The sequence below is a fragment of the Haemaphysalis longicornis genome, unplaced genomic scaffold, assembly GCF_048455015.1.
Source record: "Haemaphysalis longicornis isolate Haplotype H1 unplaced genomic scaffold, Haemaphysalis longicornis Haplotype H1 scaffold_10, whole genome shotgun sequence".
NCBI lineage: Eukaryota > Metazoa > Arthropoda > Arachnida > Ixodida > Ixodidae > Haemaphysalis > Haemaphysalis longicornis.
In genome coordinates this window covers 104,641,253-104,785,431 of record NW_027526204.1, presented here as the reverse complement: position 1 = coordinate 104,785,431, position 144,179 = coordinate 104,641,253, and the positions used below count along the sequence as shown (strand labels likewise).

The 144,179-nt window shown below is 49.1% G+C and overlaps 3 protein-coding genes, 1 long non-coding RNA gene and 1 pseudogene across 5 annotated transcripts in view; 2 read left to right on the top strand and 3 right to left on the bottom strand.

Annotated features, from left to right (window-relative positions):
* Positions 1 to 2,036, bottom strand: part of LOC144159026 (regucalcin-like) — a 23,051-nt gene extending 21,015 nt beyond the window's left edge. Inside the window, exon 1 of one of the 2 annotated variants that reach the window (XM_077690258.1) lies at positions 1,884 to 2,036. The gene's annotated coding sequence lies outside the window, so the exon portion shown is untranslated. The remainder of the gene's footprint in view (positions 1 to 1,883) is intronic. The other variant, XM_077690259.1, reaches the window with a different exon arrangement.
* A 42,064-nt stretch (positions 2,037 to 44,100) lies between these two features.
* LOC144159025 (uncharacterized) lies at positions 44,101 to 45,541 on the bottom strand. Its single transcript, XM_077690257.1, has 2 exons — positions 45,290 to 45,541; positions 44,101 to 44,954 (listed from the first exon to the last, which is right to left on the bottom strand). The coding sequence occupies exons 1-2, from the start codon at positions 45,383 to 45,385 to the stop codon at positions 44,178 to 44,180; spliced, it is 873 nt and encodes a 290-aa protein (XP_077546383.1). The 5' UTR covers positions 45,386 to 45,541; the 3' UTR covers positions 44,101 to 44,177.
* Positions 45,542 to 54,025: 8,484 nt separating this feature from the next.
* On the bottom strand, positions 54,026 to 132,789 carry LOC144159024 (uncharacterized). Its single transcript, XR_013320228.1, has 5 exons — positions 132,561 to 132,789; positions 127,437 to 127,575; positions 124,428 to 124,568; positions 55,710 to 55,769; positions 54,026 to 54,290 (listed from the first exon to the last, which is right to left on the bottom strand). It is a non-coding gene; the product is annotated as an uncharacterized LOC144159024 (long non-coding RNA).
* Positions 107,612 to 109,328, top strand: LOC144159023 (uncharacterized; annotated as a pseudogene).
* Positions 132,790 to 133,308: 519 nt separating the features above from the next.
* On the top strand, positions 133,309 to 136,412 carry LOC144159022 (uncharacterized). The gene has a single exon (XM_077690256.1). It carries the CDS (start codon positions 133,453 to 133,455, stop codon positions 134,881 to 134,883), a length of 1,431 nt encoding a protein of 476 aa, XP_077546382.1. The 5' UTR covers positions 133,309 to 133,452; the 3' UTR covers positions 134,884 to 136,412.
* The last annotated feature ends 7,767 nt before the right edge of the window (positions 136,413 to 144,179 follow it).

Genomic DNA, 144,179 nt, shown 5'->3' with positions numbered 1-144,179 from the left:
ATTTTCCGCTTGAAACATGTTCCGCCGGTGCGATCGCTGGCACCCAACTCACGCGAGCGTGTGCCGGATGCTGCCGCTACAAACATTCGCGATGGCGTCCTTGACATGCGCCGGCACGGCAACGCCCCCCTTTTCAACTTGTGGCGTTGTGACCGCTTTTAGTTGCACACTATACCACAATGAGGCCAGCCTCTCACGCCGGTTGGCTCAACGGTGTTATAATAATTTACATTGTGACAAATAAAAGCCGCCACAAGGGTGCGCAGTCTAGGGGCCACGAAGATGCAATACAATTCCGTTTAATTTGTAGCACTCAGCCTTTGGTAACTCACTGAACTCACTTTCAGCCCCGGAAAATGTTTTCAACCGACGAAATTAAGATCAGAAATGTCACAGCTTTCAAATTTCGCGCTACACGGCGTAAGCACTTACGTATTAGGAAAATAATGCACCTCCTCAATAATCAGTCCAGGGCAGTCCGCGGTCTGCCCCGGACGCGATCCAGCGCTCGATTTTCTCATGTATTTTTACGGAACCTCCAGTGCGAGGTCAGACAGCCCGTGGATTATCCAGGACTGGTTTACCGAGGAGGCGCAATGAAAACAGAGTTATAATGGTGTTAGCTACGTGACAGCGTTAAAGTGACACTACTAAGCGCAACTAAAGGGCCGAACAATTGACAAGTCAAGTTTCTTTGCGATGGCTTCGATCAGCGGCCACCAATCGCACTATTAAGTTCCTGTGACGTCATAAGGGTTCCGGCAAGAAAGTGACTGCCGCATCGTCAGTACTTCATGTTTTTTTTCTGGTTATCTAGCTTAGTTATTGGAAGCGCAAGGTAAAACTGGCATCAGTATTTTTGTGTCAATGCAGACCTTTTAACCAAGAAAACTTGTATTTTGTCGTCATGTATCGTTTCAACTGTTTTAGAAAACTTCATTCTTATGGGATGCGAACTCATGGTATGGCGTGCATACGAATAATATTGGCTACATAAGGTTATTACGTCACACATTTTTAGTGTGCGTATGCCCACTCACAGTGTTAATGTAAGGCAATTAGTGCATGAAAGTCACGATCAAAGGATGTTTTTTTCGTAGGCTGCAGGAAGTTCCAGAAAAACGGTGCCACCGAAAATATGAGTTTTCTGTAGCTCCCCCCAAAATCCGAAAATTCTCAACCCTAAATTATTGGCTGAAGAACCTCTCAGAGACCATTCTGGGCCCATAACGCACTATATACGCTGCTCTCCGAAATGTACTAATGAATAACGCAAAATTAAATAAACATGCATACTTACATTTGAGATGTAATGTAGTTTCATACATTCATAATTTTATAAAAAAACTTATAAGGTAAATTTGAAAGGCCACAAAATATTTTGGCAATGCTTCGAGGATATACAGTCCTTTCTGCTATGCCCTAGCTGCTTCTCGGTAGAGTTTTTCCCTTCTTATCGTCTTTTGAAATCGGCAGTCCCTACAGAGTTATCAAGAGATGAATCGGCCGAGGACATGACTGTTGCGAAACATTTTCTTGAGCCCCAAAACACAATAAAAATGAGGTGATACGTGGCACTGCCACTACTACACTTATAACATCCCAGTGATCCCACCATACTCTTTTATCAGTCACCGGTAGCTTTAACAGTATAAAGTGGTCATAACAAAATAAGGGTAGCATCCTGGGCATGTTGGTATTCCATAACCAAAAATAATTGCGCAAAACAAAATTGGATACACGGACGGAGTAAAGGATGGACCCATTGTTTGCGCAATTATTTTTAGTTATGTCATAACGAAGCACGTAAGATCAGCAGCATGAACTCCGGGGTTCACCGAAGTGTAACGGTCAATAACGGGCAAGCAGGAAAGGGGCGTCACCTTTTGCGCTTCACCGAAGTCGTGCAGACGACCGACTTGAAGGGCACCACAAAAGCAGCTACGTGTCGTCTGCAACGCGAAATCCAGCTGGAAACACAAGCTGGCGGGCGGCGACTACGGCACGCGCCGGATCACGTGACCGCTTATACAGGCACCACGAACAGAAGACCTTGCGAGTTTTTTCCTTTCACCACCCTCCCTCTTTTTCTACTTGCGGGCGCGAACGAACGCCCATTCGCCGACGGCTGCGAGAAGCGATTGCTGCCGCTTCATTTTACTCTGCTGTTTTGCTTCTCGATCGCTGTACACTTCCCCGTTTGCGTAGCTCGCGCTGCAGACGACAGCCAACGTTGCTGCCAAGGACGACCAAGCTCCCGCGAATTGTGCCGTACGGAAGAGGGCGGAGAGACCCAACATTCCACACCGTTATGTACGGAAACAGCGGCTCCTCTATGCGACACAGCGCTTCCTTGTTTACCAGTCGTCTGTTTACGGCGGAAATTCGACCCAACACGCGATGCCACCACGATTGTTCGCAGGAGACTGTTTATAAAGGGGTCATGAAGACAAGTACAACTTTGTACAATTTCAAACAACCAGCCTTTGGTAATTCACTCCGCTACAATCCGACCACGAAACTCTCTTTTAACTTTTAATTCCACCGTCGATTGTTACGGAAAAAAAAGTGCCAAGAAAGAATACCGAGCGCACGTGATTGTGCGCCACGTGAGAAGCTTCCAAAGATACCACGAAAAATATGCAGCGCACGTGGACGAGCGTCTCGTGAGGAAATCCCGGAGCCGGCCAGCTCGTCCTTCGGGAACACCTTGTCCAGCGCTCGTGGCGGGATCTCTCGCGTGCTGTTCTCCTCGCCAATTCCCGTGCGTTCGCGCCTTAAGTGGGAAGCACAGACGCCGAGTTCGCGAAGCCGGTTGACGCCGGTTTTAGGGGGTGCTAGCGCGGTCCACTTTGGGAGAGATGTGAGAGTCTCTGCGGACGAAACGATCCGGGCCTGCCAGTCATGGGGAACTTTCAGCGGCAAGTTCGGAAATCCGTGTGAGGTGCTACATCCGGGTCTCCGACGAAGGGAGAGGGGCCGCCAGCCCTGCTGCTTCTACAGCCTTGCACTACTAGTGCGAGCTGCGCCAACATTTTTAACCGAGAAAACGCCAGAAATGTTGAGTAACGTTGAAATATAGCGCTACACTGACGTTTTACGAGAAGTAATGGCGCAATAGACGCCAGCCCTCAAAAAAAAAAAAACAAATTATCAGCGTGTTAAGTGAACGTTAGTATTAAAGTGATGCGATCAAACAGAACTAGATCCTTCACTACAATCACCCAGTCATGCTTCTCAATGGTAATTTCTTAAAGGTTGGCGGCAATCACTCGCGCAAACAACATTCTGCGACGTTCTAGAGAAATTGCCGGAATGTTGCCATGCTTTATATTTTTACTTGATAATTATTTTTTTTTTTACTTTCCGGCAAAATTGATGTCACTTTTATTGGGACAAAGCTGACTTTTTACTGAACCAGACTTGCATTTTGTCCTTGTGGCCCCTTCAACTCTAAGCCAGAGCTGCGCCTACGAGATCCTTACTAAGCGTGTTGGCGGAACTCACTGCCATTCGGCACGAGGCATCAGACGTCGGCATTTACTACTGGCTCCACATTTACACTGACCCAGCGACACACCAGTTAGGCCGCGCAATACTAGCCTGTCCGCAAGTATATACATTCAAGGTTCGGTATAACGCATCACGCCGGATCGCCCAAAATCATTCGTTATTTTGAAATATTGTTGTAATGAAAAAACGCGCGGCTATATGCCAGTGCTATTACTTAGGAGTGAAAATGACGTACCTTGGAAGTATACGCGTGTGCAGACGACGAAACTCTCAAATAAAAACGTTGCACTCACTTCAAAGCAGCTTTGTTTGAAGAAATCAATTATTTTCTTCCGGCGAGTGCCGCGCGCGCACGACGAATTCCACTCGGCGCAATACCTCATCGGGTACATCATCGCAATAAGCGATGAAAGTGTGTACTTTGTTCATGTCCAGTCAAACATCAATTTTCGACGATCAATTTGTAATGTCTCAGTGTTCCTGAGTGCAGCAGCAGCGGCCCTCTCGTCTGCCAACTCGTTCCCAGCGATCCCTGTGTGTCCTGGGACCCAGCAGAGGACCAGCTCATGCTTTTGTGCATACACGGACATGATAGTGTTGAATACAAAATTAACTATGTGGTTTTTGGGGGCCTTGTGCGATGACAGTGCGCGAACAACACTCAAAGAATCTGTATTGACGATGGAATTGGGAATTTGATTTTCAAGAATGTGTCGTACAATCAGTAAAATTCCATACGCTTCTGCTGAAAAAATTGTTGTGTGCACGCTCATGGTTCTGGCTGCATTGAAATTTGGACAATGAGGAGCGCACGACACCATACTAGAGGTTTTAGAAGCGTCACTATAAAATTCTGCACATGTGTATTTAAACTGCAAAGACAGAAAGTGCTGCAGTATTGCAGCTCGTGGTACACGATTTTTGTCAAGCCTCATAAAAGAAAGGTCGCACGACACAGGGCGAACTTGCCAAGGCGGTAAACTGTTAGAAAAGGATGATCTGTACACATCTAAAAACGAAGCACTGAGATCTGAGGCTCGCTCTCTCACTGTAAGTGAAAAGGGCAGAGGAACGGATGGGCGATTTACAAAGAGCAGAGATGTTGATGTATCGTTAAAGACAGGATAAAAAGGATGATTATTCAGCGACGAAATTTTAAAAGCGTAAAGCATGTCCATGTACGTTCGTTGGTTCTCAAGGCTCCACTTATCACACTCGACATAAACACTCTCGGCAGGGCTAGTGCGAAAAGCACCCGAAGCAAGACGAAGGCCCAAGTGTAGCACTGGGTCCAGTATTCGCAAGGCTGTCTTAGTCGCCGACCCATACACCACACTGCCATAGTCCAAACGAGACCCAACCAAAGCAGTATATAAGCGAAGCAGGAGTTCTTTGTCGGAACCATAGGATTGGTGGGAGACAACCTTAAGTATATTCATTGTTTTGAGACATTTATTTTTAAGTTCCTTGATGTGGGGAATGAATGTGAGTTTGTGGTCAAACACAACACCTAAGAACTTGTGCTCCTTGTTCAAAGGAAGTGACCTGCCATTAAGACGAATGTCTGGGTTCGGATGGACCCCGCGCTTCCTGGAGAACACAACGCAGGAGCTTTTTACAGGATTCAATTTAAAACCATTCTTGTCTGCCCAGCCGGCAAGTTTCTTTACACCAAGCTGGACTTGACATTCGCAGATTGACATATTGCATGATTGATAGGATATCTGGACGACATCTACATACATTGAATAAGAGATTGTAGGTGGCAGTGCCTTACCAAGAGAGTTCATTTTTACTATGAAGAGAGTGCAGCTCAACACGCCACCTTGTGGCACGCCATTTTCTTGCACGTGAAGCTTTGAGAGTGCACCACTGACTCTCACTCGGAACGTTCTTTCTGACAAGTAACTGACAAGAATGTTTAGCATGTTACCCGAGACACCGAATGACGTGAGGTCACTGAGGATCCCGTACCGCCAAGCGGTGTCGTAGGCCTTCTCGAGGTCGAAAAACACAGTTACACAATATTGTTTATGAACGAAGGCATCCTTTATATACGATTCAAGAGCTACGAGTTGATCGTTAGTGGATCGCCCCGCCCTGAAGCCTGCCTGGCTGCTCTCGAGAAGACCGTTGTATTCACGGAAGTAAACGAGCCTGCGATTTATCATCTTCTCGAAGAGCTTGCACAGGCAGCTCGTGAGGGCAATAGGACGGTAACTTGAGGGGGATGACGGGTCCTTTCCCTCCTTCAGGAAAGCTACAATCATAGCCTCCTTCCAAGAGTTTGGAATGTGCCCCGAAAGCCATATCTTGTTATATAGGTGTAAGAGTGTTAAAAGAGTGTCTGCGTGCAGGTGTTGTATCATTGTGTATGTGATGTTGTCTGGGCCTGGAGCTGAGGGTTTACACTTGCTCAAAGCAGCCCTCAGCTCATGCAGTGAAAACTCTGAGTTATAAGAAGATGTTGACCTATTGTTATCGAGTATAGGCTTCTTTTCGGCCATTTGTTTGTGTTTCATGAAAGTGTTTCTGTAGTGTGCTGAACTAGAAACGTGTTGGAAGTGTTGTGCGAGTGTGTCAGCCTTGTCTTCGAGTGTGTCCCCTGTTGTGCTGACCAGAGGCAGGCTGTGTGTTTGTTGTCCTTTGAGTTTGCGTATTCTCGTCCATACTTTCCGTGTGTCTGTGTAGGAGTTTATGGATGTTATGAAGGAACGCCAACTCTCTCGCTTTGCCTCACGGCGCACACGTTTTCCTAACGCCTTGGCCCGTTTGAACAAAATGAGGTTACCCGACGTGGGGTACCGACGAAGGACACCTCACGCCTTGTTCTGGGCCTCTCGCGCCCGCCTACAGTCCTCATTTTACCACGGCCTCCGCTGGTTGCGCGGGGCACCACAGGCATGGGGAATGGACTTTTCGGCGGCGTCGAGGATATGCGCCGTGAGCAGTTGGGTAGCTTCTTCAACGTGTAGGTGTCCTATGGATGTGTGGTGTCGTTGGGATGTCTCTGTAAATGTACTCCAGTTAGCTCTTGCTTCATTAAACCTTTTATGGGAAGATGGACTGCTCGGGCTTGTACCTATATACGTTAATGAATTGGGGAAATGGTCACTACCATATGGGTCCGTGCCCACACCCCACTCAAGACATGGAAAGAGAATTGCAGAACCAATAGCCAGGTCAAGATGTGAGTATGTGTTGTGACCTATGTTATGGTATGTAGGCTGTTTATTGTTGAAAAGGCATGCTCCAGAAGATGTAAGAAATTTCTCTATCAGGCTACCTTGGGCATCCGTTCTGGAAGAGCCCCAAAGAGAGTTGTGAGCATTAAGGTCGCCTGTAAGGATGTATGGTTCGGGCAGCTGGTCAACCAGCGCCTCGAAGTCGGAGCTCGTAAGTGCAACATCAGGAGGAATGTATATGGAGCATACCGTTATCAACCTATTAAATATTATTGTGCGAACGGCTACAGCCTCAAGGACGGTGTTCAAGGTGACAGGGTGGCATGCTAAGGATTTGCGGGCGAGTATGGCCACACCGCCAGAAGAGTGTGTGCAGCCATCCCTGTCTTTCCTGTATACCAGGTAACTATTCAAGAAATTTGTGTTTAGAATTCAGATGTGTTTCCTGGACACACATTAAACTTGGCTGATTGGCATGCAGAATCTCATACACGTCGTCAAGATTATTTAGAAGGCCTCTGCAGTTCCATTGAACGATATTTTCTCCTCCCATTATGATGTATTAGAGCTACTGGAGTGTGACTATTTATGTAGGGTCTTTCGGGGCTTGGACTCTTGGACGGGTTTTCTTTACCTCCTCTGGGGATTTAGATGGAGGGACCCGCTCCTTCCGCTGCAAAGCAGACAGGAAGGGTCCCACATCCACCTCATCATCTGATTTGGAAGGGGTACCCGGCGTACCGGACCCCCCGGACTTGGCACCCTTTGCGGTGCCCTTCGTTTTGGCCGCGACCGCCGAGGGCGTCAGGAGCGCCACGGGTGGCACAGGCCTCGCGGCGGAGGTGGGAACTGCTGCGGTTTCCTCCGTCTCCATCTCCTCCGGGCCCTCGCGTGTGCTTTGGGCAGGTGGAGAAGAGGAAAAAGAGGGTGCAGCATCCCCAACGGACGTGGATGCCACCACAGCCGCTGCTGGCTGAGCAAGCGGCGCGGTGGTGGGTTGAGCTGCCTGAGGCAACCCAGGGGTGGGCGGCGGCGGGACCAAGTCCGACTCGCGGTACTGGGTCCCCGCCGAAACAAGACGCCGCTCCACCCCCCGGCGAGCTGCGTCGGCGTACCTCCCCAGAGGGAAAGAGGCGAACCTCTTCCGCGCCTCTGGGAAGGTGATGTTTTCGTTGACTTTCAAGGCAATTATCTGTTTTTCCTGTTTGAACTTTTCACAGCTCCTAGAATAGGCAGCGTGTGGTCCCTGACAGTTGGCACAGGTGAAGTTCTCGGACTTACAATTGTCTGTTAGATGATCATGTGCTGCACATTTTGCGCAAGTCAATTTACCACGACAAGAGGTTGTGCCGTGCCCAAACCACTGACACTTGAAACAGCGGCGTGGGTTAGGCACGTAGGGTCGGATTGGACATCTCAAGAAACCTGTGTTGACCGACTCAGGAAGGTTAGAGCGGTCAAGTGTCAAGATTATGTGCTTGGTTGGAATTATTTCATCATTTCGACGCATAGTGATTCGCCTCACTGCTGTCACGCCCTGATCTCGGAGGCCCTCGAGCAGATCTGCTTCAGACTCATTCATTAGATCCCGATCAGAGATCACGCCCTGGCAGCTATTGAGGCTGCGATGGGGCGTGATCTTGATGTCAACATCTACCATGCGCGTTTGCTTGAGGAGGTTAGAGGATTGTTGTTTGTTTTCTACTTCTATCAAAACTTCTCCCGTTGTGAGTTTCTTAGCTTTGTACGACTTTCCGATAAGGCTTTCAAGAAACTTGGAGATTGGAAACACAGACTGGGAAGTGATGGGCTTTGTCTTGTCAACAGATTCCATGATCAAAAACCGCGAGAAATTATCAGGCTTTGGGAGAGAGATCGATTGCAAAGGAGGAAAAGAAACTTCGGTGCGGCCCCTTTTCGGGGGCCGATCACGTTTAGGGGGGGTTTGGAAAATGCCATATGATACATTGGAAAGCAGGGAGACGGGGGTACTTTCTCCTTTGACCTTACCGTGGTAGTCAAAGAGGTCCCGGAGCTCCCTGCCTGGTAGACAAGCAGGAAGCCCATCGGCCGGAGCTTGACCTAGGCTACGACGGCCACCGTTCACGGCTTCTAACCCTTAACCTTTAAACTTCTAGCCACGGTAGGTGACAGCTTAAGTATGGGGGGCTCGGGGTACGCGGCGTCGCCACTCACCGTCACCAAGATTACTCAAGGTGCCCTGTGCGGGGCGCAAGAGCGATTGCTGCCTGTTCTGCAGATGTAGTATTTGTGAGAACTGTCGCCGAGGAGAGCGTTTGTCCTTTGTGGTCCACTACCACCACAGCCATGGCGCTGTTGTCAGGATAGTCCGCATGCGTCTACAAATACTTTTTCGGGGTTGTTGTCGTATTGTTTTGTGAGGGCTTGTGCTCTTACCGTTCTCCTGGCCTCATTATATGTCAGATCCATGTTTAAGGGTAGTGCTGTAGTTTAATGTGCAGTAGCCTAGCCAGCCTAGCCGCCTTTGCCCCGTTTCTCTCTCGTTGCTTTGGGTGTCAGTCGGTGGTGGTTCGGTTGTTCCTCACGCTATTCACGTGTGCAGGCAGGTATTTCTCTGTTGTGAGGTACTTCTCTGTTGTGAGGGTACTCAACTACCCTCACAACAGAGAAATACCTGCTCGCACACGTGAATAGCGTGAGAAACAACCGAACCACCACCGACTGACACCCAAAGCAACGAGAGAGAAACGGGGCAAAGGCGGCTAGGCTGGCTAGGCTACTGCACATTAAACTACAGCTTTGTGGTGGCGCTAGCAATTGGCGCACAATATGGTGATGATGATAGCTACTCCTCTTGGGGGAACACACATAGGAACAGCGGTTCCTGCTTCTGCAGAGGTTACCCAAACATATTCCACACTATTATGGGCCTGTGATCGACATCCGTAGTTGACCCCCATCCCGAATCCAACTCTAGCATCCTGGGAGGCAAGTCTGGCTGACCCCAGCGCTGCGACACAGCTCCTGCTGACGTCCAGAGCGGAGGAAGCCATGGCCACGGCTTCCCAAGACGGCGCCCTGGACTAAGGGTGCTCAGGAAAATAAAGTTTACTTCCTTCATTCCTTCCTTCACGCGAAAGTTGCGCCGCTGTTACTTTACCCGAATTCGTAATACTGATGTTCCTCGACTGTAAAGGAGAAAATAAATTACGTGCGTAATTCCGAAATATGCGCTTTACTGAAATTCGTCGTTTTGAAATATTTTTACATTGAAAAATGGGCAATTTGCTCGTGATTTTGAAATTGTTCGTAAATGCGAGAAATTCGTTAATGTTGGTTTCGTAGTAACGAGATTTGACTGTATACGCGATTATATGCTCACACCCCCTATAGCCTCGTCGGTATATTGTGGAATGACCACAATATGCTTAATGCCCACACAGCGGCGGGTAGGGCCCGTCACCCTATGTATAGACTTCCCACGGCCACTGTTACTTCTTCGGACACTTGCCCCTTCTGTGTGCTTCCTGCGTCAGAAGCTGACGTTGAACATTTGCTCTGGACTTGCCCAGGCTTTAGAGACGCCCGAACGGAACACCTCCGAGGCACAGGGCTCCATCCTGGCAGACACCCAGATCAAAAGCGCTGGATATGGGGGCCAGAGCACCGGTCTCTTCTTGAATTTTGGCGCGCCACTGGTGCAGTGTTGTACATATAAGAATATTTTCTTATGCCGTAGGGCAATCTTTCGCACACACAAAAAAAAACTTCTTTCGCTGTCCACCCTAGAAGAACTGCTGCTTGAAAAGGAAAGCCTCCACCGCACGGAACTGACCTCGTGGCTCGTTCGTCGCCAGGAGGTCTTGCTGCGGGGGCGTCGAGTTCCATGAGACGGCCATTGCCCAAAGCTTAGCTTTCCAGGTTTTGTGGGTCGTTTGCTGACACATGGCCCTTTTGTATACACCCTGTACCAGAGAAAACGGCACGAACGAACTACTGTGGACCTGCGCCGCACTTTGACCCGCTCGAGCGCAACACCTCCGCGGCACAGAGCCCGATCCTGCAGCAGGGTCTAAAATCTCCAGCAGTGGATGTGGAAGTCCCGGCACCTGTCTGTTCTCGCCTTTCTGCGCGAAGCAGGCGACACGCTGCATCTGTGAGGAGCCTTACGCCTTAGGGAAATGGTCGCTACAAAACGCAAAAAAAAGCGTGCACCAGTCGTTGTCGCTCAGTCGACAAGGCGTCAATTTTCTGATGGAGGCGAAAAACAAAAACGTCCGCGTCTTGAGATTTTGGCGTGCGACTTCATGGCTTAACGGGACCCTGCAACACTTTCGATAAACGTTCTCACTCTTTTCTTCGCGTCTGGAAGCACTGCGAAAGATATATATATATATATATATATAGTCATCGCCAGCACGGAGCGGAACTGCGTGATTTGCTCGTCGCAGCACATACGCCTCCCGTTTCTGCTCTGCTTATGTGTCTTTATTTTTAAAGTTGCTATCGAATGCGTCCATTGCTGGGACTGAAGGAAAACCGGCCACCGGCCGCTACATGGCCTTAATGACGTAATTGGAGCAGTCGAAGAACGCCAAGACCGGAAAAGGGAGAAATACCTTTTGAGCGAGCTTCCAAGTTATCTGATGGGCATAGAGCAGTAATTGTTGGCTTAGGTACCTTGTCATCCCCTAATCTAAGCACTCGGTGTGTTGGGTGACTACGTTCTGCAAGCATTTAAGATTTCAAAAAAAGTTGAAAATAAAAGTGTTGCAGGGCCCCTTTATAGGGGCCATGAAGACGAAATACAAGTTTGGTCGTTATCGGGGCAAAGACTGCTTTGCCCCGATAACGATGATACAAATTTTATCGCGAACTTCTAACATTTAGTGGACATATTAAGGAAACATGTGAAGCAGCGGCGAATCCCTAGACACTTTCCGGCGACTTTTCCATGACGTCACAGCGTATTCTTAGTGCGATTCGCGGCCGCCAAACGATAACCCATCGCTGAGACACATCAACGGACGTGCTCAAAATTATGTTTTTGGTGCTGACCCATATGACGTCACTGCAGCGAGAATTTTGAAAGGTTTTCCGTACTTCTTGCGTTTTTTTTTTTATAAGAAAATGTCTTTCGCTGGAATGGAGCTTCGTGAGCTATAAAGCCAACTTTGAATTTTGCATTCATGGCCTTAAGGGCTCCCATGAGAGTCTAAACTAATCTGGAGCCTTCTGGACGCTTCCCGTTCAGCTAGTCTTGTTGCCTTATAGCAGCCTCAAACTCAATAAATCCATGGTCAGCGCGTGATTGGAATCGCGCACGAACCTCCATTTACTTACTGCGCTTCCGTATTAACTGCGATGCTGTTCTATAATTCTGAACCTTCAATCGCGCTCTTCGGACGCGTTACGGAACCGACCTTGAGTTGTTTCTCCATATCATGCCGACATCGGGCTGAGTGAGCGAGTTTTCGTTAATTTCATACATTACGCCGAATCTGTTCTGCGTGGACAGCACCCTCTTGTGTCCACCATCAACAACGAAAGAAAATAACTGGCTGCGCCCACAATAGATGTGCACGTGGTTGGAGCGGGCGTTCATAGCAGATCAATGCTTCATTCAAGTTGCAGGTTCCAACGCCTCAGCACTGCATGCCTCCGTGCATCCGCTTGAACAACCCGATATCCGCACGTCACACAAACACACAAGTAGTTTTAATTGGTCCATAGCCCCTCCTCACATCTTGATTCCCAGCTTGGCCGCGTAATACTCCAAGAGAAATGGCGTTCACAACGTAGACGGTCCTGGAAAGCGTCGCGGAGGCGGCCTATACAGGACGCTGCAGCGCGGTGCTCCAGCTATAGAAATGCATAGATAAGCACTAGCACGCAGACAACTTAAGGGGATCGAGTTACGTTGTGTCCATGGCACGGGGCGTTCGTGTCGTGTCTGAGAATTCGGTAGGATAGAGTGATAAGACGTCGAGGGTTCGCAGCGCATGCGACGCCTCGCAGGTCATTATCTTCAGCGGCGTTGAAATAAACAACTTGAAGGAAATCATGTCTCCAACCCCCCTCTTTTTTCATTGAATAGTGTATGGCCTTGGATCGACAGGCGCCGTATAGCGCTAGGCTAGGCTATTCTACATTTGCGCTGGGAATAAATGTAAACGCGCACATGTGCATGGGGCGAAGATTGTAAGAATTGCTGTTACCATCGCCTGCGTTGCGTCGGTGCGTTAAACCCTACAATCAATCAATCAATCAATCAATCAATCAATCAATCAATCAATCAATCAATCAATCAAAGCTGTTACCATCATTAAAGGGGCCATAAAAACAAACTACAAGTTTGGTTCGTTAAAAAGACTGCTTTGTTCCGATGACAATGATAAGAAACTTTAAATAAAAAGAGAGCAGCAGTTGTTTTATGTTAATACTGTGCGTTTATTAAAATGTATTCGGAACAACTGGCGTAACGACGAAAATTATAGCGAGTGTGTGCACTCTCGCGGGTGCCGATCCGGGGTTTCGGCCACCAAAAATGTGGAAAAAAATGTGCTTGATCCCTCTTTCATAGGAATCGGTAAAACATGAAAGCGAAATGTGCCTTCACCGGAGAAGTTGAATGTTTATTCTGCATCGATATGAATTCCTTGCACATCGCTATTTATATTTCACCAGTATGGAACCGCTGGACAAACCAACATTAGACACGGTTACACGCGCCGGAGCACTGCGTAAATCCGGCTGAAACCACAGGCGCTCGCAAACCGTGCGAACGAAACCGAATGGGTTGTCAGCGAATAGTTTGGTGATTTGACGGCCCACTGCAGCGAAAGCAGCTTGATTTGGGGGTCGGAAGCTGTCTTGTGGGTGTGCTTGGAGACCGAAGTCCGGTTGGCGGGTAGCTTAGGCAAAGGTGCGGCCACTTCGGGTGTGCTCCGTGGCGTGTACGGCAGAAGGTTGAGTTGCGAAGAGCTGAGCTTGTGGAACGCGAGAGACGGAGTTCGCAGCCCGCAGCGGTAGCGCCAACTATCGGAGCTCATTAACGCCACAACGCACTACTTCGCTTCACCTCTCCTAGACGACAGCACCATCTGAATAGGGATTTTTGTAGGAAAGGCTATTCGCCCCGAGCGCGAACAGAGTCGGCCCCTGGCGGCGGCGGGACGAACCGCTCCTAGTGTGGATGGCGCTCTCGCGTCGTCTGCTTTTTCACGTTGCGTGCGGCGCAAGACGCGTGCTGCACACGACGAAACAACCAATATGTGGGCTCGTTTGGCAGTAAGCAATGACATAGTTACCTCTGCTTGCGCATTTCCTCTAGAAACGCAATAATCAGCGGCCGTTGCGGATTAATGCGCCGGTTTAATTCCACGAAACATCTTCGCCCTGGTCACCGCTTGAGTGTGCACCGTGTTATAAACATTGTTTCCATACATTGCACTTTTCTTATTGTTGAGTGCAGTCGTCTGCCGTTTCGGGAACGTCGAAGGGTGCTTTTTGAAGGCGGCGTGGTGATTATTTAAAGGATAAAAGTTTAGTACGCGAAACGGGTAAGAAGCGACAAGAACTGTGCATACGCGTGCAAATTCCACACCCTTGTAAAATTGCGCTGTGTCCTTATAGAAAGAAGAAACAAACAAAAACATTTACACTGCACACGACCCGTGCGCTATCACCCATACATTACCGGACACGTATTTTACACCCGCAAGCGCCTCTGTGATCGTGTCCTTCCCGTACCTTTTCTAAAATAAATACCATTTTTGGACAGTCGTTGTTTATACTGAAGAGGAAGAATAAACATTTTTCAACTGTATCAAGTTGCTAATTTTACGTATTATTTAAAATACGTTTCTATGGATGCGCAAGAGTATTTAGGGGGGATTTTTCGGTAAAATTAAGCAGTTGTGAGTTTGCGTCAGTCAAATGGCATTTCGTGTGTCATTTTCATATATATCATTTTCAAATCCGACATGAATCACCTTGTCCAGACACGTGTCTCACTCAGCATAACCAAATGCCTAATATGGTCACGTCTTAACCTCTTAAGGTGGACCTAAGTTTAAAGAAAGAGGAGAAAACGCGTAATATAATGCGCGTTGTTGCCCACATGTGTGAGGGGTGTGTGCCATGACTCGCTGTTTTTTTTTTTTTTCCACAATGCTTGCTTTCAATAAATTTTGAAAAAGGCGTCCCACAATTCCTGGACAATCTCGGACCAAAGGGGGGTTAATCAGTTTTGAAAATACGTGTACATACTGCTTTTTCCCCGCTACAGAACACGACGCCTAGTGTAGTTTCGATTGGAAGTAATACTGATAACTATAGTTTGGCTTTTCGCGTTACATGCGTTCTCTTCTCGCTGCTCTTGCAACGTTGAAAGGACCCCCCCCCCCCCCTCCCCTTCCTGAAAAAAAAAAAAAAAAACTAAATGCACAGAATTTCATTGTTTCCTCAAGAATTAAATGCCAAGACAAATGCGATATTCAGTTTACAAAACAAAGTAGTTACCGGGAACCCGTTGCACTGATTCGCAACGAGAAATAAAAAGGAAATGTTTTAATACATCTGCAACAGCGCAACTTCATTTATTGCCATCTTTAGGGTTCGTAAGCGACCTTATACGCAAGAATGCAAACACATCTCGCTGTTGCAGGCACCTGTTAGATTTTAAAAGGAACGCAAATGGTCAACAGAGCAGCCGTAACAGAAAAATTCTGCTCACTGTGAGGTCCCAGAAGTTTCGTTTGCACACTGTAAACCTGCTTGGCACTTTGCGAAAACCTAGCTAAACATGAGATGTTGATTGTACTGCGTGCATTGGCAATTCAATTCGCAAGTTCCCTTGCGACGAAAGCCGTAAATAAGTGATCCGAAACCGTTATTCATCAAACTTTCCTTCAGAGTCGCTAAAATTTCATTTAAAAGACCCGTTAGAGCGGTTACATTTATATCTCTCCGCTGATCAAAATTCAGTAATTTTATGTTGTCTTTTGAACACAAAAAATATCGTAAGCTCTTGAAAGAATTTCGGGGCAATTAAGCAGTGTTACCATTTCAGGGCATCCCACAAATGCAAGAATGCGTCATGCTACCAGTGAACGTGACTGAGATTGCCGTTGTAAACTAAATTTCAGAGATCGAGGCTTCCTGATTTGTTTCTATTTATGCTTTTATTGAAGGCTCAAAGCCATAGTCTGGAAAGATCGAGCTTGCTACGAGCTACAGCGTACAAGTTCATTGTCACAATTACGGCCATTCTGAGATTCCCGATGAGTCGTAGCTTTTTTTGGCTTAGTAATGAAAACTGAATGCCGCTTCCATGCTATACATTGAACGTTGAGGAACCGAACTACAGCATACCACTCTTGTTTGCACCTTTCGTGCTCACATACGGCGGGAAAAAGGCACGAAGCGCGCCCACAGTGTGCATTCTTACGGGCCGCTCAGCGGAGCATCCACACTAGCAGCGCGACGCTGTCGCCACCTACATGTCGAGCTCGCGGCGAATAAGGGGCGTTCGTAGAGCTAAACAGGTGTGAGTCATAAACCAGTCGGCAAAGCGTCGGGCACCTCCCGTTGCGACCAGAGTGATCGTGGGCTCAAAACCTAGCGCCGCCGCGTCAGTCATTTCCGTGACGGATGTGACGTCGGTGGGGTCTTGTTGTACCCCGGAATAAAACACTTTCGTGTTAAAATAGAGATATTAAATAAAATAGGTGCAATAGTGGCGACTGTCCTTCCGCTTTCCAGCGATTTCTCTATGATGCCACGGAAGCTTGCTTGTGCGCTTAAAGGCCACCGACCAAAGGACCCGCCAACATGACAGGGCCGTATACAGTGAGGCACCTAAAGTTTTGTTTGATCGTATCAGTTCAAGGCAAGCGTGCAATTCACACACGAATAACTACGTTTTTAAAGCTAGACCATAATAAGTTACGCCTGTCCATTTTACGTCACTGTATATAAGCGAAATTTGAAAGTTCTTTATTATTTCTCGCTTAAAAAGACTTGCGCGCCTGGAAAGGAGCGCTGGGTGAGTGGGCAAAGGTTAGTTTTTCAAATTGAACACAGTCGTATTTCGTCTTCATGGCCCCTTAAGCAGAAAAAAAAATTGCATTTATATTATTAGCGCCTTGCAATACAAATCGTCCTAAAAATCGCCGCGTTTTCGGCTCTTCATAACGATTTACTAAAGGACATTAGGTAAGATGTAATATGGTTAGGGTAAGTTAGAAGATTGTGAGATGGCCTAATGGAGCCGACAAGCAGGCATATTCTGGGCTACCGAGGACCTCAATAACAACAAGAAAAGAGAACGTGGTGTGACTCTTAATTCACAGAGATATGGCGGGGAACGTAGAGGATTGCTCCAGAGTTAACGAAAGAGTCGCAGTCGTCGCGATCAGGCTGAACAAGCGGTGCAAGTTAACGTAGTACAAGTCTTTCAGCTAACAGCTAGTCCTGATGATGAAGCCGGAGACAGTTTCTATGAGGCAAGTTTAAAGCGCAAAAACTTTAGACAGAAGACGAACGACACAAGGACAAGCGCTTGTCCTTGTGTCGTTCGTCTTCTGTCTAAATTTTTTGCGCTTTAAATTTGCACTATGTATTACCAACTATCTCGAACCCTCACGTTGTTACGTTTCTATGAGGACCACGAATCAGCACTGTAGAAGGTAACATCACAGTTCACGACTGTGAAGGGAGACTTTAACGCAAAAATAGGTGAAAAGCAAATGGGAGAAAGGCCCGTGGGGAAACTCTGAAATAACCAGTCGCAACAGTAGACGAGATACACTGGCTGAATTCGCCGACAGAGTTTACTCGGGGATAATGAACACATTTTTCTGCAAACGAAAGAATAGGAAATGGACATGAAAAAGACCCGGCGGCGCACGCACACACCCACACAAAAACGAAAGACTTCATTTTAAGTGACAACCCAGGTATGTGCAGGTCGTGGAGGTACAAGGTTCGGAGCAGCAATCATAGGTTGGTTAAGTGCACAGTTCAGCTGAATTTTAAAAGAGAAAGAAGAAAGCTCGTGAAGCATTAAATACCTAGCATGAAGTCAATCAGAGCCAGAATTCAGGCATTTAAAATAACCTTTCAAAACAAATTCGCACTTCTAAAAGAAGGGAACCAGGATAGGCTAAATGACAGCGTAACCACGGCAATCACAGCAATCAGCACGAGCTGTAAGAGAAACAACATGTAGGAAGCACCCTAGAAAACTAACTTGGAAAACAAGGGAACTAACTGCGAGAGAGAGAGAGAGAGAGAGAGAGAGAGAAACTTTATTGTAAAATGCAATTAAGAGGGCGGGGTGGCCGGTGACATGAGGCTGACGGCGACAGTGGTGGCTCGGTTCACCAGGGAGATTTGGATCCCCGGATCCGAGCTACCCAGCGCCCCCTCCCACTGCTCGCCACACGCTATGTAGGGGAAGGGATCTTTGGGACATGCTCACATGGAGTGCGACACGGCGGCTAGAGCACCGCCCGAAGGGCAGTTGGGGGAGGGAAACAGTGTGGGGTGGATATGGTGCAGCACTGCACGACAGGGAAGAGTGTCGGTCTGCAAGAGCCGCCACGTGCGTTTCTGAGAGTTGTGAAGGCTGGCATGAGCGAGGGGAAACGCGCGGCGGGAGAGATGGTAGTGTAGGACCAAGTCGTGATAGCTATCTCGGCTATCTCGAGCCGATCTGGCGCCGTGGGAGGAAACAAGGCTGGGGCCCGCTCGGATAGTGAGTTCTCGAGCAGTAGAGCCTGGGCCGCCTCTTTACCCCCCCCCCCCCCCCCACCGGTGTGGGCTAGGGATGAATTGGGATGAATTCCGCAACGTCCGCGCTAGTAACCCCTCGCAAGAAGTTAGAACTAATTGCGTAACGTAAGAACATGGAAGTGTCGAGTACGGCCGACCAAATTGAATTAGCACAGCTGTGGAAAGTGGTTAACGAAAAGAAAAAAAAAACGAAAGGCATTCGTGTCGCGCGTACAACATGGAAGTAATTGAGGAAGTACGAGGAAGATTAAAAGTAACTGAGAGGGAGCTACCTATCGGCAAAAACAGAATGTACGCACTCAGAGACGAGCAGGGTAGCATTACACGCAGCATGGACGAGATAATAAAACGAGTAGGACGATTCCACACCAGGCTATCCGCCAGCCAGCACAGTAGACCAGGAGAAACTAATGATGATGATGATGCTGGTTGGATGTTTATGGCGCAATGCCAACTAGGGCAAAGAGCGCCAAACAATGGTTATGCATGACGGATGAAGATGCAAACTCTAAAATTGTTCAACAAAAGCAAAAAATATAATCAGTAAAATAATTAAAGGACAATGAGGATGGCTGGTGTAAAAGGCCCGGGTGTGATAGTGCATGGCATGAAATTAGTGCAAAAACTACGCGTGATAGGAAATGAGGCGTAAAAATTTGATTTCGGCCACAAACTGAAAGGTGCGTTGAAGACAAATCACGGGATCATCCGCTAGAAAGAGAGCTGGGTGTATTGGAATGTGTTGTCTGTAGAGTTGAGGGAAGTGCTTGCGTCTTGTTCTGTGGAGTGCTTTAGATATAATGAGAATGTGAATTAAGGATAGGCCGTCCCCACACCTGCTACACAAGGGTCTTGGAGATCCAGTGAGCAGATGGGAGTGTGTCGCGTGTGTGTGGCATATCCGTTATCTAGCTAGGGCACCTTCGATGAATCTGTAGTGTGAGTCAGTAGTGTATCGTTCTATGTGTGGTTTTATTATGTGTAACTTGTCTGTCTTTGTATCCCAGTTGGCTTGCCATGTTTTGCGAAGGTGTGTGTGACTTAAGGTCAGTGTAAGGTATTCTTGTAATGTCAACTGTAGTTGTAAGTGCAGCAGCAGCAGCAGCCATTTGATCTGCTGTCTCATTTCCGGCGATCCCCGAGTGACCTGGCACCCAGCACACGGTCACTTCAAGACTTAACGCATATGCTGACATAATGGTTTTACAAACTAAATAATTAACATGATTTTTACAAAACTGCTTAGAGACAATGCACGTACTACGCTCAAAGAATCTGTGCAGATGATGGACTTGGGAATTTTATGATGGACTATGGGATTTAAAACCAGAAATATCCCATAGGCTTCAGCCGTAAAAATGCTGCTTTTCGAGTTTAGAGTGTTAGATACCCTAAAATCAGGTCCGTGCGCAGCGCACGACACGATACGGGCTGTTTTTGACGCGTCGCTAAAAAATTCTGCACACTTGTATTGCTTTTGAAGAAACAAGAAGTGCTGCAGAATTGCAGTTGTGGGCACTCGTTTTTTATCAACTGCTACAAAAGACACGTCGCACGACACGGGGCAAAGCTGCCCCGGTGGTAAAAAGTCAGAAAGGGTTGATTTGTAGGTGTCTGAAAAGGTGACAGAATATTTGACGCTTCCTGTCTCACTCCATGTGTGAACGGAGCAGAGATAGATGGACGATTTAGAAGAAGTTGGGACATGGGTGTATCACAAATAAATGGTTTGAAAGTATGGTGGAATATTGACGAAATTTTAAAAGCATAAAGAAGATCCATGTATGTTCGCTGGTGATCTAGGGACCATTTATGATGATGATGGTTGGTGTTTAATGGCGCAAGGCCAACGAGGGCAAAGAGCGCCAGAGAAGTTATTTAATGAAAACAAGTGATTACCACAAAAGGTAGGTATAAAATGTCCAAACTGGACATAGTAAGATCAATAAAGATAATGGTGATGGCTGATGTATAGGGCCAGATGTGATTACGCATGATAGGAAATGAGGTTTAAAAACTTAACATCTGACAAATATTTAAAAACGCGTTTCACAGAAACCATGGCATCGTCACCTAGAAACAGAGATGGGTGTAGGGGAATATGTTGTCTGTAGAGTTCTCTGAAGTGTTTGTGTCGTGTTGTGTCAAGTGCCTTGCATTGTATGAGTATGTGGACTACGGATAGGCCCTCCCCACACCTGCCACACAAGGGTCTTGGAGATCCCGTGAGCAGGTGGGAGTGCGTTACATGCGTATGGCCTATCCGTAACCTAGCTAGGGTAACTTCAATGTGCCTGTTGTGTGAGTCAGTAGTGTAAGTAGTGTATTGTCCCAGGTGTGGTTTTATTACATGTAGTTTGTTGTCTGTCTGTTCGCTCCAGTCTGCTTGCCAAGTTTTACGGAGTTGTTGTCTAATGTGTGTCTTGAGGTCTGTGTAAGGTAGTGTTGACATGTCGACTGTGTTTCGGAGTGCAGCATTGGCGGCCATTTCATCCGCCACTTCATTACCGCCAATGCCAGAGTGGCCTGGCACCCAACACACAGTCACCCCAAGGTTTGAAGAATAAGCTACCATAATCGTTCTGAAGACAAGATTAATGACATGGTTTTTTGATGGCTTTCCGGATGATAATGCACGGACGACGCTCAACGAATCTGTATAAATGACGGATGTAGGAATATGATGTTCAACTATGTGACTTACAACTAGAAATATGCCATATGCCTCTGCCGTAAAAATACTTGTATTAACATTCATTGTTCTACATGCTTCAAAATTGGGCCCATGCGCAGCACAAGACACCGCAGTGGACGTTTTAGATGCATCGCTGAAAAACTCTGCAGCCCTGTATTTATTCTGCAGATGCATGAAATGCTGCAAAATCCCACTTCTTGGTGTCCTGTTCTTATTGTATTCTACGAAAGACAAGTCACATGCTACAGGACGAAGATGCCATGGTGCTACAAGATCAGTGTGAGATGATTTGAATGTGTCTAAGAGGGAGACCTCATGAATAGTCACCTCGTCCCTCACTCTCTGCGAGAAGGGAACGGAAATTGATGGGCGGTTTAAAAAGAGTTTAGTTGTGGATGTATCATTAAAAACCGGTTTAAAGGGATGGTTATTCATTGATGAGATTTTGGAGGCATATAGGAGGTCAACATAAGTTCGCTGGTACGCTAAGCACCATTTGTCACACTCTGCATAAAGACTGTGGACAGGACTGGTACGGAATGCCCCACAAGACAGGCGAAGCCCCAAGTGAAGCACTGGGTCGAGCATTTTAAGTGCTGTTTTTGTGGCTGACCCATACACAACGCTTCCGTAGTCCAACCGTGACCCCACCAACGCGGCATAAAGTCGAAGCAGGAGTTGTTTGTCTGCACCGTACGATTGGTGAGACAGGACTTTTAGAATATTCATTGTTTTTAGGCATTTTTGTTTGAGTCGTTTTATGTGGGGTATGAATGAGAGTTTCTCGTCAAACACCACACCCAAAAACTTGTGCTCTCTTTTTACTGGAATCGAGTCACCAAAGAGTTTTAAGTCGGGATCGGGCAGGATGCCCCGCCTTTTTGAGAATACAACGCAGGTACTTTTAGAAGGATTAAGTTTAAACCCATTTTCATCTGCCCAGCGAGAAAGTTTATTTACCCCAAGCTGGACCTGACGTTCACAAATGGATATGTTACATGATTTGAAAGATATTTGAACGTCATCTACATACATCAAGCAGGATATGGTTGGCGGCAGTGCCTTTCGGAGAGAGTTCATCTTAACTATAAACAAGGTGCAGCTCAATACGCCACCTTGAGGCACGCCATTCTCCTGCACGTGAACGTTTGAAAGTGCCGAACCGAACCTGACACGAAATGTTCGTTCGGACAGGTAACTTGAAAGAGTATTAAGCATGTTACCTGTCACACCATAGGATTTTAGGTCTGCAAGAATGCCATAACGCCATGCCGTATCATAAGCTTTCTCGATATCAAAAAATACGGTCATGCAGTACTGTCTGTGTATAAAGGCATCCTTAATGTAAGATTCCAGTGCAACTAATTGATCATTTGTGGATCGACCTGCCCGGAAGCCTGCCTGGCAGCTCTAGAGAAGACCGTTGTACTCAAGGAAGTACACGAGCCTACGGTTTATCATCTTCTCGAGGAGCTTGCACAGGCAGCTTGTCAAAGCAATGGGCCGGTAACTAGAAGGAGAGGAAGAGTCCTTCCCTTCTTTTAGGAAAGCCACTACTATGGCCTCCCTCCAAGAGCGAGGAATGTGCCCCGAAAACCAAATCTTGTTATATAGGTGGAGGAGTGTTAGAAGAGTGTCTGAGTGTAGGTGCTGTATCATTGTATATGTGATGTTGTCTGGGCCTGGAGCTGAGGGTTTACAAGTGCTCAGAGCGGTCCTCAGCTCATGAAGTGAAAACTCCGAGTTATAAGAGGAGGTTGACTTATCATTATCACGTAAAGACTTCTTTTCCGCCAATTGTTTGTGTTTCATGAAAGTGCTAGTGTAGTGTGCTGAACTGGACACGTGTTGGAAGTGTTGTGCGAGTGTGTTAGCCTGGTCTTCGAGTTTGTCCCCTGTTGTACTGACCAGGGGCAGGCTGTGTGTCTGTTGTCCTTTTAGTTTGCGTATTCGTGTCCAGACTTTGCGAGAGTCAGTGTAAGAGTTTATGGATGTTACGAATGAGCGCCAACTCTCTCGTTTTGCCTCACGGCGCACACGTTTTCCCATCGCCTTAGCCCTTTTGAACAATAAAAGGTTTCCCGACGTGGGGTACCTGCGCAGGATACCCCACGCCTTGTTCTGGGCCTCTCGCGCCCGCCTACAGTCCTCATTCCACCACGGCCTCCGCTGGTTGCGCGGGGCACCAGAGGCGCGGGGAATGGACTTTACGGCGGCGTCGAGGATGTGCGCCGTGAGGAGTTGGGTAGCTTCTTCGACGTGTAGGTGTCCTATGGATGTGTGGTGTAGTTTGGATGTCTCTGTAAATGTATTCCAGTTAGCTCGTGCTTCATTGAACCTATTATGGGAAGATAGACTGCATGGGCCTTTACCTATGTATGTGAGTGAGGTGGGGAAGTGGTCACTGCCATATGGGTCAGTGCCCACACCCCACTCGAGAAGAGGAAAGAGAACTGCGGAGCCAATCGCCAAGTCAAGACATGAGTATGTATTGTGTCCTAAGTTATGGTATGTAGGCTGTTTTTTGTTGAAAAGGCATGCTCCTGAAGATGTAAGAAACTTCTCTATCAGGCGACCTCGGGCATCCGTTCTGGAAGAGCCCCAAAGAGAGTTGTGAGCATTAAGGTCGCCTGTTATGATGTATGGCTCGGGCAGCTGGTCGACCAGCGCCTCGAAGTCAGAGCTCAGAAGTGCATAATCAGGAGGAATGTAAATGGAGCATACCGTTATCAACCTATTAAAAATTATTGTGCGTATTGCTACAGCCTCAAGGACGGTGCTGAGAGCGACAGGGTGGCATGCTAGGGATTTCCGGGCTATTATGGCTACACCGCCCGAAGAGTGTGTGCAGCCATCCCTGTCCTTTCTGAAGACCATGTGCCTATTTAAGAAATTTGTGTGCTTGGAATTCGAATGCGTCTCCTGAAGACACATCACACTTGGCTGATTAGCATGCAGTATTTCGTATACATCGTCAAGATTTTTAAGGAGGCCTCTACAGTTCCATTGAATTATGTTTTCTCTTCCCATTATTTAGTGTGAGAGCTACTGGAGTGTGTGTGTGTTTGTTTATGTGTCGTCTTTCGGGGCTGTGACTCTCGCCTTTTTTGGCTTGTCGGGAGGCTTTGGCGTCGGGACGCGTTCCTTGCGCTGCGTTGCAGGCAGGAACGGCCCGACATCCATCTCGTCGTCGGATGTCCGAGGGGTGCCCGACGGACCGGGCCCCCTGGACTTGGCCCCCCCTCGGGAGCCCTTCGTTTGAGCCGCCACCGCCGAGGGCGTCCGGGGCGCCAGAGGTGGCACGGGCGGTGCGGTGGCGGTGGGAACCGGTGCGGGGCCCGTGGTGTCCATCACCTCTGTACCCTCCAACGCACTGGAGGGCGGGGAGACAGAGGCGGGAGCGGCACCGGTCCCGACGGAAGAGATGCCACCACAACCGCTGCTGCCTCAGCAAGCGGCGTGGTGGCGGGTTGGGCTGCCAGGGGCAACCCAGGGGGGGGCGGGCGAGAGACCAGGTCAGACTCGCTGAACTGGGTCCCTGTGGAAACCAGACGCCGCTCCGCCCCCCGGCGAGCTGCGTCGGCGTACCTCCCCAGAGGGAAAGAGGCGAACCTCTTTCTCGCCTCTGGAAAGGTGATGTTCTCGGTTACCTTAATGTTTATGATCTTTTTTTCTAGTTGAAATTTTTCGCACTTGCGGGAGTATGCCGCATGCGGCCCCCCGCAGTTTACACAAGTGAGAGTTTCGGCTGAGCAGTTTCGGCTGAACGACGTGCGCCGCGCACTTTGCGCACGTCGTTCGGCCACGGCAAGAGTTCGTACCATGCCCGAACCGCTGGCACTTAAAACAGCGCGGCGGGTTCGGGATGTACGGACGGATGGAGCAACGGATAAAACCTGCATTTATGTATTGTGGAAGAACTGCGCGGTCGAAAGTCAAGATAATGTGTTTGGTGGGAATCTCCTTGTCGTCTCTGCGGATGGTGATGCGTCTCACGGCAGTGACGCCCTGATCCTTCAAGCCGGCAAGGAGATCCGCATCCGTTTCGTTCAAGAGATCCGTCTCGGATATCACACCTTGCGAGCTGTTGAGGCTCCGATGGGGTGTGACCCTGATGTCTAGATCAGCCAGTCTAGTCTGAGCTAGAAGCTTCGTGGACTGCTGCTTGTCATTTACCTCGATTAGTAGTTCACCAGACCTTTGTTTTTTGCACTTATATGATTTTCCTGTTATGGCTTCAAGATACTTGGCAATCAAGAAGACTGACTGAGATGCAAGAGGGTGGGTTGGATTGATGGATTCCATGACAAGAAATCGAGAAAAATTATCTGGTTCAGGAAATGTCAAAGATGGCAATGAAGGAAAAGATACTTCGGTGCGGCCCCTTTTCAGGGACCGATCACGTTTGGAGGGGGGTTTTGAAAATGCCATACAGTATGTATAGAAGCAGGGGACGGGGGTACTTTCTTCCACAACCTTACCCTGATAGCTGAGGAGGTCCCGGAGCTCCCTGCCTGATAAACAGACAGGGAGCCCATCCGCCGGAGCTTGACCTGGGCTCCGACGGCCACCGTTCGTGGTTTCTAACCCTCCACCTATAAACACATCGCCACGGTTGGATCCAGCTTATGTTTGGGGGCTCGGGGTCCGCGGTATCGCCAGTACCGTCACCAAGATTGCTCAAGGTGCCCCGTGCGGGGAGGGACCATTTATCGCACTCGACGTATAGGCTTTGTACGGGGCTAGTGCGGAAAGCACTCGACGCGAGGCGAAGCCCCAAGTGCAGCACTGGGTCTAGCATTTTCAGCGCTGTTTTTGATGCCGACCCATAAACCACACTCCCGCAGTCCACCCACCAAGCTTGTGAAGACACGTAAGAGGAGTTGCTTGTCTGCACCATAGGATTGGTGTGAAAGGACTTTAAGAATGTTGATTGCTTTGAGGCATTTATATTTTAGTTGTTTGATGTAAGATGAATGTGAATTTTTCATCTAAGACTACACCTAAAAACTTGTGTTCCTTTTTTACAGGATTTGAGTCGCCATGGAGCTTCATGTCAGGGTCTGCTATAGGCAGAATCTGCCTTGACGTTGTGGAGGTCGGAAGTTCGATTCTCCCCGGGCGCGACGTTTTTTTTTAAGCTGACGTTGGCGTATTTGGAAACTGAAATCAAATATTTTGGCATAACAAACGCCCCTGACTCAGGCAGAATCGTCAAAGCTCCTTCACTGGGGTCTGTTCACTGAACGCTGCCGTTGATTCTGCAGCATGGAGGCTCAGTTAGCCACACTGACAGCAACCTAGCGACGGCTGGCGGCGTGTCTTAAAAATTTTCAAAATAATTTAAAAAAATACATATACAATTTAAACGTATACAAATATTTATGTTAAAAGGTTTTCAATACGTAAATAAACGTTTCAGCAGTTACAGTAGCTGCTAGGTTTGCAGGTTACGTGACCGGGACACATATTGTAGTGTCAAGTTTCGACCCTACGAACCACCACCCTTCCGATTTCAGAAAGTTTGCTGCCAAATTGAAATTATTTACGCTAATTTGTTTATAAATTGCTCGTGGTTACCGGGCTATATAAAACGCTGCCTTTCATATGAGCTAGAGAACATATACGCGACAAAAATCGGTTGTCCGTCCCTTGCTTCAAGCCATGTTATCAATAAAGCACTGAGGTTTACAGCGAGTACAGGATTCGAAAAATTTTGGACTAGAAAAGGACGTCCAGCGGACATCCAATATCCGCATTTTGTTACCCCTGGATGTCCCCTGCACACTTCGGTTTGCAAATGCCCACTTTTGAACGTCCGACGGATGTCTGAAAATCCGGCTGGGGCGTCTCTCGGACGTTCGTAGGATGAGCAATTCCTTTGCATCGGACCATCCCACAGACGTCAGTAAGGCGTCCGCCGGCTTTCTGCAGATGTCTGACGGACGTACGAATGCCCGACACCGGATGTCCGACGGATGTTCGATGGACGTCTGTGGTCCAATCCAATAGGTATCATCCACGGTATAATGCATTAAGTCGGTTCCAGTTCTCCAGTGAAAGCGTTGGCTTTTGCCTAGAATCAAATGAAACGTAGAAAAGGAGACGCCAATATGCTTGCATAATTGGTGACTGCGGTTCAGCGCAATCAACCACGAAGCTCATGCGAAGAAACGAACTGTAGTAAATGCGTATCCGTCAGGCCGAAACCGGAACCGAAGCTAGTTTACTGGGAACTACTTTGGCGCAGTAACACAAAGCAGTTTAGCTCCCCCCACGTAGCGTTCTCTCTATTGCCACAGAAGGGTGTTTAACATATTGCCCGAAACACCCAATGACTTCAGTTCACTGAGAATACCGTAACGCCAAGCGGTCTCATAGGCCTTCTGGAGGTAAAAACACCATTGCGAAAAACTGTTTATGGATGAAAGCATCCTTAAAGGAGCCATGAAGACAAAATACAAGTTTGTTTAATTTGAAATATTTCGCGTTTTATAGTGTCCCCAGCACTTACGCGACAGCAAATGATGCCGTATTCACTGAGAAATTAATCAATTTAGGTTAAAATTTTGATTCTCCCGCTAAGTCATGACGGCGCGTATACTAAAAAACTTCCACTGCGCCATTCGGCCTGCAGAGATGGCGCTAGCATACTCTGCACTCCGCCGTTGCTTTGTTTTTGACCGTGTTTACACCTGGCTGGTTTTTGTTACGGCAGAAAGTAATCGTTTCGTGAAACAGGAGGTATGCTTGACAAACAGGATCACGTAAAAGGCAACGTCGCTTACGCCATTCGGCCAGCGTCGTATAAGACAACTCCAACGCGTCGGACTTCTGTGCAGCTAAGACAAGCATAGTGCGCCCAGTGCCAACAGCAGTGCGCATCGGTGCTTCTATGTTTACGTGTATTTTCGTAACTTTTGCTGTTTACCGCACCATTCTTACTGCTGTAAAATGGATGTTCATTACATTTAGGCGCAAATAGCTCGTTCGGCCTTATAAGTTCTGCCTAATTCGCGTTTGCTTTTGCCGGCATCCGCCTATCGCAGAGCAGTCTGGTATTACATCATAGGTTCTGTTGCGGTAAATGAGCTAGTGGGTCGCATGGACATTCTTTTATGTCCTAATTATATAGCTTATTTGAGCGAAGTTTACGTTCAGAGTGGTGTCAGTATGATTCTAACGAGGCAATAGTTTTGAATGAACCGTGCTTGTGTTTTGTCTTCATGGCTCCTTTAATGTACGATTCAAAGGGAAGCATTCGCGCACCCCTGCATGCAGCGGTCTAGTATACACGACGTTGCCCAGCCTCTGCGTGCTCGCGAGGTGACCACGGCGCGATGTGGCTTGAATGCTCGCTGGTAGCTCATAGGTGACCCTCCAGGTGCCATGCCAGTCCTTGTTTCTGTTACTGTGGGGGGTGAGGCCAGCAAAACTGAGGCAAAAAAAACCATTCCAAAGGCTAAAAAGGTTTCTCCCAAGCGCTTGCACGGCACTTTATTGCTGCTCGCATTGCTCTTGCACTCGACGTGCGCCGAACAGACGCATTGGCAAAGGAACGGAGGGGCCATTTTCTTGCGGGCTTCTCCAGTCAATATCTTGGACACTCGCTGGCTTGATGTCCTGCTGTCTCAGACGTCGCCACTGTTGTGGCAGCTGTGCACGCAAGCTCCGGTGGCGCCTCTTTAAAACCTTGGGCTTGCAAGAGGACGAGTAGGTGCACAGCCGCCAAAATGTGACTGCATGCTCCACTGCAACCCACCGGGCACTCGCACGCTGCCTCCACAATCTCCCCACTGTCCGTCTCAGAGGTGAGGCACACAACATAGGGCCGGCCAATTTTTCTCTGGGAGCGAAAGCAGTTGCTGACCACATGGATGAGGCCCAACCTGCAAGAACAGAGAGAGTAACAGTCAATAGCACTCAGGGAAGAACAGGACTACTCCGCTACAGTTTATCCCAAAGGGACAGAGCAGAAAGCAGTGGCCGCAAGGAACAGACTCAAAATGACCAGATTTTGTCTTACTTAACGCTGTTGCAAGGGCAATAATCTACACCTGAAACAGCAATGATGTCAAAATTGTTTTTCAAGTTCGAGCGTGCAAGTATCACTGCATGCTTTGTTAATGTACTTTCAAGAGAAGGAATTTTAACATTTACAAACCTCACCGTGGGTAATGATACCAGTACCCGCATATTCGTGTTCGTCATAACTTAAGCAAGCAATATTATGATTATCTGGAACTCACTTCCAAAACCTTTCGAGATAAACAGGTAAACATTCTGGCTATACCGATGACCCATCGAATTAAAGAAAAATTTAGTTCAGTGAGTTCGAGCTAACGAGGTTTTACGGTAATATCTGTTCGGGCACACTCAAAACATGCGCTTTAGAAACTACCACGACCACCCCACTGCCAAAAAAGGACAAGCCAGACGCACAAACAGATTTTTTCGGTAGGACATGCGCAATAAATAATGAAAACACACACAAAAAAGAAAATTCAGGGCGCATGTGCACTTTTGTAGTTGACTTCGCCGCAAAGCACGAATGCTTTGCGGCAAACGCGCGGGCGGACGACCATCACGGAAAACGGCCGCAACCTTTCCGTAAACATCTTCGCCAAAAATCATCCCGTAAATTCGATGTACAGCATTTGAAAATACCTAATCCACCCACTAGCGGTATACGGTCTGGCGATTGTCGCTTTCCTCTTTCAGGGTTACTGCAACAGGGTCCCCGCTACGCATTTGCATGGTAAACAACGGTAAACAAAGTGCTATACAAATGCTCATACCGGTTAACTCGCGTCAAGGAAAAAACAGAGATTTACTTACTGCGAGTCGCACGTGTTTGTCCGCACCGATGAAGGCGAGCAATGCGGCTCAGTGGCTAGGCGGCATGCCCTGCTCCGCTGCTGCTCGGATGGGTCTTTGGCGCGGCACCACGAGTGGTGTGAGTCCTCAGACACAGTCGGCAGCGCAGACCAGTCCTTCTTCCACAATACGTGGTCGGGACCCGGAAAACGCAGTCCAGTTTGACCCATACCGCGTTACCGTCACCTACTCTTCCACAGTAAACAATACGAGACTTCGCGATCGTCGCCCGTACCAATATGGCGGACGGTCTTGTTTACATCAGTGTTGCTAGATCACCAAGCAATTTCGCATAGGGTCTATTGTTTACAGAATAAATACCGCATGATAGTAGAACGTTATGGCTTCTCGTGCTTTGGAAGAATTCCAATGGTTGATGGCTAGTTGGTTAATGGCTTTTCGAAAAAACAATTCCTGCGTAGCTGAAGGACGAGAGACAGGAGGGAACCGAAAACCTGTACTCGGCTTCACAACTGAATGCTGCGGTGGTTTTACGAGCTGTCACTATAGCTACGCTTGAAAAATCATGCACTCCTCCGTCTAACGACGATGATGGTTTATCGCAAAGCTTTCTTGTGTGGGTTTCCTTGGTTGTCTTCTGGATTTAAACTTTGACTAGTTGAGCTTTGAATTTGACCAGCCCGCCATTTGGTCTTTTGATCGTAGCGTATTTGAGATCATTTCCTATTCGATCTCGCATGAAGAAAGCTTCGCGTTAAACCATCTTCGTCGTTAAACGGAGGGCTGGATGATTTAGCTGTTTAATTTTGCACTTCCATGCAACCCTCTCCAAATCCTAACTGCTTCCAGCGTGTCGGAAATGCGTCTATGCTGGAGGACTCGGGCTGATGCACCCCTATTTGAGGCAACTATACACATATATATATAGTCGAGCGTTTTAAGTGCGAATGCACTTCTTAAGCGAGCCTGAAGCGTCCGCCGCCGTCCGCATAGCAACAGCTGCGGGTGCGCGCGCTCCTCGTCTTCCTTGGCAACGGGGGGAGATGGGCGCGCGCTGCCTGGCCGCGGACGTGGGGGATTGGCCAAGAATCGGGCGTGAGAAGGGCTAATGCACCCGCTTAAAGGAGTACTGACACGAAATTTCAAAGCTGAGATCCGCTCTAGCAATCAAGTACAACGACAACACAAATAGGTGTCTGTGAATAAATGCCTCTTTCTTTCTTTGTAGTTGTGTGTGTGTGTGTGTGTGATCTCTCTTTCGCGAACATTACCGAACCGCGCAAATTCAACTCGTGCATTCGCACTTTCACATTCTTCCCCTCAGGGAAATACGGGAAATTTTTTTGGTTTTCTCGCACGGCATTACACGATTTTTTAGTTACTCGGTAAAAAATACTCAAGCATAATAAACCCAGGCTGACATTAAAACTGCCACATTTGTTAACAATCGGTACCAGCATTTATTCAACGCAGGTGATAAAATGGGAAGGGGATGGATGGTTTTTAGCTTGGGTTGTTGGGTGGTTGAAAAAAATTACGCCCACCTCCCCTCGCGGGAACCCTGGTGTGATGCGACGCTGAGGGGGGTTCAAGCGCAAGCGGAGAGCAACCGTCGACCGAAAGGCCGCTGGAGAGCGACACACCGGTTATATGCGCAGCGTGCCCGAAGGAGAGGACACCGCGGAGAGAGAGAGTAGTGCACATGCGCAGCACCGCGCGCAGCGCCGCCCACCGGCGGAGTGAGAGTGCGCTGGGCCGCACACCCGCAGATGTTGAGAGAGAGTGTTCGCTCTTACCTGGGCACGCGCCGGCGCCAGTGCGTTTGCCGCGGCTATGACGCAACACAATCCACTTTAATCCAATCCAAGCCAAGACAATCCAATCGGATCCAATCCAATGCCCCTCGCGAGAGTGTTCGCTATCGGAGAGGAGAGGGGGTGAGCGGAGGAGAGTGCGGACGCCGACGACGACGACGATGACGGACGCACGCAGGAAGGACAGGGCCGCCGACAAGAGATGCTCTCAGCGTCGCATCTAATAACTTTGGCTCTTAATAAAATGACTACTACAAACGTGAGAGTTCTCTAAGGCTCCCATGCTGTCACAGTGTCGCTCACAAAAACCGAAGGTACAAATCTCACGGTTATAAAAAGAAAGTGTAAATTTACCACGACGCGTCCACGGCTACACGGTAACCGATCTCGTACGTAAGTACCTTTCTCTTCAAAGCACACGTGCCGAGGTACCCCAGCGTTAAGACTGGAGGGGAAACCGTAGTCATAGAAACCAGTGAAGATAATTTAAAGTATTAGAAATTAATACTGACAATAAAAAAATTACGCCCACCTCCCCTCGCGGGAACCCTGGTGTGATGCGACGCTGAGGGGGGGTTCAAGCGCAAGCGGAGAGCAACCGTCGACCGAAAGGCCGCCGGAGAGCGGCACACCGGTTATATGCGCAGCGCGCCCGAAGGAGAGGAGACCGCGAAGAGAGAGAGTACTGCACTTGCGCAGCACCGCGAGCAGCGCCGCCAACCGGCGGAGTGAGAGCGCGCTGGGCCGCACACCCGCAGATGTTGAGAGAGCGTTCGCTCTCACCTGGGCACGCGCCGGCGCCAGTGCGTCTGCCGCGGCTATGACGCAACACAAACACAATCCACTTTAATCCAATCCAATCCAAATCCAATCCAAGCCAATCCAATCGAATCCAATCCAATGCCCCTCGCGAGAGAGTGTTCGTTATCGGAGAGGAGAGGGGGTGAGCGGAGGAGAGTGCGGACGCCGACGACGACGGACGCATGCAGGAAGGACACGGCCGCCGACAAGAGATGCTCTCAGCGTCGCATCTAATAGTTTATTCCTACTCACATCGCGCAAAGGCAGGCGCAGAGGGCTGGAAAAAGCGGTCATGTCAATGTAGCCCATTCCCGAACCTAGAAGCATCAAATAAGTTTACTTAGCCGTTAGTGCATTTAAGAGGAAATTAATACTAATAATAGTAGTTTTATTCATGCTCAGAACGGATAGATCCAAGCAAAGATGGCTGCAAAAAGCGCTCATGTGATTGCAGCCCATACCTTACTTTAGAAGCATCCGAGAAGTTTACGTAGCCGTTATTGCATCTAAAAACCCAACACATCTGTGTAGACTTCCTTTCACTGCACATATCCACTCACAACACCACCAAAACCTTCAAAGCACCGAAGCAAACACGGCAAAAACAACGGTAGGCTGCGTAGCTCAATGCACCGGCTCATTCCACTAACGAAGGGACCGCCGAGTGGTGGCGCCACCCATCCAGCTGCCCGGTCCCCACAGTAGGCTGAGCCCTCAGTGTGGCGCTTGATTTCCCCCTCTGGTAGTTAACAAAATTTGATCTATAACACGTGACTCATGTGAAAGCGACACGAAGATGATTACCACCGACTGCCCAGTGCTGCAGACTGTCGTAATTATTCTGCTGCGGAATCGTGATGCCTTTTATTAACGCCAGTATCGAAAGAACACTGGAGCTGTACGTACGTCTATGAGCGTACGTTACGCTGTAGTAACAGATAAACAACTTCACCATCCCTTCCCGAAGAAAGTTTAGGGAAGCGCAAAAGCCTTCTCACATCAAAACTGCGTCTACAGAGCGTTGAAACCTTCGCCAAAATAGCGTCCAATCGATTATCAAACCTTCAAAGACCCAAATCACGAACGAAGAACGAACCCATGCGACGATTTTGCGCGCACCAAATAAACGCATCAACGAGCGATCTAAATGTATATCGATAAGTGGTTTATAAGATAAAAGTATACTATTGTACTCCTTCTTCCTTATCGATGCGTGTCTTGTCTTATCTAGAACTGTTCCTTTTCCGCGATTTTCAAGTATACCCGTTTTGACACAATGTAAGCCCGGTTTCGCGCACGCGCCGTGTGTCCAAAGATATCTTACCAAAGATATCTTACCAAACTAAGCGGTTAATGGGGAAATGCACTAGTTTTTTTACATGAAGCCAGCGGTCTTACTGAGGAAGTTTTAGCTTTAAAATTTCATCGGCACCGGTAACACCACGTCTAACGCAGCATGCGCAGTCATGAGCTGTGGCGGCTTTGCCGCAGTATGGTTATATTTGTGGTGGTGCACCTTTTACAGGCGTAGAAATGCACTAGCTGCGAATACTACGAATTGTCCAAGAAGAAAGAGGGAGCTATCTTGCTGGCTCGAGTCATGGAGGAAGAAAAGCTCAGTATACAGGCCCCGCTAGTGATCGGCACATTGAGAGAAGTGGGGAGGAAGTCCCGCGGATGTGGAGGAAATCCCGCAGTCCGGTTCAAGTTTTCGATGTTACACTCTGGAGAAGCATAAGTGGCAGCCCCTCCCCCCTCTCTACCAAGGGCGCTAGTACTCCAAGCCCAGCGACCCCGCCCCCCCTTAAGGGGTATTCACACGACGGAGCGTTTCAGCGGAGAAATCCGAGGGAGGTCGTGACGTCACCGCAGGCGGACCTCCGCTCGGCTAGCTCCTTCGCTCACACGGAGGATACGCCTTTCGGACGGACATCACTGTTTGCAGCCGCCTATCTCGAAAGCATAGCTGCCGTAGCACCGCCGATTCCGCGACGGCGGCAATTTCTGTTAAGCGCATACGTACTGATCTTGTCAACCGACCAAAAATTGGTCGTCGACGCGATGCAGGTGCTGCCGCGCGGAGAGAACGGCGCGCGACGTAGTAGCAGCCGACCGGCCCACCTACAGGCCCGCATACTGATGTTAGGCTTAACACTGCGGCGAATATTCGATCGCCGCTCTGGCAAGCGGCACAGGTGACGATTTTTAAAGCAACTTTCCATCACATCATTACCCCATTTCTCATATACGCAGCTTTGTTTGCGCCTTGGGGAGCAATAACAAGCTGTCGCTCGAGCTACCGGCGCCGGCCTGCGCCACTTCGCAGCCGCCGCCGCCGCTCGCCAAGCGCCCGTGCTGGTGGTATACGCGGCTCCCTCAGTGCGCCTGTCATGAGCGCCACGCATTTTCGCGTCCAATGTATTAAGAAGCGATAAAAATAAAGTGCCTGCAACCGCTCTAGAACTTCAGTCGCGGCCAGCTGCCCGACGAGCAGACGAAATCCCGCCGCCTCCCGCCGCGGAGCGTCGGAGGGTTTGTAGCTCGCGAGCAGAAGCTCCGATCTCCCATCGGAGGCGGTGCGCCGGAGAGAAACCGTGACGTAGGGGTCACGTGGTGCGCACTCCTAGGAGCGAAACGGCGGATTTCTCTCTCGTGTGAATACCCCTTTAGCGACGCCACTGTAAGTGCGATTGTTGTTTAGGGAAGCAGAAATAAATAAGCAACTGCTCGGACAACACAGCATATGTTCGCATTACAGCGTTATAGTTCACTGTAGTTTGCAGGCACATTGCGACATTTTGTAAAGGCTAAGTTGCAGCCACCCTGCGCGTGTCACTGCAGAGTTGAAAGATGACTCGAGACTCGCCCTTTCGTGTGACACAATAATGGCAGTACATTTAGTTTGGAAGTACAACCCCACGCCCTACGTAGTACGATCAAGTCACAGAAGTTCAGAGTTACTACCGCTGAAGAGCAAATACAGTGAGATACTCCACCACGACCTTGTGTCCACACAGGCACGCGTACTATACGTGGGGCGGAAAACCAGGTAACAAACAAAACAACGTATTGGACGACGCCAAAACACTCATGCGTGCGACTACTTGCAGGGATGTACCGCCCCATCTGTCCCTTACGTTTAGCTCGCTTTCCTACTCCTCAATCAGGTAGATACCTGCGACCAAAGCAAGGAAACTGCGCCGACAACACTAACCGCAACTACGCTGACCGGTGTGAATGGGCGCGGCACAGTCGTACTACACACCGGCGAGGTCACTTTTCCGACAGCTGAGGACCAGCTCCACCTCATTCTTGGAAAGCCCGCCGTGACTTTTGGCTACCGAAACGCCTTTTTTGAGCGTATTGGTAGCGCCACCGTTAGCCGATTGCACTATTTTTTTCCAACAGCACACGATCACAACCGAAACCAGGGGGGTAAAGCGAGCTGCGAGACCGTACAAATCGTGGGCGCTGACATGATACAATTCTCATGGTTGCCAGATCAATTTTATTCAGTCTTCTAAACAGTTGTTCTGTAATTGTTTAACTAAAACAAAGAACTTAAGCAAAATAGTTACAAATAATTGCCTCAGTAATTAAACTAGCTCTATAAAAGAACTTTTACTGTAATAAGCTTTAATTCGCGAACAAAGAGTAAGTGCGTAGTTCAGTTTTGGTTTTGATTTTTGTTAAGTTTGCTAGGAAGGGGCGAGGCCCTTGCGCCTGACTTGCGAAGTGTGTGTGTGCAGTCTCCAGCTCAGATCTGCGTGCGTGCAAAACGTGTACAACTGGTACAACTCGGATGAACGCGCTGAGCAAGTGCCTTCCCGGGCGCTCGCGAGGCTGTCATTCGTTTCTTCACGTTAAGCACCCTATCTATTGCCCCTGCACTGACGCCGGAACAGCGATTCCGATCTGACCTTGACTACCGCAAGTTCACTACAGGCTACGGAGTGGCAGCGATCGTTCGCGTTGGAAGAGAAATAAAAATAGATTTTATAATCATTCCGTTCCAGTTGTTTTATTCATGGAAATTCTTACAGCTCTCCGTGCTTCGATGTTCTGGGCAAACGTTCGTAAAGGTAGAACGAAAAAATAGGTAACGAAATGCGGGTTCTTTCTAAATCAGTCACAATAAGACAATAAGTCAATGTTCTCTCCCCGCGGGCTCTGTGCAGCAGATTAGTGCCCATTCAGTCCGGCAAGCTTTCCCTTTGAAGTGGTGGAAAGCAGCTAGAACTTGACGAACACAGACTGAAAGGAAAACGTGACACGCCGCTGACTGTATTTCGCATACTCCTTTGGCATGCATTCTGCCACTCCGTTGGCCTGCGATCGACCGCGCTCTTTCGTTCCTGCGCTTTAAAGGGCCGCGACTCACCGGCAATATCAGCGTTGGCCCATGCGATAACGTTTTTTTTTCTTGGTGTCAATAAAGGCTCCATATTAAGCTAAAGTCACAGTTCACTTTACTTCATTTGAAAAGCATTGAGCGACGCGCAAAATGTCACAGAATTGCAAATAAAGCGGTACAGCGCAAAAAATTACCCCGCATTTCCCCGAGGGGGAGAATGTGAAAGTGCGAATGCACGGTTGTCGGCCCGCTTGCGGCGCTTGCGCTCGGCCCCCGCATCCCACCGCCTCGCCGCCTTCTCTTCCATCTCTTCCATCGGGTTTGTAGTATCACGTGTACACCACGCAGTTATCAAGCCGCTATAACGCCGCTGAGTCGCCAACGCACGCCGCTGACGACGTAGTTTGAATGCGTTAAAGATATAAGGCGCGTCTAACACTGATATCACAGTCGCGTCCGTAGCCCCCTCTCAGTCCCCTCTCAGCCACCGACGGGGACGGTCATGTCGAGAGAAAGCTCCCCACGAGTAGGCGACGCACTCGCGTCGGACCGGTTTCCCCGGGACCCGCCGGCACCGTCCGCCTCGGCTGCCTACCGAACCCTACTGCCGCCGCTTCCCACCGGAAAGATGTCCGAAAACTCCCTGTTTCTGCATGGAGACCCGTCTGCACGGCCTTTCAGAGTGGAAGATTTCGCGTCCACACTTCGTGACATCACGGACCTACAGAAGATCGAATGCCTCGGTCCCTTTCAGTTTAATCACCTATGGATGGTGACATTCACATCGGAAGCGGACATGGAGGAGCTGGCAGCACGCACGGAGATAACAGTGAAAGGTAGGCGGTGCCTTGTGATCAACCCCAACCGCCGAGAAATCGCGGTAAGGGTGCACTGGGTACCGCCAAAAGTCCCAGACGAGCTGCTCATCCGGCAGTTCGAACGTTTTGGCCGAGTGCAAAGAGTGGTTCGTGAGGGGTGGCAGAAATCCGGCCTCACGCACATGGCCGGCACCACGAGGATCTTCCACGTGATTCCCTCAACCCCGACATCCCTGGAGGCGATCCCTCATCAGGCGACTCTCAACGGTTGCCCCATTCTAATCGAGGTGCCCGGACGGCCGTCGCTCTGCCTCCGTTGCTACCACACCGGACACTATCGGAAAAACTGCTCAACTCCATGGTGCCGCGCGTGCCGTGCTTACGGGCATCACGAAACTAACTGCACGCAGTCGTACGCGTCCAGAGCGAAGCAGAGAGCGCCCGCGAGGAATCTCGAGGAGTACATGGACGCCGATGACATGGCGGCAATGATGAGCACCGAGGGACCTGAGGCAGCCGCTCACCCACCAACCCCTCTCCAGGCATCCCCGCACGTGCCTTCGCCTCCAGTCAACACCGACGTTCCGGCGCAAGAAGCAGGCCAGCTACACGAGGCAGAGGGGAAGAGAGAAGAGAAGAGCGAAGACAACGAGCCGTCCGGCCTCCGACCCTCAGTCAGCTCCGAGCCCAACGCGCACGCCGAGAGAGGGAACGGAAACGAGACACACCGCCCCCCACCCCTCGCAGCCGGGATTACCGCCGACAGGTCGGTGGGAACAAAAGGGACAGAGGAGAATGCCAGCAGCGTCGACGACGTTCGCCCCCTTCCCCCCGAGGCGACCGGCAGGCAGAAGGAACCACAACGAGGCCGCCCTAACACCAGGAAGCAAGTGGCCCCTTCCCAAACGCCTTGCAAGGAAAAGGAGGAGACGCCAGCGATGCCGAGCGTGAGTAGAGAAATGGTCAGCGACGGGGCCCACGAGAGCGGCGCGCCCCGTGAACTCAAGGAAACGGTCTCGGAGCGGGGTGGCGAAGCTTCCCTGACCAACGCCAAGCCCGCGGCGGACGACGAGCAGCGGAGTGAGGAGGCGAAACCCGCCGACGTTGAGGGAGAGGAGGCGGCCCTCCTGAGCGACCAGCCAGGAGGGACCAGCTGTGACGACGCGGACGACGAGCTCCCGACGAAGGCCGCCGCAGCATCGCGCAAACCCGATAACATCACGGGAGTTGAGACTCGGCGGAAGGCACGCGGGAAACACGGCGGTGCAGTCACCAACAAACCGAGCCATGGAGATACCGGGTCAACGACCGCTGGGGGAAGCTCGACTAACGGACGGACTTGACGCCCTGACCGGTAAGCGCTTTTCACACCATGGCATCACACCAGAACGCAGTCACGCTTGCCACTTTAAATGTGGTAAGTCTAACCTCACAGAAAAGGAAACATTGGCTAGTTGACCTCCTGAATGAAAAAAAAATAGATGTGGCCTTTTTACAGGAAACCAAAATTGCCTCTCGAGAGGACGCTCAAAATTTTGTACGATTTTTCGGCCACCAGTTCTGGTGTTTTTACACCCTCACACCCACCCGAGCGGGTGGTACCGCAATTCTAATCCGGAAACACGAATTCTTAACAGTAATCGACTGCGAGCTGGCGAAGGACGGACGCTTTTGTTCCGTCGACGTCCTGGTGGGAGGGGAGCTTACACGCTTTGTGTGCGTCTATGCGCCTAATGATACGCAGGCGCGGACCGACTTCTTCTCTTCTATTCGGGACATCCTAGTGGTCCCGGGCCGTGTTGTCCTAGCGGGCGACTTTAACTGCGTTGTAAACGCCAGCGACAGAGCAGGTGCTAAGGGTGTAGTGGACGCGTCAGCGCGGATTTTGAAAGCGGTCCTTCGAGAGGGCGACCTGGCTGACGTGGCCCTTCAGCGTGGGTGGTCAACCACCCGCTTCACTAGATGGCGAGGCACGTCACAGGCCCGCCTCGACCGGATTTACTTGACGGGGGACGCGTTGCCATTAGTGATCGATTACGCCGTCACTCCTGTCGCGTTCTCGGACCACGGCTTGGTGACATGTACCATCCGAGCTGAGCGTGAAATCAGAAAAAAAGCCGGCAGCCGTTGGCTGATGAACTCCACGGTCCTCGAACACGCGTCCTTCGTCGATCGCGTAAGAGGTGAAATTGAAGCAATGAGCACTGCGCCCATTGATGGAGCTGCGTGGGAGCGCTTCAAACAGCATGTCAAAGATGCAGCAATCACACTCGGGCGACAAGAGGCGAGAGACAGAAGGGCGAAAGTAAATCGACTGGTGGAGTGCCTGCGCTCCCTCGTGGAAGCGGACGAGGAGAGGCCGGGGGAATTCTCTGAAGACATCCGTAACGTGAAAAACGACATCCGCGCTGAGCTCGAAAAACGGTATTGGGGGGCTCTTGTGCGGAGCAGGGAGCAACGAGTGGAGTCCGAGGCACAGCCATCGAAGCTTTTCGGCGCCTTCGAACGAGCAAAGACCGCCACTAAAAGGATTCCCGAGGTGAACCATGCCGGTGGTCTTGCTAGTGGGAGCGAGGAGGTGGAGACGGCCTTCAGTGAATACTACGCAAGGCTGTTTTCCCCGCACGCTCATCTTGAGGCTCCTCCACCGGAAGTCACAGGCGCGCTGCCAACGGTTGCAGAGGACGTAAAGGCCACAATAAACGAACCCATATCGGTAGAAGAGGTCAAGCGCGCGATCAAGAAACTCTCAAAGAATAAGTCACCGGGGCCTGACGGCATAATCTCGGAATTCTATCAGGTGTTTCGTGAAGAGATCAGCCCGGTATTGGCGGCGGTCTTTGAAAACATCAAAAGCACAAAACTGCTACCACCCTCCATGCGGAGCAGTAACTTAGTACTCATTCCCAAAAAAACCTCCCATAACACAACACCCAACGTGGAAGACTTCAGGCCTATCAGTCTTCTTTCCACCGACTATAAAATCCTAGCCCGCATCCTGGCCCAACGCCTCGAGACAGCCCTCAGTAGTGTTGTGGGTCCTCACCAGACGTGCGGGTTTAAGGGACGCTCCATCAACACCAACCTGCACCGCATGCGGACCATCTGTGAGGTGGCGGAATCAGGCATTCACCCCTTAGCTGTCCTACAACTCGACCTTAAAAAGGCCTTCGACCAGGTTGACCACGCCTTCCTGTTCACGCTTCTCGGTCAATGTGGGGTAGGGGATACAATGGTCGAGTGGATAAAAATTTGCTACACCGCCATCACCACCAGCATCATCATAAACGGGGAGGTGGGGGCGCCCATCGACATCGGAAGGTCAGTCAGGCAGGGCTGCCCTATGTCCCCGATCCTTTTCGCATTGTATATTGAACCACTTTGCAGGATGGCAATAGCGTCCAAGTCAACCAAAGGTTTGGTTCTCGGCGACGAAGAGCTCAAGGTGTTGGCCTATGCGGACGATGTTGCGTTTGTGTGCTCCTCGAGAGAGCAGGCAGGGGAGGTCGTCGCACTGGCTGAGGCATTTTGTCGATTCTCGGGGGCCCAACTCAATCTTTTGAAATCAGAGGGCGCATGGCTAGGGGAATGGCCCACCAAACCACAACAACTCTACGGAGTTCGATGGAGGGAGGGCATCACCCGCTACCTCGGGGTAAACCTAGAAAACCGCACAGCCACCGCCCCCAGGTGGCAGACGAAACTGGCAGCTGCTGGAAGGAACTTGGAACCCTGGAGAGCGCGACATATTGCCCTTTTCTCTAGGGCACATGTCTGCAACGCCGTGGTATACCCAGCCATCTTGTACGCGGCCCGAGTCTCGACCATTGACGCAGGCTCAGTGGCCAAGTTACATCGGTTGTTCGCTGTTTTCGTCTGGCGATCCACGTATGAGCCCATGCGCCGCACCAACGTTTTCTGGAGCGCTGAAGCCGGGGGGCTAGGGCTCGTTAATTTAGAGCTTAAACTAACCGTGCAACGATTTTTGTACTTCCGAGATCACCGAGATGGCTTCCTCCAGGCGGCAGTGCAAAATGTAGGCGCGTTGCACCTCGCCCCTTGGCTCGCAACAACAGCGGAGCTCCTAGGTGGTGCCCGTGCAACAGGTTTTTACAGAGAAGTGGCGGGGGCGGGGGCGGTGGCCCTCTTACAGGAGCGCTTCTCGTGGGAATCCCTCTGCTCAGTGAAACCAAGGAAGCTGTATTGGGACCTCGTAGAGCAGACCCTCCCACCGCCCATGTACCGCCTGCCACCCCTTGGTCGGCCGAAAAGTGACGTCCTGCGGCGAGTACGGAAGCTCCCTATCCCGACTGGCTCGAAGGACTTTTTCTTCCGCTTTCACACGTGTATACTGCCTACAAAGGCAAGACAGGAGGAACGCGGTTTTTTTTTGCCAGGAGGGGCCAACTGTCTGCTGTGCGGAGGGAGGGAAACTGCCGAGCACGTATTCATGGACTGTAACACGGCGTTCTACTTCTGGGATGAGCTGCAGTGCTCCTTCAACACGCGCTGGAGAATCACTTGGACAAATCTGAAGTTCCTAGACGCGGCCTCGGAACGCCCGCTCCTTCGCGACTGTGTCCACGTAATAGGGCTCCACTCGCTATGGAGGGCGAGAGTCGACGCCGTCGAATGTACTGAGCGCCCCCGACCGGCGTGGCGACACTTCGTCCAAAAGGCACAATGGGCAATTGCCGCCCTCGACGGGGATGAGGCAGACTCCGAGCTACGCGACGCACTGGAACGGGGAACGCGAGCACTCATGGATTTCAAGTCACAACAGCAGAGGAGATGGGACGCAATTTGAGGGCTAGCCCCGGGTAACGCTGGTGTCCAGTTATACCAAGAAATGGCTTTACCCAAGACCTCTGATTTCTCCCTTCCCTCTATCCCGTTCACTTCAAACTTTGTGCAATGACACAGTAGCCCTGTTGGCAACCTCTCTTGCTTAAGTTTCACAAACGCTCTGTGACTTCGCGGACAATACTCCCCGATTGGCTTACAGTTACTTGGCAAAGCATCCTGACCCTCTCCTCGCATGATAGCCGATCGCCTCATTTTTATGTTTAAGTGGAGCCATGTTCTGATGCGCTCGGAAACCACTGTAATCACTGCATACTGTTCTGTATATATTTGTAAATAAAGTTATTGTTACCAAAAAAAAAAAAAGCGTCCGTAGCTTGGTCGGTAGAGCGTCGCGCTGCGGCCGCAAAGTCCTCGGATCGAAACCTGGCGCCGGATGCCGTTTCTTTTTAAAATATAGAGGAGCACTGCGGACGCCAACGCCGCCGCCGGCGGTGGATGGTTTGGGGTCGCTTATAAAGTGTATTCACACTTAAAAATGCTTGGAGATCGTGACAGAGATTCATTTTTCTGTGCGCCCCAGTTGCCCCAGTACGGATCAGCTGATTCTTTGGCGTCCTCGCGCATGCGATCAGTCGCATTCGAGCTTGCGCGCAAGTCTTGTGTGAGCGTTGCCACATCTTGCTCAAATAGTCTCAGTACATATAAGTCACACGCTGAACCGAGAACACGTCGGTTACCTACCCACAGGAGATAAAACTACGCAATGCTGCCGACGCCGCCTGCACAAAATCCGCCTGGCCAGCGGTCCGCCATGTTACAATTAATCCCGGCATGCTTCGCTAGCCGGACGCGGAAACGACACAGTCGAACGTTACCAGATTACAACCCATCGCTTTCACCGTTTTTAGTAAGCAAAAGTTCAGCTGGCAACCTTCAAATCGTTGTATCATGTCTGCCTTTGTGTGTCGTACGCTTCCAATGCATTGGCTCAGCGGCGCGCTTTCCCTCTAGAGTCAGTATATTATCTCTATCATAGAGTTAATACTACTGACTCTCTATGACCGAAACCGCCGAAACCTCGAGCAGACGGCGCTGCCTCGAGCTTGCGAGGTAGCGGATGAGAGCCAGAGTTTATAGTCAGTTTCGTATCTAGGAACATCGAAGTTAGTGTTACGGTAATTTAATGTTTATGGCCGTAAAATATCATAAACAGAGATAAATTTTTGTCAGAAGTTTTTCCTAACACTGTTAATGCATAGTATCAGACGCAACGTTTACGCTGCCCCATATATTGTTGACAGGGCAGCGGCCCAGTCAACATCACGTGACTTCCGCTCCGTTATTCCGGAAGTAAGCCCAAATAATTTTGTCCCGACTTGAGACAACGAAGAGCGAGTTGCGCAATCCTCCCTGTTCCGTGGCTCAGCCGGCTGAGCTGCTGACCCTGGCGCGCGCGCCTTCCCATTGCGAAGTTTGCGTGCTCACGGGGAGAGAGAGAGAGAAACAACGTTTTTTATTGTCCGGCAAAAAGACGTGGCCTGAACGTCACGCTGGACGGCCACCCGGCGCTCGCTACCTACTCGCACCCAGCCTCCGAGGAGAACGTGCTGTCGGCCGCTGGCGCTCGAGAGCCTCCAGCGCTTGCTGGACGGCCTCGCGCTGGGCGTCGTAGTCCACACTCGCCACCGCACTCGCTAGGCGCGGCGGCAACGCGTCTGTGACACCGTCCTCTACTTTGCATTTCCACAGCATGTGCGCCATGGTGGCTCGGTCCTCGCCACACACCGCACACACGTCACTGGCGTACACCTCTGGGCACACATGTTTCGCCACCACCGGTGTCCACACCGCTCGCGTCTGTAGCTGCCGCAGCGTCACCTCCTCCTGTCTCGTGAGCTTACGGTGGGGCGGCGGGTACGTCCGCCTGCCCTCCCAGTACCAGTCCAACACGTCCTTGTACGAGGCGATCGGCACCACTTCGTCGTCGTCCTCCGCAGGTCGGGGGCTCGGGCTCGCGCCGCGGCTGGTGAGCGCGCGCGCCGCCCGGTCCGCCGCCTCGTTGCGGTTCTCGCCCGTGCTCACCGGGCCCATGTGTGCCGGAAACCATTTCACCGTCACCGGCACCGCTCTGTGTCCTAGGGCCCCGCACACCCTCGCCGCGCACGGGGACACGTTGTCCGTCGCAAAGTTCACGATCGCACTCCGCGAGTCGCTTACCACCGTCGTACACCTCGGGTTCGTCAGCGCCAGCGCAATGGCTAGCTCCTCCGCATGCTCCGGGCTCCGCGCCCGCACACTGCACGCCGTGCACAGCTCCCCGGAGGTCGCTGCGACCACGGCCGCCGCCACCTGACAACGAAGTTGCGAGTACCGGTGCCGTCCTTAAGTTGTCACCGAGTATAGTACGATCAAGTCACAGAAGTTCAGAGTTACTACCTTTGAAGAGCAGATACAGTGAGATACTCTACAACGACCTTGTGTCCACACAGGCACGCGTACTATACGTGGGGCGGAAAACCAGGTAACAAACAAAACAACGTATTGGACGACGCCAAAACACTCGTGTGCGACTACTTGCAGGGGTGTACCGCCCCATCTGTCCCTTACGTTTAGCTTGCTTTCCTACTCCTCAATCAGGTAGATACCTGCGACAAAAGCAAGAAAACTGCGCCGACAGCACTAACCGCAACTACGCTGACCGGTGTGAATGGGCGCGGCACAGTCGTACTACACACCGGCGAGGACACTTTTCCGACAGCTGAGGAACAGCTCCACCTCATTCCATGAAAGCCCGCCGTGACTTTTGGCTACCAAAACACCTTTTTTGGGCGTATTGGTAGCGCCGCCGTTAGCCGATCGCACTTTTTTTTTTTTTTTCGACAGCACACGATCACAACCGAAACCTCCGAAACCTCGAGCAGACGGCGTTGTCTCGAGCTTGCGAGGTAGCGGATGAGAGCCAGAGTTTATAGTCAGTTTCGTATCTAGGAACGTTACAGTGTTACGTTAACTTCATGGTTATTGCCCTAAAATATCATAAACAGAGAGAAATTTTTGTTATAAGTTTTTTCTGACACTGTTAATGCATAGTATCAGACGCAACGTTTACGCTGCCCCATGGAGTGATGTTGACAGGGCAGCGGCCCTGTCAACATCACATGACTTCCGCTCCGTTATTCCGGAAGTAAGGCCAAATTATTTTGACTCGACTTGAGAAAACGAAGAGAGAGTTGCGCAATCCTCCCCGTTCTGTGGTTGAGCCGAATGAGCCGCTGACCCTGGCGCGCGCCTTCCCATTGCGAAGTTTGCGTGTTTACGGGGATAAGTCAGTGTTTACAACGGGTGCTGCGTGTGCGAGACTTCTTTCTTTGCCACCTGACAACGAAGTTGTGAGTACCCATAAGGCTGAAGACATGTCATTCCGTCCAATCCCCCCCGTTGTATTAGCTTCACCTCGTCTTCATAGGGTGGCGGGTGAGGTTTGATTATTGATGTGTTGAAGGCTGTTCTGCTTCTCCGAGAGAGATTACTTCGAAATGCACACACTTAGCTACAGTTCGCGTGAAAAGTTTGGCCTGTTGACTTGTGATAACAGCCGTTTATTTTAAAAAATGGCTCCAATGAACGCTGTGAAGGTGGTTGGACTGCGAAGCTGTCCAACCACCTTCACCCACACCGATGACCCGTGCGGCGTCCCTTGAATTCACTCACGCGGCTCTACAAAGGCTGAACCAGGAACTGGAAAATGCGCACAATGGTGCCAGTGTTCACTAGACGTTGACTACAAGCAGCAAGAAAACGGGTGTTCCATCCAGTGTTCTTTAATTTTTTTATTGGTGTCTAACATCTGTTATTTTCTTGTTACTCGTGTGATTACTGTGTAAGTGGCTAAGCAAACAAACGTCGCAGTAATTTCTGTAAAGTACATTACGAATGTGGTTCTGAACTGTGCCGTGGTTTTGTCATATTTGACGAGCTCTTGGATTGGTTTCAGCTTGTGCAAAGAGGTGGTGTGGGCTACATGAGGGTAGGGAAATGCTCGTTCTGGAAGGTTGTGCTCCAATTATAACGAAGCTTAATTTCTTTGCCTCACTGATGGCGACGTTTCTCCAAAACGCACTGCACGAAAGCCAACTTTAATTCACTGACGATGATGCCGATCGTGGAAGAAGTGAGAGATGGTTGAAGCGTGAAGCATTCTCTAATCAAAAGCCTATCTGTTCAAAGTCCAAATCGTTACACCCAAAATGAACTGCAAGGAAAGCGAACTTACACACTGTACGTGTTACCAGAAAGGCACATGAAGCGCCTCAAGAAAAAAATATTACACCATCTTCCCACGTGGGAACCCTGAGGGGATGCAAAGCCGTGGAGTAGTAGCGGGCAGTTCATATCATGTTTACGTTACCGTTTACCGTGTTTGCGGGAGTAGACTGCGCAGCGGGAGAGTTACCGCGAACGGTAACTTACCGGCACAAGCTTCACCGTCGCCAGCGCTTCCGGTAACACGGTGAACGGTAACGCAAACACGGTAACGATATGCTAAAACTGCCTAATTGGTTTTAGAGTAAAGACACGTGTAGTAGGGTATTTGTTAACTGTATTCTTTATTTATCGAGTAGTGGGGAACGTTTTGCGGCTTCTCGTTCTCGAAGCGAGGAATCCGCTGTTCGACGTTGGCGTTTCGAAGCGTTGTCACGTTGCCGAACGCCATCTGGATCAGCTACTCGCCGCTGGCGTTTCAAAGCGGCTTCTCGTTCTCGAAGCGAGGAGTCCGCTGCTCGACGCTGCCGTTTACGTTCGGCGTCGCGAGCTCTCCTCTGTGCAGCCTTGTCTTCGGAGGTGCTCGCGGTTCTGACAGTGTGCTGGCTGGCGCTAGTTGAAGGTGTGCCAGCCAGTTCGCTGACGGAATCGTTGGCGTCCATTTCTAGTCATCGGACGGCGCAGTACCAAAGAAGTAACTGAGCGGAGCGCGGACGGGGTTTATTTGCAGACCAGAGGGAGTGGAGAGGAGGAGCAGCGCGCATGCGCGTGATTGGACAGCTGGTGGGGAGAGGGTAGAGGTGGAGCAGCGCGCGTAGCGAACAGGTGGTGTGGAGAGGAGGAGCAGCGCGCGCTAGCGCACATGTGGTGTGGAGAGGAGGGGAGAGAGAGCGGCGTTATCACAGCTGTTGTGGAGAGGAGGAGAGGTGCGGACGCTGGAGGGTCGACTAAGAGATGCTTTGCATCTAAAACTTCCCGTCGTCGGAGTCGAACCTGTGTCCCTCGCGTTAGAAAGCCGACGCCTATCCGTTTGCACAACTCGGACGCGGTCGAAGCAGTTTGGATTTCAAACTTTTACTCAAGTTGCATGGAGAAAGCTTAGTGTTCTAACCATCTTTCTCTTTAATTTATTAATTAAATTCAAAGAGCATGCTGTAGCTGGAACGAAATGTGCAGTGTAATGGCTTCGTTGGGCATCCTAGAGCGGCGATTAAGTACAGTTTATTTGGAGTGTTGGAGCTAGCTGCCGCTTTTACTGCAGACGAGGATTGTAAAGGCGGCCTTTTTTTCCTGTACTAGCGGTGCTTGGTACAGTTATGGTTGGGGAGAACGAACAATGCAAAATTTTGTTCCATTTTGGACGTTTGATTAACTGCAGGGGTGGAAATGCTGTTCCATTTGCTCCACGCTGCTCCAATCCGCTTTTCTTGCTCCATCCTGCTCCAAAAGGCAGAATTGTGCCCAAACTGCTCCAAAGTGATGCCGCAAGATGTGAGGCAACTGTTAGGTGATTGATGTTCAATGACAGTCACACTGAGCACGGAGCAGTAGGCTCTGACAGTCACACGGAGCAGTAGGCTCTGATTCGTTCCGCTGTCATTCACGACGTGATGCGCTCGGGTGGGCTCCGTTCAGGTTTTAGGTGCCCTAGGCTCCGTATTGGACTAACGCTAGGAGTCACTCGTCACAATTTCCCGGTCTCTAAGTGGAGGTGCATTTTCACAGGTCGTGTAAGTGACCTCGGGGAGGGGTGATGCGCGAAGTTCGACCCGAAATGCAACTTCACCGCACAGCGCAACGCGTGCGTCGGCACCAGGCGTCATTGCAATCTTTCCGCGTAGTGTAAAAATCAAAAAGTGAAGTTGTTTTACTGTTCAACCGGACCCTCGCCATTTGATCTTATCAAGAGGGCGCTTACCATTCCATAGGTTAGATGCCATTGTGCCCTATCCACCAGGGTGATATAACAGGCGCTGCCCTGGCACAAACGAGAAGGGAGATTCTGTTAAGGGCATACGTTTTTGTCCATTTTGAGGTACATTTTTCTCGGCATCTACCAAAGGTATCTACATAAGGGATATATCATTTTCTTTCAAATTTCCACCTCCTTTAACTGTACCGGGATTACTGAAATTAGACGAAAATTACAATTTTAAATAAGTTGTTTCCGCCAGTACCTCACAGTTTGGCTTAATTTACATATTAAAAATTCTATATGTGACAAAAAACCTTTACGTGCATATTTTCATCTCTGGCACAGTAGATGTGAAAACTTATGTAGATGACAGAAAAAAAAAAGAATCAGCCGGTTATCCTTGAATATATAGGAACTAATTGTACCGATGTAATAAAAAAACAGTTTTCAGGTAATTGAGTTCAAAGTAAGAAAAGAGGTGAAAAACAGCACGTTTTCTCCACAAACACCACTAGAGTCATTTATTTAGTAAGCACCAGCTTCGTAATCACCGTCGAAGTCATTACGATTCGTTTCACTGCAGTTGCTCCTCAGTGTTGGAGTGCCTCAAGAAGATCCGCCTCTGTCTCAGACTCTAGATCTTTCTCTGATATGACTCCTTGCGCGGAGATGACGGTCCGGTGTGGTGTCACAGTGACAGTCAAGTTGGCCAACGTGGTCTGTTTCAGTAGGTTCTCGCTTTGATTTTTCATTTTTACTTCGACCAGTACATCACCTGATGCGAGTTTCTTAGCATCATAGTCTGAACCAACTACAGACTCGATGCATTTCGCCAACAGAATGACATACTTCTTTGCAACAGCTAGGAGTGGTTTCGACAGAATGAATGACAAGAAACTTGAGAATGTTCTGATTTACCTTTAGCTAGTACTTCGGTGCAGCCCCCTTTCAGGGGCCGATCACCGGGGATAAAGAAAAAAAAAACATGCGATATTGAAAAAAAGCAAGGGACGGGGGTACTTCCTTCGCTCGGTTTACCCCGATGCAGAGAGAAGTCCCAGAGCGCAATGCCCGGTAAACATGCAGGGAGCCCACCCGCTGGAGCTTGACCACGACTCCGATGGCCACCGTTTCTCCTTTCTGCCGTTCACCTTAATGCTCCTAGCCACACCAGATTACAGCACGAGTATGGGGGCTCGGGGTCAGCGGTTTCGTCAATACCGTCACCAAGATTACTCAAGGTGCCCCGTGCGGGGTCAACTGAATAATCGAGCAACGTTTTTTTTTCCAGACCGCAGCAGTCGCTCGCGGCTTTCTGAACTGAGAAGAGGCCACCCACCTTTTTTTCTCTTTTCTTTTTTTGTCGGCTCAAATAAAAACGTTTTTCACCCCCACCAGACCGCCTCGATTGAACTTTAGCGCGCTCACCACGCCCTTGGTGTGGGGCTGTGGGAGCTGGGCGAATTCTTGCTCGCATGCTTCTGTTAGGAGTCTTCTTCAAATAAATACGCCCTTCCTATGCACGATGTGATTGACCACTTATTTTCGCACAGCATACTAGGGGCACCTGTTGGGCTTGCAAGAGTGCACTGCTTACTGTTTTGAGAATTCGTAACAGTCAGCTTACCGAGAAGTACCGTATTATTTTAACTTGTAGCTTTATCATGACGTGGCTGCTACTTAAACCTCTCATTCACCTAACGGCTGCACCTAGTTGTTTACGTGTCATTGCTGCCTAGTGAGGAATTGTGAAGGTATAGCTGTTTTGCAGCTAGGAGCTTGGAAATGGGTGAGGGGTGTAGTGGCGAGTTTCAAGCACGCATGCAATGAATCCCGAGATTTTCTGGGCTAGTGACTGGCCTAGGCTAGAACTTGGACAAATGTGCAAACTATTTATGTCAAGTGCGTGTTAGGAGTCACTGCAGCGGTGGCTAAGGCATGCTGCCGAGCCCAAGGACGTGGGTTCGATCCGGCCACTGTGGCTGGTTTTCTCAGAGCCAAAAAATAAAAGCGTTGCGTGTTGTGTTTAGTGGCACATAAGCAACTGAGGCTACCATGCGCCAAACAGATGATTGTATGTTTTCTTTTGTGTGTTTGGTCATTTTTAGAACATTTAGAGCTTGTTTAAGAGCTTCGCTTCTTTTAGAAAACTAGCAAGGCAGAAAATTTTAACAACGGCATTGTCTCCTAATAGTAAACTGGGATGAAAGGGGATGTGTTCATCGTAGAACTGCGGAAAATTTTTTTTCTTCGGGAGCTCAAATTTCGCACGTGAGAGTAGGATGTTGTTTACGATTAGATCTTAATCACATCCTTCGCATCTCGGTTTATGTTGTTTCATCAGCAGAAAGTTATCTGTCAGCTGTGTATGTCCTATGCGGAGGCAGCATAAAATGACTTGTTAGGCATTTTTCGTGTCTGCTTGATTCCCATTCTGATATAGTTGGTTTCTTCCTTTTCTGTATTGTATTTTATTGTTAAGAACCTGACAATATATATATATTTTCGGCTAATTGTTTTTGACCGACATCCTGAGCCAAGAAACTGCACGACACCCCTCCACAAATTGCAGCAGTTCCGGCTAATTGATCTTGAACGGCACCCTCCACCATGACGGTCCTTCAAAAATTATGGTAGTTTCGGCAGATTGATCTTGACCGACACCCTCAGGACAGGACTATTCACGAAGCTCCTCCACAAAATAATGCAAACTACTTACCATTTTTTAAAAGGGTCCTAAACTGTATCATATAGTAAAAGGAAGCTTGGAAGCATTGAGCAGGGCTTCAAGTGCACTCACATTATCTGCTATTCCTGGGTCACCTACATTGGCAGGGCTCAGCAGGCGCCGCCACACCTTTCGCAAGGCAAGCACATCATATTCCAGGAACGTCAAATGCCTTAAATCCGGCATGCTATGTGTCCAGGAGCACACACTTAGAAAGCGTCTTATGAGCATGATACCTGGTATCGTAAGCCAAGATGAGTTTCGGCCGGTGTGCCAAACGATGCTTCTGCTTAACGTTGGTATGCTCAATGTGGAATGTCGGAGCTAGATTCGGTCGACCAGGAGCTTGTGCTGGGTGTACGGCGGGGGTAATGGCAAATTTGACGAGAAACGCGTTTAACGAATGACTGAAAAGGATCTCTGCACGTGCTATGGTGCTGCCGAATGCCCTTTGTGGCGTCCGGTCCTTCACGCCTTTCTACCATTTTGCATGCATCGCTCTGCTTGGCTTTGTGCTTTATCCTCTGCGGATGAGCTGAAGCTCGGGAGGCGAGCACGACGTGGTCTGGGTGTACTGGAGGAGCGTGCTAGAGATGTGCCACAGGGATTCTATAAGCAGTTACCCTTGGCACGCACGTGTACAACAAGCTCAAGATGACGAGTTGTGAGCCAAATTGGCTTGATCACGGTTTTTTTTTTTGGCGACGATAGTCTTTTTTTTTTGGCTACTTAAACTCGCAAATTTTTGTCTGCTTCTGTACCTCTATTCAGCCGCCCAGCAAGCAACTCTTGAAAGAGACGTTTACATAATCAAAACATTCCGATACTAAATTTGGCAGTGTACTTCGTACTTACCAGCACCGTCCAGCAAAAGGAATATGTTAGGCCTATTTGAGACAAAACATAAATATATAGTGTCCATCTAATTTGAAACAGACGTGGGCGAAAACTTTACAGAATGGACTTACTACTCGAAGTTGAGTGCTGCGTAGTGATGTGAACATTTCTGACATAACTGGCTCTGTCAGCAGGTCAAACCAGCAGAAGGCAGATGAGCTAAGGTAGTTTCCAAACATTTTTTCAACATATGAATTATAAGCAGCAGTAAATACCCTTTTATTACAACGATTTCTGCACTGCTGGCAGTAAGACAATCTTACTTCGACAGATAGATGTGCACCATTTTTTTCTTCGTGCAGGAAAAGAACAGACATACATGTTCACAAAACCAGATAGGATGCAAGCCGTCCTGGGATACTTACCAGCATTACTAAGGTAACTGTCAAACCTGCATTTCAATGACCACAACCAAACTCACCCAGCTTTGTTCATTGATGCCTTTCCGTCCAAGGAAAGCTGTAAAACTAGAATAAGTACCACTCTCACTGCATCCACGATGGCAGAGACTCGCTGGCTATACAACAGCCACGTATACTTATGGCAGCACAGCTTACCATTATGCTCCAGAGGGAAGTACCCGCCAACTATTGATGTTAAGCCCAAACGCGAGACGCTCCTTTTCTGAAAAGCTTTCTCTCAAAAATTTGCTGTCAAAGCTCTTTAGGCGTGCAAAATGAAGAGAGAGTTCAAGGACCACGTAAGCTAAAGAAAAAATGTTTTCAATGTTGATTCAGCAAGGCAACCGTGACAGGTTGCCTCTTCTCAAGCAACCATATATTTTTTTGCTATTACAACGAGCCCTCAATTCCAGCTGCTCAAATGCTTAGCAAAACAAATGATAAATTTTGCCCTATAGCTATGATTTGTTCTGAGCTCTTTGAACGGTTTTGAGATTACAAGTCTCCTAGCTTAAATGGAGCTCAACCTTAAAGACAGTGAGCTCAGACAGATAACTGTAACTCAGTTTCGAGTGAATTGAAGCTAGTGCCGTCTGTTCACTTTATCTTAGCACATTGCCTCCAGTCTGTCCCAACACGAACATCTCCTTTGGAACGGTCCCCACAGACCCTATCCCCCCTTGCTAGAGGGTGGGCGCTGGACTGACGCACTGGGCAGCTCCAACCTGACAATCTAACGGGTGGTCACAGTGAGGGCAGCTGCGGTCACCGGTATGCCGGTCATCATTCCCCCTAAGGGGCCTTTGAAGGCTCAATAAAACATTTCTCTCGGTCTATCACATTCCAGACTCCAAAGTATCAGTATTCACTCGACACAACATTGTCCCCTATTACAGGCAGCAAACCTTGCCTTCAGAGACTAACTTTAAATTTCACTGCCCCCCCCTTCCCCCCTAGAAAGCATTACTGCCCCATCATACCATTTGAGGCAGTTTCAGTTGATTTACTCACTTTTTTGTCACTTAGATCACATGCAGCACAATACAGGCAATGTCGACAGAACGCGCACCTTGTCCAACGAACAGTTAATTTGCTAGTCAGAAAAGATATTTTTGGACATGGCGGCCCTGACTGCCATTTGGTTATGGGGCTGGTACCACCGGGTGGTGAGTACTAACAGCTTGCAAGCCGTTACAAGGTCTGAGACAACAACAACAACAACAAAAAACAATGGTTTATTGGATGACACGAGTGAGGCAGACATATCTGCGTATTGCACACACGGCGACGATCATGGTGTCGAGATATAAACAACACTGCACGAGTCAAGGCAGCCTTGGCGCTGTGTGCTTGTGGCCTTGCATGAAGCCAACCCCCTGTTCCAGTAATGGCGTCCAAAGCTGGTGGAGGGTGCAGCAAAGCGAAAGTTCAGGGTACCACTTGATGCACCTGTGATGACTTGTAGCCTTATGCGGTAAGCCCTGAGGGGAAAAAACGCATGACAGAACACTTGAGGCATTAGTGAAGACCTATCGTAAAATTCCAAACAAGCACCCCCACCGTATAAGGGTCCCCTCCTAAAACTGCTGCAAATATAAGTTTCAACGCCGTTCCAGGAAAGCGCCCCAGCCCCCCCCACCTCTTCCGCTTTTCGCTCTGCACTCCGAGATCCATCGTTCCCAGGCAACAGCGGCACGCCATGGCCAGTCTATAATCCAATCCAATCCAAGCCTGGTTAGCAGCCCCATAGACCGTAATACAAGGGTGAGGAAGAGCGAACACCAAAAGGAAACCTGAAGAAGCCTTGAGGGCAGCATGTGCCCGATTTTGTTGCCGAGGGGTGGGCCGCTGTATCCACGAATACTATGGCACGGTGCTTCCGGCACTTTGGCCTAAGCAACACACTGGATGGCTCGGAGAAGGCAACCTCCATGGTGGACTGGCGGATGTTGGAGCTGTGGCACCAGTAGAACAGAGTGGACTTCAAGCGGAGTCCTGCAAACTTTTCTTTGGTATTGATCCAGAGGAGTCTTTTGAGAGCGATGACCAACATTCTTTGGCAAAGTGTTAAGCCAACATGCATTACGTTCTTAAGCCAACATGCATTACGTTCTTTTTCCTTGCAGGAGATTTCGGCCCAACCATCTTGAATTTCAGTACCATTCCGGGATAGCGCCCCCTCGCCACTTTGCCAGTGATCTTGACTTGCCTACGTGGGGGGGGGGGGGGGGGGGGGGGTGGCACTTGCTTGAAATTTTACGGTAAAGTAAGGATAGAAACCTGGGCTGGCGAAGAACAAACCCAAAAATAGACACTTCCAAGTGATGCCCTCAGTGGCTAATTTTTAACGGTCACCCGCAATTAACAATGCTCCTGCGATTCAGGCAGTCATCCACAATTTTTTTGTGCTGATGTTTCTTCGCCGAGACAAACACGCAGATGTCAATGTTCTAGACCAGTAAAGATGACTGGTTGTGGAATCTTTTTTGCTATTGTAGCCTCGCCCACTAAACCCAGTGTTTAAACATACCCAGCTCTACCTCAGATAGCGGGGGTTTACAATTCTTGTTGCAATGGCATGGCGAATGTATGTTAGCACAACGTTTACAGGTGAAAAAATGAATAATGCCACAGCTGGTTAAAAACAGCTGTACACTTACGATCACCACGACATTTCCTTTGGCCATTGACAGTACACAGTTCCAAGACTCGGTAATGCATTAGTTATTGTGATGCTCATCTGTCAGTTTGGCCTTGTGCTGACGAGTAGCATGCAAATTGGGAGTTCCCAGGCGTAGAGCACAAGCCAGAGGTCACTTTTTGATACCGAAACCACGTGGAGAGTTTTGCAACTCTATACACATTTTATATATATAAAAAACTGCAGTACGCAGACATACCGTGGCTGCGTCCCTTGCAACTCCAGCTGTAAATCTGGCTTGAGCATCCTTCAGCTGGACCTAGAAGGGTGAGACGTGCGTGCAGCCAAACAAACATCCAACAAGCATTCGCAGAGCCAAACCTTAAAGGAGTACTGAGACCAAATTTCTACTTCATGTTTCCATTGCTTAGATCGACACCTCCTGGCCTAACAACCATGAAACAGTCGTTAAAGCACTGAAGCACGATATGAAGTCGACGTACAATTTTCCGGATGCCCGAAATTCCGGACACGCCCGATTATCCAGACACATTCGCAGCACCATCAAGTTCCCCATAGGGTTAATGTATTAAAAAGTCCGGAAAATCAGATGGTGAAGGCTATAAGTGTTCGAAATATCAAACTTTTTTACCACCAACTGCAGACACAAAGTCGCCATCAAAACCCGCCACACCCAAGTATTCTAGTTCACTGTACCGCAGCTACCATACTCTCGAAACCGCAATAAAGCGAATGCCAATCCATTGCGACCCGTAGCTTAGTCAAACCGGCCAAGCCTTTTTTTTTGTGCTCATTTTCGTCGTTCATGTTTTGGTGAGTTGACTTTGCCGTAGATAGTGTGCTCGAGTGCTGCTGCGTGATATCTTCAGACCGAGAAGTTTCCCACTGTTTGGTGCTGCGCTTTTTTCATTTCCTCAAGCGGATTCACCATGGACAGCAATAGCGCCGACTGCACTTCATCCGCGCCTTCAAAGCGTGCAAACCCCTTCGTGGGCTGACGATGGAGAAGAAAGCCGCCATCATCAAACAATTTCAAAGCGGCTGGTCAAAAGCAGAGGTCAAGAGGGAGTTCCGAGTTTCCAAGCAAACTGTTTCAGACTTCATAAGAAACAAGACAAAGATTTTCGAAATGGCTGTGACATCAACCAGGGCTGGAAAGAAGAATGTGAGTGAGAAGCACTCCTCGTGTGGCTGAATGCCATGACCGCCAAGAAAATCCCGGTGTCAGGTGACATCCTGAAACAGAAGGCAGAGGTTTTTGCGCTTCAAATGAACGTGAACGGCTTCAAGTTCAACGATGGTTCCCTCTGCAATTTCAAGAACAGAAATGATTTGAAGTTTAAGAAGATGTGCGGGGAAAGCGGCACCATCGACGATTCCGTAGTCGCAGAGTATCAGAACGGAAAGCTGCAGTCTTTGCTTCTACAGTTCTCGCCTGAAAATATTTTCAACTGTGATGAAACTGGGCTTTCCTACAAGCTACTGCCAGAGAAAACGCTCGCAATTACTGGTGACCCCTGCCATGGCGGCAAGCACAGCAAAGAGCGGCTCACTTTTCTCGTCGGCAACAATATGATGGCAGCAAGAAGCTTCCACTGCTTGTCATAAGAAAGTCAGAACATACAAGATGTTTCAAGGGCAAACAAGAAGGCATGGGTAACGAAGCAGTTATTCGAAGGATATGTGCGCAAGCTGGATAGGAAGTTCGAGGAGAAAAAACAAAAAGTTCTGCTGTTCGTGGAGGTGCCAGTGCGGCCACTACTAGACTATGACCAACGGACTGCAGTCGGTGTGCTGCCAGGGGGTGCCGGAAGTAGACACCCTGGCGCTGGAGGGCGAGCCCTGCATCACTGCACACCCCATGTAAATCCATGCGTGCCTCAACATTCATGCCCTGGAAATTGCTTACTATGCGTTTCGGCAGATTTGGCCAACCCTCACGGACGCTCCAGAGATCCGCACGAATAATTTTTGCACATCTTCCGGTTGGTATTTGCAGAGCTTGTTCCGCTACTTGCAAGTGAAGCTGTGTACCGTTTTCCAGGTACGGAGGACACGGCCTAGGCTCTGTGCCCCAGGCCAGGCAAAGATGACCTCGGCTATTGTCTCAAGAATGTTGGCGTGGAAATACGTTTACATCTTCATGCACAAAAGTGCCTGCAATTTTGAGCTGCGACACCGTGCTCTGCATTCTGAGCTTGGCATTTTTGTAGCTTGCTTAAACTGTACTTTGTACCAAAGACTGCAAACGAACATCACCTATAGGCTGTATTTGATCAATATGTATTTATAAGACGAATATAACACATATATTAGCCAATATATTGCCCAATTTCTTGTTAATATCTGTCCTTTATTGGACCCGTATAACATACACATGAGTGTACCAGATCAGTAGATTTGGTACTGGTGCTGCGGACAACCAAACAGGACCAATAGCCTGACCTATGGAAATGAAACGATTTCTATTAGATCAAAACAGACCTTTTTTGGCACTTTTGCTACAAGGTCCAATGTCCTCAAGACCTGGCGACCAGTGTGAGCCATGGAAAGGCACCTGCACTGGGCACGCATGGGCCGCTTTGCCAAATCCGGAAGGACATTGGGGTGGCTGGATGTATTTATTTTACTTTATTTATTGATACTGTAACGCTCACTTGAGGGTCATTACAGTGAGGTATAAAAACAAAACAATACACAATGACAAGACATACGTTAGGTTTCGTATTGCCGGTAGTACAATTCTAGCCAACACTCAAACGCTTTGACATTTGAACTAGTAACAGCATACTCTGGCAGTCTATTCCACATTTCTATGCTATAAGGGAAAAAAGAATTCTTAAACCCATCTAGACGCGCCCAAAAAGGCCTTATGCAAGCCTTTAACGAGTAAGTAGAGTAGAAGTGCACTGACAGCTCTACTTGTACTGCTCAAATGTCCGAGATACTACACGGCTGTCACCCGTCAAGGTTGCGTCATCCTGCTGATGACGCGGTGGCATGCACAGACAAGAATGTGTCCAAGAAAGCAAGCTGAGGCCAAGCACCGAGGGGTTGAGGTCGTGACGACAATCGACATCACCAAATAAGGTGACACGGGAGCAATGCAAGAGTGAGGAAAGCAGCATTGAGAAAGGAAAAGCTAAACAAGCTCCTGTGTAGAACAACACCCCAAGAAGCTACCGAGAGCGAAGTTGAATTGAGGAAACAAAACCGCAAAGAAAAGCATGTTTGATGGCGAGAGCATGCTAGGACATACCCGTTCCATCAACAGTCACCATGGGAAGTTCCATTTTCCCGCACAAATTACGGGAAAGAAAGATTAGATCACGCTTTGCCTACAATATTAAATTATTTTCACTCAAAAGAAGTTGACATTATGAAACTGAACCCGAAGAAAACTGTCGAAATGTTCCTTTAAAAAGTCCTTGTGACTATCTTTTGTTTTTAGTGTTCTATTTCAATGCGATATCATAATGCTTAGTATGTTTTTAAATGTATGTTTTAATGTTTTAATGTACGTTTGCTTCTGTGACTGCATTGTGACCACTGCAGATGGGTGCCCGGAGCCCCGTCAAGCCGCAAATGAGAGGCTTTTTCTCCAGCCCTTCTTTTTTCGCTGTACTTATTGGAGCGAAAAATAAAACTGACTGATTGATTGATTGATTGATTCATTGAATAATGCTGTAGAAAAGGAACGCTCATACACATCCACAGTCTGGTCCGAACCTCGGTCAATGTGTCCGCACAAGATTCAAAATCCAAATCGACAACCTTGTGCATTGACGATCAAGAAACTCTGGCACAGACCGTCAGACATGCTAACCAACATCTTTAAATGCATATGCATGGTGGAACGAGGCAGCCTCCAAACTTTGATAACGATAACGTACCACCAAAAACTGAAGCAAGGACATGCCAGGTTAAGGAGGCTCTTTTCCAAAACCTTCGCAAGCACATACAGGGTTAGACAATCTCCCTGTGCTCAACCAGAAGTCTTGAGACATGAACGCCACAGAAAGCTGAAGATGCAAATGAACTGGTCCAACCAAGAAAACAACATCAAGAGACATTGACAAATTCATTTCTCAGTTTCAAGGAGTTGCTTCTAGTGAGGTGCAGAGAGACACCGAGAGCCTTACCTCAAGCCCTTTTCTTGCTAGCCTCCGCAACTACCTGACAAAGATTTTTTGCAACAAGTGGACCAAATTGCCCTAGCAGAGTTCACCAACAGGAGTATATGGACTGTAAGTCGAGTTCTACAGGACATTCTGGGACCGTCTCGGCCCCTTTTTGTGCATAGCCTTAAACAACATACTTGCAACTCACACAGTCTCCCACTCTTTCAAACGAGGTAGAACCATCTTAATAACAAAAATTCCAGCGAATTGAACGAACCTACGAGTTGGTGCTTCATCACTTTGCTAGGGGTGGACTATAAACTTCTTGCTTCAGTAATATCAAAACACCTACAACTACAACTCACACTACCTGAAGTGATAACGTCATGGCAAGCATGTTCCATGACAGAGCAAGCATGTTTAGGACAGACTACCAAAGCTTAAATACCGCATATTGCCGCATATAAGTCAACTTTTTTTTTTCAAAAATCGGGACGCCAAGTTTAGGGGGGTAGGTTTATACGCGGAGCCCAAGTCAACAAGGGGGGTGGGGGGAAGGGGAGAGAAATTTAAGCAAACCGTGGCAAGCGACGTTTTGCGTATATATATATATATATATATATATATATATATATAGGCACTATAGAATCAATAATTAAAAAGATTTACACACCCTTTTTGCACCATACTTCTACATTTTAAAAACGTCGCCTGAACGCGGCGATGAAAAACGCGGCCATGAAAACTTGCGACTACAGTGTCTAGAATAAGGAAAGTGCGGTTACTGCCAAGCAACTCGTATGGGAAACACTAACGCCGCTTGGCGATGTTGCCATTAGGTGCCACAATGACAGTCACACTGAGCACGGAGCAGTAGGCTCTGATTCGTTCCGCTGTAATTCACGACGTGACGCGCTCGGGCGGGCTCCGTTCAGGTTTTAGGCGCCCTAGGCTCCGTATTGGACTAACGCTCGGTGCTCGGAGTCACTCGTCACAATTTTCTGGTCTCTAAGTGGAGGTGCATTTTCACAGGTCGTGTAAGTGACCTGGGGAAGGGGTGATGCGCGAAGTTCGACCCGAAATGCAACTTCACCGCACAGCGCGACGCGTGCGTCGGCACCAGGCATCATTGCAATCTTTCCGCGTAGTGTAAAAATCAAAAAGTGAAGTTGTTTTACTGTTCAACCGGACCCTCGCCATTTTATCTTATCAAGAGGGTGCTCACCATTCCATAGGTTAGATGCCATTGTGCCCTATCCACCAGGGTGATATAACAGGCGCTGCCCTGGCACAAACGAGAAGGGAGATTCTGTTAAGGGCATACGTTTTTGTCCATTTTGAGGTACATTTTTCTCGGCATCTACCAAAGGTATCTACATAAGGGATATATCATTTTCTTTCAAATTTCCACCTTCTTTAACTGTACCGGGATTATTGAAATTAGACGAAAATTACAATTTTAAATAAGTTGTTTATTCTATAACAAAAAACCTTTACACGCATATTTTCATCTCTGGCACAGTAGATGTGACAACTTATGTAGATGACAGAAAAAAAAAGAATCAGCCGGTTATCCTTGAATATATAGGAAATAATTGTACCGGTGTAATAAAAAAACAGCTTTCAGGTAATTGAGTTCAAAGTAAGAAAAGAGGTGAAAAACAACACGTTTTCTCCACAAGCAAACTCCCGTTTACATGTCAAGCCGCTGTGAGAAATGCGTTCTTGTACTGTCGGCTGCGCGCGCAGTGCGGACTTTTCGCATTGCTTTTTGTGAAAATGCTGCCTTGAACATGCAAGATGAGCCGACGACAGAGTCATTGTTTTGTACCCAGCTGCAAGAGTGGGTACAAATCGTGCAGGGAAAGTTTTCGTTGTTTGCCATGCTGAAAGAAGAGGCGATATTTCGACAATGGCAGCGGAATATTCCAAGAGCTGACAAGCCGCTTCAGCGCAACGCAGCCGTCTGCGAGCTCCACTTCGACAAACAGTTTGTGTCGCGCCACTTCGAGCATGTGGCGCAGAGCTGCGCAGGCTTTTTTGTACAAAGAGGACATTGCGAAAACCTGCGCATACAGAGAGCCGACAAAACGGTTCATTGTCTTTATGCAAAAACTCATTTCCGTCATGACCTCGAGAGTTCCTGCAGCAGCAATGAGAAGGAACTCTGCAGGAGAATCAGTGCTGCGAAATGCTCTCAAATACCTCAAAAGGTGGGAAGCCACCACAGGGCCCAAAAAAGAAGGCTTTTAAATGCGAATGCATTTCTTAGTCGGGGGTTGTCGTGCTCCGTCGGCGTGCGCCTGCATTCCTCCAGCGCGAGCGCACGTGAGCGCGCGCCTCGTAGTTCTGCCTTCGTCGTCGTCGTCACCTCCCGCTGGCGGTGACGTCAATGGGTTGGTTCGGGGGGGGGGGGGGGGGGTCAAGCGCGGCAACATCCTGGCTTGGCTCAAGCACCTGGAACACACCCCGCTGTATCGCGCCATCAACGTTCGGTTTGAGTGGAGTCGCCTCGACCACTTTGATGACGGCGAAACGGACGAAGGCGGAGAAGGAGAACCGAAGGACGATGACGGTGATATCGAAACGATTCCCGACGACTTTGATGTGAATGATCCTCTGCAGTTGTCGATTGCGCTCAACGCGGTCTCAAAGACGATGTTCTTTAACGAAGAGGGATTGAGGGGTGTGCAAAAAGAAGAAGAAGGTGCGAGTACTCCTGTCAAAACGCGTGTGGTTCTGGCAGGTGCCACCGGAAACGATGCCGTTTGTGACGAGGCCGAGACCGTTCGCAAGCTGGTGGATCAGTCGCACAGTCTTCACGTTGCTCCGGGTGAGAATCGCACTCCGATCGCGCTCTTCCTGGACGAGTACGCCGAAGAGTTCGCGTTTCCCACCATCTACCTCGGGAAGCCTCGCAAGATCACCGGTCCCCGACCCACGCCGTTTCTCAAGGCTAGCAGCGAGATCAGGCGGACCGATCGGCGCGGGGCGACTCCGGAATACGTTCTGTACATGGCCGCGAAGGTGATGCGTTACAACGTTGCCGAAACGGCCATGACGTTCCGTACCAACGCGGCCACCGACTCGATCACGCGCAAACAGCTCGAGAAGGGCGAAAAGCGGTTCCTCGACGAGATGCTGGACAGTCACCTCGGGTTTCTGCGCGGCGTTCCCAACACGGTGCAGTACTGGCAGGATCGCCGCAAGGACCTCTTCGCCATGATTAGACAGCTGGGCAAGCCGCACGCGTTCCTGACCATGTCCGCTGGGAGCGCCTGCTCGAGACTCTGGAGCGGCTGCGAGTCGGACCCGAAGGGAGGGTGCGCGTGATTGCCGAGATGATGGCCTGGGAATGGGTGGAGCTCGTCAACAACGATCCCGTGACGTGTGCCATCTACACCAACCGCATCTGCGAAGTGATCATGAACGTGCTCAATGACAAGCGCTGCTCTCCGTTCAAGCCGTACGTTGTGCGAGACTACTTCAAGCGCGTCGAGTTTCAGCAGCGCGCACGTGCACGTCATCCTGTGGCTGGAAAACGCGCCCAACGACCAGGAGCTCAGCGGAGTCGAAGGGGCCGTGCCCAAGACGCTGGAGATGGTGGATGCGCTCCTGACGCTCGACACCTCTGTGCTCAAACGCCCGCGCACGCAGACGCACCAGCACACGCACACGTGTTACAAGCGCGGGCGAACAAAGTGTCGGTTCGGCGCCCCGTTCATGCCGAGCGCGTCCACCAAGATTCTGGTGCCGTTTCCTCCGATCGCGGACGCTGCTGCGGGTGAAGACGCCGCGACCATTCGAGAACGGGAACGGCGAGAGGACCTCAAGGCAAAGTACGAAGAGATGCACGAGGCGCTGGAGCGCGGCGGAGACTGAGAGCCTGGATGACTTCCTGCGTACCTTCGAGGTTCGCTCCGAGGAACAGTACATGGACGTACTGCGTGCGGGCGTCTCTCGGCCGTGCATACTGCATCGGAGGACGCCGGCCGAAAAGTTCGTCAACGCCTTCAACCCCTGGATAGGCCGAGTCCTCGATTACAACATGGACTTGCAGATCATACTGGACCACTACGCGTGTGCCTCGTACGTTGTGGACTACGTCAACAAGGCCGATCGCGGCATGTCCAATCTCAAACGCGCCGTGTCGGACATCCTCAAGGAGAATCCCAACGACGACTACGAGGCCGTGATTCGCAAGCTCCGAGTGGACATGCTCAAGGGAGTGGAGATGTCCGCGCAGGAAGCTGCCTGGTTCCTGCTCAGACAGGAAATGTCTCACAAGAGCAGGGATGTCGTGTACATTCCCACGTGCTTCCCCGAAGAGAGGGTGCGCGTGCGCAAGACGCGGGAAGAGATGGACAAGATTCCCGCCGCGTCCACCGACGTGTGGAAGCTCAACATCGTGCAAAAGTACGAGGCCAGGCAGCAGCCCGATGAGCTTGACAATGTGTGTCTCACCGACTTCGCCAGCAAGTACAGGATGGGCCAGGGCGGTCTGTACGTGCTCCGAGAGAGGCAGGTGGTGATACGTTACCGCAACTACAGTCCCAGTGACGATGTCGCCTCGTAAATGCGCGAGCAGGTCTTGCTGTATGCGCCCTTTCGGAGCGAGGCGATTGACGTTCTGGACGGCAACAAGTACGTGAAGCTGTACGAAGACAACGGGGAACTGATCGAGCGCAAGCGCAAAGAGTACAACCCGGCAAACGATGACGTTGTGGTTGGGGAGCTCGTCGGGCATTACTGTGCCGAAATGCTGCGCATGCGGCAGGAGCAAGAAGACGACCAATCGGAGGACGGTGACGTAAATGGGGCGGTGACGGCCGTCTCAAAGCAACAACAACAACTGGATGAGCAGCTGGGGGTTGACGCTGATGTTCTGCCGAGCGACCGCTTGCTCCGCTTGATGAAGGAGACTGTCACGCCGTGTGCCGCAGTGCGCAAGCGGCAGGGCGTCATGGACCGAGACGAGTACGTCTCCATGATGCGCAGTACAAACGCCGAGCAGTACGAGTCGCTGCGCGAGATTCTCCATCGCCACACCACTCCCGGGCAGCCTCCCCTTCGAGTCTTCTTCACTGGCCCCGCCGGATGTAGCAAGACGTTCGTCCTCAAACTCGCCATGGACGTGTACAACAGGTGCAGTAGTGGCGGTGACTCGGTCATGGAAGTGGACGCGCCGTCATCATCGGCACTGGCATCTGTAACGTCATCGTACAACGCGTACGTCATCTGTGCCAGCACGGGCAAGGCAGCGGTTGCGGTTGGGGGAACTACCGTTCACGCCGCCTTCAAGCTCGTGCGGAGTGCCGGCAACAGGCAGATGGCTCGCATCGGCATCATGGGAGACGGAGGTCTCGGTCCCAGCGATCTCAACACGTTTCGAGTCGCGTTCCGCCGAGTCAAGTGTGTCATCATCGACGAGTTCAGCATGATGTCTGCCGATCAACTGAGAGCCGTCGATTGCCGTCTGCGCCAGATCACGCAGCGTTTGAACGAACCCTTCGGAGGTTTGGGCGTCATCCTCTGCGGAGACTTGCGCCAGCTCCCCCCCGTGCGTGCCAGTGAAATCTACAAGCGGTGCCGGAGTGCATATGGACTCATCGGACTCACTGTCGTCACGTGGCATCATCTCGAATACTTTCCCCTCGTACGAGTCGTCCGGCAGTCTGACGTCACTTTCTCCAACGTCCTAACAAAGATTGGAGATGGGCGCGTTGGAACCGGACGAAGTGCGACTGCTGGAAGCGCGCTTCGTCAACGCCGCCGAAGCCATGGAACGCGCGCCCTCTGCCGTGCGCATCTTCTACTCGAACAACGAGGTGACGCGATTCAACGAGGCCGTTTCGCAGGCGCAGGGAGATGGCGGGTACCGAACGCTGCGAGCTCGGGACGAGTTTCTCGGGTGCAAGACGCCGCACCTGCTGGAGAACGCCAAGCACAGGGTGGAGCGGATGGTCACCAGCGAGTTTGGAAACCTCCCGCGAGAAGTGTTGGTCGTGATCGGCAAGCCCTACATGATCACCTCCAACATTGACGCTGTGGACGGTTTGGTCAACGGCGCCATTGGAGTCTTGCGCATGTGCGAGTTTGAACAAGGAGGAGAAGAAGGAGGAGAAAGACGCGCGAGGCATCTCTGGCTAGAGTTTGACGTGCCCGGCACCGGCAAGTTGACTCGCGCGCGCGCGAATCGCGCCGTGCACGAGGCCAAGACCAACGGCTACGTCATCGACAGCGTCACCTGGGTACCCATCGAAATGCAGTCCCTCACGCTCACCATAGACCGCAAGGCCGGCATTGCCTGCAAGCGAACGCAGTTTCCCCTCGTCCAGGCCAGCGCCATCACGGTGCACAAGTCTCAGGGGGGAACGTACGCCTCGGTCGTCTACGGGTATGCCAGGACGCATCCGCAAAAGCTGGTCTACGTTGCGCTCTCGCGCTGCACCAACCTCAACGGACTCTACCTGACAAACTGCGATAGAGACCACACGTTCTACCATCGAGAGGCCAACCCGGACAAAGCCATGGTGGACGAGTTTCAGCGGCTCGAGGGTCATCGGCTGCAGACCCGTCACGCAACGCTACCTCGCCGCGCTCAAAGACCAGCAATGTTTTCGAGTGTGCGAAGGCGGCTCGAGAGAGTTTACGCTCGCGCTCCTCCCCATTCGCTCTCTGCCTGCGCACTCGATGGACGTTGCTCGAGATCCCGTGCTCGGCAGAGTCGATCTGCTGTGTCTCACCGAGACTCGGAACAACAACAACGGTGGTGATGTACAAGTGCGAGGGTATGATGTTGCTGCGTCTGCGCGTGCCATCGCCACTCGCCGAGCCGGTGGTGTGGACGTGTTCGTCAAGCGCTACTTGCCCTTCAGCGAAGAACTGCAACAACAACGACAGGCGTCACTCCTCGTCCTCGATCGCAGTCTCTGCCCGAGTGCTAGTGCTGTGGCTGATGACGCCGTCAACGAGTACTACTTTGCTCGAAGTGGCAAGGACGGCGAGTACTGCGGTGTTAGTCTCGTGTCTAACGTGTATGGGAACTTGATATCGCACGCCGTTGCCACGTCTCCCGTTCGAGAAACGTCTCCGTACAAGGACTTGTATACCCTTGCGTACACCGGAGACGCAGTCTTTGTGGTGACCGTGTACCTCGCGCCCAACCTCGCTCGAGACGCCGTTGCCGCGCAGCTGGACGCGGCTATGGAAAGTGTGTGTGTGCACTCCAAACCCTCTGACCCCATCGTCTTGGTTGGGGACTTTAACGTTGACGTGCGCAAGAAGAGTGGCGAGTGGCTGGTGGAGTACATGCAGACCAAGTACTCTATGCAGTGTGTCTCTGCCGGCTCCGACACGTGCCCCACTACCATTCACGGGAGTTGCATTGATCTGGTCTTTACGCGAAACTGTGACGCGCGTATGCTTCTCAAAGACCCTTTGACCGTGCACTTTAAGTACGCCATTAATAATAATTACTCGCACCGCACTCATCGGTGCACCCAATGCATTCGCATTTCCGCACTATCCCCTTCGGGGAGGTGGGGAGATTTTTTGTCAAAAAGCACAGTGCCCTTATCCTGTCGTTGAAGAAGAAGTGGAGAAGCGGGTGAAAGAACAGAGAGACAAAGGTCTGAGCGTGTCCTACGAGGACATTCAGGGGAAGGCTCGCAGTTTCGCGAATGAATTGAAGATCGCCCGCAGCGAGTTCAAAGTTTCAAAGAAGTGGGTTACGAACTTCATGAAACGCAACAGGCTCAGTTTGAGAAGGCGTACCACCGTTTGCCAGAAGCTACCCAACGCTTACGACGAGAAGAAGGAAGCCTTCCTGGAGTTCATTACTGAACTGAAGGAGCAGCATGCTTTCACACTCGGCCAGATCGGTAACGCCAATCAGACGCCCGTCTGGTTTGATATGCCAAGTAAGCAGACGGTCGCAGTTAAAGGGGAGCGGCAAGTGCATGTGATGACGACGGGCAATGAGCACAACCGATTTACGGTGATGTTGTGCTGCACTGCCAATGGCCACAAACTTCCTCCCTTCATAGTGTTTAATAAGCGGAAAACGATGCCCAAGGAGAAATCCCCCCCCCCCAAAGTGATCGTTCGCGTGAACGAAAAGGGGTTTTTGCTGAGGAGACCGTTTTTGAATGGTTCTGCCTCGTTTGGCTCCGGCGATCTCCTGAAGCCGAAGAGCTTGTTGGTGCTCGACTCATTTCGTGGGCACATCACGGAGCGCGTCAAGAGAGCAGTCGCGATCGCCCAGTGTGAGTTGCCGATCATTCCTGGTGGCTTGACCCGTTCTCCAGCCTCTCGACGTTGCTCTAGACAAGCCCTTCAAGGATAGGATGGCCGCACTCTACAACGAGTGGATGGAGCAGGACGGCAAACCCCTGACACCGACGGGGCGTGTGAAGCGGGCACCTTTGAACGCTGTGGCACAGTGGGTGTGCGACGCGTGGTACGGCCTGCCTCACAGCATGGTGCGCGAAGCGTTTGTCAAGTGCGCAATAACGGCGGCAACATGAATGGTGCGCGCTTTTGCGACATTCGCGAAAACGGCGCCGGCGTGAACGTTGTCGGTGCGAACATACAAAGTGCGCCAAATAAATGCATTTTGTTCTTTTTCCCATCAGTGCAGCCACTTTTTTTTAAACGTTATTACAGGTACGTATGTATGCCCTTTTTTTTTTCACGATCGGGGGGGTCGGCTTATATGAGGAGTCGACTTATATGCGGCAATATACGGTATATTGAATTGAGACATAATAAAGTACAGGAAGAATAAACAGGCCAAAGGCTGAATTATTTCCCTAGACCAAGCATGAGCATTTGAGTGTAGAGCACAATTAGATATTTGCAACGTTAGCAGCCTTTGAATACCTGCAACAGTTCAGTTCTGGCAGTCTTTGTGAAGACTGGAACACCACAAGGCGATCGAGTAGCGTTGATCGAAAAGCGAGCGAAAGGCGGATGTCAAGCTAAAGAACATCACACAATTTTTTTAAAGTATCTATTTATTTCTTTCAATCGCTTTTAGTAACATAGCTGGGCTCTCTGCTTCAATGCAAGCATTGTTGCGTTATCACCTTCCCTCCGCCACCGCCGCCACGCCATCGTCTGCTGCTATGTTACAAGTTTATGGCGTGATCACAGAAAAAGACGGTTGCGACCATCGCTTCTATGACACATAAGAGCAGCTAAGCACTACGCCTGAAGGCCCGTTCCCACTAGCGACGAAAGCGAAAGCAATCGCTACCCTTGCTGTTCACACTTGCACGCGACGGCGGCGACGATTTTTTGCTTTTCTTGTTATTGTCTCGCGCTCGGAGCGAGACCTCACGGGAGTTTCGGTTTCGACTCGCGGAAGTTCACGAATTTGGCGAGAGCACACGGCACTTTCGGAGCGCGCGGGTTGCGCCGGTTGCGCGCTTTCTGCCGTTGTCTGCATCGAGACGCCTCGACTTGCACTCGGCGGCTATCTGTTTCTTCTTCTGCCTACCCACGAGCATGCGGAAATGGATTTGGGGGAAGAAGAAATAGTTCTAATTCTGCTGTCTACGTGCATGCTACAGTTGAGTGAAGCAACGCGTGAACCACCGAGAAAAAAGCGCCGCTGCTGGGTTCGCCCATGCCTGCAAGAGCGCGATAGGTTGGGCCAAGCGAACAACCTTTTGCCGCTCCTTCATTCCCGTGACGTGGAGTGGTACCGAGAGTAAGTTTATCACAAATTGCATTTTCTGACTTACTTGGTATGCAGCGAACTCAGGTTGTATGGTTTCACGCCCTCTTCCTAGCTACCTGCGGATGGCGCCGCGAACCTTTGATACGCTGCTGGAGCTTCTGAAGGCCCGAATAACGAAGCAGGACGCGCGGATGCGCAAAGCTATACCCGCAGATCACCGCTTGGCACAAGCTATCAGGCAACGTCTATGGTGTAGAAATAGCATTTGTAGAACTGCATCGGTAAGAGTGCCGAGAACACTCTGTATATTGTGGCAATGCTTGCTACATTGCAGTGCCTTTGCTATGAATATGAGAATTGTGCATAACTGTGTTCTTCAGGTGGCTGAAGACTTTGAAGAAATGTGGAATATGCCCCACTGCATCGGCGTCATGGATGGGAAACATGTAAACAGAGTGCATGGACAACTCTGGCAGCCTGGACCACAATTACAAAAAACAGTTCAGCAAGTCAATGCTTGCTATTCGCGATGCAAGCTACAGGAGCAGTTTCTCAATACCGAAGCTATTACAATGCTTTGCTTGCATGCTTGTGTTGGGCAAACAGTTCTAAAGTAAAAATATGCTTCATGGATTATCATAAACATTTTCAGTATTGCAAAATACCATGTCTGATATCTTACCAATACTAGACTTATTCAGCTCCTGCTGCTTTGAGCTAAGTAATTTAAAAGCACACCTGCAAATTATACTGCCACAAAGCCTACCTAAAAAAGTCAAACCTGCCTTATGAAACTAACCCTTACGGTAAGTTTGGTTGTGCATGGGCTTAAGTGTACACTTTTCAAGCCCAAAAAATTGACTGAAAGGAAGTGTGGCTGCATTTGTTCTGAAGTCTTAAAAAAACATTGATGGCATCCCGAAAAAGCAGACGCAGGAAGTTCAGAAATAAACAAGCATGTTAACCACTACCAGGTGTTTTCAACCATAAGGAGAAGTACTTAAGCCCTTTTTTGAGAAAATTTTTTCTACTGCATTTATCTATACTTTCATGCACCAGGTTCCTATACGTTGAGTTTGGCTACCATAGCAGCGAGTCGGACGGTGGCATTTTTGGCAGCAGCGAATTTCACAAATCCCTGGAAAGAGGAGACCAAGGGCTCCCAGTGGACGCTCCCCTTGGAGGAATTGGGGACACCCCGTACTTCTTTGTGGGGGATGAGGCCTTCCCCCTCAAAATTTACCTCATGAGGCCATACTCAAGGAAGAGTAAGTTCTCACGCCCAAACTTGTATATACTTGGGGACAAGTGAAGAACGGCAATAGCTCAAGTGGCGTATCATCCTGCTGAAGCGACGTACCCAATTTACCATGCCCACAACAAGAATTCGGTGGACTATCATGCTGTACACCCCAAATATCGGCAGTGTACCAGCCACCCCTCCTGCGCTCTTTCACCTCAACTTGACTGTTTCATGAAATACTGCTGTTGTTTTCTAGGCCTGCACTCACTCATTGCTGTTGTTGGAGGGAGCCAACAGCTCACAGAAAATCAAGAGAATTTTCAATTACTGGCTCAGCAGGGCCCGAAGGATAATTGAAAATACATTCGGGATCATGGCACAGAGGTGGCGCATCCTTTGACGGCCTTTCAAGGCCAAGAAGGAAAACATCACAAAGATCATAGGGGCCTGCATCATCCTCCACAACTTCCTGATGTCGGAGCCTGCAGCCTTTCGCACAGTGTACTGCCAGCCAGGCTTGGCCGACTATGAGGATTGGCAAGGACGTCTGGTTGAAGGCAGCTGGCGCAGCGAGGACAATGGCAACGGTGCCCTGGTGGATCCCCCTGCCATTGGCCAATGCTCTACAAGGTGGGATCTACAAGTACAATGTCTAGTACAGCTACAGAAAGCTTGTTTTGTGATGAGTAAGGGAATAAAAAAATGAGTCGTGCTTTTTATGTTTCATTTCATGCAGGGCTGCGTATGACCTCAGGGACAGGCTGTGCCGGTACTTCGTAACCGAAGGGCAAGTTCCTTGGCAAGAGGCCATGATAGCGTCTACGTGAAAACAGTGCGCGGAGAACATGTGTCGTGGCAGGAAGCAGTGGTGACTCAGGTGGTCAGTGCGGTGACCTATGTGGTGAAAGTGCATAACCAGTTCCGGTTTGTACATGCTGATCACCTGCGGTCTCAACATGCGGACACTGCAAGAGCGTGCGACATGGAGAGACCCGAAAACCGAAACAGACCTTCAAAGCTTCGGCTGGTTCGTCACTTAACGGACCGGCCCCACCGTGACCCGAAATTCGCATCCGTCCACCACAGCATCCTCCTCCCGCACCCCCCGTGCCTTTGAGCCCGGACCTTGCGACTGCAGCCCCCTCGCCTCCGGTTCCACGTACGCCGGAGAGTGAACCGAGTGACCCTGCTGCAGTCGAAGCCACAACAGCTCCTGAGGCTCCGGCACACCTCAACGTGACTTCCCCTTCCACGGTAGTGGCCAGTTCGCCGTGGAGTGCAGACACCACAGCGCTTCGGCGTAGCACAAGGGTGCAAAAGCTACCAGACCGTTTCCGACATGAGGACTTCCGCAAGTGAAATGATTCCTTCATTTAAGGAGGGACGAGATGTGGTAACGTGATAGCGACGGCCAAGGAGCGGTGATAGCGCCGGACGCTGTTGGTTTCCCTGTGTGTTTAGCCGCCTGGCTGTTATCTGTTCCGGCCGGTGACGTCACGCCGGTCCTATATATGTGTGTTGGTCGGCGCAGAATAAAGGCTGATTCTTCGTCATGACTACCGGTGTTGAAGTTATCACAACAGGGAAAATATGGTACATTGCAGAAAGAGTCGTACTAGCAAGACGACAGTGAGAGGCCCCAGCAAAAACAACTATTCCAAAGCATCTATTGGCAAGCCTGCAAAAGTCGTGTCCCAGGTTTTGCAGCAGTGGAACGAAGAGAAGAAGGTGATGCTCAAGAGTGAGGACAGTATGAAGAGAACAATTCGGCAGCAGCGGTGCATTTCCCACCCGCCAACGCCTAGCTCCCTTCCGCACCCTTCAGATAGTAGGTCCATGGACCATGACGGAAGGCATTGCTCCAGAGAAGCTTCTCATCCACGATGACGGACCTCAAAGAGACTCGAGGTTGTTAATCGTTGCAACCGTGCCTTGCCTTAGACTGCTCAGCGAAAGCGCCATCTGGTTTATGGATGGGAATTCTGACCAGGCCCCCAAAGGATTTCTGCAGCTATACGCAATTCTTGTTCCTCTGGGGGAAGGAGCTGTGTCTGTGGTGAACGCATTCATGACCCGAAAGACGCAAGAACCTTACAAGGAGCTTCTCGCGGCCATTATTTCTGAGTGTGCATCGTTCGAACTGCACCCTGCACCCGATGTGGTCGTAACCGATTTTGAGAAAGGTGCGATGAATGCCAAAAAGACAGTGCTTGGTGAGGACACGCAGACCAAGGCATGCTTCTTTCACCTCCGCCACAGCACGTGGCGCAAAGTTCAAGAACTCGAATTGGTGAACTGCTACAGGGCAGATGATTCTTTCCGGACCTTTGTCGGCATGCTGATCGCACTTGCATTCTTGCCAGTGGATGATGTCGAAGATGGCACGCAACTTCTTTGTGCTTTGATGCCAAGCGTCGCCAGTGATCTCACCGAGTACTTTCATTCCACTTATGTCAGCGGAAGCTATCGGTGCCTTACAAGATTTCCGCGTAATAAATGGAACGTTCACCCAGCAACAGTGGAGGACGGCCACCGCACAAATAACAACTGCGGGGCCTGGAACCGTCGATTTAGTAGCTTAGTCGGACACAGCCATCCCAGTGTCTGGAAGGCCACAGAAGTTGTGCGCTGCGAGGTTTCGTAAGTATTGGCGAAAATTGCACAAGAAGCCGTGGGAGCCCCACCAAAGAAGCGCACGCCAGCGTCGTCCCAGGTTCAGATGCAGTGCTGACTGCAGGCTTTGTGCGCCGGGTACACCCAAGGAACGAAAACAATGGAAGAATTTCTGCATGGTGCGAGCCACACCATTCCCTTTTAAGTGCCGAGCGTAATGAAGGAATTTCCGACATTACTTCAAACTGCAAATAAATTGTACTTGTTTTTTTTTTTAGAGATAACTGCCTCATGTTTTTTGTCCTTTCCCACTGACAAGTCTACCCCAAGGCTGCCACAAATTCCTATAAAAGTATACAACAGAAATTGTGCATAGGAAGGTTGCCAATATGGCGTGAAACATTGTAATAATGTAAATAAATTTAAAATATACACTTTTGAAAGCCAACGCACGAACAAAGAAAAACACATTCAAAAGCAACAAACAGCAACAGAGTGTGTCAGTAAAAAGTTAAGCCAAAAACAAAACAAGAAAAATTGCAGCAGGTGTTTTTAAATCTTAAGAATGTGGAGGCGAAAGCCTCGTCATATTTTTTGTTGATATGCCTTGAACTTTCTGCTGAACTTTACAGCTGCGCCCGCCCACTTTACCAGCCTTCTGGCCAGCCCCCTCCAACTCTCGTTCCTTTTTCTAAACATCACCAGGAGCACCCTATTTTCATTTTCGGTACCTTCACCTGTCGAGGCCACGCGGCACTATTTTTACCCTCCTTTGGCTCTGTCTTTCACTTTCCTGGCGTACGCTCCGCTCCATAGAGCCCTCCTGCAACCTTTCTCCCGTACAGCTGTTTTTCTTTCATGGCACGGGATCTCGCGCTCGCGCTCCTTGGCTTGTGCCATGTCCTGGCGCGCGATTCCGGCTTAAACTTCCAAGCTCATGCACCTTCAACTTTTTTTACTATCCCCTTTTTTTTGTACTTCACAACGTGCAGGTTTGAAACTTCCAAATGTGCTGAGACTTATGCATGCCGTACGTAATTGAGACGTCTTCAAAGGAAAATATCAGTCGATTAAGCTAGCGCAACAGCAAACTAGAAAATAAATGTGGGAGAGGCAATGAAAACAAAACAATCCGAAACAGTCATTATTCCACAAACCGGCGTTACTCGAACAGGACTACTTTTTCCTGCCATGGCATCGGGACCGATTTTTCGGGGACCATTTTTTCCGGGATTAAATTGGGGGCCTCTGCTGCTGGGGCTGCTTGGGCCTCTCTGTGAGAGGCCCCAGCCACGACAACTATTCCAAGGCATCCATGGCATCCTCAAGGCAATGTGTTCCGACCAAGACCTACAATGCATTGGCAGAGTACATCTCGCGAGGCTGGGAAGGCCATTTGTTGACGCGACTGATGCGTCATGCCAACCACCGGGAAGCTTCCTACATTGCCACCTGCCAGCGGCTGCTGCAAAAGCTGCCCAGTGTCATCCAAGGAGATGTCGACCTAGGAGGACAATGTCTATGGCGCCCCAAACTACTCCTCTCGCACAGGACATTACAAAGTGAAAGTCGAGTCGTGCTTATGCACCTGAACACAATGTCTACAGAGGGCCATGCCTCAACAGCCCCACACTTACAGATGAAGATCAGAATGGCTCAAACAGGACAGCCCACACCCGGTTTAACATTCGCATCAATTTGGAAATGCTGGAGTACGTGCCAAATTTAGATCAGTTTAAAAGACCCCATGGAGTGGACGGAGATAGCTATGGCAGCCATTAACAACTTGTGATATGCCCGCCTTGCATGGAGCTGCTACTTGGGCAGTACGCTTCGACCGACCGGATCGACCTTCGCAAGCGAAAGTGCGGTGACCGCATAGCTGTAGCTTACACTAGGATCAGTTGCCTAAAACTGCCAGTGTACCTATACGTGACATCCTTTCGTTAGGTCTGGAACAAACATGAACTACGAGGGGAAACCGAGCCACCTGCAGGAAATCCTTGATATGGCGCGAGAGTGCGGCGTTAATATTCAGGCCGCGCGCAAAGCAAGTACACTGCCCCAGCAGCACGGACGACGGCCTTGGTGTGCATCCAGGTGGCGGAGTCGAGGGATATCTTTGTTGTACCAGACTTCTGCCACACTGGTGAGTACCCATTTGCGATATGCAGCACGAGAGACTGTCAGCAGGTCAACTGCCCTTCCCTCGTGAGCAACGTAAAAACTGGATATGCGCTGATAATCGAAACTTCCATTACTTTGCAAAAAGCAAGTACTGTTCGAACTTCCCTGGCTCTCTTGAACAACGCTCCTGTTGTGCAAAAAAGCTTACAAGACGTGTGCTAACCATGAGGTAGGTCAGCTCTTTCCGCACATCACGACTAGACATCATGAGCCAGCTCATGGTACTTTGAAATGCAGATTTGATCTGCTGTGTTGTGTGAGTAATAAGCTTTCGTCTGGTGCATGGCTCGTATTTTTGAGCTAAGAGGCAACTGGACAGGCGAACCTATGGTGTCTGAAAGGGTAACTGACGGGTGCTATATGCACGCCATGCTTGGGTGCTGCACTAGGGAGGGGAGCGGCCATAGAGGGTTGTCGCGTGTTGTGCTGTGGATGTTGTCTGCTTGGTTTTTGGTATAGGCTGTGTGTGCATGCTGTGTTAATCATTTTGAAGGTACATTGTGCATCTCCCTTGTGGATCGACACTGCCGGAAATGTAGCAAAGCCTTCAAGCATGTCATGCCGCTGAAGCCCCGGACATGCTTTGTGCTTGGCTGTACAAGCAGCCACACATGTGCAACAAAGGCATTGCTATTCTGACTGCCAAAGGACACTCTGAAAAAAGAGCAGTGGGATCGACCAAGTGGGATCGACCATAATTCGCAATGCTCTGAAGTATTTTACGAAGACACTGGCCAGTTGAAAGAACAGAAATCTCTGTGAGAAAGGTCCACTACCATCTAAAAAAATGTATCTACAGCAGACAACACTCCAGAAGCAGACTTGGAAACAGATGTGCAAGATGCAGATGAGGGATCCCCACAAGAAATCTCAAGGGAAGCAGGAATAGACAGCATGTGCAGCAGTCTTTGCCTGCCAGGCCAAGGCTGGAATAGGCTGTGCTGTTCACAGACCCAGGCACTCTTTTAGCCTGGTCTTTGTGAGTCGGTCCAGTTTCGAGAAAGCAAGGATCATCCAGGCAGGGCGTTCTCCTCAGTGTTTCTCAGAGGGAAACTGCATTTGGAGCAGACTTGTCCATCGTCACGCGAAGCTGAAGATTTGCTTGACGCAACTCATTCACCTCCAATGTGTGTAGGCTGCGGGTTGAAGCCCTCAAATCGCAGAACACATGTTTACTGTGCTGGGAATTACCACACGGTGAAATGCACTCTCTCAACTTCAGAGTGCACCACGCATTTATTGTAAGTGATTGTGCAAGCACGTCTAAAATCAGCTTTCGTGATAAGGAAAGAGGTGCATCAGTGAGCCGCATGAAAAAGCATGCGAAAGTACGCCACCATCTACGGATTGCTAAGAAGAAATTGCACCATGTTGACTGGGAGCTGGAAGCCATGAGATCATTCCAGTGAACAAACTGGAGATGAAGTTATTGATAGCTGCATTAAAGGGCTGCCCCTGAAGCAGCAGATGGCCGCGAAAGCACGCTTAAAGGTGGCTGCAAGAAAGAGTACATCTGGCATGAGCTATGAGAAAGAGTGGATATTAGAGTGCATGCTTCTCTGCATGAAAAGCCCAAAATTATACGAGCACTTAAGTAAGCACAACATACTCGTCTTACCAAGCCGGACCCGCCTTTAGCGCTACGTCCACAAGTTCAAAAGCGGTTTTGGCTTCAACGACAATGTGTTTAGTGCAATTGCGGTGAAAACGAAAGATGGGCACGTGTGCTCAACACGGCAGCATAACGTCTGATGAAATGGTGGTGTCTGAAAACTTCAGAGTAAACACAGCAGATGAGTAGTAATTAAAACTGCCATTTCATTTATTTATTTGAGCATTCTTTCAGCCTGTATCATTGAACTTTAATCCTCAGTAGGTTTCAGTTCAGTGACATCCTCACTTTGATTTTGGCAATTATTATGGGTACCATTTTTATTTAATTTCAGGGGCTGTTGAAAGGGTTGTTGATCTTGAAAGGACTACGCCTGAAGAAGCAACTGCAGCAGATCACGGAATGGCCACGCTCTTTCACCATTCCAAGGTGTGTAACATTTAGGGTTGCCAACTGGACCATTTTCGCACGGCAGGGCCAGTTTTGTGCACATGTGGCCGGGTGCGGTTCACGTCCAGGACCGGCATGCACCTGTCGGTTTTCTTGGCCGTCCCTGGCTGGACACCTGAATAACTGAACATCACGAACTGAGCATCCCGAAGTTCGCGACAAATAAAAATCTAGACGAAGTTATTGTGCCCATGAATGTGTAAACAAGCTCCTGTGCATAGCAGACGATGTGGAGCAAAGTGGAGCCCCGTGTACGCAATGCGTGTGCGCATACACCCACTCACGCACGTATTAAGTATGTTGTAGTTACACTTTGTGCAGTATGTTATTGTACAGTTACAACTTGTACAGCAACTGTTTTTATTGCCTGTGCGTATGCTTAGCAAGAACCACGCTTCTCCAGTGGCACTGGAGGTGGCAGGCTGCCGAGCCTGGACGGGCGCATCGTCGACCTCAATGGCCCGAGCAGAGCGGTCGGCGTGGCGTCTCCGATTCTCGATCCGCCTACCGATGCCAACGACGACAGCAGCCAAGAAAAGAAAGCTTGGTGCGAGCTCGCAGAACTCCTGAACCGAGAAGGTCCCGCGACGAAAACTGTCAGGCAGTGGAAGTCGGTGTGGAGGAGGCAGCACGGAAAGACTCTGAAGCGGGCATCTCAATGCGGCTTGAATATGACGTGAGCATTACATCTTGCATTACTTTGCTATTTCGGTGCCATCAATCGGCGTCTATTGTTTTCGTGTGCGCTCCGCATCCCGTGTACGCAATGCGTGTGCGCGTACACCCACTCACGCACGTATTAAGTATGTTGTAGTTCCACTTTGTGCAGTATGTTATTGTACAGTTACACCTTGTACAGCAACTGTTTTTATTGCCTGTGTGTATGCTTAGCAAGAGCCACGATTCTCCAGTGGCACTGGAGGTGGCAGGCTGCCGAGCCTGGACGGGCACATCCTCGACCTCATTGGCCCAAGCAGTGCGGTCGGCGTGGAGTCTCCGATTCTCGATCCGCCTACGACGCCAACGACGACAGCAGCCAAGAAAAGAAAGCTTGGTGCGAGCTCGCAGAACTCCTGAACCGAGAAGGTCCCGCGACGAAAACTGTCAGGCAGTGGAAGTCGGTGTGGAGGAGGCAGCACGGAAAGACTGAAGCGGGCATCTCAATGCGGCTTGAATATGACGTGAGCATTACATCTTGCATTACTTTGCTATTTCGGTGCCATCAATCGGCGTCTCTATTGTTTTCGTGTGCGCTCCGCATCCCATGTACGCGATGCATGTGCGCGTACACCCACTCACGCATGTATTTAATTATGTTGTAGTTACACTTTGTGCAGTATGTTATTGTACAGTTACACCTTGTACAGCAACTGTTTTTATTGCCTGTGTGTATGCTTAGCAAGAGCCACGATTCTCCAGTGGCACTGGAGGTGGCAGGCTGCTGAGCCTGGACGGGCGCATCGTCGACCTCATTGACCCGAGCAGTGCGGTCGGCGTGGCATCTCCGATTCTCGATCCGCCTACGACGCCAACGACGACAGCAGCCAAGAAAGAAAGCTTGGTGCGAGCTCGCAGAACTCCTGAACCGAGAAGGTCCCGCGACGAAAACTGTCAGGCAGTGGAAGTCGGTGTGGAGGAGGCAGCACGGAAAGACTGAAGCGGGCATCTCAATGCGGCTTGAATATGACGTGAGCATTACATCTTGCATTACTTTGCTATTTCGGTGCCATCAATGGGCGTCTTTGTTTTCGTGTGCGCTCCGCATCCCATGTACGCGATGCATGTGCGCGTACACCCACTCACGCATGTATTTAATTATGTTGTAGTTACACTTTGTGCAGTATGTTATTGTACAGTTACACCTTGTACAGCAACTGTTTTTATTGCCTGTGCGTATGCTTAGCAAGAGCCAAGATTCTCCAGTGGCACTGGAGGTGGCAGGCTGCCGAGCCTGGACGGGCGCATCGTCGACCTCATTGGCCCGAGCAGTGCGGTCGGCGTGGCGTCTCCGATTCTCGATCCGCCTACGACGCCAACGACGACAGCAGCCAAGAAAGAAAGCTTGGTGCGAGCTCGCAGAACTCCTGAACCGAGAAGGTCCCGCGACGAAAACTGTCAGGCAGTGGAAGTCGGTGTGGAGGAGGCAGCACGGAAAGACTGAAGCGGGCATCTCAATGCGGCTTGAATATGACGTGAGCATTACATCTTGCATTACTTTGCTATTTCGGTGCCATCAATTGGCGTCTTTGTTTTCGTGTGCGCTCCGCATCCCATGTACGCGATGCATGTGCGCGTACACCCACTCACGCATGTATTTAATTATGTTGTAGTTCCACTTTGTGCAGTATGTTATTGTACAGTTACACCTTGTACAGCAACTGTTTTTATTGCCTGTGTGTATGCTTAGCAAGAGCCACGATTCTCCAGTGGCACTGGAGGTGGCAGGCTGCCGAGCCTGGACGGGCGCATCGTCGACCTCATTGGCCCGAGCAGTGCGGTCGGCGTGGCGTCTCCGATTCTCGATCCGCCTACGACGCCAACGACGACAGCAGCCAAGAAAGAAAGCTTGGTGCGAGCTCGCAGAACTCCTGAACCGAGAAGGTCCCGCGACGAAAACTGTCAGGCAGTGGAAGTCGGTGTGGAGGAGGCAGCACGGAAAGACTCTGAAGCGGGCATCTCAATGCGGCTTGAATATGACGTGAGCATTACATCTTGCATTACTTTGCTATTTCGGTGCCATCAATCGGCGTCTCTATTGTTTTCGTGTGCGCTCCGCATCCCATGTACGCAATGCATGTGCGCGTACACCCACTCACGCATGTATTTAATTATGTTGTAGTTACACTTTGTGCAGTATGTTATTGTACAGTTACACCTTGTACAGCAACTGTTTTTATTGCCTGTGCGTATGCTTAGCAAGAGCCAAGATTCTCCAGTGGCACTGGAGGTGGCAGGCTGCCGAGCCTGGACGGGCGCATCGTCGACCTCATTGGCCCGAGCAGTGCGGTCGGCGTGGCGTCTCCGATTCTCGATCCGCCTACGACGCCAACGACGACAGCAGCCAAGAAAGAAAGCTTGGTGCGAGCTCGCAGAACTCCTGAACCGAGAAGGTCCCGCGACGAAAACTGTCAGGCAGTGGAAGTCGGTGTGGAGGAGGCAGCACGGAAAGACTCTGAGGCGGGCATCTCAATGCGGCTTGAATATGACGTGAGCATTACATCTTGCATTACTTTGCTATTTCGGTGCCATCAATCGGCGTCTCTATTGTTTTCGTGTGCGCTCCGCATCCCGTGTACGCAATGCGTGTGCGCGTACACCCACTCACGCACGTATTAAGTATGTTGTAGTTCCACTTTGTGCAGTATGTTATTGTACAGTTACACCTTGTACAGCAACTGTTTTTATTGCCTGTGTGTATGCTTAGCAAGAGCCACGATTCTCCAGTGGCACTGGAGGTGGCAGGCTGCCGAGCCTGGACGGGCACATCCTCGGCCTCATTGGCCCAAGCAGTGCGGTCGGCGTGGAGTCTCCGATTCTCGATCCGCCTACGACGCCAACGACGACAGCAGCCAAGAAAAGAAAGCTTGGTGCGAGCTCGCAGAACTCCTGAACCGAGAAGGTCCCGCGACGAAAACTGTCAGGCAGTGGAAGTCGGTGTGGAGGAGGCAGCACGGAAAGACTCTGAAGCGGGCATCTCAATGCGGCTTGAATATGACGTGAGCATTACATCTTGCATTACTTTGCTATTTCGGTGCCATCAATTGGCGTCTTTGTTTTCGTGTGCGCTCCGCATCCCATGTACGCGATGCATGTGCGCGTACACCCACTCACGCATGTATTTAATTATGTTGTAGTTCCACTTTGTGCAGTATGTTATTGTACAGTTACACCTTGTACAGCAACTGTTTTTATTGCCTGTGCGTATGCTTAGCAAGAGCCACGATTCTCCAGTGGCACTGGAGGTGGCAGGCTGCCGAGCCTGGACGGGCGCATCGTCGACCTCATTGGCCCGAGCAGTGCGGTCGGCGTGGCGTCTCCGATTCTCGATCCGCCTACGACGCCAACGACGACAGCAGCCAAGAAAAGAAAGCTTGGTGCGAGCTCGCAGAACTCCTGAACCGAGAAGGTCCCGCTACGAAAACTGTCAGGCAGTGGAAGTCGGTGTGGAGGAGGCAGCACGGAAAGACTGAAGCGGGCATCTCAATGCGGCTTGAATATGACGTGAGCATTACATCTTGCATTACTTTGCTATTTCGGTGCCATCAATTGGCGTCTTTGTTTTCGTGTGCGCTCCGCATCCCGTGTACGCGATGCATGTGCGCGTACACCCACTCACGCATGTATTTAAGTATGTTGTAGTTACACTTTGTGCAGTATGTTATTGTACAGTTACACCTTGTAACTCAAATGTTTTTATTGCCTGTGCGTATGCTTAGCAAGAGCCACGATTCTCCAGTGGCACTGGGGGTGGCAGGCTGCTGAGCCTGGACGGGCGCATCGTCGACCTCATTGCCCGAGCAGTGCAGTCGGCGTGGCGTCTCCGATTCTCGATCCGCCTACGACGCCAACGACGACAGCAGCCAAGAAAAGAAAGCTTGGTGCGAGCTCGCAGAACTCCTGAACCGAGAAGGTCCCGCTACGAAAACTGTCAGGCAGTGGAAGTCGGTGTGGAGGAGGCAGCACGGAAAGACTGAAGCGGGCATCTCAATGCGGCTTGAATATGACGTGAGCATTACATCTTGCATTACTTTGCTATTTCGGTGCCATCAATTGGCGTCTGTTTTCGTGTGCGCTCCGCATCCCGTGTACGCGATGCATGTGCGCGTACACCCACTCACGCATGTATTTAAGTATGTTGTAGTTACACTTTGTGCAGTATGTTATTGTACAGTTACACCTTGTAACTCAAATGTTTTTATTGCCTGTGCGTATGCTTAGCAAGAGCCACGATTCTCCAGTGGCACTGGAGGTGGCAGGCTGCCGAGCCTGGACGGGCGCATCGTCGACCTCATTGGCCCGAGCAGTGCAGTCGGCGTGGCGTCTCCGATTCTCGATCCGCCTACCGACGCCAACGACGACAGCAGAGGTACAAGTGTAAAAAACTGAGGCTATGGAGATCCTTGTTTACATTTGACGGATTTTATTGTGCACAAATATGTAAAGTGCGCATGCACGCACAGCAAATTCACCTTTTATTATTCTCTTTGCGGGATGGTTAGGTCCCAGCATCCACCCTAACCGGCGCCCAGCGGCTGCCGTTATCAACAGGCGATGCAACCGGCACCAGCGAGGCAGGTTTGTAAATGCAGTTTGCACAATTTTCAGCGGTAGCAGTGTTAATTGCTTAATTATAATGCATAGCGTGCAAACATGCATCCCGAAACATTTGCAGGGGCTGCGGTCCAGGCTCAATTTTGTGTACGCCCCACCCCAGTCAAGTTCACCGGCAGATGTGGATTTCCTCCACACCCCACCATGGTGCAGTTCCCCAGCGCCCAGGTCCTTGGAGTCGGGCAGCAGTACTTCTCCCAAGACCACCCCTCCAATATGTGCCAGCAGCAGCCATGCCAGTGGGTAAGCAATCCAAGTGACAACGGCGTGTGTGCTCTTAGCCGAGTAAAGCTTATTGGCGAACACGTCCTACATGCTCACCTCCAGCACAAGAGAAGATATTGGCATTGTCGCTAAACACAACCTCTTGGCATCTTGCAGGAAGTCTTGGCGCCCCACGCAACAAGCCCCTGGGGACTTCGTGCCTGGCATGGCTGCCAACTATCAGTGCATTGTTCAGTTGGAGGAGGCGAAGAGAGAGGTTTGCATTTAGTGCATCGCAATCAATGTGTACTGCATAATGTTTAAATTGAAGATAACTTTTATCCACATGTTTAAAAGAGAAATATGAATGCTTTGTTTGTTCTTACTGTTAAAAACGCTGCTGCATAAAAAGTGCAGGGCACATGTTGCGGAAAAACTTGTCGAACTGTGCAATTTATTAATGGCAGAATAAGTACGTGACACATGTGTTTGAGAACAACAGTTGTTGCCGGCTTGCAACCATTCGTGCCAAACTGAAGAACCTTGCTAAAAACGGTAAGTTTACCCGCGCGAGTGCCAGGAAGTGTGCATAATCCTTTGTTGCCTTTGTGCTACTTTGCAGATGGTTGCTCGAATCCTGGAGGCCATCAGCACTTGTCAGCGGCTCCTAACAGACGCTCTGCCTCACTTGGTGGCCGCACAAGAGCAGCAAGCTCTGGCGTACGGCCAACAGTCTCTCGCCCAGGACCGCCAGGCTGCAGCTATTGAGGCCCTGGCACGCGCCATGGAACGTATGCTGCAGCAGCAGCAGGCCTTCTCTGCTTCCATGCTGTTGTTCATGGCGCTACTATTCCAGCGACAACAGTGAGCTGCGTCATGGGCATGGTCAGTGGCCTGAGGGACCCTGTCGTTTTCATGTCAATACAGTACAACCTCGTTACAAGGGACACTTGGTTATAAGAAACCTTTGTAAATATTTTGATTAGTTTTCGTATGGTCGTGATGTTAGCAACATGCGAAATGGTCACAATGAAACGAAAGAAAGGCCCGCATCTTTTGTTATAATACCATTTGTTCGGGCATGTCTGAATGTATTAGAAGGGCTCTCAAGCCTTTGGGTGTTCGGGCGGTTTTCAAACCCCACTGCAAATTTGCGTGCCAGTTCCCGAAACCAAAGGACCGCATCCCGGCAAATGAGCTAAGTGGTGTTGTCCAGAAGGTTCCATGTCAGGACTGCGATATAACGTACATCGAGGAAATAGGAAGGCAACGGGGAACACAAAAGCAGCAGCATGACAGAGACGTTTTTCAAGGCTACCAATTCTACACGTGCGAAGACCGAACTGGCTGACCACTTTTTGAAAAAGTCGTGTGTTTAATTACCTCAACATAAAAACACTAGCACACGAACGGCGGTGGAGCTCTTGAAAATTTATGCAGTCACGGTTTATTCGCAGAGACCCAACCGTGTCCAATGTTAATTGGGGCCCCCTACCAGACGTTTACGGTCTGCTTGAAAAATACATTGTTTGTATCTCTAGCAGGCCATTTGTTACTGACGATGCCACCCGCCGAGGTTGCGAAACGTCTCATGTTTTGTTTTAAACGTTGTTCAGCAAAGTCAGTGTTTTTTGAAACTTAAGTTTATTGCTTTATACTGAGAAGACAGTGCGATTTGAAATGATGCAGTCACAATCTGTTGGAACGAACTGCTGAGCTGCCCCTTCATTTAAGGTTCCTTAAACCTGTATCAAGGCTATGTTTCACAAGTAAATATCGCAGAAAAATCAGTTGCGCAGTACTGCCGCTCGCTGCAGCCTGTACCAAAGCGCTGCTATGTAGAATGCTGCACAACCAGTGTCATCAGTCCAAGCAGTGGTTCCTAGGCAAAGAGGAGCCGTAAAGAGGAGTCCCTTCTACCAGTACACTCAGCACAACGAATTCCCAGCTAGGAATAGCAGTGGTCACAGAACGACCCCTTAGGGCACCTACAAGTCGTACCACCGAGTTTTGGGGCCTTCTTAGGCAAGGAGGATGAGCAAATGGAAAAAAAAAGTTCTACTGGCTGGCATATTTGGTCGAGAAAATCATACCACAAAAGTCATGACTTCTCCGAGTTAATCCGAGTCAATACAGGCTGCTCGCTGCAGCCTGTACCAAAGCGCTGCTATGTATAATGCTGCACAACCAGTGTCATCAGGCCAAGCAGTGGTTCCTAGGCAAAGAGGAGCCATAAAGAGGAGTCCCTGGTACACTCAGCACAACGAATTCCCAGCCAGGAAAAAGCAGTGGTCACAGAACGACACCTTAGGGCAGCCACAAGCCGTACCACCGAGTTTTGGGGCCTTCTTAAGCAAGGAGGGGGGGGGGGGGGGGGGCAAAAGGGGGAAAAAAGGTCCTTCTACCGGCATACTTGGTCAAGAAAATCATATCACACAAACCATGGGAGGGGGGGGAGGGGCAAAAGGGTAAAAAAAGGTCCGTCTACCGGCATACTTGGTCAAGAAAATCATATCACACAAACCATGACTTCTCCAAGTAAATCCGAGTTGATACAGGCTGCTCGCTGCAGCCTGTACCAAAGCACTGCTATGTAGAATGCTGCACAACCAGTGTCAGCAGTCACAGCAGTGGTTCCTAGGCAAAGAGGAGCCGTAAAGAGGAGTCCCTTCTACCGGTACACTCAGCACAACGAATTCCCAGCCAGGAATAGCAGTGGTCACAGAACGACACCTTAGGGCACCCGCAAACCGTAACACTGAGTTTTGGGGACTTCTTAGGCAAGAAGGGGGGGCAAAAAGGGAAAAAAAAAGGTTTTTCTGCTGGCATACTTGGTCAAAAAAATCATACCACACAAACCACGACTTCTCCGAGCTAATCCATTTCAGGCAAGCTGTTGGTGAGGCAGCCAAACAGCGGATCTTGAAGTTGGTGCAAAAAGACACGACCACAGTATCACAAGGGAAGCAGCGCTTCCAGTACGGTAGTGTGTCGAAGTGAAAGTGAAGTGAAGTGAAAGTGAACTGAAGTGTCGAAGAGGGCCTGTTTAGCAGGCAGTCACATCCACACCCTGCTTGTGATGCCTTCTCCACAACAAACAAGCGCTGCTGAGAAAAGACGGATGTAGCAACAAGAAGCAAGAGAAGGAGCATGACCCCAATGCGCATTTTTTTGTGTGCTCTAGATGGAGATGGGCAAGGACAACGAAGAGCAGTCGGGCTATTGGCACATTGACTTTTTTTGATGGCACTTTGGCACATCGAAAAAAGCCAGCTTTACAAGTTTATACAAGTTTGTGCAAAGAAAACTTAACAGCAATCACAAGCGGAATGTTTCAGGACTCCCTGGGATGAGTGGCCCATCGCTAAACGAAGTAAACAGCAAACAGCGTGTCAAAGAGACCCAGCACCAGCAGGCGCCGCAAACAGCACGAATGTAAACAACGAAATCGGCTCAAATCACTGTTGAAATCAACTCGTGAAGAAAACAAAAGGACCGTCGCAGAGAAGAATGTAGCACCCAAAGCGAGCCGTATGTTCGATCAACATTGCCAAAAAGACCCTTTAAGAAAGTAGCTGCCTAGTGCTTAACACACTAACTGCTCTCGCCTGTGTGGAATATGTGTTTCGCAGAGTGTGCAAACTTCTTTTGCACGGGGAGATGATGTGGAGTATGTGGCGCCCTCTCGTGGAGCGCCTGCGCACTGTGTGCGCTTTTGCTGTAACTAGATTGTAACTAGGTTGTAACTAGATGTCGTTGCGGTGGGACGCACGTGATGGTAATGCTCCAATCACGTGCGTATGCGTGTGTGGTTTTGCCGTCCTCATGTGGAATAAATCATTCTTGGTCTGCGGTTCAAGGAGTGAGGCAGGCAGCACTCTTCCTTGTGCGTTGTGCGCGGGCCACCGCGGCGCGCCTTCGCTCCCGTCGCTGCCGAGGTCGCTCGCCGTCACCCACGACACAACAGTCTGCCATTACTTGATCCACTTGCCAGTGTGCGGCATGCCAACATAGCACTCTCCAGCACTCAGTGGCTCTAGTTTATCAGCTTCCGTACTTTGTGCGGCCCCTTGTGCCCCGCAGACACTAGTCGCCATCGTTTGGACACATCCATGATGCCAGCATGCTGTTGCGTGCCTTTCTGCAGTCAGCGTACCTCGAAAGACGCGCATAGAAACAAGGTACATACATTCGTGACGTCGGAACGTGCCGTAAATCTGTTGTATGCACGGAAAACATGTTCGTCATGTGCACTGAAATACAACCTTGCATCATAAAAACGGGGAACGGATAAGTTTAAACCATTGGCAAGCGTAATGCACTGCTCAACGAGCGTGTTCCCCTGGTCACGACAGCCAAGTGTTTTGGCACGCTGCGAACACTTCGCACGAACTGTCTGGCTCTGTCACTTGTAATTAATGCTTACTTCAAGTTTATTCTTTTTTTTTGCAGAAGTTAAACGCTGCAGTTAGGCGCTGTTTGTGAACATTACTTCAGAGCTGTCCTAGCATGGGCAAACTAAAGTCATTAGAGGTGCAGATATTTTGCTCATTTTTAATCTTGTTGTGTTCACCCGACAACTTTCGCGCCAGACTTCTTGTTGATCTCGCTTACCTATTGACTTTCCAGTCAGTTTGTGTCGGCCGGCTACTTCTACATTTTCGGTGAATGCAGTGTTCCGTTTCGCGCGAAGTTTTCATGGTGCGATTTTAGCGAGCACACCAAAATCGCTTGCGGTTACTCTTCAATGCCCTTTCATATTTTTCATAGTTATAATCTCAGCCAACCTAAAAACAATGCGCCAATAAATTGCTCCTTTTCTCAAGGGCATAAAAATGTTAAGAGTATAGACCTTATGCAAAAGTGCCGCTACCTTCCGGGGCAAAACAGAAACAAGCAAACAACGCCAGGTTGGAAGATTGAGTTCACGGGTTTGTGTGGCGCGGTGCGCGTCAGCAGCCTTCTAGTTTTGCAATCCTTTCATTTTCGAAGTTTAGACGAAAATAATGAGCGACGAGTGGTCTGCGGACCTTTCTGTGTTGCCCCCCTTTCCGAGCGACCTCGCAGATTTCTATTATGTGTCGAAAACGCAGTCAGACAGGCACCTCCAGTGAAGCTACAAATTCACAACCGAGTCGTATGTCAGCTTGCCGACGTTGAAGACCGAAAAGTGCACTGGGCAAGTATAGTCTTTCCTTTTCTTTTTTGTTAATGAGTTGTTGTGCTCTGTTTGTTTGTTTTCTTTTTGCGTGGTTGATCGTATCATTAAGTTTGATGGAATGTATTTGCTCTCACAATGCGTAGAATCACACTTGAATACAAGTGCACCTAGCTGAAACTTGCGGACTGCTGGAATCCGTAAATTTTTAACGCCGTCTAATGGTACTGAAATGGATTAGTTCCCATGACCTTTAGGTTATGTTGTGCTGTTTCATTGCGTACAGAGCGCATACTTTATGTTGTGGGGCCCTGTTTTCACAAAACGAAGACGCCCGTAACCTGCGCTCTGCAGAACACCGATAAAGCTAAAGCCTGAAAAAGGGTTGTTCCACACTAGTCCGTTTCGCTCATAGCCTGCTCTCTGACCCATGCGACAACAAATCCACTCTCCAATCAGTCTACGACAGCTTACAGTTTACAATACAAATTTCGCTTTAGAAACGCAGTTTAAAAACATTTGCATAGTTGGGCACGCAGGCACCATTGACATGTAGCTGCTACAAATGCTCTAAAAAAAAAAAAAAAGCACACCTTGCCTGCATGCCTGCAATTTTAAACAAATATTTCGAATATTTTGTTAACGGAATGGGCCTTGAAGGTGTACACTGGGGCTAGTCGCTGCATTTTACACCAACGAATAACAGCGCAAAAAATGGAAGACTTCTACAGAAAAGAAGGCACACAGAGATCAGTGTGTTTGTCCCCATTTTTTTGCAATTTACATTCTGTTTACGTTGGTGGTGGTACCACTGACATCTACATTTCACTGAAAAGGCATTTTTACAGACAAACTGCAATTTTGCTTGAGTACAATTCTTTTATGTAGATAGTGATGCTGTGCCAAAATTAGCCTCGTCATTCTGTCACTGTTTGGGTCGTCATAACATGTTAGCTGCTCTTGACTAAATTACTTGCACTGTGCATTTGCTTTCTTATGGTGGCACTGCTCCTGTTGCCGCCATCCGCTGTTCATGCTTCAGGAGGCGGAAAGAGAACGCCGACCCTTACGCCGTGCACCTTGCCTTCAGGTCTAACTGCAACATTGAGCAGGCCTGATTCAACTGCCCGGCAGGAGTGTGGGGCTACTGTAGTCATTTAATGGCAGTGCTGAGGACCATAGTTCACCTCTGGAACCTTGGTTGCAAAGAGGTGCCCGGAGAACTATCTCCGACTGAACTGCCCAAGCAGTGGCGACAACCAAGAAGGACAATGGCCCCACAAGGCATCATGGACGTCAACTGGCGCCGTGTAGGAGGAGGACCGAAGCGCCAGCTGCAGTGCTCCACACAAGAGTTTGTTCCACCAGTTCTCAGAGACGATGGAAAGTTCCAAGACATTGCTTACGCATCAAGACTCCTAAGCGAGACAGAAAAACGCCATGCCCCAATAGAAAAGGAGGACTGGCTTGGGCATCTGAGAAGTACAGGGACGACCTCATCCGTAAGGAGTTCACTGTTTTGTCTGCAGATGGCAGCACTACGACACAGACACCTTCGGTCAGTTCTGGTGTCGCTGCTGACCCGCTGCAAGCGCTGTTTGTGGTCAGCTGGGGGCTGAATTTCCGATACGACCTTGAACCTAGTTGCACGTTTTTAATAATGGAAGGATTACGTTACCCCGAAGACCTCGGTGTCAGACCGTATATGTATGAGCCGACTCTCCCATTGGGATCGCAGAGCACGCAAAGCAGCAACAGCCAAGCTTCGGCAACCAGCAAAAGCGAAGTGGCCACTGTTTCTCGTGCGGGAAAGGTTGACCGGTACTGGTTCCATTTCATGTCTAAGAAAGAATATTTATAGCAACGCACGTGCATCGGGAATATATTCTGGTTACAACATTATTCAGCGAAGAAGCAACGCCGTGCCTGCCACGAAAGCTAATGTCGGCCGCGATGCACCTTCGGTCGGGTTAGATGAAAAAAAAAAAAAAAATGAATGTTGATCATCGTGCATTAATCGCGATCTGAATAACGCAGAGCAATGTTTTTGTTTTTTTTCCCCAGTGTACACTGTGAATGTGTGAATGTTGCGCTCGCGAAAGGGCGCCGTTTGTCACCCGTTGCACGCACCGTTAACGCTCATTTCCCATCATGCACATCGGTAGTATATTTACTTTATAAAAAAATTGCACCTTTAAGGCCCGTTCACACTTGCGACAGGAGCGACAAAAGCGACAAGAGCAACGTGATTTCTGTCGCTCCAGTCGCTCGGCATCGCGCTTGTCGCGGCGACGAGAGCAATCGGTCTCGACCAAATTTTGTCGCCGCCGTCGCTGCTGCGACGGAAGAAGAAGGCTACATTTTCTGACGTCATATCCTGCCAAAGCACCCCTCTCCCTCCTCCGCGAACGGCGTGAGGAGGAGAAAAAAAAAACGGCGTGCAAATCGACATCGCATATATCGGAACACCGCACTATGCCACCGCGCGTTGCAGTTCTGCCCGAAGGTGAGATGTCGTTTTCGACTGAAATGATGATCGATATGATCAAAGAGCACCCAATTCTGTTCGATAAAGGGCACCTACAGTATAAAAATACCCATTACAAAGACCAACTGTTTGACAAGATCGGAAAGGACCTCGGCGGACTGAGTGGTATGTACACGTGTTTGCATTTTTTAAGCGCCCGGCAGCTATTCTGTGGGGGTGGCTTTGCGCCAGCAGGGTATAGTGAGTTCCGCGCACAGAAATAATATTGCAGACATCTTGTTTCGAAATTCTAGTACTAGATCGGCGAGGCCAAGCTGCCGTGGAAAGTTGTTTACTAGTGTGTAATGAAAAATTGTGTGCACATGCTAAGCTTGGCGTCTGTACACGCAAAACAATTGTACTGCTAAAGAAGTGCCGCGCGGAACTGAAATTCAGGACTGGTAAAGTAAGAACAAATATGTACAAAGTATACCACCATATAGGTTGTGAATTCGTGACGGCTTCCTGCATGCCTGCACTGGGGAAGCAACTTATTTTAGCACATTTTCCCGCAGGAGCAGCGGTGCAAAAGAAGTTCAAATATTTGAAGGACACGTACGGCAGAATAAAAATGCAACTGATAAAAGGCATGAAGAGTGGAAACGGCGCAAAGGACATCAAGGACGTCAAGTGGAAGTATTTCACGCAGATGACTCAAATTATGGAGCCGTCTTCCGAAGAGCCAGTGTAAGCTCCTGATTGAATTTTTTTCCAGCTGCTGTTGAAACTACATTTGCTTATCAAAGGAGTGTGTCCAAAATTTAAAAAAACTCGCGCCCAAGAAATTGTCTCTGCGGCAGCAAAGTATTTAAGGAGGAGGGATGGATGTTTATTAGAGTGGAAAACAAAGCAAGAGTGGTAAATGATACTCCATGCATTTCACGTGCACTGAGCATGCATCAAAATGTTGTTTTCCAAAACATAATTAATTGCATTCTTTTTCTGTTGCGTGCACGCTGCTATAGAAAAACAGTTACCCTGCAACTTTTTAACTGACACTTCAAAACTTATTTTGCAGTGTATGCTCCAATATCACATTCACCAACTCTCAGCGGTAAGTAACAAGACGTATGCACATTTAAAGATCAAAGGAAGGTTGTTTGCTCCAAAGCAACACCTGGGTTATGAGGAGTGCTGCAGTGGTGTGCTATGGATTGCTTGTTTTGTTAAGGTTGTGTAAATTATAACACAGGAAATTGTATTTGATGAACTTGTGGCCATGGCGGGGGCACGATATTTTATTTCAGATAACATTCACCATTTTAGTGTTTATACACGAATATCAAAGCACTAACATGGTGAGTTAAACCGAAAAAGATCATGAGAAGAAAAAGAGACTCTATAAAATATCACAACACAGATAGCCCACAATAAATGTGTACGTGCTGAGTGTAATGAAGGCAACAGGAGAAAAAAAAAAAGGGGAACCCCCCCAAAAAAAAAGCATTGACCATAGAAATTCATATCTCCTACAGATTGCACATGTTCAGCAATTCCTCAGGTACCATACAACCATTTAGTGTTTGTACACGACTATCGAAGCACCCACAAGGTCATTCAGAGTATGCGGTATTGCACAAAGCACAGTGGGCAACCCAAAAAGGTCACGAGAAGAAAAACAGAGTGTATAAAATATGACAACAAGCACAGCATTCCGCTGGGCTAGCAGACGACGACCCAAACGCAAGAAGCGCGCCAACCAACGCCGCTTTGGCGCCAAACACACCTGCGAACTCTCGCGAAATTCGCGATACTCCGAGATCTCGAAACCGAAACTCCCGTGAAGTCTCGTTCTAAGCGAGGAACAATAACAAGAAAAGCAAAAATACGGTCGTCGCCGTCGCCCGTGTCGCTGGTAAGTGTGAACACCGGGAGTGGCGGTCACTCCAGTCGCAAGTGTGAACGGGCCTTTAGGCGTGATGACAAACCAGTTTGGAATTTCCTTTGTTCGTGTGGCATCCTGTGCCGCACCCCATCCACTTCACCGCCTCTCTAAATTTTTTTTTTTACTGGCGTGCACGTCACTGGGCATAATCCATATCAGCGGAGAGTTTTTGAAAACACAAATGGCTGCAACCAGGCGCGTTCTGATTTTCGACTGGTTCTTAGTACAATTGCAAGGAAAATTGATCTTGCAAGCCCCTCCTTCGATACTGCTGAGCATTTCCTCCTCCTAACAGGTGTTCTTGCAAGTGCTGCAAAGAAATGGATGACGAAGAGAGCTCACTTTGCTGCCAGGAGCTCATTGAGATTACAAAAAAGCAAAAGCGACCTATATGCATTACAGCAGCAGAACGATTTAGGGATGCATGCCTAAAAAAAAAAAAGTGCTGGGCGTTTTCCTAATTCAACGTGGGAGAGGAAGAGGTAAGATAAGTATTTGTGCAGCACCTGCTGCAGACTTATACGCTTCATTTCATTTCCCTTGGGGCACTGAGGCGTGGTGCTTACTACCTATTTGCTGTCATGACGTGGAGGGAGCAAGTAAAGAACACGCTTCGAATCGTGCCCAGCTGTGTGCTCACGGCTATTCGGAAAAAGCTGGTTTTCCTTCCGTCTTCGGGGAACTCGATCGCTTACCGCGTAGGTTCTGTCTGGACGGAAGTTCAGCATTCCTTATCGTTTCGTCTGGACAGACTACTAGACACTATGTTTAGGCAAAACAACCTGCAATGCCGCTACATCCACGATCGACGATAGCGTTCCGAACTGTGCATTCGTCCTACGCGCCAACTGCTCAACAGGAGCTGAGACTTTGGAAAATTTTAGTATAGCGTTTTCAGCCATGCGCAAAGTGTTACTGTGCGCTATCCTCTTGCGGCAGTCGTACTGCGCATGCGCAGTACGCAAATTTAGTTTTGCGCTTAGACAGCCGTAAAACGAACGCACGCAATTTCAGGAAAGTGACGTGCGTGCGTGACGACCCTTGCGTGTCCCTGCATTTACAACATGGCGGCAGGTAGAGCGAAGCACCTCAATGTGTGCAGTAATTTGCATCTTGTAGAACAAGTTTTTTGCTCCTGTCTTCTTAAGCAGCACGGGGGTGGGGCGAAGGGCAATTTTTAATCCAACGTAGCTCGGCTTATACAGCAAGGATTTCACAAAAACTTCGTAAATGCAAATCCTATGATGTCTTCTTATGAAATGCAAAGAGTTTTTTTCAGTTCTAAAACCTCTTCACCTGCCCTTTAAGGCCAACAGAGCCAGTGCGAGGTTCAAATAAGAATGTGGCAAAGGTTATATGTGGATGCAAAGAGTTGAAATTCCTCAAAATTGTATTCCTTTCCATTTTAACAATAACCTCATTCATTCATTCATTCCATGTCACACCTGACAGCCTGCAGAAGATGGGTGTCATGCTGCCTACCCACCCCGACCCCTACTCATGAAGCCCTATGGAGGGGCATTGGTGACGAAAGCCGAGGAAAGCTCCAACAAAGCGACGAGCACTGTAAGACAAGTCGTCGAGTGGGATTTTGGCAGGATCATTTCAGACTTTGCTTTCCTGGATTTTAAAGAAAACCAGAAAATCATGCTGCAAGCTATGCCCCGACTGATTAGAGTGGCCACGTTACTGACGAACTCCCATGCCTGTATGTATGGCAACCAGGTTTCTAGCTACTTTGATCTAGAGCCACCAAGCCTACCGGAGTATCTGAGCCCTGCAAAGCGCTAAGGAGAAGCACTGATCTACCCTGCACCATGCAGCTGTGTTTTTACTGTGTTAAAAAAAACCATTACACCCATGATGGGTGTCATGGGTGTCAAGATGGGTGTCAAGCAAGTATTTTACATCAGGCTTCCCACATACTTTACAGCACGCCAGGCTCCGACGACATCAGCGCGAGGGAGAGAACGGCACCCTGGAGGACCACCTACCCTGTTGCTTCATGGATAGGCCCAGGCACAACAAGCCTGGGAGGCCATCCTGGTTGTTCCAGGCAAAGGCACTGACCCACAATTCGATGGCACCCCACGACTCCATGACAACCACACCAACGCCCAGCGGCTTCTTGACAGCCTGACTAACCGTTGTCATGGAGGCACGGGCTTAGCACCTTACCTTCCAAGCAGCCATAAGGGGCTGAGTCTTCACCAAACGTGCGCAGAATTTAACAAAGCGAGAACAAAAAGTCCGAATACGGACAGCAAGGAACCCCGCTGACTTCCCAATAAAGTATGCATGCAGACACCCTGACTTTTTCTGTTGTACATGTGAGCCTCTAGGTTGGCCCTGGGTCAGTGTATGCTGACATTTCAAGACAGACACTTTAAGTGTCTGTAAATAGTTTTTCGTACACCTGCATCCTAAATTATAAAGATACGTGCTTTGTAATCACCACCATGTGTTGCTAATACATAAGCCTTATTCTTATTGTAATGAAGACAACGGCGCAAGTACCGACAGTCTGACAAAGTTGTACATCACCGCCAGCGCCATAAGCGGCGCGCCATTAGCAGCACCGTCTTAGCGACAGTGCTGGCATAGAGGACGATGTGGCGTGTATTCAGGAGGACAGTGGCATCGCCGTTGCATGAGGCACGACTACAGAGCTTCCGGGCTCTGCCCCATCTTGGTTTCCAGTTAGCCGTCATAGAGGGAAGTTGGGGTTACAGCGAGCAGAAAAAAACAGTCAGCCACACGCCTCTGAGTGAACCAAGTTATTGAGTGTTGAATAATGCAAGCGGGGACCCATTCTGGTATGTCCCTAGACTCTACAACCGCCTTAGAAGGCGCGCTACAAGTTGACGTTAAAGGGACACTGAAGTGAATTTGTCAAGCTCCCGTTTTTGCTTGCACTGCGTAAACTGGCTCAAATTAGCACACTTTTCATCGTTTATCCGGTTGACAAATCGGTAATTATTTTACAAAGCGCGAAAGAAGAAAAACTACCATGCGCGGTTTGCGGTGGCCGCACCAACTAAGGCTGTGACGTTGGGAGGAGGGGCGCCGTGATTGGACGATGCCCAAGGTTAGCAATCACACAAGTTTCAGTTTCGGTTCTGTAAAACATAACCAATGGCTTTGTTGGATGGGCATTCTCAATATCTCAGTAATCATCGTACCGCGCTTCTGCCATGTTGTCGGCTGTAAAATGCACAAGATAAGCCTCCCAGGACGGCTTGTAGTCGTGGCATTCACTAGCCGAGACCTACGCAGTGCATGAACGCCCTCCGCGTACCCGCAGACGCCCAAATGTCATGCGCTTTTCCCCCATATTTGGAGCTTGCCTCCCTCATGCCTGTATCGTAAAAAGCGTGTTCGCACCAGGCCAAGGGTCTTCATTCTGGCCTGTGCCCACTGCCTGCAAGCAGTCGGTGCTTAAGGCAACAGCACGCCAACGAGAACTCGCTAGCGCGCCAGTGCCAGCCTGCGCGCGTTTTGTGAACTAGTTCGTGTAGCCATGAACGCTGCGGCCCAAAAAAAGGTGAACTCAATATAGAAAACATCGGCGGAAAACAAAAAAGTCAACTTACAAAAAAAAAGCACGTACCCGCGGGGATTCGAACTCGTGACTCGCAAAACATTTGCGGGGAATTCCGAGCGCCCCAGACTGCTAGGCCACGGAGCGGGACGCGAATACCTTGCTAATATAGGGTATATATTGTACAAGGAGGTTGTATAAAACTTCTGGAGTGGAGGCCGCCCATAGCGGGCAACGCGGGGAGGTGAAGCCGGGCGAACTGGTCGGCGGCCATATTGCCGTGGGTAGAAAAGGCGCTGCGCCGGCAGGGACGCTGAAGTGCGGTCGCGTTTTTTTGGCTTTACAAGGGAGAAAACGATGGTAAGCTGGTATATCGATTACAATATTTGAGGGCAGACTGAATTTTGCCTTACGCGTAAGGTTTTGACGTAAGATATGGTTCAAGCAGCGAGTTCGCCTGTGTATATCTTACGGTGGTCAACAGAGCTGTCGATGCGGGAAAACGCGCAGCGCTATGCTAAAGGCACCACCCCTGATTTTATTTCAATAAACGTTTATTCGGTATAGCTAAGGCTATAGACCGCCCCCTTAACATTAAAATTACCTCATGTTGTACGCCATGGCAAGAGATTCCGCGTTACAAGGTTACTATTATCCGTGATTTCACGCTGGAAGTGCGGGACACGCGAAAGCGCGATTATTTGACTTTTGTTTCTTTTAGCGGCGTGGCTAGGATTAATGAATAATTATTCATTAATGATTAATAAACAATAATGCAGTAGCGGTTCGAATGGTTTTTAAGCAGTACTGCAAGAATCATATCCATCAGGATATTGCAATCTTTATATGTAGTGCAAATGCACGTTTTCTGGTTTAAACAACATGTTCAGTTTTGCCCTTGCCGAAGACCAAATTAAGCATGAGCTTTTGATTGATTGATTGGTTGATTGATTCATTGTGGGGTTTAACGCGCTGACGCAACGCAGACGATGAGGCGCGCCGTAGTGGAGGGCTCCGGATTAATTTTGACCACATGGGGAATCTTTAACGTGCACTGAAATCTCGTTCACACAGTAGTTTTCGCTTTTCGCCTTCACCAGAAAAGCGGCTGCCGCGGCAGGGAATCGAACCCGCGTTCTAGGCAGCACAGTGCATTATCCACTGAGCCAACGCGGCGGGTCTATTTCCAGCTTTTCAATCGTATTTTGCGAAATGGATTTGGCACACACTGAAGCACATTAAAGCAGGTTTTTTTTATTCCGCGTGCACTTTACAGAAGGCATGGGACTCGCATTGACTTTATTTTTCAAATCCAGATGTTTACTTAATTGGATGCACGACTAAATTAACCGCACACGTTGGCACGATAGTAGCGTGCTATTGATAAGAAAACTACTCGCAGGAGGTTACACAATCACATTCACAACCTCGTTGACCGCGCAAGTTCGAACGCGAGCAGCGTGCTATTGATAAGAAAATCATGTGGACGAAGAACGCGGAAGAGCATTGCGGTGCATCAAAAACTTGTACGAAACAGCGCTAGCGAGAAACGTCAGTGTATTCACGTATGGCCGGATGTAAAGGAAATATATTAAACAAGAGCGCCTTGATTTTTTACGGTAACTGCCTTAGCAATACTCTGCATTTAAATTAGTGCGGAAAAACAATTTGCGCCCCACATATTTACAAACATGTGATTTCGCGCAGCCAAGCGACTACAGGACCACCACAACTACGAGCGAAAACATTCGCATATCTGCGTAAACAAGCGCGTACGGTATGCTCAGTAAGCGGACGGCAGGTGCTACGGCAAATTTTCCCTTTACATCACGCACAAACGGCCGGCAAATGTGCACTCATAACGTTATAATACTAGTAACGTCCTCGAAACCCAAAACAGATACCCTCAGTACTTACAGATGAAAGGTGATCCCCGACGCCTCCTTCGCGCGATTAGCGCAGTCGAACGCGACGCACGAGCAGACCATTTCTGCTTTCTACACCTTTAGAGCATCCATCCGCGAACGAGGATCGAACGAACACAAGTTCTGCTCTTTGGCAAGAGAGAACTCGGAAGAAGGACACATGGGGCAGAAAAAAATGTCATTGTGTCTACTGTTTATTTTAGTTGTTAGCGCCCAAGAATGTAAATAATTACCAGATGTGTGCGCCTCCGGCGCACGCACGGGTGACTTGCGAAGCGCTTAACTAGAAACACGGAGAAGGTAGCATAACCGAAACCACATGCGGCGAAATGAACGCGCGCAAGAAAAGCTCGGTGCGCTTGAAGGTAGCCGCATGAGAGAATCAACTTGCAAAACAAAACAAAAGAAAACAAAAAAAGAACGGAAGCAAAAATATAACGTAACCCGCCGCAAAAACAAGTACATTATGCGACGAATGCAATGCGTCTGCTACCGCGGAACGAGTTTTCTACCCACGGCAAGATGGCGGCCGTGGGCGTCAGTTTTCGAGCACCATCTCCACTCCAGAAGTTCTATACAACCTCCTTGATATTGTACAACCGGTTTACACTTTTATTTAGTTTTGGCATTTCAAGCTGCTTAGGTGACTATTTGTTGTACTGCGATCGTGCAGTAAGCGTCGCCCGAGTTTCCACAGTAGCTCACGTCTAGCAATTGCATTTCGTAGACGGAAAAGCGTTCGCAGATGCGTAGTGCTGCTGACCGCTGTGCTTGTTCGCCCAGCGCAAAAAAGTGCTTCCCGCGCCCTAGTTTTACGCTGTACGGTAAAAATATCAGTTGATTTTATTTGCTTAGTACCTATATTGACTTCGCTGACTCTTCTCCCGCCTTCAAGAGGCCTTATATTTTCCTACTGGCGTACCAGTCAGCGAAGCGTCGCATGTGCAGCGCTTGTGTGAAGCGACCTTGACTTGGAGCTAGATACAGTGTACAAACAAACCAAGTAAAGAAAGGCACATTCTTCCATTCACAAACGTGTCCTGGCTTCGTTTCAACTAAGCGAACGAATTGCGACCAAGCAATTTTTTTTTTAACCTTCTTGATTGCGACGACCCGCCGGCGGCCGGCGGACGAAACGCTGGGCCGACTGACTCTGTCGGCCGGGGAGCCGTGCAGTAGCGCCGGTAGCGCAGCCGTGGCGCAGCCAATTGCCAGCTCATCCCCTCCTGACGTCACACGAAAACGCCACAGAAAATGGGCGAGCGTAAAGAGAGGAGGACAGCGTTTTCGAATTAGTTTTTCTACTAAATAAAATCGCGTAAACGCGCCTAGAGTGGTCGAAACATGGCCTGGGGACTCCGGACTACAATTTACGCTAGTAATCCCGCAATGTTTACATATCACTTCAGTGTCCCTTTAATGAGCTCTTGCTGCGCACTGACGGCTCCGCGATAGAGTGTGAGTGCACTGCGGCGTACATGCACGATCCGAGTGATGGCAGGTCTGGCTTCCCACAGCCACGCACCTGGGAGTGGGTACCATAAGCGTGTCCACTAGTGCGTTCATCGTGCCACCAACGACGCTGCTCGTGTGCCCAAGATATGCAGTCACCGGACAAGTTTCTCGAGCGTCTGGAAAACTCCCCCATGACCAGAGTCACCGCGGACACGCGACTGACGCAGGTGGTACCAGTCGCCCTCGATGGCGGCGCGAAGTTGTAGCGGTGCTTTCTGCATGGTTTCCGCTCCGAGTATGTGTCGCTTGATGCGAAGCATTGCCTGAAGGCGGGGCTGGAACAGCGCGCCCAAGGAGGCGCATGCTGGGAGGCATTTCGCAACGGTGGAAGCAGGCAGTGGCCTATGAACTGACCGGCCACTCATGTCACACAGAAACCATTAACAATAAAATTAATGCCCCAATTCGTTCGTGCCTGTCAAGACACCGGCATTAAGGCCCAGGGCATCATTACTGACACAGGCCCTTGTAATCAAGGGCTGTGGGGATCGTATGGCTTCAAGAGTAGTAAAAAGAAGCGAAAGTTCCAAAACTTGGAACTTGGAACTTGGACTTAAAACTTGGAGTAGGGTGCCACACTTGAAGTGTGGCACCCTACTGACTCCAACCGGCGTCTGTACTTTTTCGCCAATGTGCCCCATCTTTTGAAGAATCTGAGAGAGCACTTTACAGAGGGGGGCAAGATAGAGTTGCTGGACAATGTGGTGAAAAAGTCCCCACAGCAGTGGTTCTCTCGAACATGTTGAGGAGCTTCTTGGGCTTGAGGAAGGCAAAGAATTTCAGCTGGCTCCCGAGCTAAGAAAGGCTTGCTTAAATTCCATGCACTGCGACAGAACGGAGGTTGGCCCTGCATACTCTCTGCTACACCACGACATGGCACCTGCATTGTACTACCATGTGCAAGAGGCAATTGTGGCAACAACTGCCTGGTTCTTAGGCAATATACACACCTGGTTCACACCGCTTGCACTGCGAACAAGGAAGCAAGCCGAGAGACATTTAGGTGTCTAAGGCGATGCTTTCTTTCACGATATGGGTAATTTGTTTGAAAACATGAAAAATGTTGGAAAGGATAAGAAATGACAGCCCCTCTGGACGTGAGTTATCCTAGCTACCATGTCAGCAAAGTTGATACAGCAGCACCTTGCGACTCATCAAGAAAGGTTTTGTTTTCGTCCTTCTGCCCCGTTTTGGTCCAGACGCATTGGAAAACTTTTCTTCAACAATAAGAATGAATAACGCTGTGCCCTCGCCGCGCGAGTTCGAGTGTGCACAGTGCAATGCAGCACTTTCCCAGTTTCTGCGGGCAAGCCCTAAAGGCAACTACATGTGCTCAGATAGAGTTCAGGGAGAGTAAGTCGCGCGTTGTTGTGATGTTTCACCCCACACCCCCTTCCTTCCTCCGGTCCTCCAATCCTTCGCTCAGAAAAACCCCAGCATGCCCGATGGGGTCTCCGGCCCTCCGGCCAGTTGGACAACCGCTTGGGGGACACTGCGATCCCTCCTGAAGAAAGCTTACCCCAGAAGCCGCGTACGCCATCAACAGTGCCGCCTGCCTCTTTATCGAATGCAGCAAGGCAGAACTACAGCTTTTATAGTCTGGCTTTCGGCCAATTGTCCGCAATCTATGTGCGACCACGGACGACGTAGCTAGGCCTAGCGACACATGGGATGACTTGATGGCGAGCACCTGCATTCCTGCCTCAGCGCCCAACATCGCTCCTGTCGTCTAGGCCACAGGCTTCTGCGAGGGCTTCTGCGACGGGCTTCTGCGACGGGCTTCTGCGAGCTTCTACTCCGTGCTCTGCAGGGAATTTTATTCCTCACCGACCTGGTCGCTGAGCTCAAGAAGGGTAATGACTGTTTGCACAGGGAGAATGTGCCATCGCCTCCCTGCGATCGAAAGTTTGAAGCCTGCGTGACAAGCTGTTGCTATGCGCCGCTACAATGCCACATTCCAGGTTATCTGCGGCTGCGTGTGCGCAGTTTGAGGGCTCCTTGAAGTCAAGATAAAACCACCCTATCCACCCACCAACCGATCACCATGTCAACCAGTGGAACTGACAACTGCAACAACTCCACTTGCTCCTTTGCTGAAAACCCCTTGTGGTCCACAACCTCCTACCAACAGACACCCAGTGACGAAGGGAAAGAGTCCTGCCTCACTTGGTGCGTTCACTATGATGGGGTATGCAGAGCGAGACGCACGTTTGGGATTCACGGTAGGAAGGAGCCAAATGGAGTAGCAGGCGATCAGAAAATGTGAAACCGGGTTTTCTGATCGTCTGCTATCTCATTCCTAGGTGCATTTTCTCTGGCCCTGCCCGGCGAGCTCCACCTGGCAGTGGTCCTGCCGCGGCCGACGACGGCCAACCTGAGCGCGGTCAAATGGACTATGCCATTTTACCCGACCTTCGGACCTACCCCCGTGCACCCCTACATGCCCTTCGCCCCGATTCAAGTGGTGTTTCAGGAAAACCCCAACCGCAAACAGATCTACCTGTCCGACTTTTGCGTGTCATGGATCAGCGGCATCAGGCCGTTTCACATTGAGACGTTGCTTGGCATACTGGAGAAGAGTGGGCTCATTGATTTGACGGAGAGGTGGGCCATCGACGCTTTGACCCTCTTCTCGAATCATGCCGGAGTCATGGCCATAGGACCTGTCAACCGAAAATGTGAAACCGGGTTTTCTGATCGTCTGCTATCTCATTCCTAGGTGCATTTTCTGATCGTCTGCTGCACCATTTGGCTCCTTCCTACTGTGAATCCCAAACGTGCGTTTCGCTCTGAATACCCCAGGTGGCGCCGTCGTTCCAACATCAACTTGCGCTGGCTCACACATCCAAATCAGCCGCCATTTTCCCATAGGCGAAAATCGTTTTTATTTATTTTTGGAATACACAGGTCAAACAAAATAGGCGTCAAATAGGCATCTCGGCGTCAAACAAAACAAAATAGACCACGAAATTCGACCTTTGTGCAAAGTTTGAGTGCAAACAGAGCGGCAGTTCGCTCACGAAAATTTTTTAAAGCGTTCCAGTTATCGGCGCACCACCCTGTATAGCATGTATTTTGTTCAGCTTCATTTCCTCTGAACCAAATGTGGTGTTCCTTTTGTTTTTGTTTTTAGTCATATTCAGCCTATTAACTTCTGCATAGTCCGCACGCATTGTAATGGTTTTCTACCTCCATAACTTGTTTATTTGTGCTTAACCCATCACTATTGTACTCGATATTTCATTGTTGCATTCATTTGATCATTTGTAATTGAACACAAAAATATTTTAGTGAGGTTGTGGTGTTTGCGCAAGTGCTGAAGTGTCAGCGGTAGGCACCCGTTGTCCCACGCGGCGTTTGCATTCTGCGTACGAAGGCGGTGAGTAATGTAAATAGTTTCTAACCACTCTTACACAATTAACAAGACATGCATATTTTCAGTGTTGCTAATAGTGCAACTGCACGACCACTGGGTAGAATAAGACAAGCTTTCCCGTTGCATATAAGTGACGTGGCGGATGCAATACGTGGGTACTCGCTCAAGTCAACTTTCTTCTTTTCAAGTGCTCAAACCAATGTGCCATGTTGCTTCTTAGACAAGTAGCAGGGCACCTGTCATTGCAATCATGTGTAGTGTTCCCTTAACCACCTATGTAGGTTAACGGCGTGGGTGCCCTACACTGGACGTGATGACATCAAGGCAAAGCTGGCAAGGCAACTGTATTCGTCGTACAGAATAACAAAATGACTGCAGACGATTCCTTGATAGCACAGCCAACATTCGAAAAGTTTTGTGAGCGCCTTGGTGAATACTTGTTGACGTGAACGACTGTGTGACCCCTTTTTTGTATGTACCTGGACTGTATTATTTGCCAAATGTTATCTCTTTTTACATTTTATTATCTTCTTGTTTCTGTGTTCATCTGTTACTATTAGTTTGTTGTATTCGATAAGTGAACATATCGTGATCGCTCTTGGACTGCTTTCTCTCTTAATTCCCATGTTCTGTACTTACGATTTACTTCTTTGTTGTTGTTGGTTGAAACGACACTGTATTACTGGCATGTCCCTCCTGTATTAATCCCTTCTGGGATTGACAGTATTTTGAAATAAATAAAAAAAAATAAACATCGTACACAGGAGTTCATGGATCCTGGCCACATGCGACTGACCAAAATGGCTGCGCCAACAGTTGTCCCAGTGTCGCAAGGTAATGCAGTGGAAGGTCTAGATTTTCCAGTTTCAGGTGTAGGCCAATACTGATGTGTGGTACGTCACATGCTGGCACTGTTCTCTAACATTCTCTAAACCATTCTCTAACATGAAGGAAAGCAGAGCAACGCAAGCACTTAGCGCCTAAGTTTGCGTAGCACATATGGCACTTATCTATGCAAGTGGGCTTCCAGCAACTGCGATAGCAACAGCATCTTTCAACGATAGGATGGATAAGCTCTCCGATGCTCCAAACAGCTCCAGCCCTAAAAAAAAACTCCTCAGAAGTGTCGCTTTGCACTTCGCAAAGGTGATGCCGAACTAATGACAGGTCGGAACTCCTCCATGAAGTCTCACCATTCTCGTTGAACAGTGCTTCCCTGGCAGACAGCGTGGAAAGGGGAGGGCCCGTTATTCGATTACATTTCAGTGCTCGCGCACGACGTCCACTCCCACACTATTGACGATGCGACTGCCTATTACATTGCAAGATATTTGCTACACAAATGGCTGCAGCTGTTCAGAGTTGCCGTAGAGCAATTTTGTCATGTCACTCTACTCATTCGCACAAAAGCAAAGAAATGGCCCGTTAGAGTGATCCCTCATTTAACATCATTTGCGCTAGCTAACTCGTGGCTGCAGTACCTACGGGATGCAAGTGCTGAAGAGCGTCATTGCAAAAAAATGAAAGATATGCTAGAGTTCGAGACAGATGCTGCGCTAAGTCCGATTCATTTGAACCGGCCATGTGAAAAGAAAAGAGGAAGACCTTGCCTGGAATCTCTGCAGAAGGTACTGTGAGAAGTCGCGCCTGCATCTCCGTGTACAGTGATGTGCGAACTTGTGACTGCCACTCCATGTGTGTGATACAACGCAGTCACATATTTCTGTGCCTCAGAACACTCGCGGTCATCACTACGTGCATCCAGTCACGTAGGCCAGACAGGTGTGAAGTGTATGTGTCCGTGTAGTGATGTGAGAATTCGTGCCTGCCACTCCATGTGCGCGTAATGCATTTGCGGTCTCATGTTCACGGACACTCGAACTGCTTCGCGCCATGCGAACGAGCCTTGAGTCACGTACGCCAAGGCCTCCCCCTTCTCCCCCCCTACCCTTTAAATTGAGCAGCTCCTGCGGCCGGAAAGGGAGAATGGCTCCGATGAGAGAAGACGTGTAACTTGCTTCAACAAGTATTAAACGCTTTATCTAACCCTCAGCCATGGACCTGCTCACAGTACTGAAACCTGCTCACAACCCTATGCCTCTTGTAACAATGTCCGTGCGCTTTGATGGGAAAGAACACTGGCCTCAGCATATCGCAACCCCAAATTCCCAGTAGTGTTGCAAAGAAGGTTGCACATCCAAGACGTGTGTGTGCTGCAGGAAGTGTGGAGTGTACGCAAATGTACGCAACTAACAACACACGCATATTTCCAGTGTTGCTAACAGCACAACTGCATGGCTGCTGGGTAGAATAAGACAAGCTTTCGTGTTGCTTACTGGGGTACTTGTTGCAGTGAACTCTCTTTTTTTCAAATGCTCAAACCAATGTGCCGCGTTGCTGTTTAGACTGGCAGCAGACCATCCGTGATTGCAAACAACTTGTACACTGTTCCCTTAATCACCTGTGCATATTAACGGCATGGGTGGCCTCCACTGGACGTGATGGCCTCAAGGCAAAGCCAGGAAGCCAACTGCATTCGTCGTACAGAACGTACAGTACGCAAACCATTGTTGGGTGGCAGATAACCATGCGGGCCATTCTAGGCTCTGGCAAGATCGCTCTAACAATTGCAACTTCTTATCCTTACTAACTCATCGGCTGCTGCAAGAGCCACTCGAGAGCATGTTTGGACACATGACACAAAAGAATGGCTGCAGCACAAACCCTAACGTTGCTCAGTTCAAGCTGTCTGAAGACAAAGGTAACGTAGAAGATGACAGGTCGGAACTCCTCCATGAAGTATCACCATTCTCGTTGAACAGTGCTTCTCGGGCTGACAGTGTGGAAAAGGGAGCCCGATGCCTTCCCACCTTTCGATGACATCCCAGTGATTGCGCAAGACACCCACACCCACACTAATGACGATGCGGCTGCCTATTACGTTGCAGGGAAAGACCTACGTGGCCTCATCAGCATTTCACCATGCCGAAAGCATTGTTGAGAAAAAGGGCGACGACGGCGTGTCAAGAAGGGTATCATTATCATCGTGAACTAGTGAAAGAGGAGATTTAAAGTGCGTCTGTTGCGGAGCCGCGGCCTTGGGTCCTGTTCCTCAACATTCCGGTACCAAAACCCAGAAGGAACGGCCCAGTGGACTCCTGATGACGGCGCAGAGCGACTTCGAGGCACGCGAGGCCCGGGACACGCCTTGATCTCCTGATCCTGGAGCCCTTGCCCGTAAACTGCGCCCTTCATGGCTGGCTGCTCAGCACGTCGCACGGCCCACCCAGAACCCGGAGATGTCCGGCAGCAGCACCTTGGCCGGAACACCCTCCCTGTTGACACTGAGTCTACCAAAGACAGCCAAATCGTGGGTCAAATGAAACAGCTGAAGGACACTCTCCGGGCAGAAGTGCCCGAGCTCGCTAAAATGATTGAAAACATTGCGAGCTCACCGATTTCGACGCTGGTGTGCTTGAAACCCTCCAGGAATCTCTCATCCAAAAAAACCGGTGCAAGAGGCACAGACTTCGGCACAAGCACAGCAAGAAGAGTGAGGCTGCCAGAATCGGCCCGGGGATCAGAACTACTGGACATTCCCGTAAACTATTAACTTATTCAGTCCGGCGAAAGGGAATTCGATCCTCAACTTTTATTAGGCAAGGTCACATAAGAAAGGTTCAGCTGCGCACACAATTCCTACCATGACGACATGAGAGACTACCTAGATGCACGACAGTCCGCTTTGTCTTCTGTGAAGCGCAACAGAGTGTTGTTATACCTCCATCGCCGATCCTAAAGAAGACCATCGTTAGGAAGCAGCATCGAACTTCAAGGCATCGTTGGAGAAAACGGATAACGATCTATGGCAGACGGGCATACCAAGATTCAACGAGACTGCGGCCAGAATCGTCATTTTATTTCTCTAACTGTTTCCTCCCCGGGCATTCTGTGTGTATATGTGTCGGCCTTATTATCACGGGTGGGAGTATGTTGAGAAAAAAGACGAAGACAGTCTCTCAAGAAGGGTACGATCATCATCATGAGCTAGTGAAAGGAGAGGGGATTAAAGCGCGGCTTTAGTGGAGCCGCGGCCTTGGGTCCTGTTCCTCAACAAGACCCATGTGCCCAGCAAGCTTTCTGGACATTTAAGTGTACCATCAGAGGGGGCTTTTGCTGCTGGCCAAGACCTTGAGGTTACCTTTCTTGCAATGACTGAAGCCACTACGCACCTGCCCCGCGTATGTGACGTCTTGTTCCGCCACTTGTTTAGCATTACTTCCTTCACATTCTGTTCCACTCAGTGCCACCAGAGGTTCGTACAGATGTTTTGCCGCGTCCGCCTATGCTGGCACGTGCGTTTTGTCAACTGAAACTTGGATAAATTGGATAAAGGTGCAGTTTCAGGCGGTGTCAGGAATTCAGGTGGACAAGTTTAAAGGTTAACACTTCACATCGGCATTAAGTGCGCACATAGAGCAAGATTACTATTGTTCTTATGAGAAAATGGTTTGTTTTGTTTAAGAGTAAACATAATGTGCATGCTACGTTGTCTTGCACCCTAACGTGTGGGTCCACTGCTTCTCCTGCATGGTTGGCCGGCGTGAGCCGCTCACTGGCGTGTAAACTTGCCAGCAAACAGTGGTGGGTTCTCAAGATATCTTAGGTAGTCTTGCACTATCCTACTATGCAATGTAGTGTGGTTTACAACATACAGACAGTGTTTGTAGTTTCCTTTTAATAGGTTTAGGCTCCGGCCTGAATTCTTGCCCGAATGAATGTGTCTTCTCTCAGTGGCACCTGGGCACGGTATTCTTGTCGGTTTGTAATGGTGATAACATCCATACATTTTCATAAAATGGTCCCCTCTTCATATGCTAGTCTGTAATGACATTTCCGCAACAATGTGCCTCAGAGCCTTCCCGGCACCCCAGCAACATCTCACCGCCGTCAGACTTTTGTACAAAAATTGTGCTGACAAATGACCCTGGACCACTTTGTTTTAGATGGCACATTCGTTTGGAAACAGGGGATGTACTTGACGTTCACTGAGTGTTCTGAACCGGTGACTCCAGAACAAGCGGAAACACCACTGTGCCGCATATACTGCCGCAACGTCAAGGTTGATGAATTTTTTGTGGCCAACGAAAGTGATGCAGCCCGCGGCTTTAAAGAAGGCTGATGCCCTGTTGTTGTGCCCTGGGTGTGATATAGAGCCCAAGTCAGGCCAGTGCACAAAGTTTGGTGCAGCGTACTATGCGCACACGTGCTGTGTCACAACAGCTGAAGGAAAGCAGTGCTTGCAATGTAAGTACACAGGGAAGCTGATAGCAAACCAGGCAGAAGCAACAGTCCAAACCCAAGTTCAGGCAGCGAGCTGCAAGGAAATCTGTTCAGCTGTTCCGCACAAAAAGAACGCTTGCAAGAGCTCAAGAAAACGTGGAAAAGCTGCGGCTTTTGGACGAATCTGTGGCCACCACAGCTTTCGAGCGGAAAATCAGTGGGCTACCGCGTAAACAACGATTAGCTGTAAGGACCTGCTTTAAGGCTGCGTCCAGAAAGTCAAGCCGTGGCATGACTTACGACAAGCTGTGGGTTCTGGAATAGTCTCCTGACGCGCATGAAAAGCCCACAGCTATACGAGCATATTAGAAGACATCAGATAATGGCACTGCCAAGTAAATCATCCCTTGACAAGCACATGGAGGCATTCAAAAGTTCATTTGGTTTCAACCCCAAGGTGTTTTCAGCATTCGAGCAAAAAAACAAAGGATACGGATGAGTTCAGTGTTCATGGCGGACTTCTTTTCGACGAACTGAAACTTTCCGAGAGTATTGGAGTAAAAGCGTCGGGAGAAATGACTGGCTTTGTAGACCTCGGTGACTTCACGGAACAAGACAGCAAGACTTCTCAGAGCGACCGTGGACTGGTTATAATGTTCCAGCCTTTCCAAGGTGGGTAGTTTCAGTTAATCATGCAACATAAATGCCATATGTGGTTTAACTGTAGCATCAATGATTCAGCCTTCATATGCTTGTTTCTGATGAACCAAAATAAAAATATTGCTTGTGTCCTTAACTTTGCAATAATTACTTTTTTTTTAGGGGAATGGACCCAAATACTCGGCGTATTTTCATCTAGAGGGAATGTGAAGGCAGGCACCTCTCCTGTCCAAGTTACTACTTGAAGCTACAATCCTGGCCGAGAAATCTGGGCATTTTAAAACATTCAAAGAATAGCGCGTTGGCAGAGTTCAGGCTAACGACTTTTCGGTGTAGGTGGTGGTGAAAACATTTGAGAAAAAATAAATCTCGCGGCGGTCACCTCTACTGTTAAATCCCCGCAACTCATTTTCGGGGCTCAGGAGAGCCACGACGGCGGAGCCCGCAAGCAACGTTCGCGTACTTCCTGCCGAAGCAAGCGCTGGCCTTTGACCTTAAATCGCCTGGCTAACAGGGCAATGCAAACTAATCAAGAGCGTGCCACAAGCGAGACAGCAGCAGCAACACACACACAAAAAAAACACCTATAACAAGTTTTGGTACTGCAATACCACGCACGCAAGTTGAGCGCTCACCAGCGAGCGGCAGCACCCCCTCCCAGCGGGATCGGGAAACATTGTACCTTTTCCCTCGGTCCGGACACTAGAAAACCTTTCTAGCCTCTATAATACAGCTGAACCTCGTTATAAGAGACACTGATGTAAGAGACAAATGGGTATAAGAGACACTATTCACCCACATGGTTGGCTGCCCTATCTTTCCCATTAAATCGACCTCTTTTATAACAGACATTGGATGTAGAAGATTGGTTATAAGGGACAAGTCATCCTTGAAGTTTAATCAATACTCTCGCTTCTAACAGACATTTTAACTTCAGATGCAGTGCCACCAGTCACTAATTGCAGTTGCTTCCATTGTGGAAACACAGGTGGACGACAGACAGGTGCAGTCGCTATTTATTTTAACTTCAGCAAACACGAAGTGGTTCAGTCAGCTATGAAATGACAATGAGAAGACCTGCCAATGGAAATGCAACTGACAGAAGTAGCTGAAGCTTACTGCCATTCATTGGATGGAGCGCGATCACACATGCGGGCTCTCCTACTCGCGTAGCTCCCAATCAGAAGCACTGCAGACGTTGAGCCCTGCAAGCGTAATGAATAGCCTGAGCACACAGCGGAAGAAGCTGTGCGCTCTGGCTATTCATCAGGCTTGTTAACTCAACACCTACGATTCATCTTCCAGAAACAAGGAAAGGAAAAAAAGCTTGTAGAATCAGTTGTAAAAAACAGTGTAAATACAGTCATGAAGCAAACAAAGTTTCATAAATTCTGGGACCAAACAATAATTAGAATGAATCTTTTGAAACATGCTGTAGCGTTCTTTTGAGCTTATTGTAGTAATACAAGTGCCCACATTGAACTAGGGTCTGATTAGTAAGTGAAAACATGGTACCCTGCTTATAAGAGACATCTCGTATAAGAGACAGAAACTGCTCCCCGGTACGTGTCTCTTATAAAGGGGTTCAACTGTATATATCATTATGGCATTGTTTCCACGCTTACAATGAGAATAACCAGGTTTATACCTCAGTCCTTGAAGCAAAACCCTTAAAAAAAGCCCTTTTCTGTGGTGCGGCCTCTGTTCTTGTGCACAGATTTGCACAGGATGTGGTATTGGGTGACGCCACAGCACTATCGTCAGTGAGCCATACTTGTGATGGCTGGTGATTGCTGGAGGGTTCAGCCAGCGGCATTTACCATAGCTCACACATCGACGCCTCCGTCTGTTGTAAAGTATTCACAGGTTATACTTGTACATCTTCGTGACATCAAAATGTCTGTCAAGGCCATGGTTTGCGATCAGGCCTCCATTAATCTAAGTCTCGCTGCCCCCTTAGGCGCGACGGCTGAACAGCCTTTTTTTTTTTGAGGTTAGTGGCGAACGGATATACTTCATCTCTGGTGCGCCTCGCCTCATTAGCTCTTTCCGTACAGCACGCGAGATTTCGATCATGAGCGATCAAAATCGATCGGAATTTTCAAACGCTGATTTGAAAGTCGCGCCGGGCGATTTGAAACGTTTGGCGCCATCTGCCGTGTAGAGGAGAAATAAGCTTTCATTTGCTGTGTAGTTCTTATTTTTTGAGCCAGGTGGCGGGCTGTGGCGGTTTTTAAAGCCCACCGGGAGAAGCGAATACGCGGTGTAGTTGCCGTGGAAGATGGCTGCGCCCACGAGCTCAACGCGCGCTCCAAACGCCGCAAATCGCGCGATTCCACTCAATCTTCGGTGGATTTTCGGGACTTCACTAGCAGCAGTGATTCTTTCGATGATTTCGATCTGTCAGACTTGAGTTCTGACAGTGACGATGACGACAACCAGCCCCGAACATCAGCGGCCGCCAACAAGTAAGCTAGCAATTTGTTTCTCTATTTGTAGCCGGTTTTCTTTGAGCACTCCGCTGCCGGTTCGCGTGGTTTATCAGTGTCGTGCATGGTTCTATCTTATCTGCAGGGTTTCCACATCCTTTGGCCAAGACTCGCTGCCGCCTCGAGAACAGAGTTTGGAGTTTCGCCCGAGCAGGGAGCCGGGTATCAACTTCTGCCTCGAGCTTCGCAGCGGCGCGCGGAGCTTCCTGAAAGCCATGGATATTTTCAAGCTTTTCTTTACTACGCAAGTGATCGAACTGATCTGCTTGAATACGAACAAGTACGCCTGGATGATGATCCTAGAAAAACCGAGCTACAGCGAGCCTGACGGCTCATGGAAGGAAGTCACTCCAGCAGAGATGCTGAAGTTCATTGGTCTGCTGCTGTACATGGGAATCATGGACGTCCCGTGACTTCACCTCTACTGGAGCGGATCAAGCTTGTTCTCTGGCCTTGTTCCGCCTAAGATTATGCCTCGAACTCGTTTTTGGGCGCTCTTGGGCATGCTGCACATCTCGGACCCCGCGACTGACAGTACAGGTGGTGGAGAAAAGTTGGACAAAATTTCGTGGCTCCTCCAGCACATCAATGATTGCTCCTCCAACTTTTTCCAGCCATACCGAGAACTTTCAGTTGATGAGCGAACGGTAAAATCCAAAGGCCGCTCAGGAATTCGCCAGTACAGCAGGGACAAGGTAACAAAATGGGACTCCAAGTTATGGGTTCTTGCAGACCCCCGAACTGGCTACACCATTCAGTTCTTGTACACGGGAAGACGTGAAAAACCCAGCGCGAAAGACCTGGCCTTTGACGTTGTGACCGGATTGTGCAAGAACTACATCGACCAAGGGTACTGCATTTACATGGATAACTTCTACACCTCAACGGCCCTTTTTTTTGCATTTGCTTGAACGCAAGACATTTGCCTGTGGCACAACTCGGAAAGATCGCCGTGGCTTTCCCCGTGACCTCAAAGATATCACCTGGGAAAAAAAGGCGAAGAGAGGGAAAGTGCGCTGGCTGCGGGACAACGGTGTTTTGTACCCACAGTGGAAGGACCGTCGTGTCGTCAGCATGATGAGCACTATGCATACGGCCAACAAGCATGTTGCCGCCAAAAGGAGAGAGAAGAAGGATAACAGATGGCAACAGATTTCCATCACCAAACCGAAGCTCATTGATGAGTACAACGCAGGGATGCTTGGGGTGGACAAATCCGATCAGCTGATAGGGTTCTACAATGTGCTCCAAGAGTGCGTCCGCTGGTGGAAAACTCTCTTCTTTCACTGTATTGACATTGCGGCAGTGAACAGCCATGTCATCTTTCAAGATCACAGGAAGCGGCACCCTGAGATAGAAGAGCTCTCTAGAGTTTCTCGGTACGACCAGCTGGCGTTCCGCATGGAACTAGTACAACAGCTTCTCGAACTCGAAGACGCACCATGTAGACCTCGTGTTCAGGCCCCTCCTCCCCCTCCCCCACCTCCTTCTGGCACTGAGCACCAACCAGAGAGAACGGAGAAGGCGTTCAACTGCAAGAAGTGCTACAGAGAGAAGACTTTTATGAGTAGTAAGCATTTTGCTAATTAGTGTATATATTTTTCTGGATTTTAATCCCTTCAAAGTTGTTTTTTGGATATATAAATATATCATTCACAATTTCCTTCAAACTTTGCCAAAACGTTGGTCTTCACCAATTAAATTTTGTTTTGCAACCTTCTGCTTTGTATAAAAATTTATATTGTTAGAACGCACGTCTTTTTAGCTTTATTTTAATGTGCATTCTGTATTTCTGCGCCCAAGAGTTTTTGCAATGAAAATCTTTACCTAAAACAATCGAAAAAAGCTTTTTCCTCCATGGTTTTGAAGCCTTGTAAACAAATTTTTGTAGCTCAGAAACCGCTCAAGTTAGGGCTTTAATTTTTTTTAGACAACATTGTTAAGAAACGCAGAAAACATTTGTATATTTCAGAATTTTTTCTAAAATTTTTCTTTGAAGTTATAAAGAGCATTTTTGCAATTTTGTGCTAAAATTACCCAAAATGTCTAATTTGACAATTTCTATTTTGCATTTTCTCTCTTTACAATTTTAAAAATTTACATAAAAAAAAGACAATCTATTTGAGTTCATTTTCGTGTGCTTTATATATTTTTTCACCCAAGTTTTTTCATTAAAAAAAATTACCGGAACCCACAAAAAAACGGCACTTTTCGCCCGGTACGCAAAGAGTTAAAACAATGCGTAACAATGTTTAAGCTCCAAAATTGCACATCGGAGGCAGTGTAGCTGACTGGGAGCACTTGAGGAGCTTTACAAATCAACTCATAACTTGCAACTAGTTCCAAAACCCGCAAAGTGGCACATAAAAAAAAAACCTCTAACACGAAGGCAAGCAGAGCAACTCAAGTACTTATCGCATAAGTTTACAACTTAAGAACGGCACCGGAAGCTGCCCTTGTGCCTCATCACCGCAACCGGCTGTTCCTCCGCTCGGCACAAAGAGTGCGTTACTGCGAATATTTTTGGAAGCACAAAATAAAAGAACCCCCCAAAACAAGTAAACGTAATGTTCTTGGGATTTTAAAATTTTAATGTGAGATACATTACCACCACCAACGTGTATCAAAACGTAAAAATTTCATAAAAAAATTGCCACTCCCAGTCAAAACCCGGTGCAAAAATGACAAAACTGAACCTTGTTAAGAAAAACAAAGTTCAGTTTACTTTATATGGCTTACGTGTTGTATTTTACACACGTATGCATTATTCACTAGCTTTGAAATTACGAAGTATTATCGTATAGTGGCCTTTTTGCTTCGCGCATTGTATTTTTGTCCCCACATTTTCCCCCATCTCATTTTCCAACATGGACGTCTCGTACGAGGTCAATTTTTTTGCCAGAGCATGACTACACAGTGCCACCTGCAGCCGCATTTGTTACTGTTTCTTTGACTCCAGATTCTTCATCGCGTTAGCGGTCTGGGGCGAGTTCCTCACCCAAAGAGCCCATCAACGCCAAAGCATCTGTACAGGAAGAACTGCAGCGGCGTTGTTCTTTGTCGCCAGTTCAGCATACAGTTTTGAACGTCTACATGAAGCTGCGAGAGGAGCACCCGCACATTGGCGCAACAGAAACTTGGCGCACGACAAGCGAGTACACCAGTGTCAGTTTTTGGAAGATTCTGGACATCAAATCCAAAGCAAAGGCGACGGGTGGGAAGCTGACAACACCTTCGCGGAAAAGGCCCGGAAGCGAGAACCACAGACGCCGCACTGCGATGTATGACGGCTTCACTTTGTGTGCACTGAGAAACATTGTGCACGATCTCTTCCAGCGCAACGAGCCTCCTACTGCACAGAAGATTGCGAAAGAATTTCGGAGGAGTGAGCATCTCCCCAGCCTTTGAAAGAATGAAAGAAAGAAAAGTTGTGGTTTTTTGGCACAGCAACCTTTTGGTTATAATGCGCCAAATGCACGCAGGGTAGAATAGTTATGCGACGGTTAAACGATGTTATTCAAGGCATTGTGAAGATTAAAAACATTTTAAAAGGACTCAAAGGTGCACATAGCTACCTCAGCCACCCCCCCCCCCGCCTTCGAACATAGACCATCTGCCGCCCTGAGCGACATCGGCTTCATCTTCGAGAAACGCGAACGAAACTCGATGATGATTGAGCATCAGGACGTGCTGATTTGGCGGCAGAGGTACCTTCATCAGATCACCGAGTACAGGCAGCAGCACCGCAAGGTGTTCTACACAGACGAAACTTGGGTAAACGCTGGCCACACCGTGACGAAGGCTAGGAGGAACGAGACAGTGAAAACACCTCAGGATGCTTTCCAGCGTGGTTTGACAACTGGGCTGAAACAGCCATCCGGAAGAGGAGCGCGGCTGATAGTCGCCCACATCGGCAACGGGGACGGCTCTGTTGACGGCTGCCTGTCCGTCTTCAAAGGAACGAAGTCGGGAGACTATCACGAGGAAATGGACGGCGAGCATTTCGAGGCTTGGTTTGACTCTGTTCTCACTAAGCTGCCCCAGGGTAGTGTTGTCGTCATGGACAAGGCGTCCTACCACTCCAGGCGCCTGGAGACTGTCCCGACCATGTCCTCACGCAAGCCTGACATACTAGCCTGGCTGACATCAAAAGGTATCTCGTGCGATGCAATGATGACAAAGAAACAGCTTCTTAAACTGGTGGCGCCGGTGAAAGACCAGTTTGTGAAGTTCAGAGTTGATGTCGCGGCAGAAAAGGCTGGGTGCGTCGTTCTGAGGTTGCCACCATACCATCGAGCTGATCTGGGCACAGATGAAAGGTGGAGTTGCTAGGCTGAACACTGACTTCCAAGATTGACAGTGTGCGGAAGCTCCTCATCACAGCAGCTGAGAATGTTTCTCCAAACAACTGCGCCAAGGCTGTTGAGCACGTCATTGGCATTGAGGACAAGTGCCGAGAGGCACGTGGCTTCAGCGACCATGTGGAGCCAATCATCATCAGCCTCGGGGAGGAAGACAACGACAGCTGTGGGTTTCCCTGTACAGGCATTTTCCCCAGTATTGTAAAATGACACTCCAACATGCCATGTGTTAGGGCATATAACAATCTGCAAGAAGTGAAATAGCCTGTTATAACCTATATTGGCTTTCTCAAAATTGCAACTGCCATGGCAGCTGCAAAAGAGCATTTTTCAGGAAAGGAAAATTTACCATCCATTTAAAAACGCCCGCGTACACTCGATCAGAATTGCATTGCGTTGAGACTTGAGCAGAACTAAGCAGAACAACCGCTCTCCTGCCTCCGCCGTCTGCCCCCCCCCACCCCCTCCGCACGCCGACCCACCGTATTCCCCTCCCCTATGTTAAAGAAACGAGTGAAACATTATCCCGCATTCTTCGCAAGGAAGGCATTGTCATCTCCCACAAGCCAATGTCAACTCTTGGACGGCTCATACCTCGACCTAAAGAGCGGCCGCCAAAAGAAAAATCCCAAGGGGTCGTCTACAAAATTGCTTGCGCACAATGCCCCGCTAGTTATGTTGCGGAGACCATGAACTTCCCAGAACGCCTCCGCCAACACAAAAACGACGTTCGCAAGTCCGACACTCAGCGCAGTGCATTGGCTAAGCACTGCGAAAAAGCTGACCACAGGATTAACTTTGACGGCGCGCAGGTGATTGGCACCGAAACCCATTACTCTCATAAAGATTACTCCTTGAGTCCTGGCACATACAAGGGAACCGGCAAGGCCTGAATAGATCCCTCCGAGCTCTTCCCACCATCTACGCCCACAGCCTCCGACACGCAAGGGCAAGATTCCAGTAAGAAAAAAGAAAAAGAAGAGAACACCTATATAACCACTGCTTCTTGTCGTACACAGTCACCCCTGACGAAGGAGCCGAGTTGGCTCCGAAACATTGGGACCGCTTTGAATGAACGCCCTCGGTTGGTGTATTTGCCTCTTCAAGTTTAGCCCAACCAGACAGAGTTCTGTCGAAGATGTTCACATACGAATTAATGATGCACTCGCTGTTTTACACGCTCTATTAAAACTTATTTGTTCACTCGTTTGTCATAATTACGAAATCTCGCGCCGTCCACGAACTGGTTGGGTGAGGTGTGGACAATCGTTCAGTTCTAAAATGATAGACGCAAGATAAACAACCGATAGCAATCACCGCCAGCGCACGCACACAACAACCACACCAGACACGAGTTGTTTCCATAACATTTTGGGCAGATTTCGAACTTAATCTGCCTATAAATTACTGCAACGACGACAAACAAACTCGGTGAGAAAAGCAGATGATGTCACGCATTTACCACGATCCTCTTTCAAAGGGCGCGTGCACTGACGTCACGGGTCTGGCACTTCAGCAAAGTGATACACTACATGAGGTGTTGCCATTCTTAAGTTGTAACTGAGTATAGCACACATGGCACTTATCTATGCAAATGGGATTCCTGCAGATGCAATGGCAACCGCATCTTTCTGTGATAGGATGGATAAGCTCTTTGAAGCTCTCAACAGCAACGGCCCTAAAAAAAAACGCCGCAGAAGTGTCGCTACGCACTTCGGAAAGGTGATGTCGAACTAGTTGAGTTTCTCGAGGACCACATTCCATGGATCCAGTCATGGAAGCTTGATGCCAAGCGACAGCCGCAAACCATTGTTGGGTGGCAGATAGCCATTCGGGCCATCCTGGAGCTCTGGCAAGATCGCTCTAACAACTACGACTTCTTCACTGCGGTGTGTGTCGCAACCTTGGCTTGCAGGGTTGAGAGCGTGATGTGTTTGCATTGGACAACTTCTCTGTACTTGTCATCTCTTGTAGTCCTGGCCCTTCCGCTCGGCCACGGGCATATATTTTTCTGTTTCTACGCCACAGCGCTTTCTGCACAACCTTGGCTTGTGCAGCTACAATCATTCTTGTCTTACTCTTGGTGCATTCGGGAATGTTTAAAGGAGCCATGAAGAGAAAATACAACCTCGTTTAATTTGAAAGAACTAGGATTCAGTATCGATCACTCAGCTCCATTACAGCCACAGAAGATGCTTTTTTAACGAAAAAAAAAAGCAAGACGTATTCAAAAACTTTCAAATTTTTGCGCCACAGTGACGTGTTATGAGCAAGAATGACGTCATATGGGCCAACAATAAAACATAATTTTCATTGCGTTAACTGCACGTTAGTATTCAAGTGATGTGGTCAAATGGAACTAGAGGCCCCATTACAGACGTCCAGTCATCTGTCGTCGCAACAGGTCAGTTAGGCGGCCGCCAATCGCACAAACAAGGTTCCGTGACGTCATAGAAAAGTTGCGGGAAATCGGCTAGGGGGTCGCGACTGCTTCACACGTTTTCTTTAATATCTCCGTCATCTGTTCGAAGATTGCGATGATATTGGTATCATTGTTATCGGGACTAAGCAGTCTTTCTAGTAAGCCCCACTTGTATTTTGTCTTCATGGCTCCTTTAAAGCACATACGACCCTCCGATTTTCACAAACATTAATGTTTCTGACAGTGCGGGTCTGATAGTGGCCCCTGGCGCCTGTGTGTTAACAACGTCTCCGTCGATTGGATCTTTGTATCTGCAGTAGTTCATCCACATATTACACATTTGAGTAGCTCCACCGCAGATGGGATTTGAGAGATAAGCTTGGTGTGCAGGAATACTGCAACCGATTTCACTGTTGTCTTATGAAACTATGTAATGAGTTACCATTGCCTCGTACACAAGAAGCATAAACTGCTCATTTGTTCCTTATATTTGTGTTCGCATTGGCTGCTGAAGACGCGCATGTGTGTGTGCATCGGTGGCACCTGGAACCTTTCGGTTCAGCTAGTACATAAAATTTACCTGCTTGACCCTTAGCCTTTAGTGGGACGGGAAGGCTTCGGCACGCTAACCCGGCTTCATGAGGAACTGCACTCTTGCCAGGAGCCAATAGGAACTTTTTTTTTCTCTCTCTTATGGTTTTTGTGCGTACATGTCCGCACAAATGTAATTTCTGTTCAATTACTACTACTGATTAGTAGTTGCCGAGAAGCAATAGACCCCGTTAAAGTTCATCAAACGAGCAAGGCAACCGAAGCCTTTTTTGGTAAACGGGGAGCAAGTGTCTCCTTTCGTCCATATCCCAACTGCCACGGTAAAAAAAATTACCTGCAGAGATTGTGGTCGCAAACACTAGCAAGTATCCCGGTGTCTATATTTTGTTATGGTTGATATTTGTGTGTGACTGCAACAGCGCACACAGTCTGACGGTGTCGTAGATACGAGAAAAACTAGATGTGAAAACTACAAGAGCTCGCATCTCCTGCAGTTGCCCGTTAATGAGAGAGTGCGACGAGGAATCATTATGCTTGGCACACGTGCCACCTGAGCGACATCCTCGATTGATGATTGATTGTAGGGTTTAACGCGCCGACGCAACGCAGGCGATGAGGCGCGCCGTAGTGGAGGGCTCCGGATTAATTTTGACCACCTGGGGATCTTTAACGTGCGCCGAAATCTCGTACACACGGGCGTTTTTGCTTTTCGCCTCCATCAGAAAAGCGGCCGCCGCGGCCGGGAATCGAACCCGCGACCTCGTGCTCAGCAGCGCAACGCCTTAGCCACTGAGCCACCGCGGCGGGTTGAGCGACATCCTCACTGTTTCACTTGTGATTTTTTTTTTCCAGGCTTTCACATCGAAGCCGCACGTAACAAAAGCCTCTGCGTAACAAAAAATTTGCACTCCCTGGTTGACACACAGTGCAGGCTGAAACCCCGTCACACTGAGTGTTCCGGTAGAAGGGACCACTCTTCAAGGCTCCCTCAGACCACTGGGCAGGGGCTCAGCTTTCTGACAACGCTCTGCGAGGGACGCAGTCGCCCGACAGAGCGTTGTCCACGTGGTCCACAAACATGAGCGCAAAATGTTGCCATCAGCAGCACCATTTTCTAGCAAAATGCAAGGAATTCATGCTCGAATCTTAGAATTGAAGAGGACAATTTAAAGCGAACGAGGGCCTTTAAAGCTTCAAAAGCAGGCGTGAAATCGCCACCAGAGTGATCAGTGGTAAGCCTTCCTCTGCAGACAACGACGGTGCCACATCTTGAACTAACCGCAAGCGACTAGGAATTGCTGATTGTTATGACGTATCCTACACATACAATGGTAGTGAGACAGCCATTTTTGCTTACTAAGCTGCACCAAGCGCCTTCACGCTACAAAGAGAAGTGCGCAACGGTTTCAGGCCAAATACATGCCATTTGCCTTTTGTTATGCCTAAATTAGGATGGAAGGAACAAGTTCACTGATTATTAGCCCGAGTGCCCGACTCAAAGGCTTTAATGGGACACAGAAACAGAATGCAAGCGAAATACCTGGTGAGCGCGACAGCATGGATGACATGGGGCATATTTAGTGACTGACTGAAGGAAGTTAACGAAGGCACCTCTAAACAAGTCTGCGGAATGTCCACTCGTAAACAACTGTCCTGCATGCCCCACTGAAGGTGTCCACCTGTGTGACATTGTATTTACTTGCGAACTGCACATCGCTCACTCAAACCCCCTTTGTTCACTGCGATGAACAGCTCCATTTGTTCATTTGTTGTCTTTAGATTGGCGGCCACTCCTTTGATTCGCATTTGCACGTGCAGTAAGCTGCCCATCGTGTTCGTCTCTTAGCGGTCCACGGGCGGCGTCTGGTTTCGATACCCGGTCAGCTTGAGCGAGTGCAACGTCACGAACATGTCTGCTCACCCAGCGAAGAAGCCAAAGACTGCTCAAGAAGCTGCGCAGCCGCCAATGCAAGCGTCGGACCCAAAGGTGGGCGGCAGCGACTACTCGCCCCCTTGCACGCAATCACAGAAGGACCGCTTCGAGAAGCGGCTCCAGAATCAAGAACTGCTGGTGGAGCGTCGTCGGTCGAATGCGATAGTGCACTCAGAACCTGGGAAAGGACGCCCCGCGCTGAAAAGGATGGACACTCTTCCTGAGAACAAGACTGATCACGCAGCCGCAGGAAAGGGGCAGACTACGGCTTCCAAAGACTTTGGCGCCGCCCTCTGCGTCCGGTGCCAGCGGGGCTTCTGCGCCAGCAACTGGAGCCCGTCCTCCGAAGCCTGCCAAGAACAAGGCCTAGCCAACCTCAGGGTCGTCTTCTAATCAGTCCAGCTCTGCATCCCACCACCGCCCGCCTGCATGCTATACGTCCACTGAAACGCCACTCCGCCATTAAACCTGCGTGTTCCGACAGCCGCTCTGTCTCTCGTCTCTACAAAACGATGGTGCCGTGACCAGGATCACCTTCGAGCCGTGTCGAAAAGCACCCTACCTGCCTCGGAGCAGCAGAGACGACTACGGCGAGGAGCACCTGAGCAACCTGGACGGAAAAGGGACGGCGACGGGGCCTGCCGGAACGAAAGAAGACACACGGGGACCAACGTTCAAAGCGTCAGCGAACAACGCTGTCAGCATGAGTAAGGAAACGATAATCAAGAAGAGGAAAGCGCTTAGAACCCAGATTACGCAGCTAACCAACCTGGCGGAAGAAAGAATTGCTAATGGAGCGGACAAGCGAACCTTGAACGTACTTTAAGCGCAAATCAAAGGAATAGCCGTCAATCTAAAGACAACAAATGAACAAATTAAGCTTTCCACCACAGATGACTCAGCAGATAGCAGAAATATTGAGTACGATATGAAGATATTCGCTATTCTGTCGCAACTGGAGACCAGCATAGCCGAGCTAACGCAGGCCAATGGGCCAGCCATACCAACAACTGCAAATAACACAGAGCGGATCCACCCGACAGACGCGACGGAGCTAGTCAAGCTATTTAAGCTGGACTTGATGAAGTTTGACGGGAATGCGTTTGCTTGGCAGCAGTTTGAACCTACTGGACAAAGCAAGCACAAGAAACTATTGCTGATTTAAGTCCAAGCAAGACAAAGAACAAGGGAAACATGTTTTCACTGCCCGGAATGGAAGCATACTTAGATGATGAAGGGGTGCTTCGGTACACAGGACGACTGCAGTACAGCAAGCTACCCAACCGGCGTCTTATTGTGTTGCCTAAAGGAGGTCATTTTACGGAGCTTTTGGTCAGACATATTCATCACCTAATGCCCCATGGAGGTGTTCATGACACGTCGCAACTACGCACAAGATTTTGGGTACTACAAGGACGTCAGGTGGTGAAGAAGGTTGTGAACAAATGCACTGTTTGCAAGAGGCACAACGTAAGACCTCTGACGCAAGCTACGCCCCCGTTACCAGCAGACCGAGTAAATGAAGCTTTGCCATTTGAAATCAGCGGTGCCGACTTTGCAGGAACACTTCACGCACGAGAAAACGACAGGCAGATCAAGGTGTACGTTATCATTTTCACCTGTGCCGTCACAAGGGGTGTACATTGTGGAAAGGAGGCCCCAGCCCAACGTCAACCAACACCACCGGGACACGCGATACCGGCCGTGGTTCCAGAGGCCGGAGAGGCCCTGCAGCGGCGGAGGCGCCCCAACGGCCACATGGGACGGCGTGGTGCCACGTGCGGCCGAAGCAGCGCGACCATGGGCGCCGCTGTACGCGCCGCGGCGGAACTGGGAGAGCCACGGTGCCCGAGCACCCTCCACGCGGCAACCATCGGCCGATCCGCTGCGGGACAGCAACTCCCGCGGCCCGGCACCGCACCCTCGACAACAGTCTGCTCCGGGGGGCAGTGGGGAGCCCCGAAAGAAGCGCAACGTGGCCACGTGGGTGGTCCAAGAGAATAGCCCCCCCATGTAGCTACTGTGGCTCGGCTCCATGGAAGGCGCAGCTGCGCATTGAGCCAAGCCTGCCCCTGGAACTCGTCCCCGGGGTCTTCCGGGGACACACTCCGCGCGACTACCTGGCCCGCTTCCCCAAAGGCCCGACCCCGAAGCGCTTAGGCTGTGGGAAGGGTCGCCGTCTTGCGAGGCAGCCGTCCTGCATCCGGCCCCTGCCCAGCAACGAGGAGGCAAACGGCTCCAGCGACGGGGACGCCGACATGCTGGACCTGGGGTGTGGGGAGCCTGGCGACTCGGACGAGCACGCAGCCCACCTCCAGAAGCTTTTGGAGGAGCTGGAGGCGAAATGAAAGGTAGGCAAAAGCACTTAGCCTAAGGTGGTTAGAATGCTAGCCATCTTGTATTCGAACACCATCTTGAAACCGGGGTGGTGACAGTCTTAAGAATGAGGAGTGTGGAAAGGGTAGTAGCGGAAACCCGCAGCCACCGGCGGGGGGCACATTGGGGCGATAGCTCCTCGCCCGGAGGCAAGGTCGTCACCTCCACTCCCCTTGGAAGAACTGCGGACGATAGTCACATTCTTCCTGACGTGATTGGAGGAAGAATGAAACTTCATGAGGGAGGAAAGTTGACGCAAATCCCGCCCGGACATCCAAACGACTTGGAAAAGGCAGTGTCGCACCATTCAGTCTTGGTGGATCAGATGGCACCGGGAGTACTTGAGGGAAATTGCAGCCACTGCTCATACCAAGACAGCAAGAAACAGAGTCCTGTCAGTAGGGGACGTAGTTCTCCTGGAAGGTCGTGGACCAAGAACATTCTGGGAGATGTGTCGGATTGAGAAGGTGCATCCCGAACGTGACGGAGTAATTAGGGCGCGCCAACTCCGCAATAGCAGCAACGCGCTACTACGTCGGTCTACAAAGCACACATACCCGCTCGAAGATCGTTTTAAATAGACGCGCCGATTCCCAGATCATTTGGCACGGGCGGGAACCTGTAAAATATTCTCATCAGGGATCAAGAAGAAGACGAAGAAGAAAGGCCTGCTCATGCAGCGCGAGCGCGCGATCTGTATCATTTTTTTTACTCCGCTATTAAACCTGCGTGTTCCGACAGCCGCCCGTCTCTCGTCTCTACATTCACCAACAGTGAGGTATAACCACCGAGGTAGACTAATCAGAAGGCCGCTCATGAACATTTGTATATATAAAAAAAACAGACCAAAACCAAGATGGACATCTTTCAAGCAGTTGAGATGCTCAAGGCATCCCAGCAGGAAAGAGGCACAAGCATTATTTTAAACTGCTTCAGCAACGCCCGAAAGCAGTTCCAGCTGCCAAAGCTGACAATGGAGAGAGCGGGAGCATTCGAACCTGCCCGATCTCGCGAAAGCCAGCGTTTTGCGTTGACGAGAAGCCGGTGGGAAGTGCACGATGCCACGGCAATGACGACTTTCCTCACGTCAATTCATCACGCGCTTTGACCTCTGTGACAGAAGGGTTAGATGCCGTTGGCACCGTGCCACGTTGCAGGCTTGCTAGACAAGGCCTCCTGTGCCTATCTATGCACTGCATGAGCACACAGTGTTGCAATCCCTTACGAGCAAGCTACAGATGGTATTCAAGACGGAAGAAAAAGAAGCCACGAAGGCGTACCACGTGACCCACAGATAAACGTCAACATCTTAAGCCCTTTCCCTTACCTGCTACGCTACCACCCAGTGCCTTGGGCCTCGTTCTTCATTACCGCCTCGTTATACTTTCCCACGCTTGTTTGTGGTAATAAGACGTCCCGACTGAACGAGAAAAAAGAGAAAATTGTGCACGATTTGGAACATTTGGCTCTGCGAACGCTTGTGGCATGCTCTTGTAGCTGCACGTACCTCCCGTCCTCCCAGGCTTGTCCGTCCGAGCAGCGCGACCATTGGTCCAACAATGCGACAACGGCTCCACAGTCGGTCATCCCCTCAGGTTTCCAGCAGAAGAGACGAATGGGTTGTTTGCCTCTCGATGCCCAAGCCCACCTGTCGAAGCGCACAAATAAGAATCACCCTCCTTCTAAGGTATAAGCTTGGGTGTGCTGGTAAGCATTCTTAGGACAGCAGGGAAAAAAAAAAAGAAGACACTGACAAGATGTAAACAAGACAAGGTGCTATCATCCGCCTCATCCTGTTTATGCCCTGTGTGCGTCTTTTTTTTTTTTTTTTTTTTTTTTCGCGTGACCCTTGTGAGGAGAAACAGAGTGGAACACAGTCTGTGAAGCTGGGTTGTTTTCAAAGCAGGGTTCATACAGGCTTCAAAAGCAAAAATTCAAGGTTTTTCAAGGACTTTCAAGGACCAGAAAACACATTTTCAGGGTCCCCATCTAATGTTTTATCTGGGATTATAACTTTTCCAACACAATGCGAAAGTTTTTTATTGCACAATACCTAAGCACAATAGTGCACATTTAGATAGGTGCTAACGGGTTCGTATATGCTCCCCAGCTTTATTTTTTTTTATTTCACGGCTGGTATTTAGAGGTTTTTCTTTTTTTCTTTTCGTTTTGCTGAGGCTGTTTGATTTCTAAACTTAGTTAATGTTGCCTGTATCTCCTGCTTTGTCAGCAAGAGTATCAGCTGACATTAAATAGAGCAAGTGTTGCTTCAAGGCAGGATGAACTAAGTACACGTCCACCATTTGCACATAAAAGCAAACGTAAATTGAGCGTATGAGGCACAGCAAACATGCAATGAGCAAGCGTCCACAGACTAGATGGAAGATGCAAGATAGAGAACAGAAGCTGGCTTTCACTGGATTGTGTCGTGATATGGATTGGATTGACAAGTGCCTGCTCCCAATGTTGCCTTGCAATAATGAAAATCCACCAAACTTGTTATTTCATGCAATACACTAAAACTTGATTGTTACAATGTTTCTTCACATTTGTTAACACCTAAAATCCATGACAAACACTTCAAGTTCCTGTGAAAAGACAGGGCCATTAATTCTCTCCAGAAAAATCAAGGGTTTCCAAGGACCATTTAAAAATTCCAGGACTTTCCAGGCCTATTGAAACTTCCAAATTCAAGGGTTTTCAAGGTTTTCAAGGACCTGTGCGAACCCTGCAAAGCTGCAAAGAAGTGAGTTGAGTGAGTGCACGTTATATGTGCACTGGTTGATGTGCTATCTAATGTACTCTTGAATATATTGTATTTTGGTGCCAGGAGCTTTGTTTGACACCCACAAGTTGTCTCCATGTATTGCATTTTTTTTTGTTTTCACCCCGCTATCGTTCAGACTCTGTGAAGGATGTAGGGATTGGCGAAGTTGCAGAGTGCAACTTTTTACCCTATTTTCTGCCATAACGTGTGAACATTTATGGAAACAAACAGCATTGTCTACCTACTTAACCAAATTGATTATGGCGTGTGTGTGGGCCACCACCCAACTGTCCCTCAATTTCTTCATAGCCAAACAATTTTGATGGCAAGCCGCATTTTCACAACACCACTAAGAAGCGTACAGCTAGATTTTTTCACTCCAATGCATTTTTTGCTTTAAAAATGTGGTGAAAAAAAAAAAGACAACAGGATGGGGAGTGGAAAATTGACCATACTGTATTTTACTACATAGGCTCTACCCGAGAGACGTGGATTGGTTTTGTGCATAAATTTAAGGTTTGCTAATAGCATGGTAGGAAAACTCGCCAAATTTACAAAGTACTTATGTCCTGCCTTCTGCAGGTATAATAAAAAAGTGTGGCTGCTAAGCTGTCCATGCCGTTGTTTGGACCCCATCAAATTTTTTTTTTTCAACCAGTGCACGCCCATTCCTGGAATTAATAGTTCATTTCATGAAGTACATCAGGGGCGCACAACATGTAGGGGGAAAAAAATATTCCTCGGGGCACTTCTTACATGCTTTGAAGATGAAAGCCTGGGGATACTTATTAACTTTATTGCTACATCGTATTGGCTTCTCTTTCTTTTCTTTCGTTTGTCTTTTGGCTCGAATTAACTTAACCGGCTTCTCCTTTGCTACACAGTGTTTGCGTCTTCTCCACTTTCGTTTCTTCATCCTGCAGCGCAAATAGCGTCAACAAGCTGGCTGGCACCCACCACAGCTTCCCTAGAATCAAAGTTCTGCGTGGCTGGTGTGCAACCATTCTGCGGCATGCGCCGTCGCGTTCAGGTTTCACCCGGCATGCACTATTCTACAACTTTCACATTCCCGATTCATAGTTTTCTAAAGTCGAGCCATTACCCACTCCCAGCTCCTCCAATCCCCCAGGTGGGTATGTGCCACAAAGGAAGGAATGACTTCAGTTCCATCGCTGGCAGCCTGCAGAGATAGCGCACTTGTAGTGCACTGGGCCGCTGCGATGGAGACCCGAGCTGAAATCCATCGTATTCCACGTGTTTTATCTTTAAAGTGGCAGCCATGTCAGTTACAAGACAACCTCCACTAAAACGACGCTTTTTCACAAACGCACTGTCTAGAGTGCCGTCCGACGGCACTGTAGCTGATCGCTGCAGGCATCGCTAGAGCACTGCCCGACGACATTCAAATATTTAAGACTACGCTAGCACCGGCCAAAGCGTCTGTCGTTGTTGTGTAGAGGATCCATCTTAGGTTCTTGATCTCAAGGTCGGTGGTTAAAAACTGGATCTTGCGTCGGTTGTTTTTTTAACTTTAAATTGAACTATAATCTTTATGCCTTAGGTTAGGTTGCCTAGCTTTACGTTATCTAGAGCGATGTAGTGCCAGACTCGGTAATTTTACCACAAAACGCCGGTGGACGTCGATGTAGTGGAGTGCTTATAATACCGTCAGACGGCACTCTAGACACGGCCTTTCACAAAATGGGCTACTGGGTGACCATGCACGCTCTTTCCCACAAGACTGCCCACCTGTGACATCCTTTTCAGCGTTGAGGTATACGCAACTTGGCCGGACTTGGGCCGGACAGGTGCATCGTATTGTATGATCAGGTCACGGGGAAGGGCTGACAGCCGATGCGCCGGTAAGGGCTGCACCATTGAAGACGTGCTGCGGCAAAGCGAGGAGATAGTAAGTACACTGTTCGCTTCTACTTTCAAGGAGCCATGCAGACAAAACATAAGTTTGGTTCATTCGAAAGACTGCCTCGTTAGAGTCATGCTGACACTACTTAACTCACACTTCACTCAAATAAGCTATGTAGTGAGGAAAAAAGGGAATGGCCGTGCGACTTGCTCATTTCCAACAATGAAACCTATGATATCATATGCGACAGCTGTGCGATTGGCTGCGGCGGGCAAAAGCAAACGCAAATTAGGCAGGGCTTACTAGCTTGCCCAACAAGCTATTTGCGCTTCAATGTAGTGCATATTAGTTTTACAGCAGTAAGAATGTTGCTGCAAACAGTGAAAGTTATGAAAATACACGTAAACATAGAAGTACCGATGCGCACTATGCTTGTTTTAGCTGCACAGCAGTCTGCCGCTTTACGAAGGAATAAGTTTCGTACATCATGAACCAACTAGCCAACAATCAAGACCTACTAAGGCACTTTAGAGTTGTTTTACACGACACCGGCCGATTGGTATAAGCAACATTGTCTTAAGTGACCCTGTTCTTCGAGGATACCCCATGTTTCACGGAACAATTACTTTCAACAGTAACAAAAACAAACGAGGTGCAAATATGGTCAAAAACAAAGCAACGGCGGACAATGGTCCGTGGCAGAGTATGGTAGCGCCATCTGGAAGGAATGATGGCAAGCAAGGCTGCAGAGCCAAACGTTTGAATACGTTTGAAAACGTTTGAAAAGTTCGTTTGAATACGTGCACTTTTGACTTCATTGCTGACATTACAAAAACACGCGATTTGGCGGGAGAATCAAAATTTTAACCTAAACTGATTCAATTTCCCAGTGAATACGGCATGGTTTGCTGCCAGACAAGTGCTGGAAGCACTACAGGTGGTATTCGTTGAAAAGTTTAGCAGTCAATTTCTTCTTGGACACTAGGAACGGCCGCAGACATGGCGCGTCTTGGGCCACTGCGCCCGCACGCCGAAGAAAAAAAGGCACCGGCGTGCGTCGTCCGCTCAGTTTCAACCAGATTCTCAATGGTGGGGTCAAGAGAGATGTTATTAATCGCACCCACATTGGACTTGAGGCAACACTTTGCGTTTGGTGAGGTAGAGTTTGTAACGTGCAACACAGCCATGTGCTTTGCACGGACAAGTACAGCCACCCCGCGGAGACTGACGTGCCGGTGACGGCGCACTCGCACGGTTGCCTGCATGTGCGCTTCGCCAGTGAATACAAGAAATAAAACACGAAATTTTTCGATTTAAAACAAAGTCGTAGTTTGCTTGAACACCATCACCGCCAGTTTATCCCCACTGCAGCCCTTCATAAAACCCTCGCTGCCTTGCACCGTACAGTCATTCTTTGCCACCAAGACTTCTGATCTCATCGCGCCACCAAATTATCAGTATTCGCGCCTCTCGGTGGCCACTCCGTCCCCCTGGCGATCTACTCGTTGTCAGCTCTCACCATTACACGTCGAGCCCAAGCCTCTTAATTTGAGCTGAATACATTGCGCTCGAGTTTTCTCATTAATCCAAGATGCTTGTTTTTCTATCCCTAAGCATGACTCTTACCACTCTTCTTCCAAAGAACATAGCACAGACCGACATTTTCTATCAAGACGGTTAGTATTGGCAAGACTGCCAAGCTCTGTGCCTCATATGCTGGCACGGTTGAGTACACATTGGCTGCATAGAATTGCTGGTGACAGAGGTAACCTTGCCGTTCGTTCCTCGACGGTGCTTCCCAAATGCACCCCAGTACACACCAATTCGACGCCAGACTTCTTTCTTGTAGTTCAGATCAGCACTGTCCAGGGTGGTCACATTCAAACCCTTCCCTGAGAATTTCATAACCTTGGCGAAACGACAGATTCTCTGCTTGGATTGTCAAAACATTGTTGCCGTTCGATACACGGAACCAGTCACTCACCGTGACCCAGTTAGCCCGGTAATCAGTAAGACACTGTAAGAAGCACGTATAACGAAAGTAAGAAAATTCTTCAGACACTTTAGTCTGCCTACACTGTTTGAAGGCGATTATGAAGACCTAGCGTATATCAAAGACTTCATCGTTACTACATTATGTTTGCGTCTCTTTCCTTTCTCTTCATGTGTTTTTTTTTTTCTTTTTTTGCAGTGGTGCTAGCACTTACCTCCTGCTCTGGCAACCTGTAATAAAATTCCACCCAAACCCAATTTATTTTCTTTTTACAGCAGCGGCTATTTCGGTACCACTAGCGTTGATGTCGACAACGACGACTCACTTACGAAGGCTTTTCGCCTTAAAAAAATAAATGCTACGTGCACAATTATATCCAACTACGCACTAGGATCACCAATCCCCTCAACGAGGCTTTCTCAGGCATTTAATTCCCTTCCGCAGAAAGAAACAAAAGGCTTGCCACCATGTTTTCGGATATCAATCACACATCCTCTCGTATTTAATCACTTTCGGCCAACTGTAACCAATCCGACCATAGTGCACACACGTGCCACAAATCAGTTTTTGCACAATGGATCTTTTCCCAGTACCGGTCCTCCTAGCGGCCGCCGGGGTGAACTAAAAAATGGTAGTCAGGCACCCCCCTCCAGAAGTCTCACTGCCGGAAAACTCACGTACAAAACATTCTCAACCTTCAGGCCCTCCCTCACCCACCCATTCCTTTCGCACGAATGCCATGGAGCAAGTGCATTTTCCTGGGACTAATCTGCATTGATCGAGGCACCCGTTTAGGGGCGAAGCACCTTAGGGGCTCGGGCTGTCGTCGTCTCATGTCACGGTAAATCAAATTGTCAAACGATGGTCCAGGGTATAATGAATATAACCGGTACAAAATAAACTAACATGATTTAACATACAGGAATAATAAGATAAGATAATCTTTATTTTTCCAGAAGAAACTGGAAGGTCGTCCGGGCTAAAAGCTGCTAAAGACAGCTTGACAGTGGCCCGGAAACCCTCACTTGGCAGGGTTCAAGAAAGGAAAAAAAAATCACTCATAACGAAAGCAATTGAAAGAGTACATCCTTCGTACATAGTTCACAATAAGCTGAATTCGAAAAGTTGTACAAGAATTATGGTTTCAAAATTCGCAATTCGTACAAATTAACACAAAAAGACAGTTCTATACACAGGAAGACATGAAACAACAGCAATAGCACATAAATACAAAACACCAGCAATGATTGTAACAGTGATGGAAACTACAAGTTTACGAAGTATCGCCGCAACTGTTTGCGGGAAAAGCAATGTGTATGTCTATGTTCATTTAGAATGGTGGGAATGTTGAAGTACAGAGCCTGATATTTATAATTAGTGTGGAACCGCGGCACTACCCATTGTTCTGTGCTGCGCGTGCGTGAATGGGCATCCCTTGCTGTTAGGGATGAGAGTGATATTAAAACGCTTTTTAGTGCGTTTGATGCAGAAACAAATGCACCTAAAATACGAAACCTGTACAAGTGGCTTACTTTGATAATATTGTATTTTGGGAAAGCATTTTGTGTTGATGCCAAATACGGAATACTGGCGATATTTCGAATCATTCTATTTTGCAACCTCAGAATTTTTATTTCATTTGTTTTATTTGTCGTAGCCCACACAAGACTACAATAGTTAACATGCGATGCAAATAACGCGTTGTAAATTTGCAGTTTCACCTGTGCAGGAAGGAAATCCCGGCATCGCGATAATACTCCGGTGACTGAGGACCGTTTATTACAAAGGTTAACTATGTGTGTGTCCCAACCTAAATGTGCAGAAAATGTAACGCCTAGAATCTTGTGTTCGTGTACAATGTCAATAACTTTATCCTCATAAATTGTTACTTTGCAGGTTAAGTGCTTTATTTTTAGACCTGGAGATAACTACTTTGGTCTTATTGGAATTAATGCTAATTTGATTCGACTGCGACCAAACGGATAGCTTCCGAATCAGGATTTAATTGCATTAACAACAGAAATTTGTTAAATTCCATAACGAAATTGATTTTAAACGCTAGGTTTTCTCCTGTAAAGCATACTTCTAAGAATCTTGCGGCATGTGACAAGAAGACAACTTGCGGCCAGTGTCTGCCTCTCATTTAATTGCTTAAATCCGGTTAAACTGCCTCAGCTAGTGCACTATTGCTCCTCCCACCGGCGCTTCTCCGGTGCCAAATCAGCGCACGCCGTATGGCAAGAGAAATTTACAACTGTTGAGTACAACTATAAGCTGCATGCTTCGCCCATCCTCGTGTTTCACGTTAGTGGAGATGTGCCGAGATTTTTCTTTACTTTTTTTTTTTTTCGTTTTCATTACTCCCTCGCTGGTGGCCATGTGCTCCCAGATTGGTCAGTTTCAAACGTCGTTGCGGCTTTCCTTTGAAATAATAATAATAACAATAATAATTATATTAATAATAAGATTAATAATAATAATAATAATAATTACTTTGCGGAAAAGAATTTCCCTGGATGGCCCGCACGGTAGGACAGAAAGGCTGAAAGCCCGTACCACGGCCCGTACGCAGGGGCATCTGCTAGCCTTGCCATCCAGGGCAGGAGAAGGCTTGTTTATGTGCATGTACGAACTCTCCACGAGCTATCGAAAAAGGGGAAATGAAAACGTGCCGCGCTTTTAACTTCGTCTTATTATGTTCCGAATAAAACTACGATACCAACACTCCTTTTTTTTCTACGCCAAGAGGGGGGGCAACTAGGGACCAGTAAGGTGTTTGGATTGGCCAATGGCGCGCCCAATCTGCGGCGTAATGAGATAACGCCAGCCAGCAATAAAAGTGGAAGAACAAAAACGAACGCTTCAGTGAGGGCTCACCACTGCCCTCGAGTTGCTTATGTTGCGTTGTAATCCACGGCTCCGGCGTTTAGCCGCAGTGGCCTTGGAATAAGCGTACGTTAAACGGAGACCGCTTTACTTTACATGGGACGTACACAGAGCGGGAGGCAGGACTGACCTGTCATTCGCTTTGGAAGAGCCGACATGGCCGACACGTGACAAAGCCCCAAGTGCATCTTTGACAGTTCAGTGCCGTCGTCGCTCAGAAGCAGCTGAACCGCATTCTTCCGTCTGCTTCTACGCATCGACTGGAAGCTGTGAACTCGACCAACTTTACTAGCAGCAGCCACTGGCAACGCCGCTGAAGAAAGGCAAAGTCGCGAAGTCATGCTCGTGAACCAAACTTTTCGGCGCGCCACAGGGCGCGCTTATCTTGCGTTGTTGACTTCCGCTGGATTATAGGATTCTGTTGACTGCAAATAGCCACAGAACAGGGAGCCGTCACAGATACGCCTACCCCTAGCGTTGCTTTCTGAGCTCGAGATCGGGGACCAAGATATTCAGCGATGATGCAAGTATTATAGCATTCCCAGTAGTGCTTCTACTTGAAGAAGTAGAACAAAACTTCCTGTGCAGGGTTTATTTTTACTACCAGCGTACATTAGTAACGCATAAATAAACGTCAAACTAGGAGCTGCAAAACACTTATAAAATTACTAAATTTTTATTTTACTTTGTAAAAAACTTTATCTTTTTTTACAAATATAAGGCTCGCATCAGTTACGTTTAAAGCACAGGAATGGTTGTAAGCTTTCGACAACGTAACTGAATGCGTTTAGTGCGTTTAAATATAACAATAACAACATTGGTAGGAAGACATATGCAAACGGAATGGGTCACATTTTGAACTACGAAGGCAAGGTATGACGTCACAAAGTGCTTTGAGTTTCGCACTTACGAACGCATCCTAACGAACGCCAAAACAGCCAAGCTCAAACAAAAGCAGCTCGCGCCCTGTCAAGCCGTCGTTAGCGTGCTTAACGTCGTAGCTACTTTGTGTTGACTTTGAAATGGCTGCCCACCGGTACACGTGCGTTGGCTTCTCGCCCAAGATAGACTGGAAAACTATCGAGTTCCTTCTCCCCATGCCAGTCTACCGAATCTGTAGCGTGTGCAGTGTCCTGCCCGACATGATATTCAGCCTGGAGTGCGGTCACGTCTTCTGTCCCGCCTGCATGAGCGAGCTGACGCAAAACTCACCCACTGTCAGGTGCCCCTTCGACCAGCAGACCTTCGAAGACGAGCGTGTGAGCCGTGACTCGTCGTCTCAAGAGTACGTCGCCGGCTGTAAGTCGTACTGCCTCAACAAAACCTCCGGGTGCAACCACGTGGGGCCCGTGTCCGAAATGATTGAGCACTACTACTCGGAGTGCGTGTACCACGTAGTCCGATGCCGCTCGTGCAAAAATCCCGTGGCCAGACTGAACGTTCTGGCCCACTTGCGTGGCGGTTGCAGCAGCACAGACGTCCTGACCGCGCAGGCGGCCGACGTGGCCCCAACCGCCGTCGGCTCAGACGTAGATCTGTCCGCGATACTGAGCAAGATTGAGAATCTCGAGAACGTTATCCTGACGCGCACGAACGGACTCGAAAGGATGCTGCGGTCTGGCGGGTCGAGTATCTACGCAGGCGGCAGTGTCGACGCTCCCGCGCCTCGAGTCGACAGCGAAGTCGTTTCGACGTCGGATTCGCGGCCCGACACGACAACGGCGGACAACACGACGACACGGACGACTCAGGAACGGCCGCCCCCTCCGGCACAGCCCTCTACGCCCGAACCCGAGGAAGCCGCCCCAACGCCTGTCGTCAACGGTGTCGCGACCGCTGACAGCTCCACGTCCGAAGAGTCTCAGGACCAGGCAACTCTTGAACCTCCACCGAACAACGTCGCCAACGGCGAACCGGAAGCTGAGGAGGAAGTAACGGAGGCGGTTTTGGAGCCAGCCGAAAGTGCGTTGGCGAATTCAGCCGCGCAGAATCCAAGGTTCACGCACATCTGGGAGGTGAAGCCCTTCCGCAAGTTCCGTAACACGCCTTCGGTGGTGTTCAGAAGCGACGTGGTGACCGTTGGCGAAAACGGATACAGGATCAGGCTCGAAGGCAAGTTCAATGGGGTGGCAGACAGCCAGGCGCTGTACCTAGGCCTCTACCTGAGGCTGCAGAGGGGCCCCAACGACGCCAGCCTTGCCTGGCCTTTCAGGCGCAACTGTTCGTTCGTGCTGCTGCACTCGAAGCAGCACAACCGAAACATCGTTTTTAGGCTGGCCGACCACTTGAATGTCGAGGAGATGCAGAATGCGGCCAACACGAGCCTGAAGCGGCCAAGGCAGGGCGAAAACGACGACGCCTTTGGCATCGACAAGTGCGTAACTGTGCAACACATGCTTCAGGCTGGCTTCGTCAAGAACAATGTCTTCAAAGTCCAGTTCGTTGCGGAATAAGAAGCTCCTTCAGTCCACAGCGAGATGTCAAGCTGTGAAAATGGTCGTGCGACTTTTTTTTTTTTGTAGTTTGATTAAGGCATTTGGAACACCACACTTGGTCCAGTAACGAAATTATGTGCAGCTAGCTGTTTATTCGGCTGTTAAAATAAACGCTAAATTAGGACTTGCTGAGTACTAAATTCAGTTTATCTTTTTTTCTTTCTCCTTAAAGCATTAAATAGAAGTTTTGCACCTAGAGGCTGGAGTACAAGAGGAAACACTTTTATTGTCGTTTCCTAGCGCTTGGGTTTTGGGAAAATGTGTTTTAGAAGAAAGCGTAACGTTTTATCTACAGTTTAAAAAATTGCGCATTCGTATTGTTTGCTGTGAACTCGTTCAGTTCTAAACGGCCTAAAACTTTCTGCAGTTCATCTAAAGCAGAATGACCATTGCAGATTTGTGTATTAGCTAGCTGGAGAGCGGTTGTGATTGTCAGCCCTTAATGTCAAATTATGTGCACAGAAAAAAAACAGTGAACGTTGTTTGAGAGCTAACAGGGCACTGCATTGTTATTTGTTGCATAAGAGCCCTGCATGAGATGTGATTTCAAATGCATTATTCAAATCATCACCATTCAATTTGTGTGAAAGATTGCCTAGATGTAATCCAGGGTGTATGAGAATGGAATATTAAATGTGACAAAGTTTCATATTATGTTTATGTGTTAGTAAACCTTAAAAATTTGCTACACTTTTTGTTGTTTGCTTTTGCACTTTCTTTTTGTTTGTTTCTGAGCCATTCCCAAAGCTGCAAATTGCATGAGTTCCACACTGCGTTTTCGCCCATCACTTCCTTGAGTGACGCATCTAGTGTGGTGGTACGAATGGCCACCACTATCTCAACTGGGCATTTTTTCATTAAGTCCATTCACTGTTTGCTTTCACTTTTTTGCAAGTTTTTGAATGGGTGTGTTCATCAAGTGAGAATGTCAGTTTGCTGCGAGAAAATGATTTTCAATCGTACCTTACGGCAACTTTTTTTTTCTTTTTTGCAGCTGGTAGTTCCCACACAACACCAGGCACCATTTTCTTTTTTTAGCGTGATGCTTGTGTAAAAAGTGTGTGTGTGTATGCTTTTGTCCATCAAGTGAGATAATGTCATTTTGCTCTGAGAAAACACTTAGCACACCTGCCTTGTGTATTTTTCTTTTGGCTACAAAGCTTGCATTTTGTTTTTGCATTTAATTTCACTTCTGACTGCTGGAAGTAGCACAGCAGCAGTTCTCAATCTCTGCAGAAAAGGCGCGAGTTAAAATGATATATATTTGTTTGACATCGTTGTTGTTACGGGTGAAAGTGATTCTTGTGCGTGTTTTTGCTGCTGTTCTCGCATCTGTGTGCATTTCTTTTTTTTTCAGCTGGTAGTTTTCATCACGAAATCACTATTTGTTTCCTTTAGTGTCACACTTGTCGTCGTTAAAGTGACACGTTTCCTAGCAAAAAAAATAAAGCTTCACTCAAAACGGGCACTGGCCCTTTTGACATGGATCTGAATGGGGTATGTTTTATCCTTCTTTAACCCCACCCACCCGGATTACCCGTGGCTGCCGTAAATAGTGCAAAATATGACACTTCTGCGCATCATTTTGTGCAACTATTATGATCAGCTTTGTGTACGTGGCAGCCTTTCAAGCTTATGTGGCAGCAAATGCTTACAGAGAAGTAAGTTATGTGACGGTGCGAGCAAGCAGTACTTTTTTTAGACTTGACAGAGGCCTGCAACCCTGGTACATTGGCAGAGCAAAAACGGCTATCAGTATCTTATTGCAGCCTATGTTGATCCAAGAAAGAGCATTGCAACAATTAGAACGTCAAAAAACCACACACAGTGCAAGAAAAACGAGATAGAAAAAAACAAATGTGCACTTATGCTGCTTTGAACATGCTGTTGTCCTAATGAGTTAAATGTAAAGGCAGAATGTGTTCTACCATTTGGCGGTCGTAGTTAGCACATGTTACGGGTATTTGTTGCGTGTCTTTATTTTGTGTAGTTTATGCTTTATCTAGAGGTGTAAGGGTTTCGGATCCTTGCATATATGGATCGTTGCATTTCATATCAGTGTGATAATGAGCCATGAGAATCAACTGGAACCGTTGAGGTGTAGGTAGGATTCTAAGGTTGTCAAAAATAGGCCCAGTGTGTGTGTCATAAGGCAGAGCCGATGATTGTCGAGCCTCAAAGCGAAATGGGGCAGGCATAAGGCAGCTTAGCAGTTGTGGCAAGAGCGACGTGGTGAAAACGAGTAGTGCTGACTAGTTGAAGGCAGATTCCTGAGCTGCTGTTGGATTATAGTTCGTTGAAACAAACTCTGTGAATTTGGACTATGGTACATCCAAACAAGTCCGGTTGCACATGGCCACGTTTTTGACAGGATGAGGCTCGTAATATCTCCAAGAAGGGTAAAGAAGTTCAGAAAAACAAGTTTTGAGAAGATGACATCGGCTTTCCAGTATGCACCCACCCCAAAGAAATTCTACTTGGTAACAATATCTTGCAAGTTTTAGTGAGTATCATCATCATCACCAGCCTATCTACGCCCACTGCAGGGCAAAGGCCTCTCCCATTATTCTCCAATTACCTTGGCCCTGCACTAACTGTGACCAATTTATCCCCGCAAACTTCTTTATTTCCTCTGCCCGTCTAACCTTCTGCCGCACCCTGCCACGCTTGCCTTCTCTAGGGATCCACTCTGTTGCCCTTAATGACCAACGGTTATCTGGCCTTCGCATTACATGCCCTGCCCATTTCTTCTTAATTTCTACTAATACGTCGTTAACACTCGTTTGTTCCCTGACCCCCTCCACTCTCTTCTTGTCCCTTAATGTTACACCTATCATCTTCCGCTCCATTGCCCGCTGAGTCGTCCTCAATTTAACTTGAACCCTCTTAGTGAGCCTCCAAGTTTCTGCCCCGCAGGTGAGTACCGGTAAGATGCAGCTGTCATACACTTTGCAGCGGACAGCGAAAAATGCCGCACTGCCATGCAACAGCACCTATAAATTTTAGTTTCTGCACTGCTTTGCCCCTTTCTCCCAGGGCCAGATTATAAGTTTATAAAAGTTTAAGCCTCCTGCTGGTTTCCCTTATTGAAACAGAAATTTTGCATTTCAATAATGAAGGTTTCTAAAAGGCTGTTCATTGCACAGTGTGCATAATCCTGAAGTTGGGTCGCAGTTCTTTAATGTGAGGCATGCTGTAGATTCTTGCAGGCAAGCTGTTAGTTTCTGTTAGTTTTTGCTGGCTGGTACAGCGTCTGTATGTTCTCTTTGCTGCGTCTACTCATGCGTGGGCTGTACTCCAGGTTCATTTGAAACAAAAGGAGACCGCGGTAATCCCAAAGCAAGCCTCAGGGTCTCGTTCTCGAGAGTTCTCGTGGCAGGTTCTAAAGAAATCAAAGCCGTCTTGATGGAACGACCCGAAGATCGTGATGAACGGGCAGAAATGAAACACGAGGAAAATTCTTTGCTGAAGGCAATGGCAACGTTAGAAACAGCGCCGATGGCCGAGTTTTGCAGCGCTTCAACGCCACCAGCAAGGTACTTCAGAGCCCAACACTGTTATTGAATGCTGCGTGCCCGACGCCTGATAAAATTATTGTGTGAGTATGTATCCGGCTTAAGAGAGAGGTTTGGTGAAAATTGAAATGCTTGCAAAGGAAGTGTCGCACAATGCTTCGTACAAAGCAAGTACCCAGAGAAAGCGAAAACAATGAACACGATACAACAGCCCCGAAGGCAGGAGCACGCCAGAGCCACACGATCTTTCAGCTAAGTTGCTCCGTGACACCTTCGTCACGATTGACAATCTCCTGCAGGCTCTCTCAGCTCATTTGAGCGCCTACACCGAAGCCTGCCCGCAGGTTGCTGTTATTACAGATTGAAACTGCTTTTCCCCAGCGCCGAGGCTGCTGCAGGCAATGGCCTCGTGAAAAGTTTCCTTCTGATCTAGCTGGCTGGCACAATGTACATAATATCACTGTTTGTATGGAAACGCTCCCTTAGCCTTAGGAGAGCTTGAGTTTCTGTCGGAGGGTGAAATCACAATAGTCGGATGATTGGTAGCGTGTTTACTGTAAATGTGCAAACAGTTACTGAACAAAAAAATTAGCAGTGGCTTAGCTCGGCTATTCCCGGATATACGTAGCGTGAGGTAAGGTTCAGCTGGTTATTCTTAGCTTTCCTGGTTGTCTAGGATTAACTTGATTATCATGCGTATGCTTACTGCTGCTTCAATGACACACACACGGTATACACATGATGTGACACGTGTATATTTATCAAGTGGCTCCGGCGCAGCACGAGCCATCTGTTCCACACCCGGTTACCCCTCCATGATCATCAAGTGGACTGGGCTGCCATGCGCGGAACGGAGGTCGGCGATGACGCTGGGCGTGTGGGGTGTGCGAGAGACGCCGGGGAGCGAGCAACGTTCTGTGCGCCGTGCAACGTCACTGCTCCTCGCGCCTGCGCAGCACGGCTCTCCAGGAGCCACGCGAAACTGCTCAACCTCGGCCAGTGTAGCTCATGCTACAAAATTAGTGCCCTTTCACTCTGTGAAAACGGATCACCTGCGAAGCTGCACGCCCGGCATGCACGAAACAAATCGTTTGTTTAAGTTACAACTGAGCATACTTCCTAGCCAATTAGCTGAATGAAATTTGGGAATAGGTGTGCTTGTGTTGTGTACCAATCTCCGTCGTCCCATTTAGTTTGCGCTGTTTAATCATAATGGTTATATACCAACTAGCCCAGTTTTCAACCTTGTAGAAGTTTGGAAAGACGTGAGCTTTATCCGACCGGACAAACGTAGAGCTGTTCCTTTCCCTCCTGTGTCGTAAGCATCTTACTGTTTAACACGCCAACCCAATCCACTCCACCACCGAGGACACCTGACCGGTCACATTGGGCTGTTTGGTCACGAAGCCTTCAGCTGCGCGTGCCTGGCCCTCCACTTCCAACCCGTGCACGCATAAATGCTCATGAGCGGGCGCTCAAAAGTGAACGACAGCGTTGATCATGTCGTTCTGTAAGCCCTTTAAAGGGGTCATGCAGACAAAATACGTTTCTTTAATTATTCGATAGATTTCGTGTTTTACAGTACCCTCAGTACACTTGTATGGCATCAAACGATGTCGTATTCATTGAGAAATTAATGAATTTAGGTTAAAATTTGGATCCTCCCCCAAGCCATCTTTTCCCGTGACGTCTGCATTGAAGTCACAAGGGTGGGCATTCAAACGAACTTCCAGTGCGTCATTAGGCTCTGCTGCCTTGCTTACCGTCAGTCCCCCCAGACGGCGTTACCATATGGAGCCGCCTAAGGTCCCTGAAATTAGGACCTTAGAGCCGCGGACTGTTGTCCGATCGGTGCTTTTTTTTACAGTATTTTCACCCGGCTAGTTTTAAAGGCAGAGCATTTCAGTAACTCACGATGTCACCCGCGTTGACGACCGTAGTCCGCACCGTCGTTGTCCCTACTATATAAAAAAAATACTATCCGGCGCCCGGTTTCGATCCCTCGACCCTGCGGGCGGAACGCAATGTACATGGTGCTCTACCCACTGCGCCACAAAGCCGACACAGAATGAGACGCTACAAACGCGCCTTATATCGTTGACTCATTCAAATTACTGCTGACGAGCGCTCTCTCGTCAGCAGTTGCCACAAGTGCAACAACATTAACGTAACGCAAACTACTTAACGTCGTGCGCCCCCGGAAATGCTCTGCATTTGATCGTGCCCCTCGCGATGGGGATGTTTCACTGCGTCTTCTCTCGGTCGCGGGACCCGTGGCGCCATCTGGCGGAGGCGCGGCACAACTCGTAGCACTTTGAAAAGATGCGGCGCCAGCCAGCTGTGTGTGTGCGTGCCGCACTTTTACAAATGGCTAGTGCATTGGCTGTCCACAGAGCAAAGCATTCGTGCAAGTAAGCCGTTGCAGTCAGTCAGTCAGTCAGTCAATCAGTCAGTTAGTTAGTTAGTTAACAACTCCGCAAGCATTTGCGTTTCTTGCTTTGTAAACGAAGCGAAACACGCAAGTATGACGAAATTTCCTTGACTCATTCAAACTACGTCAAGAAGCTGCTGATACAACGCATTCACTACCACCAACTCCCCAAACACTAAACGTTAACGCAATACACCCACCCCCTATGCGACGCATTTACTCGAGTCCCCCCTCGCAGATTTCTATCTGCCCCACCCGTGGCTTAACGACCTCTCCATGCGCCCTTAAATTACGTAATTAACCCGTCCCACTTTTTGTTATGGTAAAATGTCATCGATCCGTGAAACATGGGGTATGCTCGACAAGCAGGGTCACGTAAGGCAATGTCGTTCACGCCAATCGGCCAGTGTCGTGTAAGACAACTTCAAAGTGGCGGTCTGCTGTGCAGCTAAAACAAGCACAGTGCGCCCAGTACCAACAGCAGTGTGCATCAGTACTTCTATGTTTACGTCTATTTTCGTAACTTTCATTGTTTACACCACCATTCTTACTGCTAGCTTATAAACTCTGCCTAATTTGCGTTTGCTTTTGCCGGCCTCAGCCAATCGTACAGCCGGGCATATGACATCATAGGTTCTTTTGCGGGAAATGAGCTAGTGGGTCGCAAGGCCGTTTACTCTTTTCCTAACTATGTAGCTTGTTTGAGTGAAGTTTGCGTTAAAAGTGGGGTCAGTATGTTTCTAACGAAGCAGTCTTTCGAATGAACCAAACTTGTGTTTTGCCTGCATGGCCGCAGGCGATATTGGCCCCCGTCGGCGTACCAAGCGGGCCAATTGCTGTTCATCCAAGAGCATGGGCTTCGGTAGGATTCTGTCTCGAGGGGGGCAAATCCGTTGCATTGCGGGGGGAGAGGGGGCCGACGCCATGCATGGCTACCCCTGCACTTGGCTCTCTAAAGGGACCGCCAGAGATCAGTGGTTAAAATACCATAAACTGAGGTCAGACAGAATGCCCCTTAGGCACGTGGCATTGTTTCCTCGCGCAGACAATGTGTCAGAGGATCGCCTGTCTCTTGCAGCCAAGAGCAGACAGTCGACGAATAAAACTAGTGTCTCCATGAATGATAAGCATCACTTGATAATTTTCCTAATTTCTACTGATTTCCAGTAGGCTTGTCTTCTTGTGCCACTCCTCATAGAATGGATCGAACGCCGCTGCCGCTCATGAATGACGAATCGTGTTTTTTTTCGATCTCATAGTAACGCTGCGAGGAAGAACATAAAAAAGCGGGGTATTATCGTGAACAACAGGACCGTAGACAGTATATTCTCGTGGAAGGTGGGTATTATTTTTGGTTATAGGAAGAGAGCCGTTTTGCCAAAAGGAACATTAGCACCGGCGTACACCCTGCCTGGAAAATAAACGGGGGGGGGGGGGGGGGGGGGAGTTGAGGATTGAATCCCCTCCCCCCCCCCCCCCCCGACCCTGACGATGTCTTTGGTGAATAAATTATTTGCCTCAATTTACTTACTCACTGGAACACTTGCAGACTTCTACAACTATGCGAATACGGTAACTAAAATTAACGGATCGTTTACTGACAGCTTTTTGTGAGAGACGGCATTACTGCACTCCATCAAGATGCAACAAATTTAATCAGAAAACCCACGTGGAGTTTTACAGATTCATTTTACCCGAAGAGGTGCCTGGGACCCGTGCCTGGGACCATTTGTTCCGGAACCATAAGTTCCGGGACCATAAGTTATGGGACCATAAGTTCCTACTTTGGAGTTGGGACCATAAGTTCCGGAGCCATTTGTTCAGGGACCATTTGTTCTGGGACCATTTGTTCGTATATACACCCTAGCCTGGAACCTACACGTTGGCGACGCGGCCTAAATACAGGCTCATTGCTAGGTCCTGAGGTACATGTGGTCGCATGGAAGGCCAGTTACTGTCCCACATGCCTAGAAAAAAAGAAACTATCCTGAGAGTCATAAGCAACTGCATTTCTTTGGATTAACTGAATAGAACACGGAAACAAGCAACACAGCAGTACCGGAAGTAGAAGGAACGCCCACCCACCGTGGCAAAAAATTTCCCAAGACGGGTGTGCCGGAAGTTATTGACAATCTCCTTCACAACAATTTGTAAACACCTTCTGTACATAGTCCGTCTGCGTGCTCACTTCAGTAAAAATTTCGGTATGCCTATTGTGACTTCGTTGATTGTTACCCTGCGTTTTCCCCTGTTAACTTGCAAATATTTTCGGTAAATTTTCAGTCTGCTCATCATAGATAAATAACTGTCAATGCTAGCTTAACCCCAGAAACATTCCGTAAATGGTACACCCCATCCCTGCCGCCTCGATGTCCCTTCTGCGCCTCCCTCACACCCGCTAATCTCCAGCACCTTATTTGGCACTGTCCGAAATTTACGCGTTACGGGACCTTCAACACTCCTCCAAATGCCTCCTCCTCATACATCGACCCTGGAACACTGGAACCCTCCACGCTGACTTTAATTGCGCACTACTGTGTAGAAAGTGGCCCCGCGGGAGCAGTTTAGAGCCGCGAGCCTGCTCTCCTCACCCCACGTGGCCTCTTCCGCCTTCGTAAGGTTCAAGAAGTCCCAAACTACGAACATCCCACCCTCTACTCCCGCTTCCCCCTCTAGACCTAGCGTCTTCCTGGTGTAATAAAGGCTATCTCCTCCCCCTCATTTTACGGACAAAAATATTTTATTTCTATATTTATTTTATTGGCATGGCCGGGCCCGGGCCATGGGTTTGTGGTCCCAGGCTGGGCCGGCGAGGCCCGCTAGTATTCTATGTCGGGCCAGACCCGGCCTATCTGTAATACGCACCGTTCACGGGCTAAAGATGTAGTCTTGTGCAGAGCTCTAGTTTTTTGCTCCGGGCAAGCAAATGCTTTGTGCTGGTAGTACCGAACACGATATTCATGCCTAAATTGTTATAAAAAGTTCAAAGCTGCAAGGCAGGCAAGTTGCGTGGATGGGATTGAAATGGCGTATAGCCGGTATTCATTGAAAAGTTTAGCTGTCAATTTCTTCATTTGGCAACACTGAAATGGCCACGGACATGGCCGAAGCGCCACAAACATGGCGCGGCTTATGCCACTGCGGCCGCACGCCGAAGAACAAAAATAACACCGGCGTGCGTCGTCTGCTCCGTTTCAACCCGATTCTTAACGGTGGTGCCAACAGAGTTGTTATTTATCGCACTCACATTTGAGTCGAGGCATTAATTTGCGTCCGGCGGGATAGAGGTTGGAATGTCCAACCCATAT

What these genes read in the sequence shown, in the direction of transcription:
- LOC144159025 (XM_077690257.1), bottom strand. Translation starts at nt 45,385, where the DNA reads ATGAGGTGGAGCTGTTCCTCAGCTGTCGGAAAAGTGTCCTCGCCGGTG. An exon ending in CACCGGTCAGCGTAGTTGCG is followed by an intron (nt 44,955 to 45,289) that starts GTTAGTGCTGTC and finishes CTTCGTTGTCAG; the next exon opens with GTGGCGGCGGCCGTGGTCGC.
- LOC144159022 (XM_077690256.1), top strand. Translation starts at nt 133,453, where the DNA reads ATGGCTGCCCACCGGTACACGTGCGTTGGCTTCTCGCCCAAGATAGAC.